Here is a 144,179-nt window from a genome sequence, read left to right as displayed (position 1 = left end):
TTGGTTTTCTTGATGTTCAATGACAAACCGAGCTTCTTGTATGCTTCTGCAAAGCACTGATTGACTATCAAGCAAAAAGTGGGTGCTAGAAATAATATCATGCAAAATCTGGCTGGCACAACCTGAGACAATGAAGAGTAGACATCTGCCCTTGCGCTTGACTACTCTGCTGCTGAGTATACATGCCCAGTGTGGAACACATCTCACCATGTTAAAAGAATGGATGTGGCTCTCAATGAGACATGCCGCATTATCACAGGATGTCTATGCTCAACACCACTGGAGAAATTATGCTACTTAGCTGGTATTGCATCACCTGACATCTGCCAGAAAATAGCAGCTAATAATGAAAGGGCGAAGGCAGTGACGTCTCTGGCCCATCCTCTGTTCCAATATCAGCCAGCAAGTCAATGCCTTAAATCAAGAAATAGCTTCCTAAGATCTACTGAGATACAAGCAGGAACATCTCAGCAAGCGAGAGTCCAAAAGTGGCAGGCTAAAACCTGGAACCTCAAGCCATGGCTGATACCAAATGAGAGACTCCCTCCTGGGCACAAGGAAGAGGGAGCGACTGGGAAGGCGCTGAACAGACTACGCTCTGGCACCATGAGATGCAGAGCCAACCTTAAGAAATGGGGCCACAAAGTGAAGTCCACGACATGCGAGTGTGGAGAAGAGCAAACCACAGACCACCTATTGCAATGCAACCTGAGCCCTGCCACATGCACAATGGAGGACCTTCTCACAGCCACATAAGAGGCACTCCAAGTGGCCAGCTTTTGGTCAAAGGAAATGTACTATAATGCCAAGTTCTTAAGTTAGTTTGTGTTTTTAAATATATTATAACTGTACCCTCAATTCACTTCAGACATGATAATTAAAATATCCATGGGAGCAATGGAACATCTTCGTTTGATGTGCTACATTCAATTCAACGGTGCAAAAGTTGAGTTACAGTTATGGTGCCATTGTATTTGCAGATGGGCACGGCTGTTTGGTTGTGCATTCAGTCGCACGTGTTGTGTCTTGGTTCAGGTACACCATGTCTCCATTCATTCCAAGTGTTGCCGAGCACAATGAATACGTTTGCGAAGTGATTTATAGTGCATAATCCTGGGCCTTATGTTTGATCCTCTGCCAAATGTGTGATAACTCCATGCCTGGTTGATATTTCACTAACCTTTCTCTCATTTGAAATATCAAGTAGTGACTCAATGACACATGCAAAAAAAGAGGAAATTTCCGGTTGGTTTCTAACGAGACAAGTGTATTAATCTATTTTATTACTCTATTTCTCAATCCTACAGATACAACAGTGTTTTAAATACCAATTGCTATTTTAACAGTGACTCCATCTGATGTCCATGAAAACACGTAGTGTTCTGTCGTGCGCTGGGCCTGTAAAGAATTTCCTTTGGAACAGGATGTGCAACCTTTGCCCAGCGGGAAGCCAGGGGCCCCCAAAGAGAAGTTCTCAGAGGTTTTCCACCACAAATGATCTTTAGATGGCTTGTGAAGTATAACAAATAGGCCTGGGTAACAACGGAAAAAATTGTTTCTAAAATCGATTTGTATTTGGGGGGGTTTTTTGTTTCGATATTTAAAATAATTACAAAATTTTCCTTTTAAAAAGTTCGATATTTACGAAATTTCGTAAATGGTAAAAAATTAACGAATCGATTTCCGAAACAATAACGAATCGATTCGTTAATGGCGGACGCGACCGCGAAATATGCTAAAAAACCTCCAAAACCTTCTGAAGCTTCCCTCTCCCTCTGTTGTTGACTGTTGGTGTGATATTATAATTTTTTTTCACTAATTAAACCATAAAACTGGCCCAGACATGCGGAAATAATAACGAAACGACCTCAAAACAATAACGAAACGAATACAATATCGAAATACGAAGCATTTACAAAACGTTTTTGAAAATTTGTTTTTTTTTAATAATTGCTCCAGAATGGTTCGTTATCGTTTTGTAATTGAAAAAATTAACGAATTATTAACGAATTACGAATTAACGAAACGAAACCGCCCAGCCCTAATAACAAAGTCTTTTATTAATGAACAATCAAACAGAAACTTCTCTTGTCTTCAATAAAGCTAAACAAATGCTTCCAGGCTTTTATGCAACTGGTGGCTTCCTAAACTTGCCCACGAAGGACAGGCAACTGTCTTCAATAACTTCTTCTTTACTTTAAAGAATTTTTGTGGAAAAGTGGATGCCAAGGGAGTGGAAATGGTCAACATTTTCTAATGTTACACCATTAAGCTGTATTTCTGGCATTGCAGACTGATTGGCTGGTACCTGCTAGAAGAGCACTTTGGTTATCTCAATTTTCAATGATGAACCAAGCTTCTCGTATGCTTCTACAAATACGTTTGCTAGAATTCCGTAGCATTATGTCATGGCAGTTATAGTGGTGCCAAACTGCATTCGTTTTACAGAGTAGATGCACCTTCTGTCATCACATCCTTGCTTATCTTCCTGATATTTGCATGAGATTTGCATGTGATGATGCAGGATTGCCGAATCTTGTCTCTGGCAGGTCCAAAACCTGAGGCCTAGGGCTGATTCCTGTGATTCATAAGGCACAGATCTTGGTGATGCCACGAAACATGATGCATCCAGCATCAACCACAGTTGCACAAAATATATCATTCCCATCCCACCTGCTAAATTTAAGAATTATAGAAACTTTGCCACCACACATTTCTCAAGGTAGTGCTCTCACCCTGAGATTCCTCCCCTTGCACCAAAGAAGAGAAACCAAGAAACCATCTAATCACCTCTCAACAAAAGTTTGCTCTAGGCACTGTCAGGCCATTATATGCTAATGAAGGTGGTCAGTTGAAACATTCACACCTAGCTCCAGCAGACAAGAGCTCTTTGTCCCACCCTGGTCATTCCATAGATTATATAAACCCATTTTCCTAGTTCCAACAGACTTCACTACCTCTGAGGATGCTTGCCATAGATGCAGGCAAAACGTCAGGAGAGAATGCCTCTAGACCATGGCCATATAGCCCAAAAAAACCTTCAACAACCCAAACCAAGGGTTCATCTACACTGCAGAGTTAATGCAGTTTGGTCCCACTTGAACTACCATAGCTCAATGCAATGGAAAGCACAGGAGCTGTAGCTTTACAAGGTCTTTGGCCTTCTCTCACAAACACTGTTAGCGCTTCTACAGTTCCTATGGTCCCATAGCATTGAGCCATGGCAATTAAAGTGGTGTCAAAATGCATTAATTCTGCAATGTAGAAGCACCGAAAGCTATGATATCTGGGCATGCTGGGGAGAAGTACATTTGGCAGAATGTTTTAAAGGCAATTATGTGAGTGGCTTATGCTGACTTACATTTTCTGTGTAGGTTGGAAACATTTGCTGAGAGATTGATCATGCCCTTCATGCACATCAGCAATTTCCTCTTTTCTCCAACCAAAATAGAGTAGGCGAAAGACATCAACACTATATATATATATATATATATATATGAGTGATGCTGTACAACTCATAGCTGTTACACATGGCCAAAAGACACTGGAAGAATATATTTTCTGGCACCAGAATCCATTTTTGCTCTCTCGCTCTGCTTTCAGGTCAGGAAGTGCGCTTCTTCTTCGGGGATAAAACCACTTTATATTACCGGTAATACAAAACCATTGGACTATCTTCCATTTATTTAATTGAAATGATCCAAGTGTCCTCATTTGGCCTGTTCATTTTTTTGTGAGATCTGTTGTTTTAAATTATAGCCGTCCTCCACATCGGTCTTTTTGACTTTTGCAGATTTGATTACGTTATGTAACACTACGATTTTTGTTCCTGGGTTATGAATGTCATTTCCTTATTGGGTCTATCATTTTGTTGTTCTTTACCCGTTCAGTCGCTTCCGACTCTTCATGACCTCCTGGACCAGCCCACGCTAGAGCTCCCTGTCAGCCGTCACCACCCCCAAGTCCTTCAAGGTCAAGCCAGTCCCTTCAAGGATGCCATCCACCCACTTTGCTCTTCATCGGCCCCTCTTCCTTTTTCCTTCCATTTTCTCCAGCATAATTCTCTCCTCCAGCCCTCTCGATGGACTGTCACCTTGTCATGGTGAGGGGGCTTGCGTGTTCCGATGAACCTGTGGGCACATAATGCTATAATTTTTCAATGAATACAATGCGGTCATCGCTAATAGTCAACATGGATTTATCAAAAACAAGTCATGCCAGACTAATCTGATCTCTTTTTTCAATAGAGTTACAAGTTGGGTGGATGCGGGGAATGCCGTGGATGTAGCGTACCTGGATTTCAGGAAGGCCTTCGACAAGGTCCCCCATGACCTTCTGGCAAGGAAACTAGTCCAGTGTGGGCTAGGCAAAACTACGGTGAGGTGGATCTGTAATTAGTTAAATGGACGAACCCAGAGGGTGATTTTCCCCAAGGCTTCCTCTTCATCCTGGAAAGAAGTGACGAGCGGAGGGTTCCGTCCTGGGCCCGGTCCTGCTCAGGATCTTCATTCATGACTTAGATGAAGAATGAGAAGGCAGGATCATCAAGTTTGCAGACGACACAAATTGGGAGGGAGAGCCAATACTCCAGAGGACAGGAGCAGGATTCCAAACAACCTTGACAGATTAGAGAGATGATGGGCCAAAACTAACAAAATGAAGTTCAACGGGGAGAAATGCAAGATACTCCACTTTGGCAGGAAAAACAAAATGCAAAGATACAGAATGGGGGATGCCTGGCTCGAGAGCAGTACGTGTGAAAAAGATCTTGGAGTCCTCGTGGACAACAAGTTAAACATGAGCCAACAATGTGATGTGGCGGCAAAAAAAGCCAATGGGATTTTGGCCTGCATTAATAGCAGCATAGTGTCTAGATCTAGGGAAGTCATGCTACCCATGCTCTATTCCGCTTTGGTTAGACCACACCTGGAATATTGTGTCCAATTCTGGGCACCACAATTCAAAGAGGTATTGACAAGCTGGAATGTGTCCAGAGGAGGGCGACTAAAATGATCAAGGGTCTGGAGAACAAGCCCTATGAGGAGCGGCTTAAGGAGCTGGGCATGTTTAGCCTGAAGAAGAGAAGGCTGAGAGGAGATATGATGTTGTTGTTGTTCATTCGTTCAGTCGTCTCCGACTCTTCGTGACCTCATGGACCAGCCCACGCCAGAGCTCCCTGTCAGCCATTACCACCCCCAGCTCCCTCAAGGTCAGTCCAGTCACTTCAAGGATGCCATCCATCCATCTTGCCCTTGGTCGGCCCCTCTTCCTTTTGCCTTCCACTTTCCCCAGCATAATTGTCTTCTCTAGGCTTTCCTGTCTCCTCATGATGTGGCCAAAGTACTTCAACTTTGTCTCTAGTATCTTTCCCTCCAGTGAGCTGTCGGGTTTTATTTCCTGGAGGATGGACCGGTTGGATCTTCTCGCAGTCCAAGGCACTCTCAGCACTTTCCTCCAACACCACAGCTCAAAAGCATCGATCTTCCTTCGCTCAGCCTTCCCTAAGGTCCAGCTCTCACATCCGTAGGTGACTACAGGGAATACCATGGCTTTGACTAGGTGGATCTTTGTTGCCAGTCTGATGTCTCTACTCTTGACTATTTTATCGAGATTGGACATTGCTCTCCTCCCAAGAAGGAAGCGTCTTCTGATTTCCTGGCTACAGTCTGCATCTGCAGTAATCTTTGCACCTAGAAATACAAAATCTGTCACGGCCTCCACATTTTCTCCCTCTATTTTCCAGTTGTCAATCATTCTTGTTGCCATAATCTTGGTTTTTTTGACGTTTAGCTGCAACCCGGCTTTTGCGCTTTCTTCTTTCACCTTGATTAGAAGGCTCCTCAGCTCCTCCTCGCTTTCGGCCATCAGAGTGGTGTCATCTGCATATCTGAGGTTGTTAATGTTTCTTCCAGCAATTTTCACCCCAGCTTTGCATTCTTCCAGCCCCGCACATCGCAGGATGTGTTCTGCATACAAGTTAAAAAGGTTGGGTGAGAGGATGCAGCCTTGCCGGACGCCTTTCCCAATCTTGAACCAGTCGTTTGTTCCGTGGTCAGTTCTGACTGTTGCTACTTGGTCCTTGTACAGATTCCTCAGGAGAGAGGGAAGGGGGCTTGGGATGCCCATCCCACTAAGAACTTCCCACAATTTATTATGATCCACACAGTCAAAGGCTTTAGAATAGTCAATGAAGCAGAAGTAGATATTTTTCTGAAACTCCCTGCCTTTCTCCATTATCCAGCGGATATTGGCAATCTGGTCTCTCATTCCTCTACCTTTTCTAAACCCAGCTTGAACATCTGGCAACTCTCGCTCCATGTATTGCTGGAGTCTTCCTTGCAGGATCTTGAGCATTACCTTACTGGCATGAGAAATAAGGGCCACTGTACGGAAGTTGGAGCAGTCTTTCGCATTTCCCTTTTTTGGTATGGGGATATAAGTTGATTTTTTCCAGTCTGATGGCCATTCTTGTGTTTTCCATATTTGCTGGCAAATGGCATGCATCACCTTGACAGCATCATCTTTTAAGATTTTAAACAGTTCAGCTGGGATCCCATCGTCTCCTGCTGCCTTGTTGTTAGCAATGCTTTTTAAAGCCCATTCAACCTCACTCCTCAGGATGTCTGGTTCTAATTCATTCACCACACCGTCAAAACTATCCTCAATATTATTATCCTTCCTATACAGATCTTCTGTATAGTCTCGCCACCTTGTCTTGATCTCTTCAGCTTCTGTTAGGTCCCTGCCATCTTTGTTTCTTATCATACCAATTTTTGCCTGAAATTTACCTCCAATGTTTCTAATTTTCTGGAAGAGGTCTCGTGTCCTTCCTATTCTGTTGTCTTCTTCCACTTCCATGCATTGCTTATTTAAAAATAGTTCCTTATCTCTTCTGGAGATATGATAGCCATGTATAAATGTGTGAGAGGAAGCCACAGGGAGGAGGGAGCAAGCTTGTTTTCTGCTTCCTTGGAGACTAGGACACAATGGAACAATGGCTTCAAACTACAAGAGAGGAGATTCCATCTGAACATGAGGAAGAACTTCCTGACTGTGAGAGCCATTCAGCAGTGGAACTCTCTGCCCCGGAGTGTGGTGGAGGCTCCTTCTTTGGAAGCTTTTAAACAGAGGCTGGATGGCCATCTGTCAGGGGTGATTTGAATGCAATATTCCTGCTTCTTGGCAGAATGGGGTTGGACTGGATGGCCCATGAGGTCTCTTCCAACTCTAGAATTCTATGATTCTATGAATATCTCAACCAGTTCAACACAAATGTACCTTCTGATGTTCAAAACTTCTCTCCTTCAGCAGACATACACACTATATTTTAAACTATAAATTCTAAATTGACCTTTTATATGTATGGATGATTTTAATGTGTGGTTTAATCTTATGTTTGTGTGTATTTAAACGATGTGCTTTAGCTGGTTTTATGTATTCTTAGTTAGCCAATGAATTCTAATTCTGTGTTGTTCCCTGCCTTGAGCCTTGTTATATTTTGTATGATTATTGTATTATGTAGTATTATGGTATTAAAATGTATTATTATTATTACTGCCTTGTGTGTCTGTGTGAATGTGCCTTTGGAGAGATGGTTTGAATCACACTTTTCTGTTATATATAGTATTCTACCCTCAAAACAATTCAGAAGATCCTTTTAACTCCCTATTAATGCTGCCCTTTGGAAACAGAAATGCCTGTTCACGCCATGCTTGCAATTAGCGTCAATTGCATTTGCAGGAAGAAGCATGCTACGGTGGCAAAAGCATGCGCTGGGCAAAGTGTTTCCAAAATAATTAAATGCAATAATGATAGGGTAGTAGACGGAGGCGCCGAATGCCACCAATAGCGAGACTTAGGAAGCCCGGCACCGAGTGCGAAGCGTTAAGTCCAAAGATCCAATTAATTTGGAGGTGCAGGAATCTGAACTCTGAGAACGCTTATTCTTCTCTTTCAAGGCTAATCCTCTTTCCAATCATGAGTTATGCTAAACGTTCAAGCTTCTCCTTTCAAAGGGCTTTGCATTTTATGCCTGAGAGCATTCAAAGCATGCATCCAAGCCACAACGCGAACAGATGCGTTTTATTTTTGGATTAGCGTGGGTACCCGGCGATGCCCGGGTTATTCGAAAAAGGCATTGTTTGTTTTGGGGTGTTAAGTAATATCATTTAGTTAATTAGTAACACTATGTAGAGCAGTGGTTCTCAACCTTCCTAATGCCGCGACCCCTTAATATAGTTCCTTATGTTGTGGTGACCCCCAACCATAACCCTAACATTATGAATCGCCATGTAAATAATGATCTGCAGGATGTATTTTCATTCACTGGAGCAAATTTGACACAAATACCCAGTATGCCCAAATTTGAATACTGGTGGGGTTGGCGGGGGGATTGATTTTGGCATTTGGGAGTTGTAGTTGCTGGGATTTATAGTTAACCTGTAAACAAAGAGCATCCTGAACCCCACCAACAATGGAATTGAACCAAAATTGGCACATAGAACTCCCATGACCAATAGAAAATACTGGAAGGGTTTGGTGGGCATTGACCTTGAGTTTGGGAGTTGAAGTTCGCCTACATCCAGAGAGCACTCTAGACTCCAACAATGATGGATCTGGACCAAACTTGGCACGGATACTCCATATGCCCAAATGTGAACACTCGTGGGGTTTTGTGAAAATAGACCTTGAGATTTGGGAGTTGTACTTGCTGGGATTTATAGTTCACCTACAATCAAGGAGCGTTCTGAACCCCAACAATGATAGAATTGGGCCAAACTTCCGACACAGAGGCCCCCATGACCAACAGAAAATACTGTGTTTTCTGATGGTCTTTGGCGACCCCTCTGACACCCCTTCGCGACCCCTCCAGGGGTCCCAACCCCCCAGGTTGAGAAACACTGATGTAGAGTATGTATTGTATTGTATGTATTGGTGGATGTAACACATCAAAAAGCCAGTTTTTTATTTTTTATTTTTTTTCTAAACACTCACATTAGAAAATGCATTGCTAAACAATGCTCAAACTTCCATAGAGTGGCACTTATTTCACATGCCAGTAAGGTAATGCTCAAGATCCTACAAGGAAGACCCCAGCGATAAATGGAGAGAGGGTTGCCAGATGTACAAGCTGGGTTGTTGTAGGGTTTTTTGGGCTATATGGCCATGTTCTAGAGGCATTCTCTCCTGACATTTCGCCTGCATCTCTGGCAAGCATCCTCAGAGGTAGTGAGGTCTGTTGGAACTAGGAAAAGGGGTTTATATATCTGTGGAATGACCAGGGTGGGAGAAAGGACTCTTGTCTGTTGGAGCTAGGTGTGAATGTTTCAACTGACCACCTTGATTAGCATTTGATGGCCTGGCAGTTGTTTGGTGTGGCTTGTTAGTACCTGGGGCAATCTTTTTTTGAGAGGTGATTAGCTGTCCCTGATTGTTTCCTCTCTGTTGTTCCCTCAGGCACTGACAAGCCACACCAAACAACAGCCAGGCCATCAAATGCTAATCAAGATGGTCAGTTGAAACTTTCACACCTAGCTCCAACAGACAAGAGTTCTTTGTCCCACCCTGGTCATTCCACAGATATATAAACCCATTTTCCTAGTTCCAACAGACCTCACTACCTCTGAGTATGCTTGCCATAGATGCAGGCAAAATGTCAGGAGAGAATGCCTCTAGAACATGGAAGTATAGCCCGAAAAAACCTACAACAACCCAGTGATTCTAGCCATGAAAGCCTTCGGCAATACATTGTTCAAGCTGGGTTTAGAAAAGGCAGAGGAACGAGAGACCAGATTGCCAATATCCGGATGCTGGAGAATGGAGAAAGGCAGGGAGTTTCAGAAAAACATCTATTTCTGCTTCATTGACTATTCTAAAGCCTTTGACTGTGTGGATCATAATAAATTGTGGCAAGTTCTTGGTGGGATGGGCATCCCAAGCCCCCTTCCCTCTCTCCTGAGGAATCTGTACAAGGACCAAGTAGCAACAGTCAGAACTGACCACGGAACAACAGACTGGTTCAAGATTGGGAAAGGCGTACGGCAAGGCTGCATCCTCTCACCCAACCTTTTTAACTTGTATGCAGAACACATCATGCGAGGATGTGCGGGGCTTGAGGAATGCAAGGCTGGGGTGGAAATGGCTGGAAGAAACATTAACAACCTCAGATATGCAGATGACACCACTCTGATGGCCGAAAGCGAGGAGGAGCTGAGGAGCCTTCTAATCAAGGTGAAAGAAGAAAGCGCAAAAGTTGGGTTGCAGTTCAACATTGAAAAAACCAAGATTATGGCAACCAGACTGATCGATAACTGGCAAACAGAGGGAGAAAACGTGGAGGCCGTGACAGACTTCGTATTTCTAGGTGCAAAGATTACTGCAGATGCAGACTGTGGCCAGGAAACCAGAAGACGCTTACTTCTTGGAAGGAGAGCAATGTCCAGTCTCAATAAAATAGTCAAGAGCAGAGACATCACACTGGCAACCAAGATCCGCATAGTCAAAGCCATGGTATTCCTCGTAATCACCTACGGATGTGAGAGCTGGACCAGAAGGAAGGCTGAGCGAAGGAAGAGAGATGCTTTTGAGCTGTGGTGTTGGAGGAAAGTTCTGAAAGTGTCTTGGACTGTGAGAAGATCCAACCAGTCCATACTTCAGGAAAGAAAGCCCGACTGCTCATTGGAGGGAAGGATAGTAGAGGCAAAGATGAAGTCCTTTGGTCACATCATGAGAAGATAGGAGACCTGGAGAAAACAATGATGCTGGGGAAAATGGAAGGAAAAAGGAAGAGGGGCCGACCAAGGGCAAGATGGATGGATGGCATCCTTGAAGGGACTGTCTTGACCTTGAAGGAGCTGGGGGTGGTGACGGCCAACAGGAAGCTCTGGCCTGGGCTGGTACAGGAGGTCATGAAGAGTTGGAAGCGACTGAATGAATAAACAACAAAGAAAACACATAAGGATGTGGGTGAACTACAGTTCCCAAACCCATATGTCAATCTTTCCCAAACCAGGCCTGGATATACACAATTGGTCTTGTTGCATCTGTGTGCCAAGTTTGTTCCCGATCTGACATTGGCTGCGTTCAGTGCTCTCTAGATGTTAGGTGAACTACAACTCCTACAACTCAAGGTCAATTTCCCCAAACCTAGTAATCATAGAATCATAGAATCAAAGAGTTGGAAGAGACCTCATGGGCCATCCAGTCCAACCCCTTTCTGCCAAGAAGCAGGAATATTGCATTCAAATCACCCCTGACAGATGGCCATCCAGCCTCTGCTTAAAAGCTTCCAAAGAAGGAGCCTCCACCACACTCCGGGGCAGAGAGTTCCACTGCTGAACGGCTCTCACAGTCAGGAAGTTCTTCCTAATGTTCAGATAGAATCTCCTCTCTTGTAGTTTGAAGCCATTGTAATGGGATCTGTGTGCCAAATATAGCCAGATCCATATTTGGCACACAGACCCAAATATGGGCCACATATGGACCAGATCCATATTTGGCACACAGATATATCAGAAATACTGTTTTTGGAGGGGGATGTTATGTATATCTTGCTCCGAAGAAGAAAATAAACAAGCAAAATCTTGAAAAGTGGAACAATCAAACAGGGTCTTTCCTCTTCTCAGACTGTAACCGCTCTTTACAGTTTGTCTGCCGTGGTTTACCTTATCTGCTGGTGGTTTACATAGGAAAAAAGGAAGTCAGCTTTGAACATTTTATAAAAGTATCCAAGTTTTGTCGAAGGCTTTCATGGCCGGAATCACTCAGTTCTTGTGGGTTTTTCGGGCTATATGGCCATGTTCTAGAGGCATTTCTCCTGACGTTTCGCCTGCATCTATGGCAAGCATCCTCAGAGGTGAGGTCACCTCTGAGGATGCTTGCCATAGATGCAGGCGAAACTTCAGGAGAAATGCCTCTAGAACATGGCCATATAGCCCGAAAAAACCCACAAGAACTGAGTATCCAAGTTGTCGTAGGCAATTCTTAATAAAAGGAGGAAGGCGCTGTTCGACTCTATTGGTCCTTTGAAATTATTTTTGCTCATCTACGCATGGCAAAGTACACTCGCTGACTCTTCTACGGAAAATATGAAAAGTATGACAGAGCTTCCTCTTCTGTTTCCACTAATTTCATTGCCATCAGAGAGTTTCGACCACGTATGGTACTGTCGAAGGCTTTCATGGCCGGAATCACTGGGTTGTTGTAGACTTTTTTGGGCTATATGGCCATATTCTAGAGGCATACTCTCCTGACGTTTCGCCTGCATCTATGGCAAGCATCCTCAGAGGTAGTGAAATTGGGAAAGGAGGAAACCATGAAAATGAACAAAATCTGGCTACCAGTATAAAAAAAAACTCTAAAATTATAACAGCAAAACAACAGAGAGGAAACAATCAGGGACATCTAATCACCTCTCAACAAAAGATTGCCCCAGGCACTGCCAGGCCATCAAATGCTAATCAAGGTGGTCAGTTGAAACATTCACACCTAGCTCCAGCAGACAAAAGTTCTTTGTCCCACCCTGGTCATTCCAAGGATATATAAACCCATTTTCCTGGTTCCAACAGACCTCGCTACCTCTGAGGATGCTTGCCACAGATGCAGGCGAAACATCAGGAGAGAATGCCTCTAGAACATGGCCATATAGCCCAAAAAAACCTACAACAACCCACGTATGGTACTCTTGTATAAGTCGAGGGCAAGTTTGGGGTCTGATCACAGATGGTGCTTATTATATATACCTTATATAAGACAAGGGCAAGTTTGGAGTCTGATCACAAATGGTGCTTACCATATATACACTTGCATAAGTCAAGTCCTGGTCAGTCGCAAGGCCGAACAGGGCATAGGGTTACAGCCTGTGTTGGATGGGGCCGCACTCCCCCTGAAGACGCAGGTTCGCAGCTTGGGTGTGACCCTGGATTCATCGCTGAGCCTGGACCCCCAGGTCTCGGCGGTGACCAGGGGAGCATTCGCACAGGTAAAGCTTGTGCGCCAGCTGCGCCCATACCTTGGGAAGTCTGACTTGGCCACAGTAGTCCACGCTCTGGTTACATCCCGTTTAGACTACTGCAACGCTCTCTACGTGGGGTTGCCTTTGAAGACAGCTCGGAAGCTTCAACTAGTCCAACGCTCGGCAGCCATGATTCTAACAGAAGCGGAGCGCAGGGAGCATACAACCCCCCTGTTGCGCCAACTCCACTGGCTACCGATCTGCTACCGGGCTGAATTCAAAGTGCTGGCGTTGGCCTTTAAAGCCCTAAACGGTTCCGGCCCAAGCTACCTATCTGACCGCATCTCTGCCTATGAACCCACCAAGACTTTGAGATCTTCCGGGGAGACCCTGCTCTCGATCCCGCCTGCTTCTCAAGCTCGGCTGGCGGGGACGAGAGATAGGGCCTTCTCGGTGGTGGCTCCTCGGCTGTGGAACGCCCTTCCTACGGACATTAGACTAGCACCATCTCTAATGGTATTCCGCAAAAAAGTGAAGACCTGGATGTTTGTGCAGGCGTTTGAGTAATTTAGTGCAATCTGGTAATGGAACATAGGAATGGAACAATGGACGACGAACCTGGACTACGCTTGGATGATGAGAAGATTGGGTACGGTTGTTTTTCGTAATAATTGTGCATTGTAATTGCTTATTGGTAATTTATGGATAATGTGTTAAGTCAATTGTTATATGTTGTATGGAACCACTGCTGTTTCTACTGTTTTTACTGTTTGTGAACCGCTGTGAGTCACCTTCGGGCGTGAGATACAGCGGTATAGAAGCAAAGTAAATAAATAAATAAGGGCAAATTGGGGTCCGATCACAAATGGTGCTTACCATATATACCCTTGTATAAGTCAAGGGCAAGTTGGAGTCTGTTCATAAATGGTGCTTATTAAATACACCCTTATATAAGACAAGGCAATCGCAAATGGTGCTTACCATATACGATTTCTTGTATAATTTGAGGTCAGGGTTGGGTCCAACCACAAATTGTGCTTATTATAGATACCGTTATATAAGACAAGGACAAGTTTGGAGTCCAATCGCAAATAGTGCTGACCATATATACTCTTGTATAAGTTGAGGGCAGGTTTGGGGTCCAATCACAAATTGTGCTTATTATATACACCCTTATATAAGACAAGGGCAAGTTTGGGATCTGATCACAAATGGTGCTTACCATATATACTCTTGTATAAGTTGAGGGCAAGATTGGGGTTAGACCACAAATGGTGCTTGCCATATATACTCTTATATAAGTTGAGGACAGGTTTGGGGTCCAACCACAAATGGTGCCATATGCACTCTTGTATAAGTTGAGAGCAAGTTTGGAGTTCAATCACAAATGATGTTTATTATATATACCCTTATATAAGATCCAATCACAAATGGTGCTTATCATATATACTCTTGTATAAGTTGAGGACAGGTTTGGGGTCCAACCACAAATGGTGCCATATGCACTCTTGTATGCCATATGCATTCTTGTGCGCATTCAGAAGAAGATCTACAAGCCACTCTAAACACCTACGCAGAAGCATATGAGAAGCTCGGCCTGTCACTGAACATTGAGAAAACCAAGGTGCTGTTCCAGCAGTCGCCAGCCAATCCCTCTCCAATGCCAGTAATACAGCTTAATGGTGTAACATTAGAAAATGTGGACCATTTCCGCTACCTTGGCAGCCACCTCTCCACCAAAGTCAACATCGACGCCGAAATACAACACCGCCTGAACTCTGCAAGTGCAGCATTTTCCAGAATGAAGCAGAGAGTGTTTGAGGACCGGGACATCCGTAGGGAGACCAAGGTGCTTGTTTATAAAGCTATTGTCCTCCCAACCCTGTTATATGCCTGTGAGACGTGGACTGTCTACAGACGTCACATGCAGCTCCTGGAACGTTTCCATTAGCGCTGCCTCCGGAAAATCCTGCAAATCTCCTGGGAAGACAAGCGGACAAACGTCAGTGTGCTGGAAGAAGCAAAGACCACCAGCATTGAAGCGATGGTCCTCCAACATCAACTCCGCTGGGCCGGCCACGTTGTCCGGATGCCTGACCACCGTCTCCCAAAGCAGTTGCTCTACTCCGAACTCAAGAACGGAAAACGGAACGTTGGTGGACAGGAAAAGAGATTTAAAGATGGCCTCAAAGCCAACCTTAAAAACTCTGGCATAGACACTGAGAACTGGGAAGCCCTGGCCCTTGAGCGCTCCAGCTGGAGGACAGCTGTGACCAGCAGTGCTGCAGAATTTGAGGAGGCACGAGTGGAGGGTGAAAGAGAGAAACGTGCCAGGAGGAAGGCGCGTCAAGCCAACCCCGACCGGGACCGCCTTCCACATGGAAACCAATGCCCCCACTGCGGAAGAAGATGCAGAGCAAGAATAGGGCTCCACAGCCACATACGGACCCACAAGGAAATCCATAATGGAAGACCATCTTACTCGTCCAACGAGGGATCGCCTAAGTAAGTAAGTAAGTAAGTAGGTAAGTGTATAAGTTGAGAGCAAGTTTGGAGTTCAATCACGAATGATGTTTATTATATATACCCTTATATAAGATCCAATCACAAATGGTGCTTATCATATATACTCTTGTATAAGTTGAGAGCAGGGTTGGGGTCCAACCACAAATGGTGCTTATTATATATCCCCTTACATAACACAAGGACAAGTTTGGGGTCCAATCGCAAATGGTGCTTACGATATGTCCTCTTGTATAATTTGAGGGCAGGTCTGGGGTCCAGTGATAAAGGGATGGTTCCTTTTTTAGATAAGGGTTATGGTACAGGACATACATTGACCTGTATAAAAGTTATTTCAACTGATTCAAATTTCGGGACGTATACGTGAGTATATACCAGGCATGGGTAAACTTTGGCCCTCCAGGTGTTTTGGACTTCAACTCCCACAATTCCTAACAGCCTACTGGCTGTTAGGAATTGTGGGAGTTGAAGTCCAAAGCACCTGGAGGGCTGAAGTTTGCCCATGCCTGGTATATATGGTAACTCATTGTATGGTAACTCATTGTATGTGCAAAGGATAGTGACCTTAGGATAAGGTACATTTGGGCAGGTACTTTGGGTATCATAGAGCATGATGCTAATATGAACCAGCATGGCACAGTGGCTTGAGCGTATGACTCTGGGAGGTCATAGCTTGAATCGCTGTCCACTCCATTTGTTGACTTTGGGCAAGTCACTCTCTCTCAGCCTCAGAGGAAAAGCAATGGCAAGCCTCCTCTGGGCAAGGAAACCTGAAGATAGGGTTGCCATATCTTTAGAGCCAATATGGGGTAAATAATAGGCTCTGGAGACCAGACCTTGGGCAAGCCTCACTCTCTCAGCCTCAAAGGGGTAATCCCTCTAAACAATCCATCCAAGGAAACCCTGTGTCCTGAGGGCCTCCAGGTTGGGAGCAACGTGAAGGCACACAGCAACAACAACATGACACCAATGTTGTGTCAACAAGCAATTGGAGTTCATTAATGTAATAAAAGGCTGGACTGGGCGTTAAAGAGGATATGGCAGGCATGACACTAGGATGATTGCATCATGCAATGTATGTTGATGTCCCTGGATGTTATTTTTATTTAATCTTTACATATCACCGCAAGGCTATCTCTGCAGCTCTGGGCACGTCTTGTTTGCTCATTGGACTAGGAAGAGCTGTAGACAAATATTTGGCCGGCTTAGTTCAAATAAATATTTGCAACTCAGACCCATCCCATTTCTGCCTCTTTGTCCCTCTGGCCTTTGGCTGCCAGGCGCCTTCGCTCTTCCTGCCAAGACATCCATCTCTGTCAGTCCCCATCCAACAAACCTTCCTATCCTTGCCCCATCAATCTCTCAGAAACTCATGTTTCCTCCTTGAAACAAGCATCCTTGCGTCCCTGGACGTAGAGCGGCTGACATCTCACCTAGGTCTCGGAATAATAAGTCTCAGAATAAAATAAATATTTGCTGATGGATTACCCTCTCGTGCTGTTAGGCAAGCACTGCATAGTGTCCATAGTGAATGCCAGCATTACACAATAGAGAAACAACAATGAATTCATAGACGTTGGAAGGAACCCCAATGGACCATCCAGTCCAACCCCCTTCTGTCAGGCAGAAAGGCACAATCAAAGCCCACCTAACAGATGGCCATTTGGCCTCTGCTGAAAAACTGTTGGGGTTCAGCCTGAGTTTGAACCTGATTCTCTGTTTGTACTTCCTGATGCTAATGAAAATATATTTACTGATGCTAATGAAAATGTACTTCTTGATGTCAATGATCCTGAAATTAGTGACAATGCTCCTGAAATTAGTGAGGAAGAAACTTCTGTAGATTTGGAAAATGAAAGTACCGGTGTTCATGAGAATGTTTCAGAGGGAAGCCATGACCTTTCACTCCCTTCTGCACCTGGGAACCTTAATGAAAATAGAAGGGGCCAGATCTGGCAAGACAGGAGTAAATCACTCAGCTTGCGAAGGTCTTCCAGATTAAAAGAAATACAAACAACGGCTTCAAAGCAGGGAGGCATATCACGAAACCAATTCCTCGGCTTTAAGTGCCTTCCGCCGGGCTGACTTTCTCAGTTCAGGCATCATTTTAGATTGATGAAGACCTTGGCAGTTCTCCCGGTTTCCCTGGCCATCGTTTTGAAAGATTTCTAGGACACTAAGTACGGTTAGTGGATTGCTAACAGGTTCCAGTATTTTACAGTGTGGCTTTGGGTTTTGATCTTGTTCATGGAAATTCATGTTTGCTGATTTTGCTGTGGCTTTTGACTTTGCATTTTTCCTTTATTTTATAACCATTTTTCTTCAATAAAAAAGGATTGTTTTTTCACAGTCAAGTGTGGTGGATAGTTATCTTAGGGTCTCGTTTCCTGCTCTGGATTGCAACAAAAACCTCCAATGAAGTAATCTCTATAATAATAATAATAATAATAATCCTTTATTTATATCCCGCTACTATCTCCCAAAGGACTCAGGGCGGCTTACAAGAGTCCGAGCCCAAATACATCAGTAAAAAAGCAACAACAATACAGACAATAAATAAACTCATAAACAAAGCAATAAACAGTAACAATAACACCACGATGCATTAAAAACCTATGGCGGGCCAATTGTAATAATAAAAATTTTAAATAATGCTGGAAATGAAAAGGTGACATATAACTAGGATGGGTATTTGGAGAGAGATGGAGCGAGCAGACAATCCTAGATCATTAGTAAAGTGCGATTGGGGACATGTTGCTTAGGTTTTCCTTATTCTGGGAAGGCACACTGGAACAACCACGTTTTCAAGCTCCTCTTAAAGACTGCCAAAGTTGGGGCATGCCTCATGTCCTTGGGGAGCAAGTTCCAGAGTCGAGGGGCCACCACCGAGAAGCCCCTATCCCTCGTCCCCACCAATCGCGCTTGCGATGGAGGTGGGATCGTGAATAGGGCCTCTCCAGATGAACGAAGAGATCGTGTGGGTTTGTACACAGAGATGCGGTCACGCAGGTAGGCGGGTCCAAACCGTTTAGGGCTTTGTAGGTAAGCACCTGCACCTTGAATTGGAACGAAAAAATGAACGGCAGGCAATGGAGCTCCCTAATCAGGAGGGTTGACCTCTCCCTGTAAGGAGCACCAGTTAACAACCTGGCCACCACCCGTTAAACCAATTAAAATTTCCGGGCCATTTTCAAGGGTAGCCCCACGTAGAGTGCATTACAGTAATCCAATCTGGAGGTGACTAAGGCATGGACCACCCTGGCCAGATCTCTACCAAACTTCCAGGCAGTATATTCTGTTAAGTAGATAATGCTCTGTTAAATAGAAATGCATTGTCTGTAACTCCATTGTGCAATACTGTTGGGAAAATACAGTTCTAATAGACATGTGGTTACACACAGAACCAGGAAAGAACTGTCTGTGGGGGAGTTTAGGTTTACTGGGCAGAGAGGAATCTTGTCAGTAATTTCTGGAGGGAGAGAGAAGTGTTTTGTGCAACTAAGTTTTGAACTGCTTAAAGAAACCACATGCTTTATTCAATATTAAAACAGCTAAGCTTAATGCCTGTTTTGTTCAAGTTCTCTCAAATAAACAACATTGTTATTTGTTCTCAACATCTGCCTCGCGTGTGCCTCTGTGTGAGAAGCTGTGTGAAATTCAAACCTTGCAACTCTGTATTTCTTATAAAAATTGCTGTTTTTGATGTAATTGCTTATGCTCTGCTGGCGAATGATTGCGGCTCTGCATCCTGTTCAGCTGAATTACTCAATAAACACCTCGGTGGCGCTTTCTTCAACTTTGGTGAGATTCTTATTGGGAACTTAGGGAATATTCATAATTATTTTATTTTTTACTTTGCTTCTCTTGGCTCGCCAAAGTAGCGATCCCTCTTTGGTGGGTTCGCCGGGTCTCTCCTCCCGGGGCAGACCCTCCAAAAGGCTTTTTTTTTTTTTACCACGATTTAACTTTCATTGCTGGTTGCTACTTCCAGACGAATGTCAGGTGGTGCAATACTGGCTAAAGGGTATAATTTCTCCAGTGATGTGGGGCGTAGAAATCCTGTGATAATGTGGCATGTCTCATTAAGACATACTCAGCAGCAGAGTAGCCAAGTGCAAGGGCAGATGTCTTCACTGTGTCTGGTTGTGATCCCCAGGTTGTGCTACCATCTTATTTCTAGTGACCACTTTTTGCTTGACATTCAAGCAATGTTTCTTATAAGTAACATATAAGTAACAGTATATAAGGTATTTTGGTGTGCTGCAATGCTCCAGTAGGATTCCTTCCCAAGTAATTCTCAAAGCTTGAGATGGTTGTGTGATTCCTTGAAAAACAAAGCCAAACCCCATTAATTCATGGATCATATCCAACCCTACCCACTCTCCCACCAAGCTTGAGTTTTATTGCCTGTGCTTCCTGGATAAATCTGCCCTGCCACCTCTTTGTGGGCAGCAGCACTTTCCTTTTGGCCCACAAACTGCTGGGTAAGTATTTTTCCTTAAATCAAAAGGCCAGTGTGTATCCAGGTGGTATAGCCACCATCCAGATGTTTCCACTGTGGCCACAAAAGCATGAAAAGTATAGAAAATCATACCAGAAAAATAAAGAAATTGAGTGATGCATAGACCCATGGTTTTTTGGGAAATGAAAGACCAATGAGTTCAAATAGTTTTTTCCCCCAATTGCACTAAAGTATCTTTTATCAGTTCAGCACTATTTCTCAAATGTTAATCTTGGAAATAGTTGTGACAGAGCTGCAGTGGGGTTGGCGGGTTGATGGAAATGACTCATTTTGAAAATATCAGTTGCTGTTTTTAGTAAATCGGTGCTTTTGGGCTCTTCAGTTAACTGCCATGATACATAATGTTTTTTAATGGCCAATAAATAGTTTAACATCAATCAAAAGATGAGTTAAAAGCAATAATCATTTAACTGATAAGGTGGTAACTGCCAAAGAGGGTGCATAGGAATTGTGGGAGTTGAAGTCCAAAACACCTGGAGGGCCACAGTTTGCCCAAACTTGATCCAAATAATGAATCCTAGAACTGCTTTTTGAGTTGCCACATCCCATTGTTGGACTCTGTTCAGCTTATGGTCCACTACAAGGCCCAATCTACACTGCCATGTAAAATCCAGATTATTTACTTTGAATTCCATTATATGCAATGTAGATACATCCTCAGACTCCTAAATCCCTTTTGCGTGAACTCTTTTCAAGGCAAATGCTTGCATCCTATTGTAGCAGCAGCTAGGAGAGATAATACCAAGAGCAATCCTTTTGGAGGCTGAAAGGTACGGCTTTATTTCCAGCTGGGACTTTGGCGTGGACTCTCATCCGAAAGCAAACCAGAGTGAGGATAAAGGTGTTGACTTTGCCTTTTATACCTCTTCAAATGCAGGCAAACAAAGAAACATGCTTCTACATACATAACATCATCACTAGGTCACTTTAGGTATCTTAGAAATATCAAATTCTATCTTCCAACATGAAAGAGGCATGTCTCTATATTTTTTTCTAAAACAGCTTACAGCTTACACCAATCCATCAAGGGGCCTACTTTGACCTGTCAAGAGGGAGGAAGAGATTCCTTACTTTTTAGAAGAAGAAGGTATAGCCTGGGCTATGCTGTACCAGTCTATGTATAGATAATGTGCTGTCGCGCGCTGGGCCTATAGCAATTGGCTTTTGAACAAGACGTGCTCTTTGTGTCCAGTGGGAAGCCGGGGTGCCTCAGCTGAGAGGCTTTAAGGATTTTCCTATACGAAAGTCTTTCGGAGCTTAAAAAGTTTAACAAAGTTCTTTATTATTGCTTAGGTCTTTAACAAACAATCAAATACTTTTTAGATCTTCAACAAGTCAAACAAATGCTTCTCATCTTGCCCACAAAGGACAGGCAACTGGTTTCGTGAACTGTTTCTTTTCTTTAAGAGGAAAACCCTTTATAACCCCTCCTTGGGCAATCTACTTTCTAAACTTTGCTGATGTGGGCTCTACTCCCAGTTCTAAATTCCTTCTTGGGTCCCAGGTAGACCTACCAGCCAAGGCTTTGTAGATTCTCCAGCTGGAGTCCTTGGGATTTTTTCCACGAATGATGTGGAGCTGTTTCTTTAACCCCAACAAGGGTTGTGCTGTCAAACTGTTTTCCTTGGAAGCTTTAGGGCTGTTTCCCCCGGATGTTGTGAGAAATGAAGCTTCTCAACAGGTGGGGAAAGCTCACGTCCTGTAACTAAGCTTTCAACTATAAGACTGAACTAAAATGGCTCCCTTTCCCTTCCTGAACCTGGAAAAAAGGGCGGAACTAAAACTTAATGATGATAGACAGGTGGCTAACCCCATGACTGCAAACCAAAGGAAGCCACCTTACTGCAAAATGCCTGGAACTTTGGAATACATGCAAACACTCAAAGAAAGAAAAGGAAGTTGGAGCTCCTGGTACAGCCGTATCAGCACAGTTTCTGTAGTATTGTAATGGTATGTTTTGTATTGTATTTAACAATCCGATTTTATGTATTTATTTCTTTGTCCTGTATATGAAAGGCCTATAGTTTGAGCATTAAATACACTACTAAAGCTAAACCAAAGAGCTGCCAGTAATTGCAATTGTTTCAATAGTCCAAAATATCACTGAATAAATTAAAATTGCTGGAAGAAATATTAACAACCTTAGATATGCAGATGATACCACTTTGATGGCCAAAAGTGAGGAGGAGCTGAGGAGCCTTTTAACCAAAATGAAAGAAGAAAGTGCAAAAGCTGGATTCCAGTTAAACATCCAAAAAAACATCGCAGCAATCCTCCTGATCAGTCTACCTACCTACCTACCTATCTCCATCTAATCTATCTTTCTGGAGGATTGCTCAGAGTTGCAGTCCAGGAATAGCAAATTGGGAATATCCAGGGATTGGGATACTCTCAAAGAAATCCATGGAGAAGAAAGCTTGCAGCTTGGAAGAAGTGCATTTGGGTCCTCCTTCTCTTCTAACAGGCATGGTCTAGGGGATGCTGGGAACTGTAGTCCAGAAGAGAGTGTGGATATGCTATTGTGTGCTTTGTTTGCTGGGAGAGTCATTTTTGCACATGCGCTGTAGTGTCTTTTTGCTGTTTTGGCTTTTTAAGTCCCTTTCGCTGTGTTTTTCAGTGTTTTTATGAGTGATGGTCACTCGTTGTCCTGATAGGTGTTGTGTCCAAATTTGTTGTCAATTCGTCCAGTGGTTTTTGAGTTATTTTAATCCCACAAACGAACATTACATTTTTATTTATATAGACTAGCGGTTCCCTGCCATGCATTGCTGTGGCCCAGTCTGGTGATCTGGAAAATAATGTGAAAATGTTGGTTTCTAATATATGTCATTTCTTTATGTTTGTGGGTAAAAAATATTTTTGTTGTTTCTTTGTCAGTGTTGATATGGAGATTGTCTGGTTTGCCTACTCTGGAATATGCAACATAGAATTGTCCTTCTTTAGGGGTGCCTTTCAAATCTATGATATTATACCTCTGTGTGTGAATCATATAGATAGATAGATAGATAGATAGATAGATAGATAGATAGATGACTGTATGGTTCTTTGTCAGAAGGGCTTTGATTACTTTTTCTTGCCCTGCTGAAGAAAGTTGGACTGGATGGCCTTAAGTATTTTCTGTTGGTCCTGGGGGTTCTGTGTGGGAAATTTGCCCCAAATCTGTCATTTGTCGGATTCAGGATGCTCTTTGATTGTAGGTGAACTATAAATCCCAGTAGCTACAAATCCCAAATGTCAAGGTCTATTTCCCCCAAACTCCATCTGTGTTTATATTTGGGCATATGGAATATTTGTGCCAAGTTTGGCCCAGATCCATCATAGTTTGAATCCACAGCGCTCTTTGGATGTAGGTGAACTAAGCCTCCCAAACTCAAGGTCAATGCCCAACAAACCCTTCTAGTGTTTTCTGTTGGTCATGGGAGTCCTGCATGCCACGTTTGGTTCAATTCCATAATTGGTGTTCAGAATGCTCTTTGATTGTAGGTTAACTATAAATCCCAGCAACTACAACTCCCAACTGTGGTGTTGGAGGAAAGTTCTGAGAGTGCCTTGGACTGCGAGAAGATCCAACCAGTCCATCCTCCAGGAAATAAAGCCCGACTGCTCATTGGAGGGAAGGAGACTAGAGACAAAGTTAAAGTCCTTTGGCCACATCATGAGGAGACAGCAAAGCCTAGAGAAGACAATTATGCTGGGGAAAGTGGAAGGCAAAAGGAAGAGGGGCCGACCAAGGGCAAGATGGATGGATGGCATCCTTGAAGTGACTGGACTGACCTTGAAGGAGCTGGGGGTGGTGACGGCCGACAGGGAGCTCTGGCGTGGGCTGGTCCATGAGGTCACGAAGAATCGGAGACGACTGAACGAATGAACAACAACAACACAACTCCCAAATAATGAAATCCAATTTTTTTGAGTGAAGGACATACATTGGGTTGTTAGGTGTATGCTGTCCAAATTTGATGTCAATTCGTCCAGTGGTTTTTGAGTTATGTTAATCCCACAAACTGACATTACATTTTTGTTTATATAGATAATTGGGGGGCGGGGGAGGTTCTGGTTTCTATATAACACAAAGTTTGCCATATTGAAAATCCAGCTGTCCTGAGTTGCCCTTCAAAAACAGCCTTTAGACAATGTTGAAAGTAAAAGAAAAATGCTTTACTTCAGCAAACACAAAGGATAAGCAAATGCAATTTAAAAGCGCAAAGGATCCAGACACAAATTAAAGTCTCTTACAAAGTCCCAAAAGAAACACCATCAGACAATGGACGATGAACCAAGTTCTTAGCAGCAGACACAAAGCAGATTCCATGCTCCTGCTACTGATTTATAGCCCTGAATTCCTCACGCAGGAGGTGCTAGGGCGTCTCCCAATTAGCTCAGCGTTTTTAGCAGCTTTCCTAGCTGAACTCCGTCTGTGCTCTGTCTCTTTTCGTTTCTCTAGAAATGTGGGCACTTTCAAGCCCTCATCTTCTGATTCTTCTTCTCCCTCCAATTCCTTTTTTAAAAATATATATTTTATTGAGCTTTTATTTACAGTGAAAGGTTGAGAGATAAAAAAGTATTTAAAAAAGTAGAGGGGGAGGGAGAGAAGAGGGAAGGGATAGTTGGGATATTGGGGAAAGTGTGTGATGGTGTAGGTAAGATGAGGAGGAGGCGGGTATGGGGAGGTGGGTATAGGGAGGGGGGATGGTAGATGGGGAGGGGGAGGGGGAGGGATGGAAAGGGAAAAAGATAGGCTTCCAGTCGTCTTCTTATTTACTTATTTACTTTGCTTATATACCGCTGTTCTCAGCCCGAAGGCGACTCACAGCGGTTAGCAAACAGTAAAAACAGCAGTAATTCGATGCAACATACAACAATTAACTTAACACATTATCCCCTAATAACAATAAGCAATTACAATACACAATTATTACAATAACCATGTCCAATCGTCTCATCATCCAAGCGTAGTCCAGGTTCGTTGTCCATTGTTCCATTCCTATGTTCCATTACCAAATATTGCCCTAGATTACTCGAACGCCTGTACAAACATCCAGGTCTTCAACTTTCTTCGGAATGCCATGAGAGATGGTGCCAGCCTAATATCTGTAGGAAGGGCGTTCCACAGCCGAGGAGCCACCACCGACAAGGCCCTATCTCTCGTCCCCGCCAACCGTGCTCGAGAAGCCGGCGGGATCGAGAGCAGGGCCTCCCCGGAAGATCTCAGAGTGCTGGTGGGTTCATAGGCCGAGATATGGTCAGAAAGGTATCTTGGGCCGGAACCGTTTAGGGCTTTATAGGCCAACGGCAACACCTTGAATTGAGCCCGGTAGCAGATCGGCAGCCAATGGAGCTGGCGCAACAGGGGGGTCGTATGCTCCCTGCGCTCCGCTCCTGTTAAAATCATGGCTGCCGCACGTTGGACTAATTGAAGCTTCCGGGCCGTCTTCAAGGGCAGCCCCACGTAGAGAGTGTTGCAGTAGTCTAGACGGGATGTAACCAGAGCGTGGACTATTGTGGCCAAGTCAGACTTCCCAAGGTACGGGCGCAGCTGGCGCACAAGTTTTAACTGTGCAAATGCTCCCCTGATCACTGCTGAAATCTTCTTCTTCTTCTTAGTTCAGTTTTTCAAGAAGGTGGCTAGCCCATGTGTATCCAGTCCAATTATAATATTGATTGTCTTAGGCATCATTCTGTATTTATTATCCAATTATAGTTTGGGTTTTTTTGCATTAAATAATTCCTTACTGGGGACCAATCTGTTTGTATTATCTTCATCTTTTGATTCGCCTTCAGCAGCTGTGTCAGTCTATCCATGTTCATAATATCTGCTATCTTGAGTAACCATTGTTCTTGTGTAGGGATCTCCCTAGTTCTCCAGCACCTCGCATAGCAGATTCTAGCTGCAGTTATGAGATAAATTAGAAGTTTTTCTTTGTTGATTTCCAGGTCTTCCTCTATTATTCCTAATAAGAAGAGTTCTGGTTTTGGTTCAAGTTTAACTTCGAGCATCTTTTCGATTGTAGCGTGAATATCTCTCCAGTATGATTTCGATATTTTGCAGGACCACCACATGTGGAAAAAGGAGCCAGCTTGTTCTTCACATTTCCAGCATTGGTCACTTGCATTTGAGTAGTATCTGGCCAATTTTTGTGGTGTGATATACCACCTATACAGCATCTTCATCCAATTCTCCCTTAAGTCAGTGGCCCTCCAATTCCGGCTCCCCTTCCTCCTACGAAGATGAGGAATCCCTAACACCAGCACTTCTCGCCATTTACTGTAAGGCCTTCAACAAGGTCCTTCGACAAGGTCCCACATGACCTTCTGGCAAGGAAACTAGTCCAATGTGGGCTAGGCAAAACTATGGTGAAGTGGATCTGTAATTGGTTAAATGGATGAACCCAAAGGGTGATTCTCCCCAAGGATTCCTCTTCATCTTGGAAAGAAGTGACGAGTGGAGTGCCGCAGGGTTCCGTCCTGGGCCCGGTCCTGTTCAACATCTTTATTAATGACTTAGACGAAGGGCTAGAAGGCAGGATCATCAAGTTTGCAGACGACACCAAATTGGGAGGGAGAGCCAATACTCCAGAGGACAGGAGCAGGATTCAAAACGATCTTGACAGATTAGAGAGATGATTGGCCAAAACTAACAAAATGAAGTTCAACAGTGACAAATGCAAGATACTCCACTTTGGCAGGAAAAACGAAATGCAAAGATACAGAATAGGGGACAATGCCTGGCTCGAGAGCAGTACGTGTGAAAAAGATCTTGGAGTCCTCGTGGACAACAAGTTAAACATGAGCCAACAATGTGATGTGGCGGCAAAAAAAGCCAATGGGATTTTGGCCTGCATCAATAGGAGCATAGTGTCTAGATCTAAGGAAGTCATGCTACCCCTCTATTCTGCTTTGGTTAGACCACACCTGGAATATTGTGTCCAATTCTGGGCATCACAATTCAAGAGAGATATTGACAAGCTGGAATGTGTCCAGAGGAGAGCGACTAAAATTATAAAAGGTCTGGAGAACAAGCCCTATGAGGAGCGGCTTAAGGAGCTGGGCATGTTTAGCCTGAAGAAGAGAAGGCTGAGAGGAGATATGATAGCCATGTATAAATATGTGAGAGGAAGCCACAGGGAGGAGGGAGCAAGCTTGTTTTCTGCTTCCCTGGAGACTAGGACGCAAGGGAACAATGGCTTCAAACTACAAGAGAGGAGATTCCATCTGAACATGAGGAAGAACTTCCTGACTGTGAGAGCCGTTCAGCAGTGGAACTCTCTGCGCCGGAGTGTGGTGGAGGCTCCTTCTTTGGAAGCTTTTAAACAGAGGCTGGATGGCCATCTGTCAGGGGTGATTTGAATGCAATATTCCTGCTTCTTGGCAGAATGGGGTTGGACTGGATGGCCCATGAGGTCTCTTCCAACTCTTTGATTCTATGATTCTACTGTGTCAACCAAGGCGGATGGGAGTTGCAGCTCAATAACATACGGAAAGTTTGATTTTTGCACTCCTTTCTGGCAGAGTACAGTGAGCAAAAGCACCTGCCAAAAAATGTAATGGAGACAGAACTTTTCAATATTTGCCTTTCTGGAAATCAGTCGTCTATAACCGTCCAGTTTAAACAAAGACACCCACACTTTTACCTACTTCCTCTCCCTAAAGAAAGACACTGCTGTTCTGTATTTTTCTCTTCCGTCAATGCTCAAAGAGAGAGCAAAACCGTAATCGCAGGCATTGTTACAGTGCCATCCCTTAACGTTAATTTAACACTACCAGCTTTGCCAGATCTCATAGATCAGTGTTTCTCAACCTTCCTAATGCCCCGACCCCTTAATACAGTCCCTCATGTTGCAATGACCCCCAACCATAACATTATTTTTGTTGCTACTTCATAACTGTACTTTTGCTACTGTTGTGAATCATAATGTAAATATCTGATATGCAGGATGTATTTTCATTCACTGGAACGAATTTGGCACAAATACCTGTTACGCCCACATTTCAATACTGGTGGGGCTAGGGGGATTGATTGATTTTGTCATTTGGGAGTTGTAGTTGCTGGGATTTATAGTTCACCTACAAACAAAGAGCATTCTGAACTCCACCAATGACGGAATTAAAATTGGCACACAAAACTCCCATGGCCAATACTGGAAAGGTTTGGTGGGTATAGACCTTGAGTTTGGGAGTTGTAGTTCACCTACATCCAGATAGCACAGTGAACTCAAACAATGATGGATCTGGACCAAACGATGGATCTGGACCAATGATGGATCTGGACCAAACTTGGCACAGATACTTAATATGCCCAAATGTGAACACTGGTGGAGTTTGGGGAAAATGCATCTTGACATTTGGGAGTTGTAGTTGCAGGGATTCACTTAAATCAAAGAGCATTCTGAACATCACCAACGACAGAATTGGGACAAACTTCCCACACAGAACCCCCATGACTAACAGAAAATACTATGTTTTCTGATGGTCTTTGGTGACCCCTCTGACACCCCCTCATGACCCCTGGGGGTCCCGACCCCCAGGTTGAGAAACACTGTCATAGATCATGTATATATTATTATTATTATTATTATTATTATTATTATTATTATTGTTACTTTTATCTCCTCCCAATTAATTTTTTCATGTAGACAGATCAAAGCATCATCATCACCATAGGCTATCACTCATGGCAGAATATGATTGCCTTCCAACTATAGGGTCTTGGTGATGGGTCTGTAGGTGACTGTAAACACCTATTCTTGATCTGCATGTTCTTCCGCAGTGAGGACATCGATTTCCAAATGGAAGGCGGTCCCAAGAAGGGTTGGCTTGATGCGCCTTCTTCCCCTTGACATGTTTCTTGCTTTCACCCTCCAGCTGTGCCTCTTGTAATTCTGCAGCACTGCTGGTCACAGCTGACCTCCAGTTGAACGCTCAAGGGCCAGGGCTTCCCAGTTCTCACTCGGTGTCTATGCCACAGGTTGGCTTTTAAGCCCATCTTTAAATAACAATAATAATAGAGTAAAATCATAAATGTAATAATAATAAATAGAGTAAAACAATAAATGTAGTAAATAACAATCAATAGAGTAAAATAATAAATGCAATAAAAACAATAATAATAGAGTAAAATAATAAATATAATATAAACAACAATAATAGAGTAAAATAATAAATGTCATAATAATAATCAATAGCGTAAAATAATAAATGTAATCAAAACAATAATAATAGAGTAAAATCATAAATGTAATAATAATAAATAGAGTAAAACAATAAATGTAGTAAATAACAATCAATAGAGTAAAATAATAAATGTAATAAAAACAATAATAATAGAGTAAAATAATAAATATAATATAAACAACAATAATAGAGTAAAATAATAAATGTAATAATAATAATCAATAGCGTAAAATAATAAATGTAACAAAAACAATAATAATAAAGTAAAATAATAAATGTAATAATCAATGGAATAAAATAATAAATGCAATAAAAACAATAATAGAGTAAAATAATAAATGTAATAATAACAATATAGAGAGTAAAATAATAAATGTAATAAAAATAATAACAATAAAAGGGTCAAATAATAAATAACCTTGCTTCAAGTATAAGCTGAGGGGAGTTTTTTCAGCCTAAAAAAGGGGCTGAAAAACTAGGCTTATACTCGAGTATTTACAGTAATTAAAAAGAGCAATGGAATTGAAAATCTCCAGCATATACGCATTAAATAGTTCAAACTGTTGTTTTGAGAGCATGGTTGTCTTCACTCCCGGCGACATGTGTAAATATTGCATGTGATGACTTGGTAATAAAAAAGAAGCATTGCACAACGTGAAAGCATTGCACAATGCAAACGCTACAAATCTTCTTTTTGGGGTTTTATCTGGAGGAAAAACCTTGAGAAAGCGTTGCTTATCCCCTCCCATCAGTTCCAGGGTAATTTGCGAAATAAACTCAAGGGTTTTCTTTTCCCTCCGAGATAAAACCGGAGTCCCTGGATGGAGGAACAATTGCCTCTGGAGATGCTTGCTCCATCTTGTGCAATTGGTTACAAGTACGTGAGCATAACAATGCATTGCAAAGGAAGAGTGCCAAATGCTTCTTTTACATAAGCATCATAATTAGAAGCCATGCACTATATTATTGGGAAGCGAGCATCACTCCAGACAGACTTGTGGCTTTGGTTGCTTATATCTTAACATGAAAACGGATAGGCATCCATCTAATCATTGCACAGAGGTTGAACAGATCGTAACTATTCAAAGAATCATAGAATCTCATAACCCAAACTTCCCTCCATGGAGCATCAATGCAATGTGCATTACATACATTCATATCCAAACCTTCCTCCATGGAGCACTGATGCAAATGTGCATTGTTGTTGTTCATTTGTTTAGTCGTTTCTGACACTTCGTGACCTCATGGACCAGCCCACGCCAGAGCTCCCTGTCAGCCGTCACCTCCCCCAGCTCCTTCAAGGTCAATCCAGTCACTTCAAGGATGCCATCCACCCACCTTGCCCTTGTTCTGCCCCTCTTCCTTTTTCCTTCCATTTTCCCCTGCATCATTGTCTTCTCCAAGCTTTCCTTTCTTCTCATGATGTGGCCAAAGGATTTCATCTTGGCCTCTACTATCCTTCCATCCAATGAGCAGTCGGGATTTATTCCTGAATTATTGACTGGTTGGATCTTCTCGCGGTCCAACTTTCCTCCAACACCACAGCTCAAAAGCATCTCTCTTCCTCCGCTCAGCCTTCTCTAAGGTCCAGCTCTCACACCCGTAGGTGACTATGGGGAATACCATTGTTTTCACTATGTAGATCTTTGTTGCCAGTGTGATGTCTCTACTCTTTACTATTTTATCGAGATTGGACATTGCTCTCCTCCCAAGAAGTAAGTGTCTCCTGATTTCCTGGCTGCAGTCTGCATCTGAAGTCATCTTTGCACCTAGAAACACAAACCCTGTCCCTGCCTCCACGTTTTCTCCCTCTATTTCCCAGTTATCAATCATTCTTGTGATGGCGGAAACAGAAGAACGGCCTGCCTCAGGGGAGCGTGCTTGCTCCATCCATGTTCAATATCTACACAAATGACCAGCCACTGCCAGAAGGGACAGAGAGTTTCATCTATGCTGATGATCGTGCCATCACCGCTCAAGTAGGGAGCTTTGAGATGGTTGAACAGAAGCTCTCCGAAGCTCTAGGTGCTCTTACTGCCTATTACAGGGAAAACCAGCTGATCCCTAATCCATCTGAAACACAGACATGTGCCTTTGATCTCAAGAACAGACAAGCATCCCCAGCTCTGAGGATTACCTGGGAAGGAATCCCACTGGAGCATTGCAGCGCACCCAAATACCTGGGAGTCACTCTGGACCGTGCCCTGATCTACAAGAAGCACTGCCTAAATATCAAGCAAAAGGTGGGTGCTAGAAACAATATCATACGAAAGCTGACTGGCACAACCTGGGGATCACAACCAGACACAGCGAAGACATCTGCCCTTGTGCTTGGCTACTCTGCTGCTGAGTATGCAAGCCCAGTGTGGAACACATCTCACCACACTAAAACAGTGGATGTGGCTCTTAATGAGACATGCCGCATTATCATGGGGTGTCTGCGCCCTACACCACTGGAGAAACTACACTGCTTAGCTGGTATTGCACTAACTGACATCCGCTGGGAAGTAGCAGCCAAAAGTAAAAGGACCAAGGCAGAGACATCTCTAGCTCACCCCCTGTTTGGGTATCAGCCAGCACGTCAACGACTTAAATCAAGACATAGTTTTCTTGGATCTACAGAGACACTCGCTGGAACACCTCAGCAAGCGAGAGTCCAAAAGTGGCAGGCTCAAACCCAGAACTTTAACCAATGGCTGATACCAAATGAGAGACTCCCCCCTGGGCACACAGAAGAAGACGGGGCGACTTGGAAGGCGCTGAACAGACTGCGCTCTGGCACCACGAGATGCAGAACCAACCTCAAGAAATGGGGCCACAAAGTGGAATCCACAACATGCGAGTGTGGAGAAGAACAAACCACTGACCACCTGCTGCAATGCAACCTGAGCCCTGCCACATGCACAAGGGAGGACCTCCTTGCGGCAACACCAGAGGCACTCCAAGTGGCCAGATACTGCTCAAAGGACATTTAATCAACTACCAAACTCACAAATTTTGTAATCTGTATTTTGTATTTTTGTATTTTGTCTGTTTGTTTGCTTTGTTCTGTTAGAAATGTAATATAATTGACTGGTTGCTGATGACTCAATAAATAAATAAATAAATAAATAAACAACAACCCTTTAAGGAAAACTAGTGTGAGAAACGTCAAGGCCAATCAGTGAATATGAGGGTTTAGAATAACTAGAGTTCTTAGCGTCATAAGGTGCATCTACACTGTAGAATTAATGTAGTTTGACACCACTTAGAAACATGGAATCATAATCATAGAAGAGTTTGAAGAGACCTTGTGGGCCAAGAAGCAGGAAAATCCAATTCAAAGCACTTGAACTGCCATGGGTTGATACTATCTTGGGAGTTATAGTTTTGCAGAAGCACCAGGCGAGAAGATCCTGTGAAACTACAAATCCAAATATTAAGCCATAGCACTTAAAGTGCTGTCAAACTGAATTCATTCTACAATGTATACTCACCTCTAGTCCAACATTTTAAGGCAAAAGGGGTCGATTCAAGGGGGAATTTTGCAGAATTTTGGGAGTGTGGTTCCATAAGAGAGAAACAGATCTATTATCAGCTTTGAAAAAGGCAATTTCCCTTTAAAACAAAGCATAATAAATAGGATTTGGAGTTAATTGGGATGCTCCCAGGAGCATTAATTGTCTGCCTTCTCTGAGCACCTGGATTCAACATGGAATGGACTGATTTAAAGGTAGAATACACAGGATTTTAGTCACTATAATCTGATCTCTTTTTTCGATAGAGTTACAAGCTGGGTAGATGCGGGGAATGCCGTGGATGTGGCGTACCTGGATTTCAGGAAGGCCTTCGACAAGGTCCCCCATGACCTTCTGGCAAGGAAACTAGTCCAATGTGGGCTAGGCAAAACTACGGTGAGGTGGATCTGGAATTGGTTAAGTGGACGAACACAGAGGGTGCTCACTAATGCTTCCTCTTCATCTTGGAAAGAAGTGACAAGTGGAGTGCCGCAGGGTTCCGTCCTGGGCCCGGTCCTGTTCAACATCTTTATTAATGACTTAGATGAAGGGCTAGAAGGCAGGATCATCAAGTTTGCAGACGACACTAAATTGGGAGGGATATCCAATACTCCAGAGGACAGAAGCAGGATTCAAAACGATCTTGACAGATTAGAGAGATGGGCCAAAACTAACAAAATGAAGTTCAACAGGGACAAATGCAAGATACTCCACTTAGGCAGGAAAAACAAAATGCAAAATACAGAATGGGGGACAATGCCTGGCTCAAGAGCAGTACGTGTGAAAAACATCTTGGAGCCATCGTGGACAACAAGTTTAACATGAGCCAACAATGTGATGTGGCGGCAAAAAAAGCCAATGGGATTTTGGCCTGCATCAATAGGAGCATAGTGTTTAGATGTAGGGAAGTAATGCTCCCCATGCTCTATTCTGCCTTGGTTAGACCACATCTGGAATATTGTGTCCAATTCTGGGCACCACAATTCAAGAGAGATATTGACAAGCTGGAATGTGTCCAGAGGAGGGCGACTAAAATGATCAAGAGTCTGGAGAACAAGCCCTATGAGGAGCAGCTTAAGGAGCTGGGCATGTTTAGCCTGAAGAAGCGAAGGCTGAGAGGAGATATGATAGCCATGTATAAATATGTGAGAGGAAGCCACAGGGAGGAGGGAGCAAGCTTGTTTTCTGCTTCCTTGGAGACTAGGACGCAGAACAATGGCTTCAAACTACAAGAGAGGAGATGCCATCTGAATATGAGAAAGAACTTCCTGACTGTGAGAGCCGTTCAGCAGTGGAACTCTCTGCCCCAGAGGGAGTGTGGTGGAGGCTCCTTCTTTGGAAGCTTTTAAGCAGAGGCTGGATGGCCATCTGTCAGGGGTGATTTGAATGCAATATTCCTGCTTCTTGGCAGAATGGGGTTGGACTGGATGGCCCAGGAGGTCTCTTCTAACTCTTTGATTCTATATATATTTTATAAGCCATTAAAGACCTCCAGGAAGATATATATTTCCTCTCGTATTCTTAACCACTATACCACGCTAATTTATTTTTTAAAACATTGCAAACTTTTGAACAAAGTGCATGCAGTTCTTCCCTTGGGAGAGACTCCAAAATGTTTGTGTCATAGACTGGAATCGTAAAACGTGGGCATGCAAAGGCGCGCTCCGGAGAGACAGATTCCCGTGACCCTCAATTATTTCCACTTATGTAACATCCTGCGTTTACATTCTCATCGTTATTAATTTTTGCTAATGATAGATATTAAATGCACCAGTCGGGAATTTAAGGCTGCGTAAAAGAAGTTGTGTCAGGAAGACAACCCAGACGGAGCCTTTCCTCAGAAATAGACGTTGGGTGTGCTGATTACAAATCATAGAAAAGTATTATGTTTACTTCCTTTCAATAAAATAATAGTAATTCTAGCACTTCAGTAATACTCCAGCTATCACAGATCTGGCTACCAGTATTAAAAAACAACAACAGAGACGAAACAAACAAGGACATCTAATCACTTCTCAACAAAAGATTGCTCCAGGCACTTCCAGGTTATCAGATGCTAATCAAGGTGGTCAGTTGAAACATTCACACCTAGCTCCAGCAGACAAGAGTCCTTTGTCCCACCCGGGTCTTTCCACAGATATATAAACCCATTTTCCTAGTTCCAATAGACCTCACTACCTCTGAGGATGCTTACCATAAATGCAGGCGAAACGTCAGGAGAGAATGCCTCTAGAACATCTCCATATAGCCCGAATAAACCTACAACAACCTATCATAGATCCATCCCAAACATTTCTGGGATTTGTAGTATTTAGAATTCTATAGAGGAGAGCGCTGGTATCTCCTGTGTGCCTTCAAAACACCTGTTGACTTCTTCTCCTTCTCTTTCTTTTTCTCCTTCTTCTCCTCTTTCGTCCTCCTTTTTCTCCTTCTTGATCTCCTCCCTCTTCTCCTCTTTCATCCTCTTCTTTTTTCTATTATTCTTTTTTCCTCTCCTTATTCCTTCTTTTTCTCCTCTTTTTCTTCCCATTCTTCTTCCTCTTATTATTCCTTCTCCTCCTCCTCTAATTTCTCTTCTTCTCATCTCTTCTTTCTTCTTCTTTCCTTTTTCTTCTTCTTCTCCTCTCCACTCTCCTCTTCCTCTTTTCTCTACCTCTTCTTATTTCTCCTCCTTCTCCTTTCCCTTTCCCCCCTCTTCTCCTCCTCTCATCTCTCTTTCTTCTCCCCCTTCTCCCCCTCTTTCTCCTTTTTCCCTTTTCTTCTCCTCCTCCTTCCTGTTCCCCTCCTATTTCTCCTCTTCTTTCGTCTCCTCCTTTCCTCTTTTTCTCTTCTTCTTCTCCTTTCCTCTCTCTTCCTCCTCCTTTCTCTTTCTCTCCTCTTCTTCTTCCTATTATTCGTCTTTTTTCTCCTCCTCTGTCATTTTCTTCTTCTTCCTCCTCCTCATCCTCCTTTTTCTCCTCTCCTTCTTCTTCCTCTCCTCCTCTTATTCTTTTTCTCTTAATATTCCTTCTCCTACTCCCCTTATTATTCCTATTCTTCCTCTTATTACTCTTTTTCTTCTCTCCCTTCCTCCTCTCCTCTTTCTATTTCTCCTCTTCTTCTTCGCCTTTCCTCCTCCTTCGCCTTGTTCTCTCCTCTTCCTCTTATTCATCTTGCTCTTCTTCTTCTCTTCTTCCTCTCCTCCTGTCATCTTCTCCTGCTCCTTCATCATCTTCTACTTCACCTCTCCTCCTCCTTTGTCCCCTTCTTATTCTGCCCTTCTCTCCTCATCCACCTCCTCTTCTTCTCCTTTCCTCTTTCTCTTCTTCCAATTATTTGTTTTCTTCTTATTCCTTCTTCTTTTCCTCCTCTGTCATCTCCTCCTCCTTTATTATCTTCTTCTCCTCCTCCTTCTTCCTCTCCTCCTTCCTCTTTTTCTCCTTTCCTCCACCTCTTTTTCTTCTTATTATTATTCATCTTCCTCTCGTTCTTTCTTCTTCTCTTCCTCTTCTCTTCCTTCATTATCATCTTCTTCTCCTTCCTCCTCTACTTCTCCTCTTCCTCTCCTCTTCTTCTTTCCTCTCCTCCTCCTTTGTCATCTTATTCTCCCCTTCTTCCTCTCCTCTTCCACCTCCTCTTCTTCTCCTTTCCTCTTCCTTCCTCTTATCCCTATTATTTGTCTTCTTATTCCTTCTTCTTTTCCTCCTCTGTCATCTTATTCTGCTCCTTCATCATCTTCTTCCTCTTCTTCTCCTCCTTCTTCCTATCCTCCTTCCTCCTTTCCTCTGCCACTTTTTCTTATTATTATTCATCTTCCTCTTGTTCGTTCTTCTTCTTCTCTGCCTTCATCATCTTCTTCTCCTTCCTCCTCTACTTCTCCTCTTCTTCTTTCCTCTCCTCCTCCTTTTCCTCTCCTCCTTGTCCTCTTATTCCTTTTTCTTCTCCTCCTCCAAATTTAAATAGCTGTTTATAATAGTGGAAGTAGAAGTCCAAAACACCAAAGTTTGGACCAAAGTTTGCCCAGGCCTGGAGGAGCCTGATTAAAAGAGATCTTGATAGGCTGGCAGGTGTTCAGGCTGGCCAATTGGAAAAAGCCTCTGCCTGAAGGGGCGGGGTTAAGCAACTGGCATCTTGGGGCAGGAGGAGAAATTAAATCAGTGTAGCAGACTGTCAACAATGGGGTTTGAACATTAAGATATCAAAATATCACCTCACCCGCCTCATAAGAAGCCTGCTACAAAACAGGAGCTTTTTTGTTGAGTTCCAGGGCTAGAGAAGCCGATGGCGGAAACAGAAGGACGGCCTGCCTCAGGGGAGCGTGCTTGCCCCATCCATGTTCAACATCTACACAAATGACCAGCCATTGCCAGAAGGGACAGAGAGTTTCATCTATGCTGATGATTGTGCCATCACCACTCAAGCAGGGAGCTTTGAGATGGTAGAACAGAAGCTCCCCAAAGCTCTAGGTGCCCTTACTGCCTATTACAGGGAAAACCAGCTGATCCCTCATCCAGCTAAAACACAGACATGTGCTTTTCACCTTAAGAACAGACAAGAATCCCAAGCTCTGAGGATAACCTGGGAAGGAATCCCACTGGAGCATTGCAGCGCACCCAAGTACCTGGGAGTCACTCTGGACCGTGCTCTGACCTACAAGAAGCACTGCCTGAATATTAAGCAAAAAGTGGGTGCTAGAAACAATATCATACGAAAGCTGACTGGCACAACCTGGGGATCACAACCAAACACAGTGAAGACATCTGCCCTTGCGGTGTGCTACTCTGCTGCTGAGTATGCATGCCCAGTGTGGAAAACATCTCACCACACTAAAACAGTGGATATGGCTCTTAATGAGACATGCCGCATTATCACGGGGTGTCTGCGCCCTACACCACTGGAAAAATGACATTGTTTAGCCGGTATTGCACCACCTGACATCTGCCGGGAAGTAGCAACCAATAGTGAAAGGACCAAGGCAGAGACATCTCCAGCTCATCCCCTGTTAACGACTTAAATCAAGCAATAGTTTTCTAAGATCTACAGAGACACTCGCTGGAACACCTCAGCAAGCAAGAGTCCAAAAGTGGCAGGCTCAAACCCAGAACCTCAACCAACGGTTGATACCAAATGAGAGACTCCCCCCTGGGCACACAGAAAACTGGGCGACTTGGAAGGCACTGAACAGACTGCGCTCTGGCACCACGAAATGCAGAGCCTATCTTAAGAAATGGGGCTAGAAAGTGGAATCCACGACATGCGAGTGCGGAGAAGAGCAAACTACAGACCACCTGCTACAATGCAGCCTGAGCCCTGCCACATGCACAATGGAGGACCTTCTTGCGGCAACACCAGAGGCACTCCAAGTGGCCAGATACTGGTCAAAGGACATTTAATCAACTACCAAGCTTGCAAACTCTGTGTCTTTTGTATATTTGTTTTTTGTTTGTTCTGTCAAAAATGTAATAGAACTGTTCGGTGGCCTGACACAATAAATAAATTAAGATTTATTTATTTATTTATCTCCTCCTATGAACCAGCTAGGACATTAAGATCATCTGGGGAGGCCCTGCTCTCGGTCCCGCCTGCAACACAGGCATGTCTGGCGGGGACGAGAGACAGGGCCTTCTTAGTGGTGGCCCCTCGGCTGTGGAACGCCCTTCCTACAGATATTAGATTGGCCCCCTCCCTATTGGCATTTCAGAGGAAGGTTCGAGCAGGCATTTGAATAGGCAGTGTAATGAATATAGGAATACGGAACAACAGATGACGAGATTGGATCTTGATTCTACTTATGAGACACTAATGAGATGTTATATTGATGAGGAGATAGATATTTATTGATTGATTTATGCATAAAAAATCATCTGTACTTTAAATGGCTCCCTCTCTGTGTAGCAAGAATGCTAACAGACAAGCAAACTGCTTGTCTTCAGAAGGGGCTGAAGAGGGAGGGGGTGACATTCCAGCGAAGAGCGATAAGCCACAGGCTGGTATGTGAAGGCCCAGTGTCTTCCTTCTAAGGAAGGAGCCAATCCCCCCTCCCTCCTGACATCTCAAAGTGGGCCTATTGATTGATGAATGTAAGCACAGCCAAGAAGGAGGGGGACATTCCATGCTTGCTCTCTAGCAAGACACAGACATGCTTTGCATGTTGGAGTTTGGGACCTGATATTTCTGTAACGCCAAGATGACGTAGGGATGATGATGATTGTATGTACTAGCATGTTCTTTGTTTGCCTGAACCTGGCATCTATAAAAGCCACAGTCCGTGCCTATTTCATTTGCTCTGGTGCTTTTGTGAGATGACTCCACACCAGGCCCCAGCTGGAAATATAGCCGTACTTTTCTTATCTCCAGAAAGGATGTCTCTTGGTATTATCTCTCCTTTCCTCAAAACCTATTCTCTTCCATTTCAATATTGATGTTTAATTGTTTATTATGTTGTTGTTTTAATTGTTTTTAATTGTATTGTCGAAGGCTTTCATGGCTGGAATCACTAGGTTCTTGTGGGTTTTTCTGGGCTATATGGCCATGGTCTAGAGCAGGCATGGGGAACCTTCGGCCCTCCAGGTGTGGTGGACTTCAACTCCCACAATTCCTTGAGGCCAAGGTAAGCCTTTGGGGCGAATGCTGAGCCTCAAGGAATTGTGGGAGTTGAAGTCCACCACACCTTGAGGGCCGAAGGTTCCTAACGCCTGGTCTAGAGGCATTTTCTCCTGACATTTCGCCTGCATCTATGGCAAGCATCCTCAGAGGTAGTGAGTGTGTTTTTAATTGTTTTGAATTTTGCTATTATTAACCACTCTGAGTCGCCTAAGGGATGAGAAAAGCAGTATATAAATGAAATATATAAATGAAGGCTCCTTCTTTGGAAGCTTTGAAACAGAGGCCGGGTGGCCATCTGTCAGGGGTGATTTGAATGCAATATTCCTGCTTCTTGGCAGAATGGGGTTGGACTGGATGATGGCCCAGGAGGTCTCTTCCAACTCTTTGATTCTATGAGTCTAAGTAAATAAATCAATTAAATAAATTTCTGAAAATCAATACAAATATTACCCCCAAAAAATGTAATATTGCTATTATTATTCATGGATTTTTAAAGCCTCTGGAGGCCGTTTGGAAATAAAAGCAAAGCACAAAAAGAAAAACACAAGAAAATGCTAACTTTCCAAAGTTTGCTCAGCGAGCATGCGCAGTAGTCATCCAGCCAGCCAGCAAGCAAGAGAGAGGGGGGCGTGGCTTGTGCCAAGAAAGCCATGAGAGGCCAATCCTCAGCGAGCATGCGCAGTAAGTCGTTGACGCGCCGGAGAGGGAGTAGGCGTGGCTTAGGAGCCGCTGTATAAAAACGCCGTCGCTGGTTTTGCGACTCAGGAGGAGCAGAAAGAGTGTGTCGGTGTGTGCGCATGCGCGACTTTGGTAAGAAAGGGGCGGGGCTTCCCGGGCAAGCAGGCAGGTTTCCCCGGACAGGCGGGTCACGTGGTTTGCACTGAGCGTGCGCGCGCTCTCTCCTTTCTCTCTTGCAGTCGAGCGTACGTGCCGGGCCAGCAGGCGCCGTTCTTAAAGGGGCCGCAAGGTGATTTGGGGGCAAAGGAGGGGTTTGTATTAAACTGGGTTGGGGGGCTGAAGAGGCCTAGTTTGGGGTTGGAAAAAATGCCTGGCTTGTTCCTTTCTTTGCTTCTCCCATGGGGAGAAAGGAGGGCCTCTGCCTAGTCCATGCCTTTGGCAGTTTTGCAAAAACTCTGCAGAGCAGAGTTTTTGCAAAACTGCCAAAGGCATGGACTAGGCAGAGGCCCTCCTTTCCCCCCCATGGGAGGCTGACAATGGCTGCAAAGAAGGGGAAGGGAGTATGTATTGGGATGGGACATCACCCCAATGCATGGGGCTTGGAGCACATGGCTTCCACGTTGCTTGACCTTGAAGCAGGCCTGGGCCAACTTGGATTAGCAGTAGGGCTTGGAAAGCCATGCAACACTGCACATGCCATAATACTATACCTTGCAAGGCTGTGCTTGGGACAATAAGGCTGGAAATCCATGCTACCAGTATATTATATTTAACACTGCACACTTTACATTTACTTTATACCTCTTTTCCTCTCTTAAACCTGTACTAGAGGCAGTAAGGCTGGAAATAATACATGCAACATTGCACATAGTATACATTACAGACTGTGCTTGAAGCAGTAGGGTTGGAAAACCCTGCTTGCAGCATGCTATATGTAGTAGTATTGTATTGCATTATATTATAATATTATAAATAGTGTACATTACAAGGCTGTGCTTGGGGCAATAAGGTTGGAAATCATGCTTCCAACATGCCACACTACATATACTATACCTTACAAGGCTGTGTTTGGGGCAATAAGGCTGGAAATCCATGCTACCAATATATTATATTTAACAATGCACACTTTCCATCTATTTTAACCCTGGTTTCTTCTCTTAAGCCTGTGCTAGAGGCAGTAAGGCTGGAAATAATGCTTGCAAAATGCAACATTATGCATACTATACATTACAAGGCTATGCTTGAAGCAGTAGGGCTGGAACACTCTGCTTCCAGCATGCTATATGCAACACTACACATACTATACATTACAAGGCTGGAAATCCGTGCTTCCAGTATATTACTTTTAACACTGCACACCTTACATTTATTTTATACCTCCTTTCCTCCCTTAAACCTGTACTAGAGGCAGTAAGGCTGGAAATAATGCTTTCAAAATGCAACATTATGCATACTATACATTACAAGGCTATGCTTGAAGCAGTAGGGCTGGAAAACCCTGCTTGCAGCATGCTATATGTAGTAGTATTGTATTGCATTATATTATAATATTATAAATAGTGTACATTACAAGGCTGTGCTTGGGGCAATAAGGTTGGAAATCATGCTTCCAACATGCCACACTACATATACTATACCTTACAAGGTTGTGTTTGGGGCAATAAGGCTGGAAATCCATGCTTCCAGTATATTATATTTAACACTGCACACTTTCCATTTATTTTAACCCTCCTTTCCTCTCTTAAGGCTGTGTTAGAGGCAGTAAGGCTGGAAAGAATGCTTGCAAAATGCAACATTGCATGTACTATACATTACAGACTGTGCTTGAAGCAGTAGGGCTGGAAAACCCTGCTTCCAGCATGCTATATGCAACACTACACATACTATACATTACAAGGCTGGAAATCCATGCTACCAATATATTGTATTTAACAATGCACACTTTCCATCTATTTTAACCCTGATTTCCTCTCTTAAACCTGTGCTAGAGGCAGTAAGGCTGGAAATAATGCTTGCAAAATGCAACATTGCATGTACTTTACATTACAGACTGTGCTTGAAGCAGTAGGGCTGGAAAACCCTGCTTCCAGCATGCTATATACAACACTACACATGCTATACATTACAAGGCTGTGTTTGGGACAATAAGGCTGGAAATCCATGCTTGCAGCATGCTATATGTAGTAGTATTGTATTGCATTATATTATAATATTATAAATAGTGTACATTACAAGGCTGTTTTGGGGGCAATAAGGTTGGAAATCATGCTTCCAACATGCCACACTACATATACCATACCTTACAATGCTGTGTTTGGGGCAATAAGGCTGGAAATCATGCTTCCAACATGCCACACTACATATACCATACCTTACAATGCTGTGTTTGGGGCAATAAGGTTGGAAATCATGCTTCCAACATGCCACACTACATATACTATACCTTACAAGGTTGTGTTTGGGGCACTAAGGCTGGAAATCCATGCTACTAATATATTATATTTAGTACTGTACACTTTACATTTATTTTAACCCTCCTTTCCTCTCTTAAACCTGTGCTAGAGGCAGTAAGGCTGGAAATAATGCTTGCAAAATGCAACATTGCATGTACTATACATTACAGACTGTGCTTGAAGCAGTAGGGCTGGAAAACCCTGCTTCCAGCATGCTATATGCAACACTACACATACTATACGTTACAAGGCAGCGTTTGGGACAATGAGGCTGGAAATCCATGCTTCCAGTATATTATATTTAACACTGCATACTTTCCATTTATCTTATCCCTGCTTTCCTCTCTTAAACCTGTGCTAGAGGCAATAAGGCTTGAAACCCCTTCGTCCAGCATGCAATACGCAATACTATACATAGAATATTTATTACTAGCCGTCCCCTGCCACGCGTTGCTGTGGCCCAGTCTGTGTATATGTGTTTTGTGTGTGTATATATTTGTATATATGTGTGTTTGCACATGCATTATAATCTTTTTGATTTTTGGCTTTTTAAGTCCCTTCTGCTGTGTTTTTCAGAGTTTTTATGAGTGATGGTCACTTATTGGCCTGATAGGCGTGTTGTGTCCAAATTTGATGTCAATTTGCCCAGTAGTTTTTGAGTTAAGTTAATCCCAAAAACGAACATTACATTTTTATTTATATAGATTTATTTATTTATGACATTTATATGCTGCCCCTCTCACCCTGAAGGGGACTCAGAGAGGCTTACAATATATATATATATATATATATATATATATATATATATATATATACACATACATATATATATCACACACACACACACACACAATATATTATATTATTAGCCTAGTACAATATCAGTATTATATATTACTATATTGTACTGTATCAATATATTGTAATATTATTAGTAATATTACATGTAATATAAATATATAATTATTATTATAATAGTAGTAGTAGTATTATATTGCATTATATTATAATATTATAAATAGTGTACATTACAAGGCTGTTTTGGGGGCAATAAGGTTGGAAATCATGCTTCCAACATGCCACACTACATATACTATACCTTACAATGCTGTGTTTGGGGCAATAAGGCTGGAAATCCATGCTTCCAGTATATTATATTTAACACTGCACACTTTCCACCTATTTTATCCCTGCTTTCCTCTCTTAACCCTGTGCTATTATTATTTATTATTTATTTACGGCGCTTATATGCCGCCCTTCTCACCCCGAAGGGGACTCAGAGCGGCTTACAATATATATTTTCATACAATATATTATATTATTAGCATAGTACAATATCAGTATATATTACTATATTGCACTATACCATTATATTGTAATATTATTAGTAATATTACATGTAATTAAATATATAATTATAATTATAATATTGAATTATTATTACTAGTATTATATTTATTACATTATTGCTAGAGGCAATAAGGCTTGAAATCCCTGTTTCCAGCATGTAATATGCAACACTACACATACTATTTATTTATTTACAACATTTATATGCCACCCTTCTCACCCCAAAGGAGGCTCAGAGCGGCTTACAAGTAAAAAGTAAATACAATATATTATTACCATAGCACAATATTAATATTATATATTATATTGTACTATAACCTTATAGGTAAAGGTTGTCCCCTGACATTAAGACCAGTCGTGTCTGACTCTGGGGTTTGGTGCTCATCTCCATTTCTAAGCCGAAGAGCCGGCATTGTCCATAGACACCTCCAAGGTCATGTGGCCAGCATGACTGCATGGAGCGCTGTTATACTGTAATATTATTAGTAATATTAAATATAATATAAAATATGTAATTATAATATATTATTAGTAGTAGTATTATATTGTATTATATTATATTATACTATACATTACATACTTTGTATTTTACACTTGTACTGTACTTGGGGCGATAAGGCTGGAAATCCATGCACCCACCCACCTTATATTAAATACTGGACACTTTATATTTATTTTTACCCTGCTTTCACACTTAAGGGACAATTAAGCTGGAAATCCATGCTTCCAGCTTGCAACATTATACATACTATACATTACAAGGCTATGCTTGAAGCAGTAGGGCTGGAAAACCCTGCTTCCAGCATGCTATATGCAACACTACACATGCTATACATTACAAGGTTGTGTTTGGGACAATAAGGCTGGAAATCCATGCTACCACTATATTATATTTAACACTGCACACTTTCCATTTATTTTTGCCCTGGTTTCCTCTCTTAAACCTGTGCTAGAGGCAGTAAGGCTGGAAATAATAATAATAATAATAATAATAATAATGCTTGCAAAATGCAACATTGCATGTACTATACATTACAGACTGTGCTTGAAGCGGTAGGGCTGGAAAACCCTGCTTCCAGCATGCTATATGCAACACTACACGTACTATACATTACAAGGCTGTCTTTGGGGCAATAAGGCTGGAAATCCATGCTTCCAGTATATTAAATTTAACAATGCACACTTAACATTTATTTTAACCCTCCTTTCCTCTCTTAAGGCTGTGCTAGAGGCAATAAGGCTAGAAAATCCCTGCTTGCAACATGCAACACTACACATACTATATATTACATACTTTGTATTTTACACTTATACTGTACTTGGGGCCATAAGGCTGGAAATCCATGCATCCACCTCCATTATAGTAAAAACTGCACATTTTATATTTATTTTTACCCTGCTTTCCACACTTAATGGGCAATTAAGATGGAAATCCATGCTTCCAGCTTGCAACATTACACATACTATACATTACAAAGCTATGCTTGAAGCAGTAGAGCTGGAAAACCCTGCTTCCAGCATGCAATATGCAGTGCTTCACATACTTTACAAGGCTGTGTTTGGGGCAATAAGGCTGGAAATCCATGCTTCCAGTATATTAAATTTAACAATGCACACTTAACATTTATTTTAACCCTGCTTTCCTCTCTTAAGCCTGTGCTAGAGGCAATATGGCTTGAAATCCCAGCTTCCAGCATGCAATACTATACATAGTGTACATTACAAGGCTGTGCTTGGGGCAATAAGGTTGGAAATCAGCATGCAATTATGCGTATCCCTTGTAAGGCGCCCCGAGTCCCCTGGGGAGATGGTTGGCGGAGTATAAAAATAAAATTATTATTATTATTATTATTATTATTATTATTATTATTATTATTATCCTGCATGCAACAATGCACTTACTATACATTACAAGGCTGTGCTTGGGGCAGAAAGGCTGGAAATCCATGCTTTCCTCTCTTTAAGGCTATGCTAGAGATAATAAGGCTGGAAAACCATGCTTTTAGCATGCAATATGCAACACTGCACATACTATATTAAACATTGCACACTTTATATTGTACCCCTACTTATGTTATTCTTTCCACTGGTAAGGTTGCATTTGAGGCAATAGGATTGGGGATCCATGGTCCTAGCATATATTATTATATTTACCACAACACAATGTATTGTCGAAGGCTTTCACGGCCAGAATCACTGGGTTGTTGTAGGTTTTTCTGGGCTGTATGGCCATGATCAAGAGGCATTCTCTCCTGACGTTTCGCCCGCATCTATGGCAAGCATCCTCAGAGGTAGTGAGGTCTGTTGGAACTAGGAAAAAGGGGTTTTTATATCTGTAGAAGGACCAGGGTGGGACAAAGGACTCTTGTCTGCTGGAGCTAGGTGTGAATGTTTCAACTGACCACCTTGTATAGCATTTGATAGCCTGGCAGTGCCTGGAGCAATCTTTTGTTGAGAGGTGATTAGGTGTCCCTGATGGTTTTCCCTCAGCTGTTTTGCTGTTTTAATTTTAGAGTTTTTTAAATACTGGTAGCCAGATTTTGTTCATTTTCATGGTTTCCTCCTTTCTGTTGAAATTATCCACATCCTCAGAGGTTGTGAGGTCTGTTGGAACTAGGAAAAAGGGTTTATATATATATATATGTGGAATGACCAGGGTGAGACAAAGGACTCTTGTCTGTTGGAGCTAGGTGTGAATGTTTCGACAATTTTTACACTTCTGGCATACAGTATGCAACACTACACATACTATACTATACATTGCACACTTTATATTGTACCCTTACTTAGGTTCTTCTTTCCACTCATAAGGTTGCATCTGGGGTCCATGCTCCCAGCATATATTATTATATTTATTACTACGCACCTTTTTGCAAATATATCCTGGTTTCCTCTATTTTAAGGCTTCCAGCCCTGGATTTGTAAACATGCCCTTGCTTTCTTGTATGGCCTGTTTTTCCAAAGGCAACATTTACTCAGGCTTTAAAAGAGGGTGTTTTTATGTGTAGTAGTTCAATTGTTTTAACTATTTGTATTGTAAGTGACTTTAACTGATTAGTATGTTTACTTCTGTTGGAAGAGTTATATATTATAGACAGTAAGTCTCTTATTTTAATGTTGTCATCCGCTTTGGGCCTCAATTAAGAGACAAAATAGTAAATATGAAATAATAATAATATTAATAATAATACGATGCTTTGTGCAATGTACTAATGTACACAACTTTGTCGAAGGCTTTCATGGCTGGAATCACTAGGTTCTTGTGGGTTTTTTCGGGCTATAAACGTGGCCCTATAGCCCGAAAAAACCCACAAGAACCTAGTACACAACTTTGCTGCTGCTGCTGTCATGTTGTAACCCATGCCTTCAAGTCAATTCCAATTTATGGCAACCCTAAGATGAACTGTTGTTGTTGTTGTTGCAAGATTTGTTCAGAGGTGGTTTTGCCTTTCCTTTCAAGCGAAAAATATAATAATAATAATAATAATAATAATAATACGATGCTTTGTGCAATATACTAATGTACCCAACTTTGGTGCTGTCATGTTGTAACCCATGCTTTCAAGTCAATTCCAATTTATAGCAACCCTAAGGTGAACTGTTGTTGTTGTTGTTGCAAGATTTGTTCAGAGGTAGTTTTGCCTTCCCTTTCAAGCGAAAAATATAATAATAATAATAATAATACAATGCTTTGTGCAATGTACTAATGTACACAACTTTGCTGCTGTCATGTTGTAACCCATGCCTTCAAGTCAATTCCAATTTATGGCAACCCTAAGATGAACTGTTGTTGTGTTGTTGTTGTTGTTGCAAGATTTGTTCAGAGGTAGTTTTGCCTTCCCTTTCAAGCGAAAAATATAATAATAATAATAATAATAATAATAATAATAATAATACGATGCTTTGAGCAATGTACTAATGTACACAACTTTGCTGCTGCTGTCGTGTTGTAACCCATGCCTTCAAGTCAATTCCAATTTATGGCAACCCTAAGATGAACTGTTGTTGTGTTGTTGTTGTTGCTGCTGCTGCTGCTGTTGCAAGATTTGTTCAGAGGTAGTTTTTCCTTCCCTTTCAAGCAAAAAATATAATAATAATACTAATAATAAGATGCTTTGTGAAATATACTAATGTACACAACTTTGCTGCTGCTGTCATGTTGTAACCCATGCTTTCAATTCCAATTGTCTTGTTTTTGTTGTTGTTGCTGCTGTTGCAAGATTTGTTCAGAGGTAGTTTTGCCTTCCCTTTCAAGCGAAAAATATAATAATAATAATAATAATAATAATACGATGCTTTGTGCAATGTACTAATGTACACAACTTTGCTGCTGCTGCTGTCATGTTGTAACCCATGCTTTCAAGTCAATTCCAATTTATGGCAACCCTAAGATGAACTGTTGTTGTGTTGTTGTTGTTGTTGTGGTAAGATTTGTTCAGAGGTAGTTTTGCCTTCCCTTTCAAGCTGAGAGAGAGTGACCTGACTGTGAGAGCCGTTCAGCAGTGGAACTCTCTGCCCCGGAGTGTGGTGGAGGCTCCTTCTTTGGAAGCTTTTAAGCAGAGGCTGGATGGCCATCTGTCAGGGGTGATTTGAATGCAATTTTCCTGCTTCTTGGCAGAATGGGGTTGGACTGGATGGCCCATGAGGTCTCTTCCAAATCTATGATTCTATGACTCAAAGTCACCCAATTGTGTTTCTGTGACAAATTGTGGCTTCAAAGTCATTGTCCAACTCTACTATGCTGGCTGTGTCCTGTTCTAAATGAAGATCACAAACTTTAAGTGATCAGATTTAATTGATGGGACTGAATTGCAATAGCATTGAGCTTTGTATACTTCTGGCAACCATTCCGACTCTCACAAAGTTGTGCTTTCCAAGGTGCTTGTTGTTCAGGACTGTGTTATTTGCCCCTGGCTGTGCCACAAATTGTATTTGTGCCCATTGGGTATAGTTGTTTATTTCCTGGAAACTCCCTCTTTGCAGCTACAGAAATATAAAGACTTGTAATTGTCAGTTTCCATTATTGTTTAATTACTTCTTAACTTCATGGTTTATTTTGTATAGTTTTGGTAATGCGGTGTAATTTCAAGCTAGTTTTTTGTAGTCTACCATTTCCATTTTGTTCATATTTATAATATGTTAATTTGCTTTATTTATTTTATTTTTCTACTATATGTATTTTATTCTGATGTATTTTTTGTTGTCTGCATTCTGTATTTTATTTTGCTGTTTTGTATTTTGGGCTTGGCCTCATGTTAGCCGCCCTGAGTCTCCTTTGGGGAGATGGTGGCAGGGTATAAATAAAGTTTATTATTGTTACTAGCTGTTCCCTGACACATGTTGCTGTGGCGCACGTGTGGGAGGTTTGGCCGAATTCTATCATTGGTGGAGTTCAGAATGCTCTGTGATTGTAGGTGAACTATAAATCCCAGCAACTACAACTCCCAAATGTCAAGATTCTATTGACAAGATTCTATTGACAAGATTCTAATGTCAAGGTGAACTATAAATCCCAGCAACGACAATTCCCAAATGTCAAGATTCTATTTTCCCCAAACTCCACCAGTGTTCACATTTGGGCATATTGAGTATTCATGTAGAGTTTGGTCCAAATCCATCATTGTTTGTGTCCACAGTGATCTCGGGATGTAGGTGAACTATTGTTGTTGTTGTTGTTACTAGCTGTCCCCTGCCACGCGTTGCTGTGGCCCACATGGGGGTTCTGTGTGGGAGGTTTGGCCCAATTCTATCGCTGGTGGGGTTCAGAATGCTCTGTGATTGTAGGTGAACTATAAATCCCAGCAACTACAACTCCCAAATGTCAATATTCTATTTTCCCCAAACTCCACCAGTGTTCACATTTGGGCATATTGAGCATTCATGTAGAGTTTGGTCCAAATCCATCAGTGTTTGTGTCCACAGTGATCTCGGGATGTAGGTGAACTGTTGTTGTTTTGGGCGTATTGAGTATTCATGTAGAGTTTGGTCCAGATCCATCATTGTTTGAGTCCACAGTGATCTCGGAATGTAGGTGAACTATTGTTGTTGTTGTTACTAGCTGTCCCCTGCCACACATTGCTGTGGCCCACATGGGGGTTCGGTGTGGGAAGTCTGGCCCAATTCTATCGTTGGTGGGGTTCAGAATGCTCTTTGATTGTAGGTGAACTATAAATCCCAGCAACTACAACTCCCATATGTCAAGATTCTATTTTCCTCAAACTCCACCAGTGTTTACTTTTGGGCATATTGAGTATTCGTGTAGAGTTTGGTCCAGATCCATCATTGTTTGAGTCCACAGTGATCTCTGGATGTAGGTGAACTACAACTCCAAAACCAAAGGACATTCCACTCCAAACCCTTCTAGTTTTTGGGGAGTCCTGTGTGCCAAGTTTGGTGCAATTCCATCGTTGGTGGGGTTCAGAATAGTCTTTGATTGTAGGTGAACTATAAATCCCAGCAACTACAACTCCCAAATGTCAAGATTCTATTTTCCCCAAACTCAACCACTGTTCACATTTGGCCATGTTGAGTATTCGTGTAGAGTTTGGTCCAGATCCATCATTGTTTGAGTCCACAGTGATCTCTGGATGTAGGTGAACTACAACTCCAAAACCAAAGGACACTGCCCACCAAATCCTTCCAGTATTTTCTATTGGTCATGGGAGAACTGTGTGCCAAGTTTGGTTCAATTCTATCGTAGGTGGGGTTCAGAATGCTCTTTGATTGTAGGTCAACTATAAATCCCAGCAACTACAACTCCCAAGTGACAAAATCAATTTTTTTAGTGAAGGACATACATTGGGTTGTTAAGTGTCTTGTGTCCAAATTTGGTGTCAACTCGTCCAGTGGGTTTTTTTGTTCTGTTAATCCCACAAACGAACATTACATTTCTATTTATATCGATTACCCCCCTTTTGTTGCATATTTAATCAAAATATGCAAAACTGGAAGAGCAGCAAAGGCCCGCACCTGCCTTAAACAAACGGTGCCTGAAAGCTTTCTTTGGAAGGCTTTTCATCTCTCGTTGAGCCATAGTTTGTGTTGCGCTACAACTGTGTGTTGTGCAAGAAAGCTAATTATGTAAGTTATTGGGAGCCTTGAACACGTAGGTTGAGTAAAAGACATTCTGCAGAACTTCAAACTAATATTCTAGATCCAAAAAGAGTTGCATTCATGTCTCTGTTTAGGAAGTTGTTATCCTTGGGGCAAACTCTTCATTTCACCCACAGGTTGTATTAGCAGCTGCAATGACTTTCCTACCATCTGAATTGAGAAACTCCCAAATGTCAAGGTCTATTTTCCCCAAACTCCACCAGTGTTCACATTTGGGTACATTGAGTCTTTATGCCAATATTGGTCCAGATCTATCTTTGTTTGAGTCCACATTGCTCTCTGGATATAGGTGAACTACAACTCCCAAACTCAAGGTCAACGCCCACCAAGCCCTTCAGGTATTTTCTGTTGTTCATGGGAGTTCTGTGTGCCAAGTTTGGTTCAATTCTGTCATTGGTGGAGTTCAGAATCCTCTTTGATTTTAGGAGAACTATAAATCCCAGCAACTACAACTCCTAAATGTCAAGGTCTATTTTCCCCAAACTCCACCAGTGTTCACATTTGGGGATATTGCATATTCGTGCCAAGTTTGGTCCAGATCCATCATTGTTTGAGTCCACAGTGCTCTCTGGATATAGGTGAACTACAACTCCCAAACTCAAGGTCAATGCCCTGCAAACCCAGTATTTTCTGTTGGTCATGGGAGTTCTGTGTGGGAAGTTTGGCCCAATTCTATCCTTGGTGGAGTTCAGAATGCTCTTTGATTGTAGGTGAACTATAAATCCCAGTAACTACAACTCCAAATGTCAAAATCTATTTCCCCCAAACTCCCATCAGTGTTCACATTTGGGTAGATTGAGTCTTTGTGCCAAGTTTGATCCAGATCCATCATTGTTTGAGTCCATAGTGCTCTCAGGATGGAGGTGAACTACAACTCCCAAACTCAAGGTTAACGCCCATTGGTTGAGTCCACATTGTTCTCTAGATGTAGGTGAACTACAAATCCCAAACCCAAGGTCAAAATCCACCAAACCCTTCCAGTATGTTGTTCATGGGAGTTCTGCGTGCCAAGTTTAGATCAATTCTGTCATTGGTGGAGTTCAGAATACTCTTTGATTGTAGGTAAACTATAAATCCCAGCAACTACAACTCTAAATGTCAAGATCTATTTTCCCCAAACTCCACCAGTGTTCACATTTGGGTAGATTGAGTCTTTGTGCCAAGTTTGGTCCATTGTTTGAGTCCACAGTGCTCTCTGGATATAGGTGAACTACAACTCCCAAACTCAAGGTCAACGCCCACCAAACCCTTCCAGTATTTTCTGTTGTTCATGGGAGTTCTGGGTGCCAAGTTTAGTTCAATTCTATCATTGGTGGAGTTCAGAATACTCTGATTGTAGGTGAACTATAAATCCCAGCAACTATAACTCCCAAATGTAAAGGTCTATTTTCCCCAAACTCCACCAGTGTTCCTATTTGGGTAGATTGAGTCTTTGTGCCAAGTTTGGTCCATTAAGTCCACAGTGTTCTCTGGATGTAGGTGAACTACAACTCCCAAACTCAAGGTCAACACCCGCCAAACTCTTCCAGTATTTTCTGTTGGTCATGGGAGTTCTGTATGCCAAGTGTGGTTCACTTCCATTGTTGATGGAGTTCAAGTGCTCTTTGAATGTAGGTAAGCTGTAAAGCCCAACAACTACAACTCACAAATGTTAAGGCCTATTTTTCCCAAACTCCACCAGTGTTCACATTTGGGTAGATTGAGCCTTTGTGCCAAGTTTGGTCCAGATCCATCATGGTTTGAGTCCACGGTGCTCTCTGGATGTAGGTGAACTACAACTCCCAAACTCAAGGTCAACGCCCACCAAACCCTTCTAGTACTTTTTTGTTGGTCTTGGGAGTTGTGTGTGCCAAGTTTGTTCAATTCTATCATTGATGGAGTTCATAATACTCTTTGAGTGTAGGTGAACTACAAATCCCAAATGACAAAATCAATGTCCCCAAACCCACCAGTATTGAAATTTGGGTGTATTGGGTATTTATGCCGAAATTTGGTCCAGTGAGTGAAAATACATCCTGCATATCAGATATTTACATTACGATTCACAACAGTAGCAAAATTATAGTTAAGAAGTAGTAGTAACGAAAATAATGTGATGGTTGAGGGCAGCATGAGGAAGGGCGAGAAACACTGATTTAAACCAACATTCCCAACGCATTTCAAAGGGCCAGATTCTCAATGAAGATCAAACGGTGGTGGGAAAGTTACTATTGCAAGCATTCTTAAGCAAGGAGCAAAGCTTACACACTTGGCAACACAAGGCGTTCCTATAGTACTTGATTCCTTTGTGTGTTGAAGGGCAGGTGCACTTAGTCAATGGTTGAGGCTAGCTTGTAGAAACAAACGGTAGGAAGAGTTGGCTGGTTTAAGCCTCAAAATATGTTTGAACTTGCTTTGCAATGCAATCCTGTTTCACAGTAGTTATTAGATTATATCAATAGAACAGGCCTGGGCAAACTTTCAAACTTGGGGGGCCATATGGTAGCACTCCCTGCTAAGAGAATGGGCTGCTCGGTGAAGGAAGAGAAGGAGGAAGGGAAGAGAGAAGGAAGGAAGGGAGAAATGGAAGGAGAAAGGGAGAGAGGAAAGGAAGGAAAGACAAAAGGGAAGGAAGAAAGGAGAAGGAGGGAGAGAGGGAAGGAGGCAGGAAAGAGAAGGAAAGGAAAAGGGGAAGGAAGGAGAAAGAGGGAAGGAAAGAAAGACAAAAGGAAGGAGAAATAAAGAAGGGAGGAAAGAAAGACAAAAAGGAAGGAAGGAGAAAGAGGGAAGGAAGGAGCAAAAGGAAAGGAAGAAAAGACAAAAGGGAGGCAAGAAAGAGAGGAAAGGAAGACAAAAGGGAAGGAAGGAGCAAAAGGAAAGGAAGAAAAGACAAAAGGGAGGCAAGAAAGAGAGGAAAGGAAGACAAAAGGGAAGAAGGCAGGGGGGGAAAGGAGAGGAAAGAGAGGAAAGAAAGACAAAAGGGAAGGAAGGAGAGAAGGGAAGAAAGACAAAAGGAACGGAAGTTAGGAGAAAAGGGAAGAAAGACAAAAGGGAAGAAAGGAGAAAGAAGTAGGGAAAGACAAAAGGAAAGGAGAGAGAACAAAGGAGGGAGGAAAGAAAGTGAAAAAGGAAGGAGAAAGAGGGGAGGAAGGAAATACAAAAGAGAAGGACGGAGACAAAAAGGAGAGAGGAAAGAGGAAGGAAGGAGAACAAAGGAGGGAGGAAAGAGAAGGAAGGAAAGACAAAAGGGAAGGAAGGAGAAAGAGGGAAGGAAGGAATGACAAAAGGGAAGGAAGGAGAACAAAGGAGGGAGGAAAGAGAACGAAGGAAAGACAAAAGGGAAGGAAGGAGAAAGAAAGTGAGGAAGGAAGGAGAAAGGGGGAGGAAAGAAAGACAAAAGAGAAGGAAGGAGACAAAAAGGAGGGGGGAAAGAGAGAAGGAAATAAAGACAAAAGGAAGGAGAAAGAGGGAGGGAGGGAAGGAGGCAGGAAAGGGAAGGAAAGAAAAAGGGGAAGGAAGGAGAAAGAGGGAAGGAAAGAAAGACAAAAGGAAGGAAAGAGAAATAGAGAAGGGAGGAAAGAGAAGGAAAGAAAGATGAAAAGGAAGGAAGGAGAAAAAAGGGAGGCAGGAAAGAGGGAAAGAAAGACAAAAGGAACGGAAGGAAGGAGGGAAGGAAGGAGAAAGAGGGAAGGAAAGACAAAAGGGGAGAACAAAGGAGGGAGGAAAGAGAAGGAAGGAAAGACAAAAGGGAAGGAAGGAAAGACAAAAGGGAAGGAAGGAGAAAAAAGGAGGGAAGAAAGAGAAGGAAGGAAAGACAAAAGGGAAGGAAGGAGAAAGAAAGTGAAGAAGGAAGGAGAAAGGGGGGAGGAAAGAAAGACAAAGGAAGGAAAGACAAAAGGAAGGAGAAAGAGGGAGAGGGAAGGAGGCAGGAAAGGAAAGAAAAAGGGGAAGGAAGGAGAAAGAGGGAAGGAAAGAAAGACAAAAGGAAGGAGAAAAAAGGAGGGAGGAAAGAGAGGGAAAGAAAGGGAAAGAAAGACAAGAATGTATCTATTTTCATTCACTGAACCAAATCTGGCAGAAATGCCTGATACGCCCAAATTTGAATACTGGTGGGGTTGGGGGGCGGAATTGATTTTGAGATTTGGGAGTTGTAGTTGCTGGGATTTATCGTTCTCCTACAATCAGAGAGCACTTTGAACTCCACCAACCATGGAAGTGAACCAAACTTGGCATACAGAACTTCCATGACCATTGGGAAATATTTGAATAGTTTGGTGGGCATAGACCTTAAGTTTTGGAGTTGTAGTTCACCCACATCTAGAGAGCACTGTGGACTCAAACAATGATGAAGCTGGACCAACTTGGCACAAATACTCAATATGCCCTGATGTGAACACTGGTGGAGTTTGGGGAAAAAAGACCTTGACTTTTGGGAGTTGTAGTTGTGGGGATTTATAGTTCACTTACAATCAAAGAGCATTCTGAACCCCACCAATGATAGAATTAGGCAGACTTCCCACACAGAACCCCAATGACCAACTGTGTTTCTGATGGTCTTTGGCAACCCCGCTGACACCCCCTCGTGACCCCAGGTTGAGAAAGTCTGCTTTAGAGCATGCATGGTCAAACTTTGGCCCTCCAGGTGTTTTGGACTCCCACCATTCCTAACCACCAGTATTTATTTATCGAGTCATCAGCAACCAGTCAGTTATATTACATTCCTAACAGAACAAAGCAAGCAAACAGACAGAACACAAAAATACAGAATACAAAATTTGTGAGTTTGGTAGTTGATGAAATGTCCTTTGACCAGTATCTGGCCACTTGGAGTACCTCTGGTGTTGCTGCAAGGAGGTCCTCACTTGTGCATGTGGCAGGGCTCAGGTTGCATTCCAGCTGGTGATCAATGGTTTGCTCTTCTCCGCACTCTCATGTCGAGGATTCCACTTTGTGGCCCCATTTCTTGTGGTTGGCTCTGCATCTCGTGGTGCCAGAACACAGTCTGTCCTGCGCCTTCCAAGTCGCCCAGTCTTCTGTGTGCCCAGGGGGGAGTTTCTCATTTGGTATCACCCACGGATTGAGGTGCTGGGTTTGAGCCTGCCACTTTTGGACTCTCGCTTGCTGGGGTGTTCCAGCGAGTGTCTCTGTAGATCTTAGAAAACTATTTCTAGATTTAAGTCGTTGACGTGCTGGCTGATACCCAAACGGGATGGGCTGGAGATGTCACTGCCTTGGTCCTTTCACTATTGGCTGCTCCTTCCCGGCGGATGTCAGGTGGTGCAATGCCAGCTAAACAGTGTAATTTCTCCAGTGGTGTAGGGTGCAGACACCCCGTGATAATGCGGCATGTCTCATTAAGAGCCACATCCACTGTTTTAGTGTGGTGAGATGTGTTCCACACTGGGCATGCGTACTCAGCAGCAGAGTAGTGTAGCGCAAGGGCAGATGTCTTCACTGTATCTGGTTGTGATCCCCAGGTTGTGCCAGTCAGCTTTCGTATGATATTGTTTCTAGCACCCACTTTTTGCTTGATGTTCAGGCAGGGCTTCTTGTAGGTAAGAGCACGGTCCAGAATGACTCCCAGGGATTTGGGTGTGCTGCAATGCTCCAGTGGGATTCCTTCCCAGGTGATCTTCAGAGCTCGGGATGCTTCTCTGTTCTTGAGATGAAAGGCACATGTCTGTCTTTTAGATGGGTTGGGGATCAGCTGGTTTTCCCTATAATAGGCAGTAAGAGCACCTAGAGCTTCGGAAAGCTTTTGTTCTTTCTGTTCTACCATCCCAAAGCTCCCTGCTTGAGCAGTAATGGCGCGGTCATCAGCATAGATTAAACTCTATGCATAGATGAAACCACCAGTAGGCTGTTAGGAATGGTGGGAGTTGAAGTCCAAATCACCTGGAGGGCTGAAGTTTTGCAAGCCTTGCTAAATAGGCCGATTTTCCTTGAATCTTGATCCAAACGGGGCAATTCTGCTTGACAGCTGGAAGCATTTCATTTCTTTGGAGTTCCACCAGGTTGGGTCACAAAACCAAGCTCTTGCTTGCCTATCTGTGCGTTCAGCTTCAAGGAGAAGTTCTGCAGATAAGGCACCGGTTCCCATTTCTAGGAAATCTCCTTGTCTTCCCAACAGAAAGGTGGGGTTCCTCTTCTCTGGCTATCTTCACCCAGCAGCTCAGCGCTGTCCATGTGATGATGGCCTGATTTTCCTTGAATCTGTTAATCTCTTTGGGCGCAGAGCATGCACAGAACCGAGTTTCTTCGTTGCTGTGTCATTGGTGGACCATATCTGAATTAATGGAGCCACATGCAAATTCTGGACAGTTGAGAAAATGCTCCAAGCAGCTGTACAAAGCAACTTTAGAGGTTTAGAAGACTTCTGGGGATGTTGTCTTGCTTAGTGGAGAGGCTTGGAGTTGTGGTGGCCCTCCATAGCACGTCAGCTTCAGATGTTCTTCATCGCTGGCTGCAATAGAAATTATTTCTGGGGTTTGGCAGTCCAGAAAGAAGGGTTTGGTTCTCTTTTGTACTGGGAACAAAATAAAGACCCATTCTTTACACAGATTATAGAATTGCAAGAGATCACAAGGGCCATCAAGTCCAACCTTCTGCCATGCAGGAATAGCCAATCCAAACCCACCCTCCCAACAGACAGCCATCCATTCTTATAGAATGAGACCTCATGGGCCATATCGTCCAACCCCTACCAAGAAGCATTCAAAGCACCCCTGACAGTTGGCCATCCAGCCTCTGTTTTAAAGCCTCCAAAGATGAAGCCTCCACTATACTCCGGGGCAGAGAGTTCCACTGCTGAACGTCTCTCACAGTCAGGAAGTTCTTCCTTATGTTCAGATGGAATCTCATTTCTTGTAGTTTGAAGCCATTGTTCCATTGTGTCCTAGTCTCCATTCAACCCTCATACTTCCAAGGTTGGCATCAAAAATAAGGACATAAAAGAGCCTGTGTGGGTGTGCCAATAAGCGTCTCCTGGCTCCAGTTCAGTGCCTTCCAAGCACACATGGGAATGTATTGGAGACCACCTTGGAAAGGTCAACCTCAGGCCAGGCACTGGTCCAGAAATGCCTTGCTAAGTTCAAGTTCCCTGGCAGAAGACTAGATCCATGTGGGGAAAACTGCAGTAGGAATGACCTGGGAATCATTGGACAGCAATAAAAACAACAACAGTCCTGGGTTGTTGTAGGTTTTTTCGGGCTCTATGGCCATGGTCTAGAGGCATTCTCTCCTGACTTTTCGCCTGCATCTATGGCAAGTATCCTCAGAGGTAGTGAGGTCTGTTGGAACTAGGGAAATGGGTTTATATATCTGTGGAATGACCAGGGTGAGTCAAAGGACTCTTGTATGTTGGAGCTAGGTGTGATTGTTTCAGCTGACCACCTTGATTAGCATACTATGGGATGACTGTGCCTGGAGCAAACCTCTGTTGAGAGGTAATTAGATGTCCTTGCTTGTTTCCTCTCTGTTGTTGTGCTGTTGCAATTTTAGAGTTTTTTTTTAATACTGGTAGCCAGATTTTGTTCATTTTCATGGTTTCCTCCTTTCTGTTGAAATTGTGCACATGCCTGTGTAGTCTGACATGGTAGTTGTGAGAGTGGTCCAGCATTTCTGTGCACTCAGATAAAATGCTATGTCCAGGTTGGTTCATCAGGTGCTCTGCTATGGCTGATTTCTCTGGTTGAATCAGTCTGCAGTGCCTTTCATGTTCCTTGATTCGTGTGTTGGGCAATGCTGCTGCGTTTGGTGGTCCCTCTGTAGACTTGTCCACAGCTGCATGGTACACAGTAGACTCCTGCAGAGGTGAGAGGATCCCTCTTGTCCTTTGCTGAACGTAGCATTTGTTGTATTTTCTTGGTGGGTCTGTAGATAGTTTGTATGTTGTGTTTCCTCATCAGCTTCCCTCTGCGGTCAGTTGGAAGAACACTTTTCCTCTGGGTGGATCTTCGTCTTGACTCTCGTGGCTTGTTCTTGGTCTTGCAGCTCATCTGATGTCTGAAGTACAGTCTCCATTGGCCCGTAGACCCTTTTTCCTAGTTCCAACAGACCTCACTATCTCTGAGGATGCTTGCCATAGATGCAGGCGAAACATCAGGAGAGAATGCCTCTAGACCATTGCCATACAGCCCGAAAAAACCTACAACAACCCAGTGGTTCCAGCCATGAAAGCCTTCGACAATACATTGAACAACAATCCTATCTCATCAGCCAAAAGTAGGCCCACACTTTCCATTGAAATACTAATAAGTTTATATTTGTTAAGATTGTTCTTCATTTTAATTAGTGTATTGCTTTTAAGTGTTTTTTTTTTGCACTACAAATAAGAGATGTGCAGTGTGCATAGGAATGCATTCATGTTTTTTTTCAAATTATAACCCGGCCTTCCAACAGTTTGAGGAATTGTGACCTGGTCCTCTGTTTTAAAAAGTTTGAGGACCCCTGCTATAGATGGAGCAAACAGAAATGAGATAAATGGTCACTCTCCTTAATGTAATGTAGCTCCTAGTTCATTCCCTGAGTTGCATCTTGCCTCTTGCAAAACGCGCAAGTCCCTCTCCGGCTGACTGTGCAAAGCAATTTGGTGGTGTGTTTTCTTTGAGGGATGGAGCCAATCCGGGAAGGGCATTGCTTATGGGAGGCGGTAGCGCCAGTGAGAGGAGAGCAACATTGTGGAGAGAGCAATAAATAGGTCCTGGCAAGCATCCATGGGGGAAAGAAATCTGCAAGGTGCCCGGATGTGAAAAGAGACATCGTAAAACAGGGATGGGCAAACTTGGGCCTTCCAGGTGTTTTGGACTTCAACTCTCACAATTCCTAACAGCCGATAGGCTGTTAGGAATTGTGGGAGTTGAAGTCCAAAACACCTGGAGGGCCCAAGTTTGCCCACCCTGCCTTAAGATGTTTCCTCCAAGGGGTTTTTGGAGGAAACTGATTATCTCGTACCTCGGGAAAGCGGATCTGGCCAAAGTGGTCCACCTCTAGACTGGATTACTGCAATGCACTCTACGTGGGGCTGCCCTTAAAAACGGCCCGGAAATTTCAGATGATCCAACGGCCAGCAGCCAGGTTGTTAACTGGGGCTCCTTATAGGGAGCGGTCAACCCTCTTGTTCAAGGAGCTCCACTGGCTGCCATTCATTTACCGGACCCAATTCAAGGTGCAGGTTCTTACCTACAAAGCCCTGAACGGTTTGGGACCCGCCTACGTGCGTGACCGTATCTCCATATATGAACCCACACGATCCCTTCGATCATGCGGAGAGGCCCTGCTCTCGATCCCACCAGCATCGCAGGCGCGATTGGTGGGGACGAGAGAGAGAGCCTTTTCGGTGGTGGCCCCTCAACTCTGGAACACACTCCCTAAAGACATCAGACAGGCCCCAACTTTGGCAGTCTTCAGGAGGAGCTTGAAGACATGGCTGTTCCAGTGTGCCTTCCCGGAATAATGATCCCATCGCACTTTGTCCTCCAAAGCACTTTACATATTATTTTTTTTAGGTCTGCTCGTATGCCCTTCCACAAACACCACTATCTCTTTTTCGTCTATGTCCCATCATTATTTCCAATTTTAACTGTACATTTGGCCTTCCCACTGTTTTTAATTGTGTGTTGTCTTATTGATGATGATGTATATTTTTATTGCCTATGTTTTTATTTTTAATTGCTCGTACTGTTGTTTATTGTCTGTATTGTTGTATTTGGCCTCGACCTCATGTAAGCCGCACCAAGTCCCTTGGGGAGATGGTGGCGGGGTACAAATAAAGTGTTGTTGTTATTGTTATTGTTATTATTATTATTATCTGGATCCAGTACAGTCATGCTTTAGTCTAGGTCATGGAAATAAAACAGCCTTGGTTGCCTTAGTGGATGATCAATGCTGGGAATTAGACAAAGGGAGTGTGTGCATGTTGTTTCTTCTGGACCTCTCAGTGGCCTTCGACATCATAGACCACGGTATCCTTCTGAGGCGCCTCTTGGGAATGAGTCTTGGAGGTACTGTTTTACAGTGGCTCCGACCCTTCCTGGAGGGCCATTCTCAGATGGTGTTGTTGGGGGACACCTGCTCAGCCTCATAGTCTTTGACTTGTGGGGTTCTGCAGGATACAATACTGTCCCTCATGTTGTTTAACATCTACATGAAGCTGCTTGGAGAGATCATCCAGAGTTTTGAAGTTGGATGTCATCTGTACGGAGATGATGTCCAACTCGGTCGTCTCTTTCCACCTGCTGGTAAGGAAGCTGTCCAGGTCCTGAACCGGTGCTTGGCAGTTGTCACGGTCTGGATGAGGGCAAACAAATTGAAATTGAATCCAGACGAGACAGAGGTACTCCTCGTCAGTTGCAAGGCCAAACAGGGTATAGGGTTAGAGCCTGTGCTGGATGGGGATGCACTCCCCCTGAAGATGCAGGTTCGCAGCTTGGGAGTGATCCTGGACTCATCACTGAGTCTGGAACTCCAGGTGTCGGCGGTGACCGGGGGTCGTTTGCACAACTAAAACTTGTGTGCCAACTGCGCCCATACCTTGAGAAACCAGACTTGGCCATACACTCTTGTTACATCAAGACTAGATTAATGCAATGCACTCTACATGCCTTAGAAGACTGTTCAGAAGCTTCAAATGTTCCAATGAGCGGCAACCAGGTTGCTCAACAGAACTGCGTACAGGGAGCACACAACGCTGCTGTTGCGCCAGCTCCACTGGCTGCCTGTTTGCTGCCGAGCACAATTCATAGTGCTAGCTTTAGCCTATACTTACTTAGGCAATCCCTCATTGTCCGAGTAAGATTATCCTCCAAGTTCAGTGTCCTGGTTGTGGGTCCATAGGTGACCGTGGAGCCCTATTCTTGACCCGCATGTTCTCCCACAGTGAGGACATCAGTTTCCAGACAGAAGGCAATCCCGGTCGGGGTTGGCTTGACACGCCTTCCTCTTGGCACGTTTCTCTCTTTTGCCCTCAATTCATGCCTCTTCAAATTCTACAGCACTGCTGGTCACAGCTGACCTCCAGCTGGAGCACTCAAGGGCCAGGGCTTCCCAGTTCTCAGTGTCTATGCCAGAGTTTTAAAGATTGGCTTTGAGCCCGTCTTTAAATCTCTTTTCCTGTCCACCAACGTTCCGTTTTCTGTTGTTGAGTTCGGAGTAGAGCAACTGCTTTGGGAGATGGTCGTCGGGCATCTGGACAACATGGCCAGTCCAGCAGAGTTGATGGCAGAGGAGCATCACTTCAATGCTGGTGGTCTTTGCTTCTTCATTTGTCCTACTGTCTACGCAAGAGATTTGCAGGATTTTTCGGAGGCAACACTGATGGAATCGTTCTAGGAGTTGCATGTGATGTCTGTAGACTGTCAACGTTTCGCAGGCATATAGCAGGGTTGGGAGGACAATAGTTTTATAAACAAGCACCTTGGTCTCCCTACGGATGTCCTGGTCCTCAAACGCTCTCTGCTTCATTCAGAAAAATGCTGCACTTGCAGAGCTCAGGCGGTGTTGTGTTTCAGTGTCAATGTTGACTTTGGTGGAGAGGTGGCTGCCAAGGGAGCGGAAATGGTCCACCTTTTCTAATGTTACACCATTAAGCTGTATTTCTGGCATTGGAGAGGGGATGGCGGGTGACTGCTGGAAGAACATTTTGGTTTTCTCAATGTTCAATGACAGACCAAGCTTCTTGTATGCTTCTGCGAAGGTATTTAGAGTAGCTTGTAGGTCTTCTTCTGAATGCGCACAGATGATGTTGTCACCAGCATATTTAGCCTATAAAGCCCTATATAGTTCTGGCCCAGCTTTCCTGTCTGAATGCACCTTCCTGTATGAACCATCTTGGAGGTTAGGATCTTCTGGGGAGGCCATGCTCTCGGTCCCGTCTCCTTTGCAGATACCTTTGTTGGGGACGAGAGAGGCCCAGCTATATTATCAATAAGCCTCCAGCCTCGCCTCACTGGCTGTGATGTAATCCTTTATACTGGTGTCCAGTGGTGTGATATTATATATAATCCTTTACAGTAGTGTCCAGCTGTGGGATATTATAGTATATACGTTATAATTGGTACCAGTGGTGGGATATATTATAAGTACTATTATTACAGAGGTGTAATTTGTGATTTATCATAGTGTTTGATTATACCGTACCAGTGCAAATAATAGCGTGTCTAATTTTCTCTTCAAACTTTTAGGTTTTGGTCAAGGACGTGAAGGAGTGCCTGGAAGGAGGATGGATCATGCCAGGAAAGCCATATATAACATGGTAAGGGCGAAACCAGTATTGTAATTATGCCAAGGAAGGACAGAAATGCCCCTTTTGGGATCCTTTAGTTCAATCTGGTCCATCAGCTTTATACGTTGGTGTATCTGGCATAATTCAGGCTGAAGTAAGCTGTTCCTAGTTGGGGCTTGGCCATCATTTGACTTGCCAATGGGCAACCCTTTTGAACGAAGCTAGGCAATAAGCCTCTGAAAATTACCAGTGCTTCCTCCCAGTGTTGTAAGAGTCAAAACCAAACTCATGATGCAAACAAAACTTAGGAGAGAAGCACCGAGTTGGGAAGAGCCACACATGTACATATTTATGACAGCTAAACATAAATGTTTATTGATATTCTTCAGCAGTCAACACTGGCCTGTATTGGAACTATTTTGAGGTTACGTCTGAAGTGCAAATGTAAGACACAGAGCCGTTCAGCAGTGGAACTCTCTGCCCCGGAGTGCGGTGGAGGCTCCTTCTTTGGAAGCTTATAAACAGATGCTGGATGACTATCTGTCAGGGGTGATTTGAATGCAATATTCCTGCTTCTTGGCAGAATGGGGTTGGACTGCATGGCCCATGAGGTCTCTTCCAACTCTTTCATTCTATGATTCTAGGTGTCTACAGACAACGGCGGCTCTTTGGCTTAGAAATGGAGATGAGCACTACCCCCGCAGAGTCGGGCACGACCAGACTTAATGTCAGGGGGAAACCTTTACCTTTACGTAATTGTTCTGTTGCGCACTGGGTCTGAACAAATTGTCTTTATTCTATAGGATGTATAGAATACATCCTATAGGATGTATTTATTCTATAGGATGTATTTATTCTATAGGATGTATAGGATGTATTCTATAGGATGTATATATAGGATGTTTCGCCAACTCCACTGGCTACTGATATGCTACCGGGCTGAATTCAAAGTGCTGGCGTTGGCCTTTAAAGCCCTAAACGGTTCTGGCCCAAGCTACCTATCTGACCGCATCTCTGCCTATGAACCCACCAGGAGTTTGAGATCTTCCGGGGAGACCCTGCTCTCGATCCCGCCTGCTTCTCAAGCACAGCTGGCGGGGACGAGAGATAGGGCCTTCTCGGTGGTGGCTCCTCGGCTGTGGAACGCCCTTCCTACGGACATTAGACTAGCACCATCTCTAATGGTATTCCGCAAAAAGGTGAAGACCTGGATGTTTGTGCAGGCGTTTGAGTAATTTAGTGCAATCTGGTAATGGAACATAGGAATGGAACAATGGACGACGAACCTGGACTACGCTTGGATGATGAGAAGATTGGGTACGGTTGTTTTTCGTGATAATTGTGTATTGTAATTGCTTATTGGTAATTTATGGATAATGTGTTAAGTCAATTGTTATATGTTGTATGGAACCACTGCTGTTTCTACTGTTTTTACTGTTTGTGAACCGCTGTGAGTCGCCTTCGGGCTTGAGATACAGCGGTATAAAAGCAAAGGAAATAAATAAATAAATAAATAAATAAATACTTCCCAGTGGGAAGCCGGGGTGCCTCAAAGAGAGATTCTTAGGGAATTCCTGAAGTGATAGTCTTTGGAGTCTTTAATGGTACAACAAAGTCTTTATTAAGGAACAAATAACAAATCTTCAAACTGTCTATTATGTGGGCCTCGCTGGTCTGGGTCTTACTACCGATCCCAAATGCGTCTGGACATCGAGTAAACCTACCAGCCAAGGCTTGAAGATATTCCAGCTGGAATTCTGTGGTTCTGTAATGCTGTCCTGTGGGAACTTCAGGGCTGTTTTCCCCTCTGGTGCTGTGAGGCTCTCAACCAGAGCCTTTGGGACCTTTTCCTTCTGTTCCTATTTCCCTGGATGATCCCCGGATGGTCCTAAGGAATGAAGCTTTTCCTACGGGACGAGCTGTCTGCGTCCTATAGACTAGCTTCCTTATTTCATTATTTATCTATTTATTTCTGGTACTTTTACCCCGCCCTTCTCAACCCCCGAAGGAGGACTCAGGGCGGCTTACAAAAAAAAAAAGGCACAATTCGATGCCTATACAAATTACACATAATATACAAAAATGTAGTTAAAAAACCAGTTATCACAGTTAAAACAATTAAACAACCAGTACATAACACATCATATAAAACCATTCTCATGATCAGCGTTTCGTTTTCCAGAGTTCCGTAGATCTAATCCATTAATCATTTCCTAGTTATCGTCAAAGTTCTTTCTTTATCTGCCCGATTGTCCGAATGCCTGGTCCCAAATCCATGTTTTTAGTTTTTTTCCTAAAGGAAAGGAGCGATGTTGCAGATCTAATTTCCCCGGGGAGTGAATTTCACAGGTGGGGGGCCACCACCGAGAAGGCCCTGCTCCTCGTCCCCGCCAATCTCACTTGTGATAGAGTGAATTCCCCAGGGAGTGAATTCCACGGGTGGTGGGCCACCACCGAGAAGGCCCTGCTCCTCGTCCCTGCCAATCGCACTTGTGATAGAGTGAATTCCCCGGGGAGTGAATTCCACAGGTGGGGGGCCACCACCGAGAAGGCCCTGCTCCTCGTCCCCACCAATCTCACTTGTGATAGAGTGAATTCCCCAGGGAGTGAATTCCACAGGTGGTGGGCCACCACCGAGAAGGCCCTGCTCCTCGTCCCCGCCAATCGCACTTGTGATAGAGGCGGGGTCGAGAGCAGGGCCTCCCCAGAGGATCTTAGGCTCCGGAGTGGGACGTAGAGGGAGATCTGTTCGGACAGATACGCTGGGCCGGAACCGTATAGGGTTGTGTGTGACTGACTAGAATTGAATCATAGAATCATAGAATCAAAGAGTTGGAAGAGACCTCATGGGCCATCCAGTCCAACCCCATTCTGCCAAGAAGCAGGATTATTGCATTCAAATCACCCCTGACAAATGGCCATCCAGCCTCTGCTTAAAAGCTTCCAAAGAAGGAGCCTCCACCACACTCCGGGGCAGAGAGTTCCACTGCTGAACGGCTCTCACAGTCAGGAAGTTCTTCCTCATGTTCAGATGGAATCTCCTCTCTTGTAGTTTGAAGCCATTGTTCCGCGTCCTAGTCTCCAAGGAAGCAGAAAACTAGCTTGCTTCCTCCTCCCTGTGGCTCCCTTTCCTTCTCAAAACCCAAAAGGGGTGGAACTAAGGAACCTAATGATGATGGACAGGTGGCCTGCCCTATAACTGCAAACTTTAACAGGAAGTTTGCAAAATCCCAAGCCTTGGGCTGCAAGGAAACACTTAATACAAGGCAAATAAAGCTTCTGGGAGCTTCTGGTACAGCTGAACCAGCACACTTATCAAATTCCAGACAAAATGCTAGTAGTGTCAGTGGACTCCTTCCTATCTTCAGAAAACAGGCTTGCAAACATTTATCTGGTAATCTAGCAGCTCATGTGAAGGGATAACTCGTGCATGCATTTATCTCTGACGGTAGCCTCTCTCTTCTTCAGTTTGGAGGGGAGCCCCTCTCTTATACCCGCTTCAGTCTCGCCCGGCAGCCCGACGGGGACAACAGCCACGTCGAAATGAAGCTCTCTGCCGAAGACGAGGAAGTGGGCGAAAACGGCTCCGTTGACCACCTCCACACCCAGACCGTCCGGCCAAGGAACAGCAACCGGCACATCTGGTTCGTCCTTTCTGCAGTAGCCATGCTGTTCCTGATAGGTAAGGCGCAAAAGCGGGAACTCTGTAAACCGGACACAGGCCAACTTGGGCCCTCTGGGTGTTTTGGACTTCAACTCCCACAATTCCTAACAGCCGGTAGGCTGTTAGGAATTGTGGGAGTTGAAGTCCAAAACACCCAGAGGGCCCAAGTTGGCCCATGCCTGCTGTAAACCTGTTCTTCTCTTCACTTCTGTCTTTTCATGGTTATTTCATCGATTTTTCTTGATAGACTATTTCTTTAAAGTCTTTATCCAATTTTCATTATTATGTAATGTAAATGTTTTTGATTTAGTCCGTTGTTGTTCATTCGTTCAGTCATCTCCGACTCTTCGTGACCTCATGGACCAGCCCACGCCAGAGCTCCCTGTCGGCCGTCACCACCCCCAGCTCCTTCAAGGTCGGTCCAGTCACTTCAAGGATGCCATCCATCCATCTTGCCCTTGGTCGGCCCCTCTTCCTTTTGCCTTCCACTTTCCCCAGAGCTCCCTGTCGGCCGTCACCACCCCCAGCTCCCTCAAGGTCGGTCCAGTCACTTCAAGGATGCCATCCATCCATCTTGCCCTTGGTCGGCCCCTCTTCCTTTTGCCTTCCACTTTCCCCAGCATCATTCCCTTCTCTAGGCTTTGCTGTCTCCTCATGATGTGGCCAAAGGACTTCAACTTTGTCTCTAGTCTCCTTCCCTCCAGTGAGCAGCCGGGCTTTATTTCCTGGAGGATGGACTGGTTGGATCTTCTCGCAGTCCAAGGCACTCTCAGGACTTTCCTCCAACACCACAGCTCAAAAGCATCTCTCTTCCTTCGCTCAGCCTTCCCTAAGGTCCAGCTCTCACATCCGTAGGTGACTACAGGGAAGACCATGGCTTGGACTAGGCAATGGATCTTGGTTGCCAGTCTGATGTCTCTTTACTATTTTATTGAGATGGGCCATTGCTCTCCTCCCAAGAAAGAAGCGTCTTCTGATTTCCTGGCCACAGTCTGCATCTGCAGTCATCTTTGCGCCTAGAAATACAAAGTCTGTCACGGCCTCCACATTTTCTCCCTCTATTTCCCAGTTGTCAATCATTCTTGTTGCCATAATCTTAGTTTTTGTATGTTTAGCTGCAACCCGGCTTTTGCGCTTTCTTCTTTCACCTTGATTAGAAGGCTCCTCAGCTCCTCCTCGCTTTCGGCCATCAGAGTGGTGTCATCTGCATATCTGAGGTTGTTAATGTTTCTTCCAGCCATTTCCACCCCAGCTTTGCATTCCTCAAGCCCCGCACATCCTCGCATGATGTGTTCTGCATACAAGTTCAAAAGGTTGGGTGAGAGTCTGCAGCCTTGCCGTACGCCTTTCCCAATCTGGAACCCGTCTGTTGTTCCATGGTCAGTTCTTAGTAAGCTAATACTCAGAGGAGATTCCATTTGAACATTGGAAGAACTTCCTGACTGTGAGAGCCGTTCAGCAGTGGAACTCTCTGCCCCGGAGTGTGGTGGAGGCTCCTTCTTTGGAAGCTTTTAAGCAGAGGCTGGATGGCCATCTGTCAGGGGTGATTTGAATGCAATATTCCTGCTTCTTGGCAGAATGGGGTTGGACTGGATGGCCCATGAGGTCTCTTCCAACTCTTTGATTCTATGATTCTATAATATTATGAAGACTTGTGTTTACTAGGTGTCACTATTGGAGCCCCCAGTGGCACAGTGGGTTAAACCCCTGTGCCGGCAGGACTGAAGACCGACAGGTCACAGGTTCGAATCCGGGGAGAGGCAGATGAGCTCCCTCTATCAGCTCCAGCTCCTCATGCAGGGACATGAGAGAAGCCTCCCACAAGGATGATAAAAACGTCAAATCATCTGGGCATGCCCTGGGCAACGTCCTTGCAGACGGCCAATTCTCTCACACCAGGAGTCACTCCTGACACGACCAAAAAAATTTGATATTGCGGTTTTTAAATTGTTTTAAATGGCTTTTAAATTTTGTTAGATTTTAGCCATCCTTGTAAGCCGCTCCGAGCCCCAGGGGAGTGGCCGCATAGAAGTCCAAATAATAAATAAATTAAATAAATTTAATGAAAGCAATGGTGGAACGAATTCCATCATTGCAAGGAGTTTCAGTCATTTGCATACATTAAAACTCTCCTTCTTGTGACTCTCCATGCTCAAACAGGTTTCTTGACCGGCTACCTGAGTTACCGCGGACGAATGCAAGCGGAAAAACCATGCACAGCCAATCTGGACACAACAAGTTACTCTGCACGGACGGATTCTGCCCAAGTGGATGATGTCCCTGCGCCTGTGGAGATGTACTGGGGAGACCTCAAGGAAAAGCTGGCCAAGAGACTGCAGAGTGCTTCCTTCCAAACAAACATCAGGTAGGTGCCTCAAAAGACAGCATTTTCACCAGCTTTGTGTTGGCTGTGTCTCCACAAGTGAGGACCGCAAACTAATTGTTGCCCTCTGTTTCCAGGAAAGTGTTTTCTTCCTCCCACGAGGCCGGCAGTAAAGGAGACGAGGATCTGGCCGGCGAAATCCATTCGCTGTTTGAAGCATACAAGCTAGACAAAGTTTGGAACGACGAGCATTATGTCAGGCTCCAGGCTCCAGGAGGGTATGCAATATTCCTGCTTCTTGGCAGAATGGGGTTGGACTGGATGGCCCATGAGGTCTCTTCCAACTCTTTGATTCTATGATTCTATGATTCTTACATCTCATTTGGGGATGGCCTTCAAAAAAAGGCCTGATTTGTACAACGACAGTGTTGTGTGTCAGCCTGTGATTGTGTTTGATGTTCATCTTGGGAATGAAGAGAGCTGTGAGAGCCGTTCAGCAGTGGAACTCTCTGCCTCGGAGTGTGGTGGAGGCTCCTTCTTTGGAAGCTTTTAAACAGAGGCTGGATGGCCATCTGTCAGGGGTGATTTGAATGCAATATTCCTGCTTCTTGGCAGAATGGGTTGGACTGGATGGCCCACGAGGTCTCTTCCAACTCTTTGATTCTATGATTCTATGTGCATAATGGGAATGGGAATGTTTTTCCTGATGAAAGGCCTGATGATGCAAAGTTGCCCAAAGCCGAATTTAACTTCAGAAGAGAGGTGTGAGCAAGGCCACATTCCTTCTCTCCTTCCTTCCCTCTTTCGCTTTTTTATTTCCTTTTCCCCTTACTTCTCTACTAGGGCTGGGTGGTTTCGTTTCGTTAATTCGTAATTCGTTAAAAATTCTTTTTTTTTTTTATAAAACGAAGCGATAACGAACCATTCTGGAGCAACTTAAAAACGAAACGAATTTTTCAATTCGTTTCGTAAATGCTTCGTATTTCGTTATGTATTCGTTTCATTATTGGTTTGAGGTCGTTTCGTTATTATTTCCGCATGTCTGGGGCAAGTTTTATAGTTGTTTTTTGTTTAATTAGTGAAAAAAAATTATAATATCACACCAACAGTCAACAACAGAGGGAGAGGGAAGCTTCAGAAGTTTTTTTAGCGTATTGCACGATCGCGGCTGCCATTAACGAATCGATTCGTTATTGTTTTGTAATTTTTTTACCATTTACGAAATTTCGTAAATATCGAACTTTTTTAAAGGAAAAATTCAGAATTCTTTTAAATATTGAAACGCAAAAAACCCCAAAAAACGAATCGATTTTAGAAACAAATTTTTCCGTTGTTACCCAGGCCTATTCTCTACATTTCTTTCTTTCCTTCCCTCCCTCTTTCTCTCTATCGTTCCTTGTCTCCTTCCTTCCCTCTTTCGCTTTTTTTATTTCCTTCTCTCCTTCCTTCTTTCTCTATATTTCTTTCTTTCCTTCCCTCCCTCTTTCTCTCTTTCGTTCCTTCTCTCCTTCCTTCCTTCCCTCTTTCGCTTTTTTATTTCATTCTCTCCTTCCTTCCTTCTCTTCTTTCTTTCCTTCCCTCCCTCTTTCTCTCTTTCATTCCTTCTCTCCTTCCTTCCCTCTTTCACTTTTATACACACATTCGGCCTATTCATTTTGACTAACCCTGTATTTCCTTCTCTCCTTCCTTCCTTCCTTCTCTACATTTCTTTCTTTCCTTCCCTCCTTGCCTCCCTCTTTTTTTCGTTCTTTCTCTCTTTCCTTCCCTCTTTCGCTTTTTTATTTCCTTCTCTCCTTCCATCCTTTTCTACATTTCTTTCTTTCCTTCCCTCCCTCTTTCTCTCTATCGTTCCTTCGCTCCTTCCTTCCTTCTTTCGCTTTTTTATTTCCTTCTCTCCTTCCTTCCTTCCTTCCTTCCTTCTCTTCTTTCTTTCCTCCCCTCCCTCTTTCTCTCTTTCATTCCTTCTCTCCTTCCTTCCTTCTTTCACTTTTTTATTTCCTTCTCCTTCCTTCCTTCCTTCTCTACATTTCTTTCTTTCCTTCCCTCCTTCCCGCTCTCTTTCTCTCTTTCATTCCTTCTTCCTTCCCTCTTTCGCTTTTTTATTTCCTTCTCTCCTTCCTTCCTTCTCTACATTTCCTTCTCTCCTTCCCTCCCTACCTTTCTCTCTTTCGTTCCTTCTCTCCTCCCTTCCTTCCTTCCTTCCTTCCTTCCTTCCTTCCCTCTTTCGCTTTTTTTATTCCTTCCTTTCTTCTCTACCTTTCTTCCTTTCCTTCCTTCCCTCTTTCACTTTTATATTTCCTTCTCTTCTTTCTTTCCTCCCCTCCCTCTTTCTCTCTTTCACTTTTATATTTCCTTCTCTCCTTCCTTCCTTCTCTACATTTCTTTCTTTCCTTCCCTCCCTCTTTCTCTCTATCGTTCCTTCTCTCCTTCCTTCCTTCTTTCGCTTTATTTCCTTCTCTCCTTCCTTCCTTCTCTACCTTTCTTTCTTTCCTTCCCTCCCTACCTTTCTCTCTTTCGTTCCTTCTCTCCTTCCTTCCTTCCTTCCTTCCCTCTTTCACTTTTTTATTCCTTCTTCCTTTCTTCTCTACCTCTCTTTCTTTCCTTCCCTCCCTCTTTCTCTCTTTCGTTCCTTCTCTCCTTCCTTCCTTCCCTCTTTCGCTTTTTTATTTCCTTCTTTCTTTCCTTCCCTCCCTCTTTCTCTCTTTCATTCCTTCTCTCCTTCCTTCCCTCTTTCACTTTTATATTTCCTTCTCTCCTTCCTTCCTTCTCCACATTTCTTTCTCTCCTTCCTTCCCTCTTTTGCTTTTTTATTTCCTTCTCTCCTTCCTTTCTTCTCTACATTTCTTTCTTTCCTTCCCTTCCTCTTTCTCTCTTTCGTTCCTTCTCTCATTCCTTCCTTCCCTCTTTCGCTTTTTTATTTCCTTCTCTCCTTCCTTCCTTCTCTTCTTTCCTTCCCTCCCTCTTTCTCTCTTTCGTTCCTTCTCTCCTTCCTTCCTTCCCTCTTTCGCTTTTTTATTTCCTTCTCTCCTTCCTTCCTTCTCTACATTTCTTTCTTTCCTTCCCTCCCTACCTTTCTCTCTTTCGTTCCTTCTCTCCTTCCTTCCCTCTTTCGCTTTTTTATTTCCTTCTCTCCTTCCTTCCTTCTCTTCTTTCTTTCCTTCCCTCCCTCTTTCTCTCTTTCATTCCTTCTCTCCTTCCTTCCCTCTTTCACTTTTTTATTTCCTTCTCTCCTTCCTTCCTTCTCTTCTTTCTTTCCTTCCCTCCCTCTTTCTCTCTTTCATTCCTTCTCTCCTTCCTTCCCTCTTTCACTTTTATATTTCCTTCTCTCCTTCCTTTCTTCTCTACATTTCTTTCTTTCCTTCCCTCCCTCTTTCTCTCTATCGTTCCTTCTCTCCTTCCTTCCCTCTTTCGCTTTTATATTTCCTTCTCTCCTTCCTTCCTTCTCTACATTTCTTTCTTTCCTTCCCTCCTTCCCTCCCTACCTTTCTCTCTTTCGTTCCTTCTCTCCTTCCTTCCCTCTTTCGCTTTTTTATTTCCTTCTCTCCTTCCATCCTTTTCTACATTTCTTTCTTTCCTTCCCTCCCTCTTTCTCTCTATCGTTCCTTCGCTCCTTCCTTCCTTCTTTCGCTTTTTTATTTCCTTCTTTCCTTCCTTCCTTCTCTACATTTCTTTCTTTCCTTCCCTCCCTCTTTCTCTCTATCGTTCCTTCTCTCCTTCCTTCCCTCTTTCACTTTTTTATTTCCTTCTCTCCTTCCTTCCTATTCTTCTTTCTTTCCTTCCCTCCCTCTTTCTCTCTATCGTTCCTTCTCTCCTTCCTTCCCTCTTTCGCTTTTTTATTTCCTTCTCTCCTTCCTTCCTTCTCTTCTTTCTTTCCTTCCCTCCCTCTTTCTCTCTTTCGTTCCTTCTCTCATTCGTTCCTTCCCTCTTTCGCTTTTTTATTTCCTTCTCTCCTTCCTTTCTTCTCTACATTTCTTTCTTTCCTTCCCTCCCTACCTTTCTCTCTTTCGTTCCTTCTCTCATTCCTTCCTTCCCTCTTTCGCTTTTTTATTTCCTTCTCTCCTTCCTTCCTTCTCTACATTTCTTTCTTTCCTTCCCTCCCTACCTTTCTCTCTTTCGTTCCTTCTCTCCTTCCTTCCTTCCCTCTTTCGCTTTTTTATTTCCTTCTCTCCTTCCTTCCTTCTCTTCTTTCTTTCCTTCCCTCCCTCTTTCTCTCTTTCGTTCCTTCTCTCCTTCCTTCCTTCTTTCACTTTTATATTTCCTTCTCTCCTTCCTTCCTTCCTTCTCTACATTTATTTCTTTCCTTCCCTCCTTGCCTCCCTCTTTTTTTCGTTCCTTCTCTCTTTCCTTCCCTCTTTCGCTTTTTTATTTCCTTCTCTCCTTCCTTCCTTCTCTACATTTCTTTCTTTCTTTCCCTCCCTCTTTCTCTCTTTCATTCCTTCTCTCCTTCCTTCCCTCTTTCACTTTTATATTTCCTTCTCTCCTTCCTTCCTTCTCTACATTTCTTTCTTTCCTTCCCTCCCTCTTTCTCTCTTTCATTCCTTCTCTCCTTCCTTCCCTCTTTCACTTTTATATTTCCTTCTCTCCTTCCTTCCTTCTTTCTTTCCTTCCCTCCCTCTTTCTCGATTTCGTTCCTTCTCTCCTTCCTTCCCTCTTTCGCTTTTATATTTCCTTCTCTCCTTCCTTCCTTCTCTTTCTTTCCTTCCCTTCCTCTTTCTTTCTATCGTTCCTTCTCTCCTTTCTTCCCTCTTTCGCTTTTTTATTTCCTTCTCTCCTTCCTTCCTTCTCTTTCTTTCTTTCCTTCCCTCCCTCTTTCTTTCTATTGTTCCTTCTCTCCTTTCTTCCCTCTTTCGCTTTTTTATTTCCTTCTCTCCTTCCTTCCTTCTCTACATTTCTTTCTTTCCTTCCCTCCTTCCCTCCCTACCTTTCTCTCTTTCGTTCCTTCTCTCCTTCCTTCCCTCTTTCGCTTTTTTATTGCCTTCTCTCCTTCCTTTCTTCCTTCTCTACATTTCTTTCTTCTCTCCTTCCTTCCCTCTTTTGCTTTTTTATTTCCTTCTCTCCTTCCTTTCTTCTCTGCATTTCTTTCTTTCCTTTCCTCCCTTTTTCTCTCTTTCGTTCCTTCTTCCTTCCCTCTTTCGCTTTTTTATTTCCTTCTATCCTTCCTTCCTTCTCTACATTTCCTTCTCTCCTTCTCTCCCTCCTCCTTTCTTTCTTCCCTCCCTCCCTTCCCCATTTCTGTGTATGTGTTTTGTGTGTGCATATACATATATGTATGTATATATGTGTGTGTTTGTGTATATATATGTGGTTTTGTGCGTGCGTTGTAATGCATTTTTGGTTTTCTGGCTTTTTAAGTCCCTTCTGCTGTGTTTTTCAGTGTTTTTATGAGTGATTGTCACTCGTTGACCTGACAGGTGTCTTGTGTCTGAATTTGGTGTCAATTCGTCCAGTGGTTTTTGTGTTATGTTAATCCCACAAACGAACATTACATTTTTGTTTATATAGATAGTTGTGACTTAGGCTTCCTTTCTTTCTTTCCTTCTGCAGATCCCCAAATGTTGTTTCCCTGGAAGGACCAAATGAGGCTGTGGAGACGCCCAAGGCCTACGTCGCATACAGCGAGAATGGCGAAGTGTCTGTAAGTTGACTTGGGTTGTGGTTGTGTTGGAAACTCAACTCAATAGGAGAGTCAACTCAACTAAATAGTAGGATGACTAAATGGGATGGGTCAAACTCACCAGTTGCTCTTTGGAGCCAGGAAAATGGTACATACAGTTTAAACCGCTGAGCTGCTGAACTTGCTTACCAAAAGGTCGCAGGTTCGAATCCGGAGAGTGGGGTGAGATCCCGCTGTTAGCCCCAGCTTCTGCCAACCTAGCAGTTCGAAAACATGCAAATGTAGTTTGGTCATTTGGGAGTTGCAGTTGTTGGGATTTATAGTTCACCTACAATCAAAGAGCATTCTGTACTCCACCAATGATGGAATTGAGCTTGGTGAGCTCCCACCGTTAGCCCCAGCTTCTGCCAGCCTAGCAGTTCGAAAACATACAAATGTAGTTTGGTCATTTGGGAGTTGTAGTTTCTGGGATTTATAGTTCACCTACAATCAAAGAGCATTCTGTACTCCGCCAATGATGGAATTGAGCAGGGCCGAGCTCCCACTGTTAGCCCCAGCTTCTGCCAGCCTAGCAGTTCGAAAACATGCAAATGTGGTTTTGTCATTTGGGAGTCGTCGTTGCTAGGATTTATAGTTCACCTACAATCAAAGAGCATTCTGTACTCCACCAGTGATGGAATTGAGCTTGGTGAGTTCCCACTGTTAGCCCCAGCTTCTGCCAGCCTAGCAGTTCGAAAACATGCAAATGTGGTTTTGTCATTTGGGAGTTTTAGTTGCTGGGATTTTTAGTTCACCTACAATCAAAGAGCATTCTTTGGTCCATTAATGATGGAATTGAGCTTGGTGAGCTCCCACCGTTAGCCCCAGCTTCTGCCAACTTAGCAGTTCGAAAACATGCAACTGTGTTTTTGTCATTTGGGAGTTGTCATTGCTGGGATTTATAGTTCACCTACAATCAAAGAGCATTCTGTACTCCCACCAATGATGGAATTGAGTGGGGCTGAGTTCCCACTGTTAGCCCCAGCTTCTGCCAACCTAGCAGTTCGAAAACATGCAAATGTGGTTTTGTCATTTGGGAGTTGTCGTTGTTGGGATTTATAGTTCACCTACAATCAAAGAGCATTCTGTACTCCATCAACATGTGGAGAAGTTCCCCAAAATATTGGTCACAGTCAAAAGATATGTACTTTTAAGCGACACGCCCCCAGTTCGCTTAGAGATGTTCTAATTGTTTTCTCTTTTAGGGAAAGCCGGTGTATGCCAATTACGGCCGTGACGAGGACTTCCGTGAACTGCTGACGCGTATCCCCAACACATCTGGATCAGTGGTCTTGGTCCGAGCTGGAGAGATTCCTTTTGCTGAAAAGGTATGCTTACAATGTGCTATAAGTAGTTGCTGGGATTTATAGTTCACCTACAATGTGCTTACAATGTGCTATAAGTGGTTGGAAATGCCATATTACATCATTAGCTTTCTTGCACAACACACAGTTGTAGCGCAATGCAAACTATGGCTCAACGAGAGATGGCAAGCCTTCGGAAGGGTTTGGTGGGCGTTGACCTTGGGTTTAGGAGTTGTAGTTCACCTACATCCAGAGAGCACTGTGGATTCAAACAATGGACCAAACTTGGCACAAAGACTCAATCTACCCAAATGTGAACACTGGTGGATTTTGGGGGAAATAGACCTTGACATTTGGAGTAGTAGTTGCTGGGATTTATAGTTCACCTACAATCGAAGAGTATTCTGAACTCCCCCAAAGATGGAATTGAACCAAACTTGGCACACAGAACTCCCATGACCAATGGAAAATACTGGAAGTGTTTGGTGGGCATTGACCTTGAGTTTGGGAGTTGTAGTTCACCTACATCCAGAGAGCACTGTGGATTCAAACAATGGACCAAACTTGGCACAAAGACTCAATCTACCCAAATGTGAACACTGGTGGAGTTTGGGGGAAATAGACCTTGACATTTGGAGTAGTAGTTGCTGGGATTTATAGTTCACCTACAATCGAAGAGTATTCTGAACTCCCCCAAAGATGGAATTGAACCAAACTTGGCACACAGAACTCCCATGACCAATGGAAAATACTGGAAGTGTTTGGTGGGCATTGACCTTGAGTTTGGGAGTTGTAGTTCACCTACATCTAGAGAACAGTGTGGACTCAACCAAAGTTTGGGAGCTGTAGTTCACCTACATCCTGAGATCACTGTGGACTCAAACAATGATGGATCTGGACCAAACTCTACACGTATACTCAATATGCCCAAATGTAAACACTGGTGGAGTTTGGGGGGAATAGAATCTTGACATTTGGGAGTTGTAGTTGCTGGGATTTGTAGTTCACCTACAATCAAAGAGCATTCTGAACCCCACCAACGATGGAATTGAACCAAACTTGGCACACAGGCCTCCCATGACCAACAGAAAATACTGGAAGGGTTTGGTGGGCAGTGTCCTTTGGTTTGGGAGTTGTAGTTCACCTACATCCAGAGATCACTGTGGACTCAAACAATGATGGATCTGGACCAAACTCTACACGAGTACTCAATATGCCCAAATGTAAACACTGGTGGAGTTTGGGGGGAATAGAATCTTGACATTTGGGAGTTGTAGTTGCTGGGATTTATAGTTCACCTACAATCAAAGAGCATTCTGAACCCCACCAACGATAGAATTGGGCCAAACCTCCCACACAGAACTCCCATGTGGGCCACAGCAACACGTGGCAGGGGATGGCTAGTAGCAATATAAAATTACAATAGGCACAATCACAATGACAATGGGCGGGCTACATGTAATGATTAAAAGAGAGACTGATTAAAACTAATTAAAACTCAGACGAGATAAGAGAGACAGATTATTTGCGGAGCAGGACTCATTATAGTGCGGGTTGTGGAATCAGGCTTTCCCACAAAGCAGGGGGGACATATACTCCAATGACAAAACGTTGAGGCTAAGCAATAGTGTGAGAATGTAAACCTATTCATCAAAAGCGCAGCGGAAGAGCCGGGTTTTAAGGTCCTTTTTAAAGGTTTCTAAGGTAGAGGCTTTCCTTATATTATTAGTAAAGCACAGGAGACAAGATGGAACTGTCTTCTGCCCACGCCTCTCTTCACTCTGGACCAGATCTCGCCTTGTACTTGAGGCTCCAATGCTTGTGGCCTTCTTGTTGCCTTCCCAAAAAGACTTTGCCAGTGACAGCTCCCATGTGCCTCCCTCCTTTAGGTGGCCAATGCCAAGAAGTGGGGCGCTGCGGGAGTGTTGATCTACCCGGATCCTGCTGACTTCAGGAATCTTAGAGAAGACGTCTCTTTGTTTGGACATGTAAGTATATGCTGCCGCTGTCATGAATACTTTTTAAATATTTAAAAGGTTTTAAACTTCTGCAGGTATCTTACTGTTTACCACCATGCACCTGTGGACAAGAAGTCTCCATAGGGACTTCCAAACACAACAATGCCCAAACACGAATGAAAGGCACTCCAGGCTAATTCAACCAGAGAAGGCAGCCATAGCAGAGCACCTGATGAACCAACCTGAACACAGAATATTATTTGAGAAGACAGAAATACTGGATCACTCTGATAACCATAATAATCCATATACCTGGGAGTCACTCTGGACCGTGCTCTGACCTACAAGAAGCACTGCCTGAATATCAAGCAAAAAGTGGGCGCTAGAAACAATATCATACGAAAGCTGACTGGCACAACCTGGGGATCACAACCAGACACAGTGAAGACTTACTTACTTACTTAGGCGATCCCTCGTTTTCCGAGGATGATTGTCTTCCAATATTCTTGTGGGTCCGTATGTGGCTGTGGAGCCACAATGAAGACATCTGCCCTTGCGCTATGCTCCTCTGCTGCTGAGTACGCATGCCCAGTGTGTAACACTGACTGGCACAACCTGGAGATCACAACCAGACACAGTGTAGACATCTGCCCTTGCGCTATGCTTCTCTGCTGCTGAGTATGCATGCCCAGTGTGTAACACTGACTGGCACAACCTGGGGATCACAACCAGACATAGTGAAGACATCTGCCCTTGCGTTATGCTACTCTGCTGCTGAGTACGTATGCCCAGTGTGAAACACATCTCACCACGCTAAAACAGTGGATGTGGCTCTTAATGAGACATGCCGCATTATCACGGGGTGCTTGCGCCCTACACCACTGGAGAAATTACACTGCTTAGCCGGTATTGCACCACCTGACATTCGCCGGGAAGTAGCAGCCAATAGTGAAAGGACCAAGGCAGTGACATCTCCAGCCCATCCCCTGTTTGGGTATCAGCCAGCACGCCAATGACTTAAATCAAGACATAGTTTTCTTAGATCTACAGAGACACTCGCTGGAACACCTCAGCAAGCGAGAGTCCAAAAGTGGCAGGCTAAAACCCAGAACCTCAACCAATGGCTGATACCAAATGAGAGACTCCCCCCTGGGCATACAGAAAACTGGGTGTTGCAACCCAGAGCAGGAATGAGACCCTAAGATAACAATTCACCACACTTGATTGTGGGAAAAACAATCCCTTTTTATGGATGAAAAATGGTTACAAAAGAGAGGAAAATGCAAGGTCAAAAAGCCACAGTAAAAATCAACAATCAGAAATATCCATGAACAAGATCACAAACCAAAAGCAACACTGTAAAATCCTGGAACCTGTTAGCAATCCACTAACCGTACTTGGAGCACTAGAAGCCTCTTGAGATGAAGGCCACAGGAAACGGGAGATCTGCCAAGGTAATGCCTCAGTCTAAAACGATGCCTGATCTAAAGAGTCAACCCGGCGGGAAGCACTTAAAGCCGAGGAAACTGTTTCGTGACACGCCTCCAGGCTTTGAAGCCCTTGTTTCTTTTTCTTTTAATCTGGTTGACCTTCGCATACTCTGCGATTCATTCCTGTTTTTCCAAATCTGTCCTCTTCTATCCTCATTAAGAATCCCAGGTGTTGGCTTCTCTGGAGAGCTATCACCGCTTGGCTCTGAAACATTCTCATGAGAATGTGTACTTTCACTTTCCAAGCCTTCCAAGCCTGCAGGAGTTTCTTCCACACTGACCTCAGAATCAACATTTTCAATAGCATCAGGAAATATAATCAGAGAATCAGGTTCAGGTTCACACCCAGGCTGAACCCCAACACTGGGCGACTTGGAAGGCGCTGAACGGACTGCGCTCTGGCGCCACGAGATGCAGAGCCAACCTTAAGAAATGGGGCTACAAAGTGGAATCCACGACATGCGAGTGTGGAGGAGAGCAAACCACTGACCACCTGCTGCAATGCACCCTGAGCCCTGCTACATGCACAATGGAGGACCTCCTTGCCTTCAACACCAGAGGCACTCCAAGTGGCCAGATACTGGTCAAAGGACATCTAATCAACTACCAAGCTTGCAAACTTTGTGTGTTTGTTTGTTTGTTTAAAAATGCAATACAACTGTTTGTTTTGCTCCTGACACAATAAATAAATAAATAAATTGAATTTTAATCAATCCGTACATTATACTTATCACACTGCTCTCTCGGTAGTTGTGGCCACTCTAAGATGGGCTGCTATTAGTTCTGGTGCTTCCAGTCTCCAGTTTTCATAGAATCAGAATCCTAGAGTTGGAAGAGACCTCATGGGCCATCCAGTCCAACCCCATTCTGCCAAGAAGCAGGAATATTGCATTCAAATCACCCCTGACAGATGGCCATCCAGCCTCTGTTTAAAAGCTTCCAAAGAAGGAGCCTCCACCACACTCCGGGGCAGAGAGTTCCACTGCTGAACGGCTCTCACAGTCAGAAAGTTCTTCCTCATATTCAGATGGAATCTCCTCTCTTGTAGTTTGAAGCCATTGCTCCATTGCGTCCTAGTCTCCATGGAAGCAGAAAACAAGCTTGCTCCCTCCTCCCTGTGGCTTCCTCTCACATATTTATACATGGCTATCATATCTCCTCTCAGCCTTCTCTTCTTCAGGCTAAACATGTCCAGCTCCTTAAGCCGCTCCTCATAGGGCTTGTTCTCCAGACCCTTAATCATTTTGCTCTTTTCTCCTCTCTTGCAGGCACATCTTGGGACTGGCGACCCTTACACCCCCGGCTTCCCATCTTTCAACCATACCCAGTTCCCTCCAGTTGAATCTTCGGGACTCCCGCGCATCCCCGTCCAAACCATTTCCAGCTCTGCTGCAAGGAAATTATTTAGGTAACAGTATTTTTATTTTCTGAAATGAAGGCTCCACTCTGCTAGGTTTGTCAAATATTTTGCAAATCCATGTAACTTTTAACTGAGAATATGTTTTGATGTTCTTTAACTAGGAATTTTAAAAACACTGTTTATATTTAATCCTGTTTTAATATTTGTGTATTTCTCGAGTCTTTACTCGAGTCTTATGCGCCATTGAATTTAATGCGCACATCAAATTTCAAAATCTTGAAACCCAAAACAGTATTTACCATATCCCGCGAATCTAACGTGCACCCTAATTTTGGGATGGTTATTTAGTCAAAAAAGATGCGCATTAAAATCAAGTAAATCCAGGGAAGTCATGCTCCCCATGCTCTATTCTGCCTTGGCTAGACAACACCTGGAATATTGTGTACAAATTCTGGGCACCACAATTGAAGAGAGATATTGACAAGCTGGAATGATCAATCCCGACAAGACAGAGGTTCTCCTGGTCGATCGTAAACCGGATCGGGGTATAGGGTGGCAATCTGTGCTGGACGGGGTTGCACTCCCCCTGAAGTCACAGGTCCGCAGTTTGGGAGTCCTCCTGGATTCATCGCTTACGCTTGAGGCTCAGGCGTCGGCGGTGGCCGGGAGGGCCTTTGCGCAATTGAGACTTGTGCGCCAGCTGCGACTGTACCTCGCAAAGGCTGATCTGGCCGGGGTGGTCCATGCCTTGGTCACCTCTAGACTGGACTACTGTAATGCGCTCTATGTAGGGCTGCCCTTGTAAAAGGCTCGGAAATTCCAACTTATCCAACAGACAACGGACAGGATGTTAACTGGGGCTCCTTACAGAGAGAGGTCAACCCTCCTGTTTAAGGAGCTCCACTGGCTGCCGTTTATCTTCCGAGCCCAATTCAAGGTGCAGGTGCTTACCTACAAAGCCCTAAACAGTTTGGGACCCGCCTACCTGCGTGACCACATCTCTCCGATCATCTGCAGAGGCCCTGCTCACGATCCCACCTGTGTCGCAAGCGCAATTGGTGGGGACGAGGGACAGGGCCTTCTCCGTGGTGGCCTCCCGACTCTGGAACTCTCTCCCCAAGGATATAAGACAAGGCCCAACATTGGCAGTCTTTAGGAAGAGCTTGAAGATGTGGTTGTTCCAGTGTGCCTTCCTAGAATAGGAAACTCAAAGCATCATGTCCCAAATGCACTTTACTAGAGATTTAAGATTGTCTGCACATCGCACTTATTTCCAAAATTCTATCTATTTCACCTGTCATGCCCAGCATTTTAATTTTAATCATTACATTGGCCTGGTCTTAGTTTTAAATGTGTCATAGTGTCATTGTTTAATGTTAATTGCTATTGTTTTAATGTTTATTGCCTGTTTTATGAGTTCATTTATTGTTGTATTTGTTATGCTGTTGTTTTTTTTATATATTGGGCCTCGGCCTCTTGTAAGCCGTCCTTCGGGAAATGTTAGCGGGGTATAAATAAAGGTTTATTATTATTATTATTATTATTATTATTATTATTATTATAAACACAGACTGGGCCACAGCAACGCGTGGCAGGGGACAGCTAGTAAATATAATAATATTAACACTATAGGTGTTAAGAATTGTGGGAGTTGCAGTCCAAAACATCTGGAGGGCCGAAGTTGGGCCATGCCTGCTACAGTATTGGCGAATTAATTTTTATTTAATTTAGGTAATTCATCAGTCCCATGTGAATTCACAAGGAGGTCTTGCGCATGATGTTTCAAAGGGTTAACGCTGCTTCTGGTTTCTGTTCCCAGTGTTATGAATGGGCCAGTGTGTCCATTACCATGGACAGGCACCATGGGAGTCACCTACAGGTTCGGCTCAACTGGAAGCGGGAGAAGCGTGAAGCTCCAAGTCAGGAATGAGCTTGTGGAGAAGAAAATCCTCAACATATTCGGCATTATCAAAGGCTTTGTGGAACCAGGTAAGTACAGTGTTGCTTCAATTATCACGGGTATTTACGTTCCAGGACCACCCACGAAAGATGAAAATCCGCAGGGATGTCGGAGCCTGGAAGAGGCAGCTATGCTCCTGCTTCTGCAGCCGCTGCTGCCATTGCCACCGTTCTTGCTCACTCGCCCACCCACCCCCCTCGCTCGCTACTCATTGGACCGAGTCCTGGTTCTGCATCTGGGACCCAGCCTGGAGAGTGAGCAAGTGAGGGAGGGGTGGGTGAGTAAAAGAGAGTGGCAAGGGCAGCGGCGGCAGAAGCAGGAGCCTGACCACTTCTTCCAGGCTCCTGCTTCTGCCGCTGCTTCTGCCTTTGCTGCCCTACTGTCACAAAAATTTAATGTGCAGATTTGATAAATGTAAAATTAATATAAAGTGTGGGAATGAATGGAAGAATGGAAGATGAATGTATAGATGGAGCTAATAATTTTGGAGACACCAGTGTAATATTAAAGCCTGCGATGACTAAACCTGCTTGCTGGACTGTAATTAAAATTTACTAATGAGCTCTGAAAAGTGAACTCTGATAAGCACTGAGAGAGTGGTAACATAAATGTTTACAATGTTAAGAAGGAAGTCAACATAAGATCAACACCAATCAAAAAGAATCAACATCTGGCCGGGAAACTGAGATGGATCCAGGATGGAAGAAGTCTATCATTAATGTACAACTTTGGAACGACATCAGCAGAATATTCCTATAAAAGACTCAGTCTAATAATGCTCAAAGTGTGGCAGACCTGGGGAGTCTGTTCCACCCGCTATGCTCTACTCCAGGGGTCCTCAGACTTTTTAAACAGAGGGCCATGTCACAGTCCCTCAAAGTGTTGGAGGGCCGGATTATAATTTGAAAGAAAACCATGAATGAATTCCCATGCACACATCTTATTTATAATGCAAAAAACACTTAAAAACAATAGAATAATTAAAATGAAGAACAATTTTAACAAATATAAACTTATTAGTATTTCAGTGGGAAGTGTGGACCTGCTTTTGGCTTATAAGATAGGATTGCTGTTGTTGTTGTTGTTGTTGTGTGCTTTCAAGTCATTTCAGACTTAGGTTGACCCTGAGCGAGGGCCAGGTAAATGACCTTGGAGGGTCGTATCCAGCCCTCGGGCCTTAGTTTGAGAACCTCTGCTCTACTCCATGGGAGGAAGAGAGATGGTGTATTTGGAGAGTGGCAGATTTGCAAGGGAGCAGTTTGAGGCTTCTTTCTCAACTTTGAGGCTTCTTTCTCAAGAGAAGAAGAAGAAGTGTGCTTTTGGAGTCTTGGATTTTGTGCAGAGAGTCAGGTTCTACTGTATGGAAAACAAAGATCGGATCCTTGGTATTTTGGCGTTTTGAAGTTTTGGTGTTATGGAACTATACATTAACAGGATGCAGGAAAGCAGTGTCTGGCCTAACAGGTGCTTCTCCAGGGAGGGAGAATATTTGTGTGCATGAGGATGAATGCATGTACATGTGTGTGAATGTTGAGTGAAAATGTAATTCCCCTTTGTTTGTTTGTTAGCCATGTAATTGTAAATCCAATGTAGTTGCATAGAATATGTATGTCTAAATTATTTTCTGTAATCTGATATACCCTCTCACACTGGAAATTGCAATAAAAAGAACCTATGCTTTAAAGTCATTGAAAAGTCATTACACTTCCTTGCTCGCTTACCTGCCCTCCCTCCCTCGCTGTTCACTAGGCTGGGTCCTGGTGGCAGAACCAGGAGTTGGCCCGGTGAGAAGCAAGTGAGCAAGGGCTCCTGTTTCTGCCTCTGCTTCTGCTTTTGCTGCCCTTGCTCAGTCACTCCTCACCGGGCTGCGTGGCATAACCAGGACTCGACCCGGTGAGTAGCAAGGAAGGAAAACCTTAAAACAGTGAGTCCGTGAAAAGTGAACCGCGAAGTAGTGAGGGAACACTGTACACCCTTGTGCTGTGCAGCTGGGGCTGGTCTGAGGTCTGGGGAATGGAGATTCATGCACCAGACAACAATTTATTTATTATTTATTTATTTATTTGGGGTTCTTGTACCCCTCCCTTCTCACCCCGCAGGGGACCCAGGGCAGCTTACAACAGCAAAGGCACACTTAGATGCCTGCCACACAAAACAATCATCACAAAAGTACAACAATTCATAGTTACCACAATTCATGCAATTATCTCAATAAAATCCATAAAATCAATACAAACCTAATTCTTCCTCCTACCCTGTCAGTGTACACTAACTCATAGATCTGTTTTTGATTCCATTTTGACAATCTTGCTGATCTTGCTCGTCTGATTGTCTTATTTAATTGTCTTATTTAATTGCCTGGTTGCCCAAAGGCCTGGTCCCATAACCATGTCTTCACCCTCCTCCTAAAGGAGAGGAGGGATGATGATGCTTTGATTTCCCCTGGGAGTGAGTTCCACAGGTGAGGGGCCACCACTGAGAAGGCCCTGCTTCTCGTCCCCACCAGCCTCACTTGTGACAGTGGTGGGGTCGAGAGCAGGGCCTCCCCAGATGATCTCAAACTCCGAGGTGGGACGTAAGTATTGCCTCTGCAAGCATTTCTGAGTGAGACCTGCCTCCTACTGTTTTCATAGAATCTGAGCATGGGATGGGTCCCCCAAAATCCAGCTAGTCCATCCCAATGAATGTAAAAACAAAGCAAATACAAAAGCTTTAAAAAAATGAACACATTAATCCCATGTGAAATTGAGATTATGAACATCTTTGTGGCATAGTGGTTTGAGCATTGGTCTATGAATTTGCAGGCCAGAGTTCAAATTTGTTGGGAATCAGCCTGTGTTTGTGTTTCAGGATCCTGATGTGGGAAATGATGAGAGAAATGATGGTGCCGAGGCTGAGGTCCAAGATGGAGATGGTTTGATCAATGATTTTCAGGCAGACAATGACAGAGAGGCCCCAGTGCAAAGGGCAGTTTCTCATGAGAATATCCCTGCTGAGCCTAGCAATGATAGTTCACTCATTCTCTGTGAGCTCTCAAGGTTTGGGTTTGAAAAACAATCTGACACCTGGGAATTTTAATGAGCAGCCAGATAGGGAGCTGAAGAATAGGCAGCTGGAGTTTAGCCAGGATTGACAGCAAACTCAGAGTTTACGTTGCTCCGAAAGGCTTCGTCTGATAAGGGGTAAATGTGGGGGAAAGCGAAACCAATTTCCGAGTTTTGGGATATAAGGTTTGCCTCAAGGGGAAACCTGTTAGATCAGGCATCGTTTGGAAACCAAGTTCACGTGCCATGGAAATCCAGTTCAAGGGGTCTTGTTCCTGTGAAGTTTTTAGCCTTGGATTGTCTTTGTATCCTGTTTGATTCCTGTCTGGATTAATGCTGCATTGGATTGCTTTTATTTCTTGTGTAGACATTGTTTTGTGTTACAGCTTTGTATGGACTTATTACTTTTTGGAACCTTCTTATTTTCTTACAAGCATTTATTTCTTCGGGCTATTTACTACGCTTCAATAAAAGAAGATTTGTTTCTTCACTCTTCGCGTGGTGTGTTTTAAAGTCAGAGGGCTTTTTCCTCACCTGGAGTGCAACAAAATCCCTGTTTAGCCAGGGAAACACACTGGGAGATTTTGGACAAGTCACACACTTTCCAACCCTATGGCAACCCTGACCTTTAGCCTGTAGACCTTCATAGACCTGTCAGCGGCTTATGATACTGTGAACCACCGCCTCCTCCTGAGAAAAATGTATATCACAAGGGACTACCACCTCACTCGCCTCATAGGAAACCTGCTACAAAACAGGAGCTTTTTTGTTGAGTTCCAGGACCAGAGAAGCAGATGGCGGAAACAGAACGGCCTGCCTCAGGGGAGCGTGCTTGCTCCATCCATGTTCAACATCTACACAAATGACCAGGCACTGCCAGAAGGGACAGAGAGTTTCATCTATGCTGATGATCGTGCCATTACCGGAGCTTTGAGATGGTTGAAAAGAAGCTCTCCGAAGCTCTAGGTGCTCTCACTGCCTATTACAGGGGAAACCAGCTGATCCCCAATCCATCTAAAACACAGACATGTGCCTTTCATCTTAAGAACAGACAAGCATCCCGAGCTCTGAGGATTACCTGGGAAGGGATCCCACTGGAGCATTGCAGCGCACCCAAATACCTGGGAGTCACTCTGGACAGTTCTCTGACCTACAAGAAGCACTGCCTGAACATCAAACAAAAAGTGGGTGCTAGAAACAATATCATACGAAAGCTGACTGGCACAACCTGGGGATCACAACCAGATACAGTGAAGACATCTGCCCTTGCGCTATGCTACTCTGCTGCTGAGTATGCATGCCCAGTGTGGAACACATCTCACCACACAAAAACAGTGGATGTGGCTCTTAATGAGATATGTCACATTATCACGGGTTGTCTGTGCCCTACACCACTGGAGAAATTACACTGTTTAGCCAGTATTGCACCACCTGACATCCGCCGAGCAGTGGCAGCCAATAGTGAAAGGACCAAGGCAGAGACATCTCCAGCTCATCCCTTGTTTGGGTATCAGCCAGCACATCAACGACTTAAATCAAGACATAGTTTTCTTAGATCTACAGAGACACTTGCTGGAACACCTCAGCAAGTGAGAGTCCAAAAGTGGCAGGCTCAAACCCAGCACCTCAATCGTGGGTGATACCAGATGAGAGACTCCCCCCTGGGCACACAGAAGACTGGGCGACTTGGAAGGCGCTGAACAGACTGCGCTCTGGCACCACAAGATGCAGAGCCAACCTTCAGAAACGGGGCTACAAAGTGGAATCCACGGCATGCGAGTGTGGAGAAGAGCAAACCACTGACTGCCTGCTACAATGCACCCTGAGCCCTGCCACATGCACAAGGGAGGACCTTCTTGCGGCAACACCAGAGGCGCTCCAAGTGGCCAGATACTGGTCAAAGGACATTTAATCAGCTACCAAGTTTGCAAAATCTGTGTTTTTTTTTTATCTGTTTGTTTGTTTTGTTCTGTTAGAAATGTAATGCAATGTTCTGGTTGCGGATGACACGATAAATAAATAAATAAGCCTGTATTGTTGATTAGGTAGGGTGTTAGGAATTGTGGAAGTTGAAGTCCAAAACACTGGGAGGGCCAAAGCTGGCCCAGGCCTGCAAGAGAGCCCAAGATGGCTACAGAGTCCGAAAGGGTGGAGAAATGATGTTGATACGCATCCCTTTTTTTGCCTTGCAGATCGGTACGTTGTGCTTGGAGCCCAGCGTGATTCCTGGGGGCCCGGAGCGGTCAAGGCTGGTGTTGGAACAGCCCTCTTACTGGAACTTGCCCGCGCCTTGTCTGACATGGTGAAAATTGGTAAGGCTACCTTATTTATTTATTTACTACATTTTTATACCGCTCTTCTCAGCCCTCAGGGCGACTCAGAGCGGTTCACAACCACAATACAATACATAAAACATGATAAAAACAGTTAAGAAGCATTTAAAAGGAATTTTTTTTGGTCGTGTCAGGAGTGACTCCTGGTGTGAGAGAATTGGCCATCTGCAAGGACATTGCCCAGCGGCAATGGCTGGAGGTACTGACTGATCTGAAGTTGCCTTTCTTTCATGGCTTATAGGACTTTTTTTTTTTTTGTCGTGTCAGGAGTGACTTGAGAAACTGCAAGTTGCTTCTGTTGTGAGAGAATTGGCCGTCTGCAAGGACATTGCCCAGCGGCCACCTGGATGATTTGATGTTTTATCATCCTTGTGGGAGGCTTCTCTCATGTCCCCGCATGAGGAGCTGGAGCTGATAGAGGGAGCTCATCCGCCTCTCCCCGGATTCGAACCTGCGACCTGTCAGTCTTCAGTCCTGCTGGCACAGGGGTTTAACCCGCTTTGCCACCGCGGGATGAAAGGATAAACAATCAATAAGCATCAACATCTCATATCGTCTCATAGTTAAAATCAAGATCCAGTCTCGTCATCCAATTGTTCCATATTTCTATATTAGTTACACTGCCTATTCAAGGGGCCACCACTGAGAAGACCCTGTCTCTCGTCCCCGCCAACCTTACTTGTGATACAGGTGGGACCTTGACACACGCCTATCCAAAAAGGTGTCCTTGTGGCACGGCCTGCATTGAGAGCTAAACATAACAGTTGTCCCTTCTAATATCCACAGATGGGTACAAACCTCGCCGTAGCGTCGTGTTTGCAAGCTGGAGCGCTGGAGATTTCGGATCTGTTGGTGCAACCGAATGGCTGGAGGTACTGACTGATCTGAAGTTGCCTTTCTTTCATGGCTTATAGGACTTTTTTTTTGTTGTTGTGTCAGGAGAGACTTTAGAAACTGCAAGTCGCTTCTGGTGTGAGAGAATTGGCCGTCTGCAAGGACGTTGCCCAGGGGACGCCCGGATGATTTGATGTTTTTATCATTCTTGTGGGAGGCTTCTCTCATGTCCCCGCAAGAGGAGCTGGAGCTGATAGAGGGAGCTCATCCGCCTCTCCTCGGATTCGAACCTGCGACCTGTCGGTCTTCAATCCTGCCGGCACAGGGGTTTAACCACTGCGCCACCGGAGGCTCCTTATAGGACCTCATCCTATGTGATAAATAAAGCCTTGGGGATGGTTGTTTTTCCCTTCAGCTTTGAACACCCGGTTTGGTCCTCACAACTTCTGAGGATGCCTCCCATAGATGCAGACGTAACGTCAGGAGACAGTGCTTCTGTATTTCTCCTCCCAATGTACCCTCCCCCATTTTCTTTTGATATTAAAAAATCCCCCTTTTTTTTCTCGCAGTAGCACTTTTAATGTGATATCCTATTATTATTATTATTTTACTGACACAAAAACACAGTATGTCACAGCAAACAAGATCTATATGCTGGATTTCGTATCTCAAAATCACAAGTCGAACACTTCTCAAGCATTTAGGACTGTGTGATATTATTATTATTATTATTATTATTATTATTATTATTTGATACACAACACTCTGCTGGCTTTTGTATTTAATGACATGTTGGACACTTCCCAAGTGTCTAGGATTGTGTGATGTATCAGTGAAAATGCTTTGAGATCTCTGAGTAGGGTGGCCTTTTTGCAGCTGACAGATTGTCAACGTTGATTGTTTTTAAGTGCAAGCCAAGGTCTTTAGGCACTGCACCCAGTGTGCCGATCACACTGGCTTGAGCCAGAGTCTTTGCAGTTTGATCTTTAAATCCTCGTATTGTGTCAGCTTTTCTAGTTGCTTCTCGTCAATTCTGCTGTCGCCTGGGATTGCAACATGTGCGACCCATACTTTATTTTTCTTCTATGTGGTCCCTATGAAATGCTCGCATATGGGTCTCCTTCACCTGCGCAGTGGTTTTGGAACTCTAGAACAGGGGTCCTCAAACTTTTTAAACAGAGGGCTAGGTCACAGACCTTCAAACTGTTGGAGGGCAGGATTATAATTTGAAAAAAACATGAATGAATTCCTATGCAGACTGCACATATCTTATTTGTAGTGCAAAAAAACACTTAAAAACAATACAATAATTAAAATGAAGAACAATTTAAACAAATATAAACTTATTAGTATTTCAATGAGAAGTGTGGGCCTGGCGAGATAGGGTTGTTGTTGTTGTTGTTGTTGTGTGCTTTCAAGCAATTTCAGACTTAGGTTGACCCTGAGCGAGGGCCGGGTAAATGACCTTGGAGGGCCGTATCCAGCCCCCGGGCCTTAGTTTGAGGACCCCTGGTCTAGAAACACTCAGAAAAATACAAAAAATACAAAAATATTGAACCATAAAGAGATAGTGGATAGAGTGCAAGCAGAATGGCAAGAAACTTGGGGTTTTAATGAAAAGGGGGTAATAAAAGGAGTGCTATGGGACACTATGAAAGCAGTGACTAGAGGGTTATGTATAAAAGAGACAATTAACCTCAAAAAAAGACAAGAAGAAAGGAAAAGGAACCTAGAAAAAGAAATTGAAGAGATTGAAAAAGCATATGTAATAAAGAGAGATACACGAATTTACGCAAGGTTGAGAGCAAAAAAAGAGGAATTGGATAAAATGGAAATAGACGAAGTACAAGAAAATCTAATTTATTTAAAGAGGGAATATTTTGAGTTTAGTGACAGGAATTCAAAGATGTTAGCCAAATCCACACAAAAAAAGAAAATAGAAGGTATGATAAATACGATAAAAGATAAAACAGGTAAATTATGTAGAACTATAAAAGAAAAATTGAAGGTATTTGAAGAATTTTATAAAGAATTATACCAAACCAAAGCTAGCTCTATAGAAGTAATTAGGAAATATGTGGAGGAAAATTGGGAGAGTAAGTTGGAGGAGAAAGACAAAGAGCTACTGGAACAACCTATTAAGAAGACAGAAATAGAGGAAGTTATTAAGAATTTAAAAGCTGGGAAAGCTCCAGGCTTGGATGGCCTAGGGACAGAATATTATAAAAGCTTTAGAGAAGTTTTGACTCCAAAATTATTAGAATTGTATAATGGAATAATGAAGGGAGATAAAATACCAGAATCATGGAGGAGATCACTAATAATATTAATACCAAAACCTGACAAAGACTTAACAGACCCGGGGTCATATAGGCCCATATCGTTAGTTAATCAGGATGCAAAGATCTTACCTGCGATAATAGCCAATAGAATGAGTAAATGCATGTATAAGTATATAAAAAAATCAGTGTGGGTTTGTAAAAGGAAGACAAATGCCAAATTTGATAGGGAAAGTATTAAATAAAATTTATTTGGCTAGAGAGGGGAAGAAAAAAGGAGGGATATTATCATTAGAAACACTCAGAGATACATTTTGGCCGAAGCCCCATCTACTCTCCCCTTGATGGTATATATATCCAGTGGGAGCGGCTACCGCCCCAGTTCCTAGTGGTAGTTAGGAACTTCTCTCTCTCGCTCGTAGACTAGCTCTGACCACTCCTATCTTTATTATACTGGCCATCTCGGCTTCTCCCTCCAAAACAATCTCATTATAGTCAGGCGGACTATGGGGAATTCCCATCACACATGAAAGTTGATGTTTATACCTGTCTCTACCCAAAGAATTCAAAATGAAATCAATTACTAATTGATTCAGGAATCGTCAGGAAAAACTGCACTTTAGACATGGCGAAATAGTTGAAACCAACAGTACGATCTTGCGTTGTGTGATGGAATCTGTCAGAAGCAATTCCTTAAATTTATTTATTTACTAGCAGTACCTGCCACACATTGTTGTGGCCACTTTCTCTCCTTTCTTTCCTCCCTCTTTCCTTCCTTCCCTTTTTTTATTCATTCTCTCCTTCCTTCCTTCTCTTCATTTTCCCTTCCTTTCCCCCTTTTCTTTCCCTTCCCCTTTCTCCCTTCTCTACCTATTCTTGGATTGCAACTCCCACCAGTCCTCCTGATCGATCTATCTACCTATCTAGCTATCTTATCTATCTGGAGGATTGGTGGGAGTTACAGTCCAGGAATAGGAAATTGGAAATATGCGGGGATTGGGAGGCTCTCAAAGAAATCCAAGGAGAGGAAAGCTTGCAGCTTGGAAGGAGTGCATTTGGATCCTCCTCCTCTCCTAAAGGGCCTGGTCTAGGGGATGATGGGAGCTGCAGTCTGAAAGAGAGTCTGGATATGCTTTTGTGTGTTTTGTTTGTCGGGGGAGTTGTTTTTGTGCATGCGCTGTAGCGTCTTTTTGCTTTTTTGGCCTTTTAAATACCTTCTGTTGTGTTTTTCAGTGTTTTATGAGTGATGGTCACTTGTTGGCCTGAGAGGTGTCTTGTGTCCAAATTTGGTGTCAATTCGTCCAGTGGTTTCAGAGTTATGTTAATCCCACAAACAAACATTACATTATTATTGATATGGATTTATTTGTTGTTGTTTGTTGTTCATTCGTTTCCAACTCTTTGTGACCTCATGGACCAGCCCACGCCAGAGCTCCCTGTCGAGCGTCACCACCCCCAGCTCCTTCAAGGTCAATCCAGTCACTTCAAAGATGCCATCCATCCATCTGTTGCAACCCAGAGCAGGAAACGAGACCATAAGATAACAATCCACCACACTTGACTGTGGGAAAAAACAATCCCTTTTTATTGATGAAAAATGGTTACAAAATAGAGGAAAATGCAAAGTCAGAAAGCCACAGTAAAATTCAGCAGTCACGAATATCCATGAATTAGATCAAAATCCAAAAGCAACACTGTAAAAACCTGGAACCTGTTAGCAATCCACTAACCGTACTTGGAGCACTAGAAGCCTCTTGGGATGTAGGCCACGGGAAACAGGAAATCTACCAAGGTAATGCCTCAGTCTAAATTATGCCTGATCTAACGAGACAATCCGGCGAGAGGCACTTAATACTGAAGAAACTGTTTCGTGACACGCCTCCAGGCTTTGGAGCCTGAGCTTCCTTTTCCCTTAATCTGCTTGACCTTCGCAGACTCTGCGATTCACTCCTGTTTTTCCAAATCTGTCCTTTTCTATCCTCATTAAGGCAGCCAGGTGTTAACTCTTCTGAAGAGCTATCACCGCTTGGCTCTGCAACATTCTCATCAGAATGTGTAGTTTCACTTTCCAAGCCACTGACCTTAGAATCATTTTCATTACCATCAGGGAGAAATACATTTTCAGCAGCATCCGGAAATACAATCAGAGAATCAGGTTCAGGTTCAGCAATCAGAGAATCAGGTTCAGGTTCACATGCAGGCTGAACCCCAACACCATCTTGGATTTATTTACAGTATTTATATTTATGTATACTGCTTTTCTTGCCCCCTGGGGGGAACTCAAAGTGGTTTGCACAGAAATAACGGCAGAAACGCTGTGTAGAAATGTGTAGAAATGCTGGTTTTGGGATCAGGTCCATAGATTTCACAAGTTGGTTTAAGAGTTGTGACTCATGTGCTAAATTATCCGGAGATCTGATCGCCAATGCCTTTTTTCTTTCTCTTCAGGGCTATTCGTCCTCGCTTCATTTGAAGGCCTTTGCTTATATCAACTTGGATTCTGCCGTTACAGGTAATAGTCATTATTATTATTAATACTTTATCACCATTCATCTCTCCCTGAAGGGACTCAGGACTGCTTCCAAAGTGTAACAAAAATGGCCAACATTCAGTGCCAAAAACAATCGAACAGCTTGGGGTAGCTTACAGCCAGCACAATTCGATGCCACTACATACACATAATACATACAGTAATTACACATGAATAATACATTAAATTAGTTTAAAATATTATTTAAAGCTAAAATGTCTAGCTTTGTCTAGAAACGAATTCGGCGAACACAATACAATTGGAAGCCTATCCATAGTACATTTTCCATAACATTATCATCTTTGTCATAGTCAATTATCTGCAAGCTGCCCGAAGACCTTGTCCCATAACTACGATTTCAGTTTCCTCCTGAAGGCGAGGAGGGATATTGTTGACCTGATTTCTCTGGGGAGAACTCATGGAACTCATGCTTCTGGATCTTGTTCCACAGGATCGCGGGACTTCAAGTTCTCTGCCAGCCCCATGTTGAAAAGGCTGTTGGAGGAAGCGGTCACAGGGGTGAGTCGCGTCCCTTCACAAGTGTTTGAGCACAGATCTAGAGGGGTGCAATTACAAAGGGGAGTGAAGATAACGGTTAGAGACGGCTAGAGACGTCACTCTGGAATGCAAGAGGTGTGGACTAGTACTGTTGTATTGCTTGCCTTGTTTTTCTGCAGCACTTACTTCTTAGGCGATCCCTCGTTGTCCGAGTAGGATAATCCTCCAGGGTGGCTCGGTAGGTGACTATGGAGCCCTATCCTTGACTCGCATGTTCTCCCACAGTGAGGGCATTGGTTTCCAGGTGGAAGGCGGTCCCGGTCAGGGTTGGAGTGACGCGCCTTCCTCTTGGCACGTTTCTCTCTTTCGCCCTCCACTCGTGCCTCTTCAAATTCTACAGCACTGCTGGTCACAGCTGACCTCCAGCTAGAGCACTCAAGGGCCAGGACTTCCCAGTTCTCAGTATCTATGCCAAAGTTTTTAAGGTTGGCTCTGAGCCCATCTTTAAATCTCTTTTCCTGTCCACCAACATTCCATTTTCCATGCTTGAGTTCGGAGTAGAGCAACTGCTTTGGAAGACGGTGGTCGGGAATCTGGACAACATGGCTGATCCAGCGGAGTTGATGGCAGAGGACCATCGCTTCAGTGCTGGTGGTCTTTGCTTCTTCCAGCACGCTGACATTTGTCTGTCTGTCTTCCCAAGAGATTTGCAGGATTTTCCAGAGGCAACGCTAATGGAATCTTTCCAGGAGTTGCATGTGACGTCTGTAGACAGTCCACGTTTTGCAGGCATATAGCAGGGTTGGGAGGACAATAGCTTTATAAACAAGCACCTTGGTATCCCTACGGATGTCCGGGTCCTCAAACACTCTCTGCTTCATTCGGAAAAATGCTGCACTTGCAGAGCTCAGGCGGTGTTGCATTTCAGTGTCAATATTGACTTTTGTGGAGAGGTGGATGCCAAGGGAGCGGAAATGATCAACATTTTCTAATGTTACACCATTAAGCTGTATCTCTGGCATTGGAGAGGGATTGGCTGGTGACTGCTAGAAGAGCACTTTGGTTTTCTCAATGTTCAATGACAGGCCGAGCTTCTCATATGCTTCTGTGAAATTGTTTAGGATGGCTTGTAGGTCTTCTGCAGCAACACAACATGCAAAAGGACTGTATAGTTCATTTGAGATCACTGCAATGGGCATTGCTGCCTTCTGTGCTTCTATATCAAGCCTGGGCAAATCTGGGCCTTCCAGGTGTTTTGAACTCCAACTCCCACAATTCCTAACAGCTGGTAGGCTGTTAGGAATTGTGAGAGTTGAAGTCCAAAACACCTGGAGGGCCCAAGTTTGCCCAGGCCTGGGTTACGCAATGTAAACAAACTTTCTGGAGTAGAACAACTCCTTTCAAAGTAAGGAACGCACAGTTAATCAAGAAATAATACTTTCAAACCCAGAAGATAATTTTGTTTTCAAATTTTATTATTTTTGTGGGAGAAGGCTAATTAATTCTAAGAAATGTATAAGTAGTAGAAGACGTGTACTAGAAAATAATTGACTGCTTATGATGTTGGAAAAAGAGCCGTGGTGTCCCAATGCGTTAAACCCTTGTGCCAGCTGAAGTGCTGACCTGAGGGTCAGTGGTTGAATCCACGAGATGGGGTGAGCTCCTGTCTGTCAGCTCCAGCTTTCTATGCGGGGACATGACAGGAGCCTCCCACAGGATGGTAACACATCTGGGCTTCCCCTGGGCAGTGGATTTATAAGAGGCTGATTCTCTCACACCAGAAGTGGCTTGCGGTATGTTCTCAAGTCACTTCTGACATCATATGTCAGCTCCAACTTCCTACGCGGGGACATGAGAGAAGCCTCCCACAGGATGGCAACACATTTGGCTGTCCCCTGGGCAATGTTTTTATAGGAGACTGATTCTCTCACGTCAGATGCGACTTGCAGTATGTTCTCAAGTCACTTCTGACATCATCTGTCAACTCCAATGTCCTATGCGGGTGACAGTGGCATCGGCAGCACAGCAAGGCAGGAGCAGATCAATCACAGCCACTTTAGGCTATAAACTACTTAATTTTACAGCTATATACATTAGAAGCTACTTAACACTCAGCACATCGTAAACTTTCTTTCTTTACCGTCTGATCGTAACATTGCGAACACACTAACAGTTATCAGTACTAGTCCACACCTCTTGCATTCCAGAGTGACATCTCTAACCGTTATCAGTACTAGTCCACACCTCTTGCATTCCAGAGTGACGTATGACATATGACGCATGATGCTGTGTCCATTTGTTCTATACACTTGATTTATGACCTCTCTAGGAATGCCGTTCCCTCCATGGTTCAGTTAACTCTTTCCACACAGGAATACATTATATAGTTAGTGCATTTAAACATCCATCCATACATTATAAATTGCAAACAACTTCAACAGCGGGGACATGAGAGAAGCACATGGTAACACTTCTGGGCATCCCCTGGGCAGTGTCTTTATAGACAGCTGATTCTCTCACACCAGAAGCGACTTGAAGTATGTTCTCAAGTCACTTCTGACACGATTTAAAAAAACGTTTGGGGGAAAAAATCAATTTATATCTGAACTTTTTTTTTAAAAAATCGCATATTTACGTATTGTTTTCCTCTTGTAGTTCAAGCTGTCTTCCAGCAACATTAAGGACGTCCTGGCCTCCAAAGAGTAAGTATGGAAATGTTTCCATTCGCTGTTCAGATGTGGTTGCAATGAAATTGGATTAGTCATGAACCCTCCAGGAGGACGACAAGAAGTAGAGATATGAAAACCTGAGATATTAGTTCTGCTGTTGTGGGGTTTCTTCTATCAGATCTCAAGGAGACAAAAGCATTATTATTATTATGTTTATGTTTCTGCCCTGCTTTTTCTCCCCACAGGGAGACTCAAAGCTGCTTATATTAAAAGCATTTCAATACAATTTGAAATCTCCAAATATAAAAACAGGATTAAATACCTGGTTGGGAGTCAGCTGCATTAAAATCATGGTCATGAGTTGAAGTCAGCCTGAGTTGGAGTAAGCTCCCGACCATTTGTCTAGCTTGCTGTCGACCTTTGTAGCCCAAAAGATAGTTGAATCTGTCAAGTAGGAAATTTAGGTACCGCTTATGCGAGGAGGCTAATGAACAAATTTACGACGCCATAAAACTCTCCAGCAGCGTGCAAAAGAATGAGGAAGTACTCCATCGGTGTCATAAGTGGACGGTGAAGCATCAGCTCCCCCGGTGGCCGGAATTCAAAAAGCATACCCTCATGAAGCTGGAAAGTGATTTGAATGCATGTGACTCCCAACCAGCTGCACCACAAGCATAAATACAGATTTGGTCCTACCTTTGGTTGTAGTCAGGATGGATTTGTTTGTCTGTTGTTGAGCGGTGTTGAAGCACATTGTTCTAAAACACTGAGACTAAGAGCTGATTTGTTTCTTCTGCAGGAAGCCGCTTCGTTTGGATGACGCAAGCTTCCCGTTCATCGCCTACTCAGGAATCCCAGCTATTTCATTCAGCTTCTCTAACGTAAGCTCTTTGTTTACACTTCAGACTTACAAGTAGCAGGCAACTCTAGTCCTGCTCATAATTGGAAATTCCATAACCTATTGGAAATAATAATAATATAAATGTGCTGTCACGCGCTAGGCCTGTGAAAGAGTCTGTAGACAGGACGTGTTTTCTGTATGCCCAATGGGATGCCGGGGGTGCCTCGGCTGAGAGGCCTTTTGGTTTTCCCTATACAAAGTCTTTAGAAGCTTGGAAAGTTTAACAAAGTTCTTTATTAGTGCTTAAATCTTCACTAAATCAAACAAATACTTCAAAGCTTTGAATCAACTGGTGGCTTTCTTAATCTTGCCCACAAGCAGAGGCGGCCCTAGGTAATTTTCAACGGTAAGCAAACAGTATTTTGGCGCCGCCCCGCACCCCCCCCCCTCATTGATATATATTTTCTGTTCGTCGTGGGAGTTCTGTGTGCCATATTTGGTTCAATTCCATCATTGGTGGAGTTCAGAATGCTCTTTGATTGTAGGTGAACTATACATCCCAGTAATAGTTCACCTTGCCGCATTTGCTCCCTTGCCTGGCCCGCTTTGGGTCTGGAGGCGTACCTGAAGACCCCGGCGTGTGCACCAAAAGTCACCTCTTCTCCTGACTTTCTCCTCAGCCATTTGGGACCAAGAGAGAGAGAGACAGAGGTGGAGATGCCCACCTTTCCTGAAGGTAGGCGCAAAAACAAAGGAGGGAGCGGAGATGGGAGATACCTCCAGCCGGAGGGGCGCGCTCTCTCTCTCTCTCTCTCTCTCTCTCTCTCTCTTGGTCCCAATGGCTGAAGAGAAAGTCAGGAGAAGAGGCGACCTTTGGTGCGCATGCTGGGGTCTTCAGACACGCCTCCGGACCCGAAGAGGGCCAGGTGCGGCGGCTCCACCCTTTGGCCCACCTGTGGATTGGAGAGGAGGAGGGTGGAGCACCGGGGGATTCAGGAAAGGGAGCCGGTCATGGGAAAGGGATCGAACGCGGAGAACGATTGAGCGCCGGCTCTACTCCGCACCCGGTGGCCGGGTAGAGCAGGAACGAGAGGGGAGGCGAGGCTCAAGGGCCCGGCCCCTTTGGGAAGAGGATCGCCCGGCAGCCAGGCAAGAAAGCCGAGGCTCCCCCCAGACTGCTAGGGTGTTGTGAGCCGAGGGGGCGCTCCTCAAGTGGCGGTCGAGGGGCATTTACAGACGCACCTCTGCGCCCCTGGCAAAAAAAAGTGTTCTGCGACCACTTACTTCGCGTAATGGACGAGCCGCCCCTGCCCAGAAGGGACAGGCAACTTTCTTCATAAACTGTTTCTTCCTTCTACAAGGGAAATCCTTGACCTCTACCTGGGCAATCTGTCTTAGGGTCTGCTGGCGTGGGCCCCTACACCCGGTCCAAATTGCGTTATGGCTGCCGTGAGTGGTCCTTACCAAACAAAGTCCTTTTGTAGATTTCCAAGAGGAAAGGAGGTCTTCAATTCCCAGCGAAGGCTGGCTGTCAAACCGTGGAGCTGTATTTCTCCAGCAAAGAGCTGGCTGTAGCGTTGTGGAACTAAATTCCCCAACAAAGGCTATGCTGTAGTTGTCTGTAGAGGTGTGGGACTGGATCCCCTCCAGCAAAAGCTGTAGAGCTGTGGGACTAGATCCCCCCAGCAAAATCTGTAAAAGATGAAGCTTTCCACAGGTGAAACTGATTCACGTCCTGTACAAAAAGCTTCTCTGTGTGAACTGAACTAGAGGTCCGCTTTTTCTGTCCTAAACCCAGAAAAGCGGGCGGAACTAAAGAATATAATGATGATTGATGGGTCGTTGGCCCTATAATTGCAAACCAAGAGAAGCCACCTTATTGCAAAATGCATGGAACTTCGGAATACATGCAAACACTCAAAGAAAGAAAAAGAAGTTGGAGCTCCTGGTACAGTCGTACCAGCACAATAAATAATAAATGTTATTTATACCCCGCCACCATCTCCCCAGTGGTGACTCGGAGCGGCTTACATGGGATCAAGCCCACGTTAATATTGCTTTCATAGAATCATAGAATTAAAGAGTTGGAAGAGACCTCATGGGCCATCCAGTCCAACCCCATTCTGTCAAGAAGCAGGAATATTGCATTCAAATCTCCCCTGACAGATGGCCATCCAGCCCCTGTTTAAAAGCTTCCAAAGAAGGAGCCTCCACCACACTCCGGGGCAGAGAGTTCCACTGCTGAACGGCTCTCACAGTCAGGAGCTTTAACTGTTTTTAATTTGCTTTTGGTTGTTGTATTGTTTGTGTTGTGTTGTGTTGTGTTGTGAGGCCTTGGCCTATGTAAGCCACATCGAGTCCTTCGGGAGATGCTAGCGGGGTACACATAAAGTTAATAATAATAATAATAATAATAAGCCTGGAAAAGATATTACAGCAATAAAACATAAACAACAAATAACAACAGCATCTTCAAAATTACATTTAAAAAGAAAAAAAACCCACAGTCATAATATAACATTTTAATAAACACAATCACAATAACAATACATCTTGTTACATCCCGATTAGATTACTGCAATGCACTCTACGTGGGGTTGCCTTTGAAGACTGCTCGGAAACTCCAACTAGGCAGCCAGATTGCTCACCGGAGCGGCATACAGGGAGCACACCACCCCCCTGTTATGTCAGCTCCACTGGCTGCCGATCCAGTTCCGAGCACAATTCAAAGTGCTGGTTTTGACCTACAAAACCCTATACGGTTCCGGCCCAGTGTATCTGTCCGAACGGATCTCCCTCTACGTCTCACTTCGGAGTTTAAGATCTTCTGGGGAGGCCCTGCTCTCGACCCCGCCTCTATCACAAGTGAGATTGGCGGGGACGAGAAGCAGGGCCTTCTCGGTGGTGGCCCCTCACCTGTGGAATTCACTCCCCGGGGAGATTAGATCGGCGACTTCCCTCTTGTCATTTAGAAAAAAACTGAAAACTTGGATGTGGGACCAGACATTTGGACGTTCTGGCAGCTAGAGGAAGGACCTTGATGATGGGCAGGAATTGACTGAACAGAATGGATTTATGGAACTCTGAACATTGAGCATGAGATTAGTTTACTGATTGTGTTATGTACTGATGATTTTAACCTGTTAATTGTTTAATTGCTGTTTTGTATGTATGTATATTTGACATGGGCATCGAATTGTGCCTTCTTTTGTAAGCCGCCCTGAGTCCCCCCTCGGGGGTGAGAAGGGCGGGGTAGAAGTAACCGAAATAAATAAATAATAACAATGGGCGGGCCACATATACAGGATAAAACAAATTAAAAAACTGAAATGAGATAAAGTAGGAGCAGGACATTTACGGGGAACTCACAAAATACATAGAGATATGGGGCTAAACTTCCCATTTGGGGGGCGCAAAATGTCATGTTGTTGCACCTACTCACCAAAGGCGCAGTGGAAGAGCCAGGTTTTAAGGTTCTTTTTGAACGTCTCTACTGAAGAGACGTTCAAAGGTTTTCTCCCTTGTTCCCACAAGACAAGCTTGTGAGATTGGTAGGGGTGAAAGGAGGACCGCCCCCGAAGATCGTAGGGCCCGGGTTGGTACATGGAGGGAGATGCGGTCACGAAGGTAGGCGGGTCCCTAACCGTTTAGGGCTTTGTACGTGATGACCTGTAGCTTGAATTGGGACCGGAAAATAAATGGCAGCCCGTGGAGCTCCTTAAACATAGGAATCAAGTGCTCCCTATAACTAGCCCCAGTTATTAATCTGGCTGCTGAGCGTTGGACAAGTTGTAGTTTCCGGCCCTCTTCAAGGGTAGCCCCACGTAGAGTGCATTACAGTAGTCCAGTCTAGAGGTGCACCATAAACTAATTGAAAAGCTAAAAATGATGTCACATCTGTTTGGCAAATGTGAATCTGCACAAACATGTGGAGACCACCTTTTGAAAACCACTAGTCAAGGAAATCATGACCTTGTTAGAAGTCAACCCTTTGAGCATGCATTCCTGTAATGGCACACAGGTAACTCAGCTGTTAAACTGAAGAACCATGTCTTTAAACTGCCAAGGATAAAGACATGCCATTACAAAACCTCCTCATGGATTGAGGAGCGTTACAGAGTAATTAAAACACATAAACATTGCGGAAATACCACAAATACACTCATTAAGTGGACGCATTGTGTCTGAGGTTTCCATAGGTCTGCTTCTCTCTTGCAGGGCGAAAAGGTTTACCCCTACCTGGGAACAGAGGACGATACTATCACCAACCTACTCAGCTCCTTTGGTTCCTCTGCTGGTCAGCTGGACAGTACGATGCGCATGGCTGCCGAAATCGCCGGCCGCATGGCTCTCCGGATGACGCACGACCACGAGCTGTACCTGGACTACACCAGCTACAACGACAGGCTGCTCCGGCTTGTAGGAAAGTTCCTGATGTACAGGAAAGACCTACAGGTAATGAGGAATGGGGCGTTCTACTTCTAATTGACCATATATATGTCTGTGTATATATATCTGTATACATGTGTACGTGTTTGCGTGTATGTGTATATATGTATGTATGCATAAGTATGTATGTGTATATATGTGCATCTATATATGTGTATATGTGTACATGTGTGTGTGTATATATCTGTGTGTATATATATATATATCTGTGTATACATGTGTATGTATGCATGTGTAAATGCCTGTATGTGTATATGTATGCATACATGTGTGCATATGTGTGCTTATGTGTGTGTGCCTATGTATACATGTATACTAGGCTTGGGCGGTTTCATTCGTTAATTTCGTAATTCGTTATTAATTCGTATTTAAATTAGGTTATGATCCAATATCGAGCCATGCAGGAATAGTGTGAGGAGTAATTAAGAATCAAAACAATTTTTCCAATTTTCGTAATTATTTCATAATTATTTTCGTAATGTAATATAATAATATATAATATATAATACAATATATTATAATAATATAATATACAATAATATAATATAATAATATTATAATATACAATAATATAATATAATACATAATAATACAATAATATTATTAATTATTATTAATTATATTATTATTAATATAATATAAGAATATTATAATAACATAATATACAATAATATTATAATATAATATAATATAGTTGTTTGTTTTATCACACCAACAGTCAACAACAGAGGGAGAGGGAAGCTTCAGAAGTTCCCCCTGTCCCATTTGAAGGTTTTTTTAGCATATTGCGCAATCGCGTCCGCCATTAACGAATCAATTTGAAATTTATGAAATTTCGTAAATTTCGAAATTTTTTAAAGAAAAAAATCGGAATTCTTTAAAAAAACGAAACGCAAGGGCCCCCTAAAAACAAAACGGGTTTAGAAACAAATTTTTCCGTTGTTACCCAAGCCTAATGTATGCATACATATGTCTATATGTTTATGCATGTATGTGTGTATATATTATATATGTACATCTATAAATGTGTAGATGTATACGTGTGTATATGAGTCCCTTCAGGGAGAGGGGGTGGGTTATAAAGTTTATTATTATTATTATTATTATTATTATTATTATCATGTGTAAGTATCTATGTATGTGTATGCATACATGTGTATACATATATCTTTATATGTCAGTGTATGTGCATACATATGTGTTTATATATGTATATATGTACATCTATATGTGTGTGTCTGCATGTGTATGTCTACATGTGTGTGTGTGTATATATATACGTGTGTATGTTTTTTTTAATTTTTAAACCCATAGCTTGTGTTTAATCTCTGTTCTGTGTATTTTAATATGTATTTTATAGAAATGCATTTTAATACCTATCTTTTATAGAAATATGAATGTATTTATAGAATGTTTACAATGTTTATGTGTTTTAATTGTGCTGTGACCCACCTTGAACCACGAGGAGAGGTGGGTAAGAAATACAATTAGTAGTAATATTGTTAGTTGCAGTGTCCTGAAGAAAATTAAAGTTAGCAGAATAGCGTTGGCTCTTTAGGAACAACTCTGCAGAAGCTGAGGCCTCTTCTACACTGCCATATAAAATCCAGATTATCTGCTTTGTACTGGACATTATGGCAATATTGACTGATATTATTTACTTACTTACTTACTGCATTTATATACAGCTTTTCTCACCCCTGGGGGGACTCAAAGCAGTGTACATCAAGTAATGGCAAGATTCAGTGCCAACATATATACAAAACCAAAGCATAGAATCATAGAATCAAAGAGTTGGAAGAGACCTCATGGGCCATCCAGTCCAACCCCCTGCCAAGAAGCAGGAACATTGCATTCAAATCACCCCTGACAGATGGCTGTCCAGCCTCTGCTTAAAAGCTTCCAAAGAAGGAGCCTCCACCACACTCCGGGGCAGAGAGTTCCACTGCTGAACGGCTCTCACAGTCAGGAAGTTCTTCCTAATGTTCAGATGGAATCTCCTCTCTTGTAGTTATCTTGCATGATAACTAAAACAATAGCATATAACTATAAAACATTTAAATATTTGCAGAAATATTCAGAAACCGATCAATACATTATTTCAAAAAATATTGATAAAAATATTAGTACAAATATTCATTGAAATAATCAGAAATAAATATTGTCAGAAATAATCACAAAGATATTGTCAGAAATATTCATTAAAATAGCCACAAAAAGAGTTAAGGAATTCGTAATATATTTGCAGAAATATTCACAAAAATGTTCAACAAATTATTTCAAAAAAATAGTCATAAAAATATCCCCAGGAATAATAAAAAAAATATTCAGAAAAATATATGCAGAAATGTTTAGAAAAATATTCTCAGAAATAATCCAAATATTCAAAAAATATATTTTCAGGAAAGTATTCCTAAAATATTTGCAGAAATACTCAAAAACTGATCAATACATTATTTCAGAAAATATTGATAAAAATATTTGCACAAATATTCATTGAAATAATCACAAAAATATTCATTGAAACAATCACAAAAATATTGTCAGAAATATTCATTAAAATTGCCGCAAAAAGAGTTACAGAATTCGTAATATATTTGCAGAAATATTCACAAAAATGTTCAACAATTTTTTTTCAAAAAATAGTCATAAAAATATTCCCAGGAATAATAAAAAAAATATTCACAAAAATATATGCAGAAATGTTTAGAAAAATATTCTCAGAAATAATCCAAATATTCACAAATATATTTTCAGGAAAATATTCCTAAAATATTTGCAGAAATATTCAAAAACCAATCAATACATTATTTCAAAAAATATTGATAAAAATATTTGCACAAATTTTCATTGAAATAATCACAAAAAATATTCATTGAAATAATCAAAAAATATTGTCAGAAATATTCATTAAAATAGCCACAAAAAGACTTACAGAACATATTTGCAGAAATATTCACAAAAATGTTCAACAAATTATTTCAAAAAATAGTCATAAAAATGTTCCCAGGAATAATAATTAAAAATATTCACAAAATATGTTCAGAAAAATATATGCAGAAATTTTTAGAAAAATATTCTCAGAAATAATCCAAATATTCACAAATATATTTTCAGGAAAATATTCCTAAAATATTTGCAGAAATATTCAAAAACCGATCAATACATTATTTCAAAAAATATTGATAAAAATATTTGCACAAATATTCATTGAAATAATCACAAAAATATTGTCAGAAATATTCATTAAAATAGCCACAAGAAGAGTTATGGAATTCGTAACATATTTGCAGAAATATTCACAAAAATGTTCAACAACTTATTTCAAAAAATAGTCATAAAAATATTCCCAGGAATAATAAAAAAATATTCACAAAATATGTTCAGAAAAATATATGCAGAAATGTTTAGAAAAATATTCTCAGAAATAATCCAAATATTCACAAATATATTTTCAGGAAAATATTCCTAAAATATTGGCAGAAATATTCAAAAACTGATCAATACATTATTTCAAAAAATATTGATAAAAATATTTGCACAAATATTCATTGAAATAATCAGAAAAATATTGTCAAATATTCATTAAAATAGCCACAAAAAGAGTTATGGAATTCATAACATATTTGGAGAAATATTCATAGAAATGTTCACCAATTTTTTTCAAAAAAATAATCATAAAAATATTCCCAGGAATAATAAAAAATATTCAGAAAAATATATGCAGAAATGTTTAGAAAAATATTCTCAGAAATAATCCAAATATTCACAAATATATTTTCAGGAAAATATTCCTAAAATACTTGCAGAAATATTCAAAAACTGATCAATACATTATTTCAAAAAATATTGATAAAAATATTGATAAAAATATTCATTGAAATAATCACAAAAATATTCATTGAAATAATCACAAAATATTGTCAGAAATATTCATTAAAATAGCCACAAAAAGACTTACAGAACATATTTGCAGAAATATTCACAAAAATGTTCAACAAATTATTTCAAAAAATAGTCATAAAAATATTCCCAGGAATAATAAAAAATATTCATAAAATATGTTCAGAAAAATATATGCAGAAATGTTTAGAAAAATATTCTCAGAAATAATCAAAATATTCACAAATATATTTTCAGGAAAATATTCCTAAAATATTGGCAGAAATATTCATTAAAATGTTTGCTGAAATAATCATAAAAATATAATCCAGTTCAAAGCAGATAATGTGGATTTTCTGATTTTAATAATCTGGATTATAAAGCTCCGTAAATGGGGGGCTGAGTGTTACAAGTAAGACTTTGGTATTATTACTATATGTATTCTTAAATATCTGTATGACCCACTTTCCTCTCTTAAGTGAGACTCAAAAGGAGACGGGTTCCATTCCCATAATTCACTACCAAGGTTCGGTTTTCCTGCCGTTCTCTCTGTCGTCACTGTGACAACTGGCGAAAACCTTGTTGTACTTCCTACAAATGCTGAATTTCTGTTGGTTTTTTTTCCTGTAGAAAATAGGCTTAGGTGTGCAGTGGCTCATGTCGGCCCGCGGAGACTTCAACCGAGCCACGCAGGCCCTGATTCACGACATCGCAAACACTGACCTCACCAACACTGTGGCTTGCCGGGCTTTGAATGACCGGATTATGAAGGTAGGTTGTCATTTTGCAACCCTAGGAAGCATAAAACGTAAGCATTGCATGCACACACACAAAAATAAGATATTAATTTTACTGTAATTGAATATGGAACATCTCTCTTCTCGAAATGTAGTGAATTCCCTACCTGTTAGCTTAGGAAAAGCCTAGGAACGTAGACCCAAGAAGTTCAGCAGCCATTTTGGAAATGAGGGAAGACTGTAATTGGCTGAGTGAGAGTGGGCAGAGTTTAATTTGGCAAAGGAAAAAAATGGCTTTTAGGGGATGTTTTGAAACCCTGTCAGACAGATTGAATCTGGGTGTCGAGTGGAATTGACTGTGAGGGTCAAAGAAGAAGGAGCTGGGAGTTAGAGGAATGGTGAAGGGTTAATGAGGGAGGCCTGAAATTGGTCAGTTGGCTAGCAGAGACAGTGAAAAGATTTCTACAGCTATTAGGGAGATAGCTGGTGGAGGAGTGAAGAGATAGATCCAGGATAGGACTATCTGTGCTGGTCTTTAGAAATTACTTTCAGAGAAGCAATCCTGACAGTAAATTCTGTGCAGGGAGAGGGAAGTGTTCCTGTGTAACTAAGTCTGAACTGCTTAAAGTAACCACACACTTTTTAAGTCACTACTTTGAAACAGCTAAGCTTTATACCTGAATTGTTCCAGTTCTCTTAAATAAACATCATTGTTTTGTTGTTCACAACATCTGCCTCACGTGTGCCTCTGTGGGTGAAGTTTTAAAAGCAGTTTCCTGCAGCAATCAAGAGTCTTTGGGGGCAGCATATATATTTAAAAAAACAACAGTATTTTAGTGTTATCTCAGAACACAAGCCTGAGGGCTAATCCAACACTCTTTTGCCTAAGATACTTACAGTAAGCCAAGGGCTTATCAGTGCTTTCGGTGCTCCTGTGATCTGCCTTTCAAAGCCATCTTCTATGTGCTGAGTCAGGTTCAGCACTTGCGATGTGCAGCTTTTGTCTTTTATGAAGCCAGCTTGCTGTGGGATCAGACATGGGTCTATTTTTTCCGTAATTCTATGCAAAATAAGTCTCTCCAGATGGAGTGGTAATAATAGTAGTAGTAATATACAGTGGTACCATACCCACCCTCCATATTGAATACTTGGGCCCTCTCTCCAGGTGTTTTGGACTCCAACTCCCACCATTCCTAACAGCGTACCATCTGTTAAGAATTGTAGGAGTTGAAGTCCAAAACACCTGGAGGGAGGGCCCAAGTTTGCCCATGCTTAGACACTATCCTCTTGTTTACACAGTTTAGAATTGCATTGTCCTCTTCAGTGGAAGTGTGCGGTCTTGCCTATCTCAGCCGTGTCTTCTGTCTCTCCTGAAGGTGGAGTACCACTTCCTGTCGCCCTACGTCTCCCCGAAGGACACCCCGCTCCGCCACATCTTCTTTGGCTCCGGCCCCCACACCCTCCAGTCTATGCTGGACCAGCTCAGCGTTTGGAAGAGCAACCAAAGCGCTTTCAACGAGACCCTCTTCAAGAACCAGCTGGCCCTGGCGACGTGGACCATCCAGAGCGCCGCCAATGCCCTCTCCGGGGACATCTGGGACATTGACAACGAATTCTAAAAACGTAGAGCACTTAATTCTGAGATACAGGAAATCCCCAACCTGCCTTTTTTCCCCCCCAATTTGGTAGCACAGAGGTGGATTTTCCAGAAGTTACATGAAAACATACAAGAGCAATTCGAAGTGAGTCAAAAATTACCCCTGACGTGAATTTAAGGTGTTTGTAGGTGTCCTTCTCAATGTCTTTGCTCTACCCCAAAAGTCAACAAAAACAAGGTGTCCCTCTCAATATCTGGTCTTTACCCAAAAGTAAACAAAAACAAGATTTTTTAAAAAATAGTGCGCTAAACATGGCCCCCATTTACAAAGGGGGAGCATGCGAGCAAAGGCAGAACTCAGACCAGCCTCAAACTTTGTAGGAGTGGAGGCGAAAAGAAACACAACAAACGGAGTCACAGCGTCACTTGTGGAGGCAGAAGGTGAACCCAAATCCCTCACTCTCCCACTCGTTGGTAGGATATTGTATTTTTCCTACGGAGGGAAAACCTTTCCTAATTTGGCCCTTGAAGCACAGCCATTAGATATAATATTATTTCTTGTCTGGGAAGGAGAAACCTTTCCTGATTTGGCCCTCGAAGTACAGCAGTTAGATATAATATTATATTTTTCCTGGGAAGAGGAACTCTTTCCTGATTTGGCCCTCGAAGCATAGCAGTTAGATATAATATTGTTTCTTACCTTGGAAGGGGAACCTTTTCCTGATTTGGCACTTGAAGTAAAGCAGATAGATATAATATTATATTTTTCCTGGGAAGGGAGAACCCTTTCCTGATTTGGCCCTTGAAGTACAGCACTTAAATATAATATTATATTTTTCCTGGGAAGGGGAACTCTTTCCTGATTTGGCCTTTGAAGTACAGCAGTTAAATATAATATCTCTTTCCTCGGAAGGGGAACTCTTTCCTGATTTGGCCCTCGAAGTACAGCAGATAGATATAATATTATATTTTTCCTGGGAAGGGGAACTCATTCCTAACTTGGCCCTTGAAGTACAGTAGTTAAATATAATATTATCTTTTTCCTTGAAAGGGGAATCCTTTCCTGATTTGGCCCTTGAAGTACAGCAGTTAGATATAATATTATATTTTTCCTTCGAAGGGGAACTCATTCCTAACTTGGCCCTTGAAGTACAGCAGTTAGATATAATATTATATTTTTCCTGGGAAGGGAGAACTCTTTCCTGATTTGGCCCTTGAAGTACAGCAATTAGATATCCTTTTCCTAGAAAAGGGAACTCATTCCTAACTTGGCCCTTGAAATACAGCAGTTAGATATAATATTTCCTTTTTTCTGGGAAGGGGAAACCTTTCCTGATTTGGCCCTTGAAGTACAGCAGTTAGATATAATATTATAGTTTTCCTGGGAAAGGGAACTCTTTCCTGATTTGGCCCTTGAAGTACAGCAATTAGATATATTATCCTTTTCCTAGAAAAGGGAACTCATTCCTAACTTGGCCCTTGAAATACTGCAGTTAGATATAATATTTCCTTTTTTCTGGGAAGGGGAATCCTTTCCTGATTTGGCCCTTGAAGTACAGCAGATAGATATATTATTATAGTTTTCCTGGGAAGGGGAACTCTTTCCTGATTTTGCCCTGAAGTACAGCAGTTAGATATAATATTATATTTTTTCTTCGAAGGGGAACTCATTCCTAACTTGGCCCTTGAAGTACAGCAGTTAAATATAATATTATATTTTTCCTGGGGAGAGGGGAATCCTTTCCTCATTTGGCCCTTGAAGTATAGCAGTTAGATATAATATTATATTCTTCCTAGGAAGGGGAACCCTTTCCTGATTTGGCCCTTGAAGTACAGCAGATAGATATAATATTATATTTTTCCTGGGAAGGGGAACTCATTCCTAACTTGGCCCTTGAGGTACACAAACCCAATCTAGCATGTTCCAAAATGGGAACCTTCTGCCTCTCCGAGTAAACAACAAAGTCTGGATGGACTTCTTTCTCCCGCTGTTGACCGATCCTTTTCCGTTACTCAGGAAGGCCGAGCCAAAGAGAGGGTCTTATATGGGTATGACTTGAGAAAAACACCCCCAAAGTTACATCTCCATAGGGGCCTTCCTTTTGGGGGTACGGTCACACACACAAGTCGTACTCGACACCCCTGTATGCGTTGCTGAGGCCTTTTCGGGGAGACCTTCTCTCTCTCCGTTGCTAGTCTCGACTTTGGAACGAACACTGGACTCGGGGAGGTTTCAGATCCTTTCCCCGGGACTTTGTGGTTAGGGTGTAATTTATTAGTTATTTATTTATCAGTGGCAGTGTTCACTATAAATGGTATTTTGTGTTTTGTTTTGTTTTGTTTTTTTTCTACAGAAGATAATTATCGGAAGCAGTGACTTCCATAATTATGACAGTTATACTGTCGTGTTTTTTTATAATATATATAAAGTAATAATAAAGCAGCATCTGCTAATTACAATCCAACCATGATCGCTGGAACTTGGTTTGCAATGGTGTGCAACAGTTGAGGAGCTGGCTTTGGATCGTGGAAGGGCAAAATTCAGCCGTCTGGGTGTTTTGGACTCCAACTCCCACCATTCCTAACAGCCTCAGGCCCTTTCCTTTCCCCCCTCAGCCGCTTAAGCGGCTGAGGGGGGAAAGGAAGGGGCCTGAGGCTGTTAGGAATGGTGGGAGTTGGAGTCCAAAACACCCAGACAGCCAGAGTTTGCCCATGCACAATCTTAAATTGTTGCAAACCATTGCACGCTCGTGCCGCGCCGTGCTTTCCATCCGAAACGTGCCGGCGAGAAGTTCCAGCACTACGAAGTATCATGAGCTCTTGGGTCACATTATCGGGGGCAGTGTCTCCCATAATGTTCAAAGAACAAGGTAGTTTTTGCCTACCAAAGTGTTGTATCGGGGGCAGTGACCTCCATCTTGCACTAAAAAAATAAATAAAGGGTGTGTCTCAGTTATCGGGGACAGTGTTTTCCCATAACTTCCTTTCTTATTTTCCTAAATGCTCTCCTTGCGACGACACCTGCAGAGCACGATCGTTAGTATCTAACATGTATATCCGAACGTCTCTTCTTCTTCTTTTTCTTCTGCTTCCGGCCTCACTCCGTGCGGAATGGCAACCTCATTGCGCGGAGCATCGTGAGCAATGCCATAGGCGCGATCAATGACTGCCGTTCATCGCATGGAGCCCTTCCAAGCCTTTTTGGAGGGGAGAAAGTGTGGTGGTCTTCCTTGTTTGATTGCAATCTCTTTGCGGAGCATTTTGGGCAATGCCATAGGGTCGATCAATGGCTTCTGCTCGTTGCATTGAGCCCTTCCAGACCTTTTTGTAGGGGAGAACTTGTAGTTGTGATCAATAGACATTGCTTGTTGCATGGAGCCTTTCCAGTCCTTATTGGAAGGGAGAATGTGTAGTTGTCTTGCAGTCTCTTTGAAGAGCATTGTGAGCAATGCCATAGGGTCGATCAGTGGCCGCCGCTTGTTGCATCGAGCCTGTCCAGACCTTATTGGAGGGAGAACATATAGTTGTCTTGCAATCTCTTTGCAGAGCGTTGTGGGCAATGCCATAGCGTCGATCAATGGCTGCCACTCATTGCCACTCATTGCGTCGAGCCCTTCGAGACATTCTTGGTAGAGAGAAAATGTAGTTGTCTTGCAATCTCTTTGCAGAGTGTTGTGGGCAATGCCATAGGATTGATCACTGGCCGCCACTCATTGCATGGATCCCTTCCAGACCTTTTCGGAGGGGAGAATGTGCACAATGCCATGTAGTTGTCTTGCAATCTCTTTGCAGAGCGTTGTAGGCAATGCCATAGGGTCAATCAGTGGCAACCGCTTGCCGCATAGAGCCCTTCCAGGTCTTTTTTGGGGAGGAGAACTTGTAGTTTTCATCAATGGACATTGCTCGTCGCAGAGAGCCTTTGCAGACCTTTTTGGAGGGGAGAAAATGTAGTTGTCTTGCAATCTCTTTGCAGGATGTTGTGGGCAATGCCATAGAGTCAATCAGTGGCTTCTGCTCATTGCATTGAGCCCTTCCAGGCCTTTTTGGAAAGGAGAAAATGTAGTTGTCTTGTAATTTCTTTGCAGAGTGTTGTGGGCAATGCCATAGGATTGATCATTGGCCACCACTCATCGCAGGGATCCCTTCCAGACATTTTTGGAGGGGAGAATGTGCGCAATGCCATAGCGTTATCTTGCAATCCCTTTGCAGAGCATTGTGGGCAATGCCATAGGATCGATCAATGGCCGCCACTCATCGCATAGATCCCTTCCAGACCTTTTCGGAGGGGAGAATGTGCACAATGCCATGTAGTTGTCTTGCAATCTCTTTGCAGAGCGTTGTGGGCAATGCCATGGGGTCAATCAATGCACCACTTGCCGCATAGAGCCCTTCCAGGTCTTTTTTGGGAAGGAGAACTTGTAGTTGTCATCAATGGACACTGCTCATCGCATAAAGCCTTTCCAGAACTTTTTGGAGGGGAGAAAGTGTAGTTGTCTGGCAGTCTCTTTGCAGATTGTTGTGGGCAATTCCATAGGGTCAATCGATGGCCACCGCTCATTGCATCGAGCCCTTCCAGACCTTTTTGGAGGGGAGAATGTGCGCAATGCCATGTAGTTATCTTGCAATCTCTTTGCAGAGCGTTGTGGGCAATGCCATGGGGTCAATCAATGCAACCACTTGCCGCATAGAGCCCTTCCAGGTCTTTTTTGGGAAGGAGAACTTGTAGTTGTCATCAATGGACACTGCTCATCGCATAGAGCCTTTCCAGAACTTTTTGGAAGGGAGAAAGTGTAGTTGTCTTGCAGTCTCTTTGCAGTTTGTTGTGGGCAATTCCATAGGGTCAATCAATGGCCGCCGCTCATTACATCGAGCCCTTCCAGACCTTTTTGGAGGGGAGAACGTGTAGTTGTCAACCATGGCCACCGCACGTTGCATGGAACCCTTCCAGGTCTTTTTGGAGGGGAGAATGTGTAGTTGTCTTGCAGTCTCTTTGCAGAGTGTTGTAGGCAATGCCATAGGGTCGATCAATGGCTTCTGCGCGTTGCATGGAGCCCTTCCAGACCTTTTTGGAGGGAAGAAAATGTAGTTGTCTTGCAGTCTCTTTGCAGAGCGTTGTGGGCAATGCCATAGGCTCGAACAATGGCTTCTGCTCATCGCATGGATCCCTTCCAGGCCTTTTTGGAGGGGAGAACATGTGGTTGTCTTGCAGTCTCTTTGCAGAGCGTTGCAGGCAATGGCATAGGGTCAACCAATGGCCACCGCTCGTTGCATGGAGCCCTTCCAGGCCTTTTTGGAGGGGAGAATGTGTAGTTGTCTTGCAGTCTCTTTGCAGAGCGTTGTGGGCAATGCCATAGGGTCGATCAGTGGCCACCGTTCATTGCATCGAGCCCTTCCAGACATTTTTGGAAGGGATAATATGTAGTTGTCATCAATGGCCACCACTCGTCACATAGAGCCCTTCCAGGCCTTTTTGGAGGGAAGAACGTGTGGTTGTCTTGCAATCTCTTTGCAGAGCGTTGCAGGCAATGCCATAGGGTCGATCAATGGCTTCTGCGGCATTGCATGGAGCTCTTCCAGACCTTTTTGGAGGGAAAAAAATGTAGTTGTCTTGCAGTCTCTTTGCAGAGCGTTGGGGGCAACGCCATAGGGTCGATCGATGGCTTCCACTCATCGCATGGAGCCCTTCCAGGCTTTTTTTGGAGGGGAGAAAGGGTAGTTGTCTTGCAATTTCTTTGCAGAGCGTTGTTGGCAATGCCATAGGGTCAATCAGTGGCCGCCGCTTGTTGCATGGAGCTCTTACAGGCCTTTTTTTTTGGGGGGGGGGGGGGAGAAAGTGTGGTAGTCTTCCTATTTTTTGAGCCTGAATGAATCCTGATCTCTTCCTTCCTTCCTTCTGCAAAAAAACCCGCTTCTACGGCTTCAGTATATGGCTGGATGAATGTATGTATATATAGCACTGGCTTAGGACTAGAAAATCCTTAGGACTGAAATGCCATCTAGGAATGTATTGTCGAAGGCTTTCATGGCCGTAATCACTGGGTTGCTGTGAGTTTTGCGGGCTGTGTAGCCATGCTCTGGAAGCATTCTCTCCTGACATTTCATCTCCATCTATGGCACACAACCTCTGAGGATGCCTGCCATAGATGCAGGCGAAACGTCAGGAGAGAATGCTTCTGGAGCCTGGCCATACAACCTGCAAAACTCACAGCAACCCATCTAGAAATTCTTCCGCGGAAATCGGGCAACTCCGATCAGTTGAGTTTGTGAGAAAAGTTGCAATTGCTGCTGTTGTTTACCTTCTTCTGTCTAATGTGAATATACAACCCAAGGAGCCAACTCACAGAAATGGCACCGTCTATTTTTTCAGATAATGCTTTCTGAACACAAAGCACTCATTCCAAGACCCGAAAAGTAAATGGGTTTCCCCATATTAATCTATTATTCGGTGCTTTGTGATGGAGACGAACTTCGTTAAACTGGCAAATTAGATAGAGATGGGGAAAAACAACATTGTTTGGGATTATACCCATCCCTTTGCCAATAATTCAATGAATTCGAAGCTCCATCCGAAACCTCCTTGCGTGATTGAAAATCTAGTTCAAGTGACCCTTCCTTCGTGCATGGTTTCCTCTTCCGTGTTTCGCAACGCGCACTTTTAGTGCGCACCTTCTATGATTGTGTGTTCCTCCCGTTGCACTGCATGCATCTTGAATGGGGTGATCAAAGCATATTAAGTGTAGTTACTGACATTTAGGGATTGAACCTGACCTGTAAAAGCGGTGTGTCTTCTCTAAAGCTCATGTGTTTTGTGTTGTTGTTGTTGTTGTTAAGCTACGCCTTGACCTGAAACGGGGGGGATTACAGTCCGGGTTGAATTGCTGAATGCGGAAACTGAGAGACTTGATTGTCTTTAATAAAAAGCAAACACGTGGTGGTTTCTAAAGTGTGGCTTATTGCGTAATAATCTGTATCTCTATAAATAAAAATGTAATGTTCGTTTGTGGGATTAGCAGTACTCAAAAACCACTGGACGAATTGACACCAAATTTGGACACAAGACACGTATTCAGGCCAATGAGTGACATCACTCATAAAAACACCGAAAAACACAGCAGAAGGGACTTAAAAAGCCAAAAACCAAAAATTACATTATAACGCCCAAATTTGCATACTGATGGGTTTTGAGGGAAATTGGCCTGGACATTTTGGAGTTGTAGCTACTGGAATTTATAGTTCACCTGCACTCAATGAGTACTCTGAACTCCACCAAAGATGGAATTGGACCAAACTTGGCACACAGAGCCCCCAGGACTAGCAAAAATATACTGAAGCTCTTTGAGGGAAATTCACCTTGATTTGGGGGAGTTGTAGTTCATCTACATCCAGAGAGCACTGTGAACCCAAACAATGATGGATCTGGACCAAACTTGGTATGCATACCCGATGTGCCCAAATTTGAATACTGGTGGGTTTTGAGGGGAATTGCCTTGGACATTTTGTAGGTGCTGGGATTTATAGTTCACCTACAATCAATGAGCACTCTGAACACCACCAAAGATAAAATTGGACCCAACTTGGCACACGGAGCCCCCAGGACCAGCAAAAAAATACTGGAGCTCTTTAGGGAAAATTCACCTTGATTTGGGGGAGTTGTAGTTCATCTACATCCAGAGAGCACTGTGAACCCAAACAGTGATGGATCTGGACCAAACTTGGTATGCATACCCAATGTGCCCAAATTTGAGTACTGGGGGGTTTGGAGAGGAATTGGCATGGACATTTTGGAGTTGTAGTTACTGGGATTTATAGTCTATCTGCAATTACTGAGTACTCTGAGCTCCACCAAAGTTAGAATTGGACCAAACTTGGCACACAGAGCCCCCAGGATCAGTAAAAATATACTGGAGCTCTTTGAGGGAAATTCACCTTGATTTGGGGGAGTTGTAGTTCATCTAGAGAGCACTGTGAACTCAAACACCAATGGAGCTGGACCAAACTAGGCACAAACACCTAATATGCCAAAATTTGATTACTGGAGAGATTTGGGGAAAAGTGACCTTCCTTATGCATTTTGTACAATTAAAAAATTGACTTTTTCAAACAACCCAGGCAACGCCAGGTACCCAAGCTAGTTTAAAATATGCAAACATTAAAACAGGATATTATGCAAACATATATAAACATATACCAAAATTACTATTAAAATATTCACAGATTGTACCCAAGTCTAAACACCAAATCCATGTATGTTTCTAGTTCACCTAGTACTCAGTGCCATTTTATACACAATAGTTGCCTGCCATAGATGCAGGCGAAATGTCAGGAGAGAATGCTTCTATAACAGTGTTTCTCAACCTGGGGGTTGGGACCCCTGGGGGGGCCGCGAGGGGGTTTCAGAGGAGTCGACAAAGACCACCAGAAAACATATTTCTGATGGTCTTGGGAACCCCTTTGGTAGAGAAGGCTGAAGACCTCTCCACCTGTCCTCCTTTTCTTTTTGGTGTTGGTGAACTACAACTCCCAAAATTCAAAAACACCCCTGCCCAACGCCACCAGTATTCAATGTTGGTCATGTAAGTAGTGTGCCAATTTTTGTGAAGATCCATTGTGGGCTGGGTTCGGAGTACTCACTGATTGTAGGTTAACTATAAATCCCAGCAACTACAACTTTCAAATGTCATGGTCTATTTCCCCCAAACTCCACCAGTGTTCACATCTGGGCATATTGGGTATTCGTGCCATGTTTGGTCCAGAACTATCATTGCTTGAGTACACAGTGCTATCTGTATGCAGGTGAACTAGAACTCCCAAACAAACTCAAGCTCAATGCCCAACAAACCCTTCCAGTATTTTCTCTTGGTCATGGGAGTTCTGTGTGCCAAGACTGGTGCAATTCCATCGTTGGTGGAGTTCAGAATGCTCTTTGTAGATGAACTATACATCCCAGCAACTACAACTCCCAAATGACAAAATCAATGCCCCCACCAATATTAGGTTTGGGCGTATTGGGTATTTGTGCCAAATTTGGTCCAGTGAATGAAAACACATCCTGCATATCAGGTATTTACATGATAGAATCAAAGAGTTGGAAGAGACCTCATGGGCCATCCAGTCCAACCCCATTCTGCCAAGAAGCAGGAATATTGCATTCAAATCACCCCTGACAGATGGCCATCCAGCCTCTGCTTAAAAGCTTCCAAAGAAGGAGCCTCCACCACACTCTGGGGCAGAGAGTTCCACTGCTGAACGGCTCTCACAGTCAGGAAGTTCTTCCTAATGTTCAGATGGAATCTCCTCTCTTGTAGTTTGAAGCCATTGTTCCGCGTCCTAGTCTCCAAGGAAGCAGAAAACAAGCCTGCTCCCTCCTCCCTGTGGCTTCCTCTCACATATTTATACATGGCTATCATATCTCCTCTCAGCCTTCTCTTCTTCAGGCTAAACATGCCCAGCTCCTTAAGCCGCTTCTCATAGGGCGTGTTCTCCAGACCCTTGATCATTTTAGTCGCTCTCCTCTGGACACATTCCAGCTTGTCAATATCTCTCTTGAATTGTGGTGCCCAGAACTGGACACAATATTCCAGATGTGGTCTAACCAAAACAGAATAGAGCATGGGTAGCATTACTTCCCTAGATCTAGACACTATGCTCCTATTGATGCAGGCCAAAATCCCATTGGCTTTTTTTGCTGCCACATCACATTGTTGGCTCATGTTTAACTTGTTGTCCACGAGGACTCCAAGGTCTTTTTCACACGTACTGCTCTCGAGCCAGGCATTGTCCCCCATTCTGTATCTTTGCATTTCATTTTTTTTCTGCCAAAGTGGAGTATCTTGCATTTGTCACTGTTGAACTGTTGATGGTTATGAACCACTGTTGATGGTTCATAACAGTAGCAAAATCACAGTTAGGAAGTAGCAACAAAAATAAAGTTATGGTTGGGGGTCACCACAACATGAGAAACTGTATTAAGGGGTCGTGGCAGTAGGAAGTTTGAGAACCACTGTTCTAGAACATGGCCATACAGCCTGAAAAACCTACAACCCAAAGTTTGTATACACTGAACCATCATGCAGCCATCCATTTTGATGTGTTTTGGAATTACAGATAAGAGAACACACCAACGGAAAGAAGCAACTGCTGAACGCACTCACATCATAGACCACAAAGAAGTATTGTCTGTATACATGCCAGCATTTAGCTGAAGTAGGCAATTTATTTCTAAAAATGAGTAATGGTGTCCACAGGAACATTGATTTTTGCTGGAGAACAAGGGTGGCTCATAAATAACACATTGCTACTGCAAAAATATTACTTCTGGGCCTTTGGCAAAGAGACTATGGACATCATCAGACACAGAGAGCTCCCTATTTCTACACACTTCAAATCCATTTCAAAGAGATGATGTGCTGTCGCACGCTGGGCCTGTAGCGATGACTATTCACAGGACATGTATTTCTGTATGCCCAGCGGGATGCCGGGTGCCTCGGCTGAGAGGCCCTCCAGATTTCCCCCCATAAAGTTCTAATGAGTCTTAAGATGAATCATAGAATCAAAGAGTTGGAAGAGACCTCCTGGGCCATCCTGTCCAACCGCATTCTGCCAAGAAGCAGGAATATTGCATCCAAATCACCCCTGACAGATGGCCATCCAGCCTCTGTTTAAAAGCTTCCAAAGAAGGAGCCTCCACCACTCTCCGGGGCAGAGAGTTCCACTGCTGAATGGCTCTCACAGTCAGGAAGTTCTTCCTCATGTTCAGATGGAATCTCCTCTCTTGTAGTTTGAATCCATTGTTCCGCGTCCTAGTCTCCAAGGAAGCATAGAATCATAGAATCAAAGAGTTGGAAGAGACCTCATGGGCCATCCTGTCCAACCCCATTCTGCCAAGAAACAGGAATATTGCATTCAAATCACCCCTGACAGATGGCCATCCAGCCTCTATTTAAAAGCTTCCACAGAAGGAGCCTCCACCACTCTCCGGGGCAGAGAGTTCCACTGCTGAACGGCTCTCACAGTCAGGAAGTTCTTCCTCATGTTCAGATGGAATCTTCTCTCTTGTAGTTTGAAGCCATTGTCCTAGTCTCCAGGGAAGCAGAAAACAAGCTTGCTCCCTCCTCCCTGTGGCTTCCTCTCACATATTTATACATGGCCATCATATCCCCTCTCAGCCTTCTCTTCTTCAGGCTAAACATGCCCAGCTCCTTAAGCCGCTCCTCATAGGGCTTGTTCTCCAGACCCTTGATCATTTTAGTCGCCCTCCTCTGGACACATTCCAGCTTGTCAATATCTCTCTTGAATTGTGGTGCCCAGAATTGGACACAATATTCCAGGTGTGGTCTAACCAAAGCAAATCTTCTATGATTCTATGAACTTCCTGATTGTAAGAACTGTTCAACTCTCTGAATTGAAGTGTGATGAAAGCCCCTTCTTTGGGGGCTTTCAAACAGAGGTTGGATGGCCATCTGTTGGGAATGCTTTCATAGCATCATAGGATTGTGCTTTTCCTGCATGGAGGGATGGGGCTGGACTAGACGACAAGTGCGGTCTCTTCCAAGCCTATGATTCTATGATTTATTTGTTTATATGTGTATTAGGCTTGGGTAACAACGGAAAAAATTGTTTCTAAATTGTTTCGTTTTTAGGGGGTCCATTGTGTTTCATTTTTTTAAAGAATTCCGAATTTTTTCTTTAAAAAATTTCGAAATTTACGAAATTTCGTAAATTTCGAATTGATTCGTTAATGGCGGACGCAATTGCGCAATATGCTAAAAAAACCTTCTGAAGCTTCCCTCTCCCTCTGTTGTTGACTGTTGGTGTGATAAAACAAACAACAACTATATTATATTATATTATTATAATATTATTATATTATATATTATTATATTATATATTATTATATTATATTATTATAATATTATTATGTTATATTATTGTATATTATATTATTATAATATATTATATTTTATATATTATATATTATATTATATATTATATTATATTATTATAATATTATAATATTATATATTATTCTATTCTATTCTATTATATATTATTATATTATATTATTGTATGTTGTTGTTGTTCATTCGTTCAGTCGTCTCCGACTTCGTGACCTCATGGACCAGCCCACGCCAGAGCTTCCTGTTGGCCGTTACCACCCCCAGCTCCCTCAAGGTCAGTCCAGTCACTTCAAGGATGCCATCCATCCATCTTGCCCTTGGTCGGCCCCTCTTCCTTTTGCCTTCCACTTTCCCCAGCATCATTGTCTTCTCTAGGCTTTGCTGTCTCCTCATGATGTGGCATTCAAAGGACTTCCACTTTGTCTCTAGTCTCCTTCCCTCCAATGAGCAGCCGGGCTTTATTTCCTGGAGGATGGACTGGTTGGATCTTCTCGCAGTCCAAGGCACTCTCAGCACTTTCCTCCAACACCACAGCTCAAAAGCATCTCTCTTCCTTCGCTCAGTCTTCCTTCTGGTCCAGCTCTCACATCCGTAGGTGACTACAGGGAAGACCATGGCTTGGACTAGGCAATGGATCTTGGTTGCCAGTCTGATGTCTCTACTCTTTACTATTTTATTGAGATTGGACATTGCTCTCCTCCCAAGAAGGAAGCGTCTTCTGATTTCCTGGCCACAGTCTGCATCTGCACTCATCTTTGAGCCTAGAAATACAAAGTCTGTCACGGCCTCCACGGTTTCTCCCTCTATTTCCCAGTTGTCAATCATTCTTGTTGCCATAATCTTGGTTTTTTTGACGTTTAGCTGCAACCCGGCTTTTGCGCTTTCTTCTTTCACCTTGATTAGAAGGCTCCTCAGCTCCTCCTCGCTTTCGGCCATCAGAGTGGTGTCATCTGCATATCTGAGGTTGTTAATGTTTCTTCCGGCAATTTTCACCCCAGCTGTGCATTCCTCAAGCCCCGCACATCCTCGCATGATGTGTTCTGCATACAAGTTAAAAAGGTTGGGTGAGAGGATGCAGCCTTGCCGTACGCCTTTCCCAATCTTGAACCAGTCTGTTGTTCTGTGGTCAGTTCTGACTGTGGCTCCTTGGTCCTTGTACAGATTCCTCAGGAGAGAGGGAAGGGGGCTTGGGATGCCCATCCCTCCAAGAACTTGCCACAATTTATTATGATCCACACAGTCAAAGGCTTTAGAATAGTCAATGAAGCAGAAGTAGATGTTTTTCTGAAACTCCCTGCCTTTCTCCATTATCCAGCGGATATTGGCAATCTGGTCTCTCGTTCCTCTGCCTTTTCTAAACCCAGCTTGAACATCTGGCAACTCTCGCTCCATGTATTGCTGGAGTCTTCCTTGCAGGATCTTGAGCATTTATTATAATATATTATATTATATATATTATATTATATATTATTATAATATTATTATATTATATATTATTATATTATATTATTATAATATTCTATTATATATTATAATATTCTATTATATATTATTATATTATATTATTATAATATTATATTATATTATTGTATATTATATATTATTATATTATATTACGAAAATAATTACGAAATAATTATGAAAATTGGAAAAATTGTTTCGATTCTTAATTACTCCTCACACTATTCCTGCATGGCTCAATATCGAATCGTAAGCTAATTTAAATACAAATTAATAACGAATTACGAAATTAACGAATGAAACCGCCCAAGCCTAATGTGTATGTATTTGTTTGTGCACTAGTTCCACCATCCGATGTTTGCGTCTTCCTCTTAACTCCATATTGGCTTCTTTTGTTTTTTCCCCCTTCCTCCCCAATGCAATCTCCTGTCATAGTGATGAATGCGCCTGAGCCTTGGCCTGTCCAGGAGTGCGCCGCTGATGGATCTGCTTGCAGCCAGGACCACTTTTCTTATTCAGGCAGCCATCTGGGGTAAAGCGATGCTCTGATCGAAGCCGAGAGCGTTGCCTGTCCTTCCCGGCTGGCTGTGCCGAGGAAGCTGGCACACACAGCAACGCGCTGCACGTACCGCCGACCGGCCAGGCTCCTTTTCTGCTGCTGCTTTTCCAGGCTGCAGGGCGACAGAAGCAGATGGCAGAGCCTGGAGATTGTGCCGGCATCCAGAAGCTCTCCTGCCTCATTTCAGGGAGCTGCGTCATCTGTAGCCATCAAGCAGCAGGATGACTCTTCCTTGCTTGCGTGGGCCCACCTTTGCATCCCAGCCGGATGAGAAGAGACGGTGGGAAGCGGAAGAAGGGGAGGGGAGGCATTAACGGGGTTCATTAGGAAACAAACAAGAGCCTGGGGTGAGCTGGCTCATCCAACGTCAGACATATTATCTACGTAGAAGACGCATTTGCCGGCTGACTCACAACTTGCAAGGACTCGCTTTGTGAGTCTCCAAGTGGGATCGCAAGAGATGTAGGTTATATAAGCACTCTACAACCCACCTGCCCATGGAAAAGGTTCCTTTTGAGACTCCAACTCTCAAAATCCTCCAAACAGCATGGGCAAGGCAAACAGAAGCCTTTGCTGCCTGACTCACAACTTGGAAGGACTAGCTTTGTGAGTCTCCAAGTGGGATCGCAAGAGATGTAGGTTATATAAGCACTCTACAACCCACCTGCCCATGGGAAAGGTTCCTTTTGAGACTCCAACTCTCAAAATCCTCCAAACAGCATGGGCAAGGCAAACAGAAGCCTTTGCCGCCTGACTCACAACTTGGAAGGACTAGCTTTGTGAGTCTCCAGGTGGGATCGCAAGAGATGTAGGTTATATAAGCACTCTACAACCCACCTGCCCATGGAAAAGGTTCCTTTTGAGACTCCAACTCTCAAAATCCTCCAAGGCAAACAGAAGCCTTTGCCGACTGACTCACAACTTGGAAGGACTTGCTTTATGAGTCAAAGCAATCCAATGTATGTTATACAAGCATGGGCAAACTTGGGTCCTCCAGGTGTTTTGGGCTTCAACTCCCACAATTCCTAACAGCCTATCGGCTGTTAGGAATTGTGGGAGTTGAAGTCCAAAACACCTGGAGGATCCAAGTTTGCCCATGTCTGTTATATAACCACAACTCCAAATCCCAGCAAGTATGGGCAAGGCGAACAAAAGCATTTGCAGTCTGAATCACAACTTGGAAGGACTCACAAGAGGCAATCACAAGGTAAACAGAGCTATGTTATACAAGCACGCCAAGACCCACCTGTTCCTGGAAATGTTACTTTTGGGACTCCAACTCCCAGAATCCTCAAGTTAGCAAGGCCAAGGCGAACAGAAGCCTTTGCAGTCTGACTCACAACTTGGAAGGACTCACAAGAGGCAATCAGAACTATGTTATACAAGCACACCAAGACCCATCTGCCCCTGGAAATATTACTTTTGGGACTCCAGCTCCCAGAATCCTCGTCAGTATGAACAAGGGGAACAGAAGCATTTGCAGTCTGACTCACAACTTGGAAGGACTCACAAGAGGCAACCACAAGGCAAACAGAGCTATGTTATACAAGCACACCAAGACCCACCTGCCCCTGGAAATGTTACTTTTGGGACTCCAACTCCCAGAATCCTCAAGTTAGCAAGGCCAAGGTGAACAGAAACCTTTGCAGTCTGACTCACAACTTGGAAGGACTCACAAGAGGCAACCACAAGGCAATCAGAACTATGTTATACAAGCACACCAAGACCCACCTGTCCCTGGAAATGTTACTTTTGGGACTCCAACTCTCAGAATCCTCAAGTCAGCATGGGTGCCTCTTCAAATTCTACAGCATTGCTGGTCACAGCTGACCTCCAGCTGGAGCGCTCAAGGGCCAGAGCTTCCCAGTTCTCGGGGTCAATGCCACAGTTTTAAAGGTTGGCTTAGAGCCATCTTTCAATCTCTTTTTCTGCCCACCAACATTCTGTTTTCTGTTCTTGAGTTGAGAGTAGAGCAACTGCTTTGGGAGACGGTGGTCGGACATTAGACAACGTGGCCAGTCCAGCAGAGTTGATGGCGGAGGACCATCGCTTCAATGCTGGTGGTCTTTGCTTCTTCCAGCTTGTTGAAATTTGTGCACTTGTCTTCCCAAGGGATTTTCAGGATTTTCCGGAGGTAGCGCTGATGGAATCGTTCCAGGAGTTGCATGTGATGTCTGTAGACTGTCCACGTCTTGCAGGCATATAGCAGAGTTGGGAGGACAATAGCTTTATAAACCAGCATTTTTGGTATCCCTATGGATGTTCTGGTCCTCACTCTGGAACACTACCAAAGCCTCCTGAACCGCAGCTCCAATGTGGCCAAAGAGGTTCTCTCACCAATCCCACAACAACAAACCAGGGATGAGCTTGCAGCACTGCCTAGTTTGGAAGAAGTCAGCAATGCCATCAGCCAACAAAAAAACAACAAAAACAAACAAACAAAGCCAGCGGACCTGATGGGATCCCTGCTGAAATCTTTAAAAAGGGAGGACCTCAACTGACAAAACAACTCCACCAGCTCATACAAAAAGTGTTGGTGACCAAGAAAATCCCAGCAGATTTCAAGGATGCCACCATCATCACCCTCTTCAAAAAAGAGGAAAGAACAGATTGCAGAAACTATCAAGGTATCTCCCTTCTAACCTCCGCTGGGAAAATCCTCGCAAGAATCCTTGCAAACCACCATGTTGTATTTCAATGTCAATGTTGACTTTGGTGGAGAGGTGGCTGCCAAGGGAGCGGAAATGGTCAACATTTTCTAATGTAACACCATGAAGCTGTATTTCTCGTGGACAACAAGTTAAACATGAGCCAACAATGTGATGTGGCGGCAAAAAAAGCCAATGGGATTTTTGGCCTGCATCAATAGGAGCCTAGTGTCTAGATCTAGGGAAGTAATGCTACCCCTCTATTCTGCTTTGGTTAGACCACATCTGGAATATTGTGTCCAATTCTGGGCACCCCAATTCAAGAGAGATATTGACAAGCTGGAATGTGTCCAGAGGAGGGCGACTAAAATGATCAAGGGTCTGGAGAACAAGCCCTATGAGGAGCGGCTTAGGGAACTGGGCATGTTTAGCCTGAAGAAGAGAAGGCTGAGAGGAGATATGATAGCCATGTATAAATATGTGAGAGGAAGCCAGAGGGAGAAGGGAGCAAGCTTGTTTTCTGCTTCCCTGGAGACTAGGACGCGGAGCAATGGCTTCAAACTACAAGAGAGGATATTCCATCTGAACATTAGGAAGAACTTCCTGACTGTGAGAACTGTTCAGCAGTGGAACTCTCTGCCCCGGAGTGTGGTGGAGGCTCCTTCTTTGGAAGCTTTTAAGCAGAGGCTGGATGGCCATCTGTCAGGGGTGATTTGAATGCAATATTCCTGCTTCTTGGCAGAATGGGGTTGGACTGGATGGCCCAGGAGGTCTCTTCCAACTCTTTGATTCTATGATTCTATGATTCTGGCATTGGAGAGGGATTGGCTGGGGACTGCTGGAAGAGCACTTTGGTTTTCTCGATGTTCAATGACAGGCCATAGGGGAATGTTGTTGCAAGGCAACCATTGTCAGCCTTATTGGCAGTGGATGATGGGAGCTGCATTCCCAAAAACATTGGGAATGAGATGTGTTGATCTCTTTCATCCCGTAGATGGCAGTCAAGCACCGTTCTGCCTTCTTTCTTCCTCAGGAGCAAAAAGTAAACAGGTTTGCAGCTGCCAGGAATCAGTTTGGGGTTTGTTTTTGGTTTTCTGCAGGTGAAAAACATCATTTCCCTTTGACTCCCAGCTGGGTTTCCCAATGGCCTGTTTGACATCAAGGTAAATCATAAAGCAGTTACGGAAATGTTTGCCTGTGCGCACCATTTCTGTTTTCTAATCCGAGGGTTTAATCCTTTCATCCTCATCTTCTCTTACAAACCCAGCTGCACAGACAAAGAAAGATTTACAAGCTCCTTGGGGGCAAGGGTCCATCTCTTTTGTGGGTTTGCAACCCTGTTGGACACTGTGCATGTTAATGATGCTAAATACATGACAGGCATGGCTATTGGAACAATGTTCTCATTGCCACGATTGAAAAGTATGCTATTCCATCTAGAACATGCTAAATGGAGAGGGTAAGAAACTGGGATTGCCTCCTATGGATTCTTCTTCATCTTGAGATGTTTTGGATCCCTGGAAGTTTGGGTTGAATCCACAACTGGAATAATAGACACCTGAACTTCGAAATGTGACTTTTGAAGACTACAACTTGTAGTTGTAGTTGTAGTTATAGTTTTACAAGGCCTTCTCTGCTTTTTGGTCTCACGAAACTATAAGTCCCAGGATCACATAGCATTGAATCCTGGAAGTTTGGGTTGAATCAACAATTAGAATGATAAACACCTGAACTTCGAAATGTGACTTTTGAAGACTACAACTTGTAGTTGTAGTTGCAGTTGTAGTTTTGCAAGGCCTTCTCTGCTTCTTGGCTTCACGAAACTATAAGTCCTGGGATTCCATAGCATTGAGCCCTGGAAGTTTGGGTTGAATCAACAATTGGAATAATACACACCTGAACTTCGATATGTGACTTTTGGAGACTACAATTTGTAGCTGTAGTTGTAGTTTTACAAGGCTTTCTCTGCTTCTTGGCCTGGCAAAACTATAAGTCCCAGGATTCTATAGCATTGAAACCTGGAAGTTTGGGTTGAATCCACAACTGGAATAATAGACACCTGAACTTCAAAATGTGACTTTTGGAAACTACAACTTATAGTTGTAGTTGCAGTTGAAGTTGTAGTTTTACAAGGCCTTCTCTGCTTCTTGGCTTCATGAAACTATCAGTCCCAGGATTCCATAGCACTGAGCCCTGGAAGTGTGGGTTGAATCAACAACTGGAATAATACACAGCCGAACTTCGATGTGTAACTTTTGGAGACTACAACTTGTAGTTGCGGTTATAGTTATAGTTTTACAAGGCCTTCTCTTCTTCTTGGCCTCATGAAACTATAAGCCCCACAATTCCATAGCATTGAGCCATAGCAGCTAAGGTGGTGTCAAACCACATTCTTTCTAGAGTTTAGATCCAAGTACATGGAATAAAATATTCCAGATGCAGCCATAACAGCTAAATGGGATCAAAATGCTATAACTTTTAGTGACAATGTACATGCTATAATCATGCTAGGAAGAAATAAAAAAGGGGGGGTGGCACTCTGGTTTGCAAAACACAATGGCAAAAGGTGGTTTAGTAATAATAATAACAGCAGCAGCAGCAGCAACAACAACTGAAAAGTCAGCAACAGATTACAAGTGTAGACTCTGCAAGGAAGCAGACGAAACAATAGATCACATCTGCAGCTGCTGCAAGAAAATTGCGCAGACGGACTACAAGAAGAGGCACAACACCGTTGCTCAGATGATTCATTGCAACTTGTGCCACAAACACCATCTGCCTGCTACAAAGAACTGGTGGGATCACAAGCTGGAAAAAGTTCCAGAAAATGGGACTTCTGAATTCAGACTGACAGAGTTTTGGAGCACAAGATTCCTGTCTTCAAGATCGTGGAAATAAAACAATTATGGATTGTCGATGTTGCAATTGTCAGTGACAGCAGAATTGACGAGAAGCAACTGAAAAAGCTGACACGATATGAGGATTTAAAGATTGAACTGCAAAGACTCTGGCACAAGTCAGTCAAGGTAGTCCCAGTGGTGATCGGCACACTGGGTGCAGTGCCTAAAGACCTTGGCCTGCACTTGAAAACAATTGGCGCTAACAAAATTACCATCTGTCATCTGCAAAAGGCCACCCTACTTGGATCTGCATGCATTACTTGCCAATACATTACACAGTCCTGGACACTTGGGAAGGGTCCAGCGCGTGATCGAATACAACAACCAGCACAGTGATCTTGTTTGCTGTGGACTCATCTTGCTATGTAGCAAGTAATAACAACAACAGTAATAAGGTCCTGGAAAGCTGGTATGTCAATTTGGTGCCCCCGCCATTCACAGCACAGTTAAAGTGTTGCTAAATTACTTTAATTCTACCATGTAGATGCACCTTTAGCGATTCCCTTCTTATAGTAACACCAGAGGCACTCCAAGTGGCCAGATACTGGTCAAAGGACATTTAATCAACTACCAAGCTTGCAAACTTTGTGTTTTGTTTGTTTGTCTGTTAAAAAATGCAATACAACTGTTTGGTTTGCTCCTGACACGATAAATAAAGTGACTCCCTTCTGAATTGCAGGCTTTCTAGGGATGTGGGCTGATTTCCAAGCCAAGCTCTTGAAACAGAAGCAACAGGTTTGGTTATTGAATGCGGCAGCTCCGTTTTCCAGCCATAGAGCAAATGCAAGCCTGGGCCCAGAAGTGAGATCATCTCAGCTCTTGTGTGCAACGAGGAGAGGTTGTTAGAAGATCCAAAGCAAAACAAAGCCAAACATGCACTGCATTGGGTCTAAAAAGGAAGTTGAATCAGTGGTGGTTGGTGCCCAACACTGGGGTGATCTATCCGCTCTGGGTTTTAGTCCAAACTGTAAAGGAGCAATTTGGGGGGACCTTGGATAACTCATCGAAGTTGCATCTAAACTGTACACTTTGGTTAAACTCACCAAAGTTGAGTAGAATTGATATAGTTTGGCCCCACTTTTACTGCCACGGTTCAGTGTGATCAGACCTTGGGATTTGTAGTTTTGCAAAGCCCTTCTCTGCTATGTTTCCATCACACTGTGGAATTGCAACTCCTAGGATTGCACAGCACTGAGCCATAGCAATTAAAGTAGACACAAAACTGCATGTATAGATCATGCATGGGGAAACTTTGGCTATCCAGGTGTTTTGGACTTCAACTCCCACAATTCCTGGCCTCAGGCCTCTTCCTTTTCCCCCTCAGCCGCTTAAGCGGCTGAGGGGGAAAAGGAAGAGGCCTGAGGCCAGGAATTGTGGGAGTTGAAGTCCAAAACACCTGGATCGCCAAAGTTTCCCCATCAAGAGTATGCATCCTAGCCATGATCTCTCCAAATTTTGCAACATACTCAAAAGTCTGGTTTCTTGAGTATCAGTCAAGGGATATACAAGCAATGCATCAAACTAATTGCAAGGGTGCATTGAGTGATTTTTCTGTTTCCTTTCTGCAAAACTGCCATTACTTTCTACACCGTCGGCCCAGAAATGGCAGTCACCCAAATGAGAAAAGATGGGGAATCCTTCAAGGCAGCGGCTTCAATAAATCTGGGTAATTTCTGGGCTTTCCCTCCCTCCCCAGTTGAGCTCTCTCCACTTCTTCTGCCCAGCTGAATCTGGAAAAGTTGTCTTTCTTTGGATTTTAAGGTAGAGCCGTCCCTCCACCTGAGACTGGATGGCGTAACGTGGTGCTTAAGAGCTGTTGTTGGTCAGAAGAATATATATACTGCCTCAAGGTGGAGTGGGATCGCCTTCTTTGGAGGGCTTTAAACAGAGACTGAATGGCCATCTGTTGGGAAGGCTTGGATGGTGTATACAGCCAGGCAAAGGGGGTTGTGGTGTGTGTCTCTTCTAACTATAGTTCTATTGGGTTGTTGTGGCAAGAAGAAGAGGAAGAAGAAGGAGAAGAAGGGGAATAAAAAGACAAGTATGAAGGGGAGGGAAGGAGTGAGAAGTGGGGGAGGAGGACGATGACGATGAATAAGGAGTGGAGGAGGAGGAAGAGGGAGGAAGAGAAGGAGGGGAAGAAGAAGAAGAAGAAGAGAAAGGGGAGGAAGAGAGGAAGAGGAAGTAGAAGAGGACAGGAAGAGAGGAGGGGGAGAAGAAAGAAGAAGAGGGAGGAAGAGAAGGAGGGAAGAAGAAGAAGAGGAAGGGGAAGGGGAAAAAGAGAGGAAGAAGAAGAGCGAGGAAGAGGGAAAGGAGAAGAGGAAGAGGAAGAAGAGGCAGAAGAAGAAGAAAGGAAGAGGAGGAAAATAAGAGGGAGGAAGAAGAAGAGAGAGGAAGAGGGGAACGAGAAGAGGAGGGAGAAAGTAGAACAGGGAGAAAGAGGAGGAGATAAAGAAGAAGAGGAGGAGGAGGAGAAATAGGAGAGGAGGAAGAAGAAGAAGAAGAGAGAAAGAGGAAGGAGAAGAGGAAAACAAGAGGGAGGAAGAGGAGGAAGAAAAAAGAGGAGGAGGAAGACAGAGAAGGAAGAGAGAAGGAGGAAAAAGAGGGAGGGAGAGGGGAAGAAGAAGAAGAAGAAGAAGAAGAAGAAGAAGAAGAAGAGGGAGAAAGAAGAGGGAGGAAGAGGAGATAAAGAAGAAGAAGAAGAGGAAAACGAAGGAAGAAGAGCAGGAAGAAGAAGAGGAGGAGGAGGAAGAAGAAGGGGATAAGGAGGAAGAAGAATATGAGTAAGAGAGAGAAGGAAGAGAAAAGGAGGAAAAAGAGGAAGAGGGGAAGGAGAAGAGGAGGGAGAAAGAAAAACAGGGAGGAAAAGGAGGAGATAGAAGAAGAAGAAGAAGAAGAAGAAAGAGGAAGAAGAAGAGGAAGAAGAGGAAAACGAGGGAGGAAGAGGAAGAAGAAGGTGATAAGGAGGGAAGAAGAATAGGAGTAAGAGAGAGAAGGAAGAGAAAAGGAGGAAAATAAGGGAGGAAGAGGGAGAAGGAAGCGAAGAAGAAAAAGATGGGGAGAAAGAGAGAAGCAAGGACGAGAGAAGAAGAAAAAGATGGGGAGAAAGAGAGAAGCAAGGACGAGAGAAGAAGAAAAAGATTGGGAGAAAGAGAGAAGCAAGGACGAGAGAAGAAGAAAAAGATGGGGAGAAAGAGAGAAGGAAGGACTTGAGAAGAAGAAAAAGATGGGGAGAAAGAGAGAAGCAAGGAAAAGAGAAGAAAAAAAAGATGGGGAGAAAGGGGTGAAGAAGGGGATAAGGAGGGAAGAAAATCAAAAGAGGATGGTAGGAGGAAGAAGCATGGGAGGAAGAAGGAAAAGGAAGCGAAGAAGAAAAGAAGGGGAGAAATAGAAAAGGAAGGCCAAGAGAAGGAGGGGGTGAAGATCAGAAGGGGGGGTGAAGAGGAGAAGGAGCAGGAGAGAAAGAAGCCAGGACTGTTTCCTTTGACCATTTTTGTCTTTTCCGGAAGTTCGCCTCCGCCTTGGCCCCAGAGGAGGGAGAAGACGCACAGAGTGGTCCTGGTCCAGAAGCCCCCCCCCCCCCAACCCCCCAACCCTTCCCCTCCCCTTCCCCAACAAGTAAACAAAGCCTTTCCTCTCTGCCTGGGAGTCTGCGCCCCTTCCCTTGCCTCCCTTGGGAGAGAGAGAGAGTGGGATGCGGAGGGGATGCAGGAATGGCTGGACCACTCTCTCCATCTCTCCATCCTTGCCTGTCCTGGGCTGCGGAGGGATGCAGGAATGGCTGGACCACTCTCTCCATCCTTCCTTGCCTGTCCCGGGCTGCCTCTGCCTGCCTTCCTGACTCCCGAAGCTGCGCAGTCATCGCCGCCTGTTACATAAGAAGCAGCCGGGCAGGGAATTAATGATCTTTGGAGAGAGGGGGGAGGCACAACAACACCCCCTCCCCTCCCCTCTCCCCCCCACCCCTCTCCTTCCAGACACCCCCCCCCCTTCTTTCTCTCTCTTTCTGGGCACAAACTCCTTTCTTTCCAGGCGCCGGATTCGCTATTTCTTCTTCTCTCCATCTCCCGACTTTTCATCTTGGGGAAGGGGAGGCTGAGGGGGGCGACTTAGTGGCCCCCCCTCCCCATAATATATAGACCCCCTTCCTCCTCATCAACACCCCCTTCCTAGTCGAGGCTGCTTTAAGAGAGGAGGAGGAGGAAGAAGAGGAAGAAGAGGAGGAGCAGCCAAAGCTAAGCAGGTCCAAACGGAGCCGACCCGCTCCCCGTTGTTTTGTGTGTGTCCCCCCCCCTCTTTCTTCCCCGAGTGGCGCAGCAGAAGGAAAGCCAAGCAGGAAGGCAGCTGCAAGGGCCTCCTTTGAAGTGGGGGGGCTCTGGGAAAGAGGGGAAGGGGAGGGGAGGGGGCGGGCCAAAGTGAGGAAGGGGCTGCGCCGATTGGGGGAAAGTTTTCCGGCGGGGGGATTGGCAGGGAAAGCGGGGCTTTGGGGAGAGGGGGGGGGCTTCAAGAGAGAGGGGAGTTTAGAAGGTGGGGAGCTTTGGAGGTGGGGGGGTCTTCGGTTGAAAGGAGCCCCAATATTGTTATTATTATTGCCACTATTATTATCCCGGATTGAGACGCTCAAGAAGCCGCCGGCAGATAACCCGAACCAGAAGGACGTCCGGGAGAAGTTGGGGTACAGCTGACTCCCCTAATCTCTCCAGCCGAGGTAGAGTTTGTGTCCTGAGAAGTTGGGGCGCAAGGGAGCCCCCCCAAATCCATCCAGCCAAGTAAGCAGATCGTGTTTGTGTGTCCCAAGAGGTTGGGAGGTCGGAAAGAAGTTGGGGTGAAGGAGAAACCCCCCCCATTCATCTACCCTTGTGTTTGTCTAAGGGAGAAGTTGGGGTACAGCTGACCCCCCTCTAATCTGTCCAGCCAAGGTAGAGTTTGTGTCCTGAGAAGTTGGGGCGCAAGGAAGCCCCCCAAATCCGTCCAGCCAAGTAAGCAGATCGTGTTTGTGTGTCCCAAGACGTTTGGAGGTAGGAGAGAAGTTGGGGTGAAGGAGAGCCCCCCCAATTCATCTATCGTTGTCTTTGTCTAGGAGAGAAGTTGGGGTACAGCAGACCCCCCTCTAATCTGTCTAGCCAAGGTAGAGTTTGTGTCCTGAGAAGCTGGGGCGCAAGGAAGCCCCCAAATCCTCGCACCAAGTAAGTTTGTGTGTTTGAGGACGTTGTGAGGCCAGAGAAAGGTTGGGGTGCAGGAGAGCCCCCCCCCCCCCATTCCTCTACCGTAGTGTTTGTCTAAGGGAGAAGTTGAGGTACAGCTCACCCCCCCCCAATCTCTCCAGCCGAGGTGGAGTTTGTGTCCTGAGAAGTTGGGGTGCAAGGAAGCCCCCAAATCCTCGCAGCAAGTAAGTAGATAGTGTTTGTGTGTTCGAGGACGTTGTGAGACCAGAGAAAGGTTGGGGTGCAGGAGAGCCCCCCAATTCATCTGCCATATTGTTTGTCTAAGGAAGAAGTTGGGATACAGCTGACTCCCCTCTAATCTGTCCAGCCAAAGTAAGCGTCCTGAGAAAGTTGGGGTGCAAATCCGTCCAGCCAAGTAACCAGATAGTGTGTGTGTGTGTGTTCGAGGACGTTGGGAGGCCAGAGAGAAGTTGGGGTGCAGGAGAGCACCCCCCAAATTCATCTACCATAGTGTTTGTCTAGGGGAGAAGTTGGGGTACAGTTGACCCCTCTCTAATCTGTCCAGCCAAGATAGAGTTAGCGTCCTGAGAAAGTTGGGGTGCAAATCCATCCAGTCAAGTAATCAGATAGTGTGTGTGTGTTCGAGGACGTTGGGAGGTCAGAGAGAAGTTGGGGTGCAGGCAACCCCACCACAATCCATGGAGCCAAGTAAAGGGGTGGTTTTGGGTTAGGACAGGGGCTTTGGGAAGTTGGGGTGAAGGTGACCCCTTCAAATCAAAGCAAGTAGGTCCTGTTTGAGTCAGGAAAACTTGGGGCGCAGGTGCCCCCCAAATTTATTATCTGTTGAGTCAAGTAAGTGGGTATTGTTTGGGGTGCAGGCAATCCCCCCATGTATCCACTGAGCCAAGTAAGTGAGTGGTGTTTGTGTTTAGAGAAGTTGGGGTTCAGGTGAACCCCCAAATCTGTCTTGTGAGTGTTGTTTGTGTTGGGAAAAGTTGGGGTGCAGGTGATTCCCCTCAAATATATTTCGAGCCAAGTAATCTGGGGGTGCTTGTGTTGAGAGAATTTGGGGTGCAGGCGAACCCCAAAATCTATCTTGTGAGTATTGTTTGTGTTGGGAGAAGTTGGAGTGCAGGTGACTCCCCCCAAAATATCTTTTGAGCCAAGTAAGTGAGTGGTGTTTGTGTCTGGAGGGATTGGGGTGCAGGTGAACCCCCAAATCTGTCTTGTGAGTGTTGTTTGTGTTGGGAGAAGTTGGGGTACAAGTGACTCCCCCCAAATTTATTTTGAACCAAGTAAGTAGGTGGTATTTGTGTTTGGAGAAGTTGGGGTGCAGGTGAACCCCCAAATCTGTCTTGTTGGTATTGTTTGTGTTGGGAGAAGTTGGGGTACAGGGGATTCCCCCCAAATTTATTTTGAACCAAGTAAGTAGGTAGTATTTGTGTTTGGAGAACTTGGGGTGCAGGTGAACCCCCAAATCTGTCTTGTTGGTATTGTTTGTTTTGGGAGAAGTTGGGGTGCAGGTGAACCCCCAAATCTGTCTTGTCAGTATTGTTTGTGTTGTGATAAGTTGGGGCACAGGTGACTCCCTCCCAATATATTTTGAGTCAAGTAAGTGGATGGTGTTTATGTCTGGAAAAGTTGGGGTGCATGTGAACCCCTAAATCCGTCTTGTGAGTATTGTTGGTGTTGGGAGAAGTTGGGATACAAGTGACTCTCCCCCAAATATCTGTTGAACCAATCAAGGTGGTGGTGCTTGTGTCAGGAGTTGGGGTACAGGTGAACCCCCAAATCCATCCTGCAGTGTTTGTCTTGGGAGAAGTGGGATCAGGGAGAAGTTGGGGTGTGGGTGACACACCTCAACCTGTGTGAGAGAGGTGTGGGACTGATCCAAAGTGAGCTTCAGGGATAGCCTCACCCCCTTTTTCCCTTGAGCCATCCGGACCCCGGAGGAGAGGGTCGGCCCAGGGCGGCAGGGGGGTCTCTTGCCCGGGCAGCCAGAGGCACTGGGCTTGTGCTGCGGGGTCCAGGAGGCGCTAGGCTTGGCCGTGGGGGTCCAGGAGGAAGCCTGGGGGCGGGGGGTACAGGAGGAGGGTGGCCCCCAGGGGAAGCCGGGCTCGGATGACCGGGAGGTGAGAGCAGAGCCCAGTTGGTGGCGTTTCAGGGCCGAGAAGGGAGCGGGGCCTTCTTCGCGGTGGCTCCCTGGAGTTGAGAACTCGCAGGAGGGGAGCGAAGAGCGGCCCCTGCTGGTGGAAGGAAGGGAAGCGCGGCCGAGGCTGCTGGTGGCGGGGCAAGTGGAGTGGGCTGGGGAGCGGCGGCAGGGAAGCGGGTTCGGGGTCCAAGAGGAAGCTGGGGGGATAGAGGGGTCCGAGCGCTGTGGGGTGGAAGAAGAGTTTCCCCCGGAGGAAGAGAAAGTGAAGGAGGAGGAGGAAGAAGAAGAAAAGGGGGGACTCTTTCATCTATGGGGGGAGGAGGAGGAAAGTGGGGTGCTGCCGATAGAGGAAGAGGAGGATGAAGGGGTCTCCGCTGTCGGAATTGTCCTGTTGGAGGGTCCCAGGCAGGAGCGGGGCCTGATCCTGGGGGGCCGCCAGGAGCAAGTGGGGTTCGGGGAGATTGGCCTGGGGGTGGCGGAGCAAGAGGTCGGCCTCTGGGCCCAGCAGCAGCCCCACGGCGAGGCGGAGGCCAGGCTCTGGGGCCGGTCATCCTTGGAGCGGCCCCTGTGGCCCCGAAGGTGGCGTTGGGGGGGACAAGAGGCGGTGCGGCATTCGGCCCTCCAGGAAAGGGCTGGGGGTCCGGGGCGAGGGTCTCAGCAAGAGGAAGGGGGACTGAGGCAGGCAGTGCAGGAGGGGCAGCCGCTGGAGTTGGGGGGCTTTGGGTGGGGCGTGCAGGAGGGGGGTCAGTGTCGCCGAGAGGCCACATCCACGGCCAGGTTAAACCGAGGGGCACGAGGATGCGGGGAGTGGCCGCCGAGGGAGCCGAACGAAGCGAATCCCCTTCAACGTTGTCACTTTCTCAACCTCCCTTCGGCATAAGGAGGAGTCCCTTGTGCCTTTTGCAACCCTTCGCAGCAAGAAATGTAGCCTCCCAGGAAAGGAAGTGGATCCGAAAGAAGTGAACCCCGAATATTCCCTGTTTGCCAAGGTGGAATCTTTTGGCAATCAGTGAACGTTGTTTACAACTCTGCAACAAGGACTTTTGTCATTGTGAATGTCGAAACGAAATTTGGCGCCGGTGCCTTTTGCCACTCCTCGCAGCAGGAAATGTAGCCTCTCTAAGCAATATGCAAGACGTCTGCAAGCAAGTCTTATTCGCCCCTACCTGTCTTTCTCTCTCAACTATCCTCGTGTGACCAGCTGTTGGCTCTTTTCAGAATGTTGCACCAGTCTTCGACAATCTGCTTTCCTCGTGCGTCGCACCAGTGAGTAACGTACTTGTCTGCGCATCTTGGCACCTCCTGTTTCCACCCGTTTTCTCTAGAGCAATGCAAAAGAAGTTGTAATATCCACTCTTCGTGCTGCAAAAGCTTCACAGCTGCACAATATCTTCAAGTATCAACGCTCCACAATAGTGTCATGTGGCATAAGACACGCTGCAGCGTTTGCCCTGTCGTGTATTTGCTTCTGGCACAGCTGCACAATTGTGTCTCGCCTTGTGCCTTGAAATCTGCTCGAAACCCTACGAGACGTGTGCGCGCTATTGCGGATTGTGACTAGAAGTGTCCTACCTGTTCCCGCCTCTGTGTTGCTGCCGTGGCCTTGTTCCTAGTGCAATGTGACTTTGATGGTGCACAGCCGTGCAAAAGTGAACGTGAAGTCTGCAAGACACTGGAGAGGCCTCACTGTACACCGCCGCCGCTGTCTTGTGTAAGTATCTCACCTTACTTTTTAATTATGTATTGTTTTGTTGTTGTTTTTTTGTCGTGTCAGGAGTGACTTGTGAAACTGCAAGTCGCTTCTGTTGTGAGAGAATTGGCCGTCTGCAAGGACGTTGCCCAGGGGATGCCCAGATGATTTGATGTTTTTATCATCCTTGTGGGAGGCTTCTCTCATGTCCCCGCATGAGGAGCTAGAGCTGATAGAGGGAGCTCATCCACCTCTCCCCGGATTCGAACCTGCGACCTGTCGGTCTTCAGTCCTGCCGGCACAGGGGTTGTTTTAATATGTATCTTTTCTCGAAATACATTTTGATATGTGTATTTGTGGTATTTTAACAATGTTTACGTGTTTTAATTATTCAGTAATCCGTCTCAAGCTACGAGGAAAGGCAGGAAAGAAATGAAATTATTATTGGGTTGTGAGTTTCCTGGGGTGTATGGCTATGTTCCAGAAGCACTCTCTCCTGATGTTTCACCCACACCTATTGCAGGCATCCTCGGAGGTTGTGAGGTCTGTTGGAAACTAGGCAAGTGAGGTTTATATATCTGTGGAATGATGTCTAGGGTGGGAGAAAGAACTCTTGCCTATTGGAGGTAGGTGTGAATGTTTCAATTGGCCACCTTGATTAGCATTGAATAGCCTTGCAGCTTCAAGGCTTGGCTGCTTCCTGCCTGGGGGAATCCTTTGTTGGGAGGTGATTACCTGGCCAGGAGATAATGCTTCTGGAACATAGCCATACAGCCCGGAAAACTCACTGTGACCCAGTGATTTTGGCCTTGAAAGCGTTTGACAACACAAAATTATTATTGTCAAAGGCTTTCATGGCTGTAATCACTGGATTGTTGTAGGGTTTTTTGGGCTATATGGCTATGTTCTAGAAGCATTCTCTCCTGACGTTTTGATGCAATCCAGAGCAGGGAACGAGGCCCTAAGATAACTATCCACCACACTTGGCTGTGAAAAACAATCCTTTTTTATTGAAGAAAAATGGTTACAAAATAAAGGAAAAATGCAAGTCAAAAGCCACAGCAAAATCAGCAAACATGAATTTAAATGGACAAAGCAAAACCAAAAGCCTCACTGGAAAATACTGGAACCTGTTAGCAATCCACTAACCGTACTTGATATCCTAGAAATCTTCCCAAACTATGGCCAGGGAACCGGGAGAACTGCCAAGGTCTTCATCAATTCTGAAACGATGCCTGAACTGAGGGAATCAGCCCGGCGTATTGCAATTAAAATTCAAGAATTGGTTCCGTGAACCGCCCTTCTTTTTTGAAGCCAATGTTTTTAATTCTTGAATTCGGGAGGATCGACGCAAACTGAGTGATTTACGTTTCACCTGCATCTATGGCAAGCATCCTCAGAGGTTGTGACCTCACAACTTGCTTGAGCCCTTCGGATGGCGAGAGAGTGAGGCAGGTGAGGTGGGCTTTGTGCGAGGCCAGGCCTCGCGATGAGGGTCCCTCGCCTGCCCGCACCCTTGTCGGATAGCGAGGCAGGCGAGGCAGGCTTTGCACGAGGCCAGGCCTCATGCAGAGGACCTCTTGCTTGCCCCGCACCCTCACCGGATGGTGAGAGTGTGAGGCAGGTGAGGCAGGCTTTGCTCAAGGCCAGGGCCAACGGAGGCGGCCTCGCGACCCCTTCAAAATGGGCAGGCGACCCCCCTGGGGGTCACGATCCCCAGGTTGAGAACCGCTGGTTTAGGGCTTTATAGGCTAAAGCCAGCACTTTGAACTATGACCATATTGGTTGCCCTTTTCTGGGTACGTTCTACTTTATCAGCGTCCTCCTTGAATTGCTTTGCCCAGAAGTGGACCCAGGGTTATTATTCCAGGAGAGGCCTGACCAACACAGAATAGAGTTGGACTATGACTTCCCATTGACCTTTCTAGCTGTTGCATCCGATTGTTGATTCATGTTTAGCTTGTAGCCTACCAAGTCTCCTAGACCCCTTTCACATCTATCCATCCTATATCTATGCATTTCATTTCCTAAGTGCAATACCATGCATTTCTCCCTGTTGAAGCTTGTTTGGATAATGTATTGTCGAAGGCTTTCATGGCTGGAATCACTAGGTTCTTGTGGGTTTTTTCGGGCTATATGACCATGTTCTAAATGTCTCTAGAACATGGCCATGTAGCCCGAAAAAAACCCACAAGAACCTTGTTTGGATAATGTATTGTCGAAGGCTTTCATGGCTGGAATCACTCAGTTCTTGTGGGTTTTTTCGGGCTATATGGCCTTGTTCTAGAGGCATTTCTCCTGACGTTTCGCCTGCATCTACCTCTGAGGATGCTTGCCATAGATGCAGGCGAAACATCAGGAGAAATGCCTCTAGAACATGGCCATGTAGCCCAAAAAAACCCCACAAGAACCTTGTTTTGCTAATGTATTGTCGAAGGCTTTCATGGCTGGAATCACTCAGTTCTTGTGGGTTTTTTCGGGCTATATGGCCATGTTCTAGAGGCATTTCTCCTGACATTTCGCCTGCATCTACCTCTGAGGATGCTTGCCATAGATGCAGGCGAAACGTCAGGAGAAATGCCTCTAGAACATGGCCATATAGCCTGAAAAAACCCACAAGAACCTTGTTTGGATAATGTATTGTTGAAGGCTTTCATGGCTGGAATCACTCAGTTCTTGTGGGTTTTTTCGAGCTGTATGGCCATGTTCTAGAGGCATTTCTCCTGACGTTTTGCCTGCATCTACATCTGAGGATGCTTGCCATAGATGCAGGCGAAACGTCAGGAGAAATGCCTCTAGAACATGGCCATGTAGCCTGAAAAAACCCACAAGAACCTTGTTTGGATAATGTATTGTCGAAGGCTTTCATGGCTGGAATCACTCAGTTCTTGTGGTTTTTTTCGGGCTATATGGCCATGTTCTAGAGGGATTTCTCCTGACGTTTCGCCTGCATCTACCTCTGAGGATGCTTGCCATAGATGCAGGCGAAACGTCAGGAGAAATGCCTCTAGAACATGGCCATGTAGCCTGAAAAAACCCACAAGAACCTTGTTTGGATAATGCATTGTCAAAGGCTTTCATGGCTGGAATCACTCAGTTCTTGTGGGTTTTTTCGGGCTATATGGCCATGTTCTAGAGGCATTTCTCCTGACGTTTCGCCTGCATCTACCTCTGAGGATGCTTGCCATAGATGCAGGCGAAACATCGGGAGAAATGCCTCTAGAACATGGCCATATAGCCCCAAAAAACCCACAAAAACCTTGTTTGGATAATGTATTGTCGAAGGCTTTCATGGCTACAATCACTCAGTTCTTGTGGGTTTTTTCGGGCTATATGGCCATGTTCTAGAGGCATTTCTCCTGACGTTTCGCCTGCATCTACCTCTGAGGATGCTTGCCATAGATGCAGGCAAAACGTCAGGAGAAATGCCTCTAGAACATGGCCATGTAGCCGGAAAAAACCCACAAGAACCTGGTTTGGATAATGTATTGTCGAAGGCTTTCATGGCTGGAATCACTCAGTTCTTGTGGGTTTTTTGGGGCTATATGGCCATGTTCTAAATGCCTCTAGAACATGGCCATGTAGCCCGAAAAACCCCACAAGAACCTTGTTTGGATAATGTATTGTCGAAGGCTTTCATGGCTGGAATCACTCAGTTCTTGTGGGTTTTTTCGGGCTATATGGCCATGTTCTAGAGGCATTTCTCCTGACGTTTCGCCTGCATCTACCTCTGAGGATGCTTGCCATAGATGCAGGCGAAACATCAGGAGAAATGCCTCTAGAACATGGCCATATAGCCCGAAAAAACCCACAAGAACAGACTTGTTTGGATAGTTCTGGCCAATCTGCTCTCTCATCTGTTAAGGTCACTTTGGATACAGCTCCTGGAGCATTAGCTGTCCATCCCAATTGGATGTCTTTCTGGTGCGACAGCCTGGCTCTTGCATAATCGGTGACTCTGTTGCACAAACGTTTTTGCCGCTGTGCTCTGTTTTTGCCAGCAAAAAAAGTCAACAGCAACTTTGAGAGTCCTCAAAGTCTTAATGGTGCGCAGCAGCCACAAGAGAGCGCATTGTCTCTGCAGCAGCCGGAAGAAGGCAGGCCACATGCTGTGAGTGTGCATTGAAATCATGCGCTGCTGCTGCCGCCACGGCTGTCCTGCTGTGTGGGATCAACAGCAAAGGCAGGGAAGCAAATAGGACAGCGAAAACCCATGGTAATCCTCTCCTTGATCTTTCCTCCTTCTTCCTCCTTGGAGAGCAGCTGCGTGGAGGCCGAGAGGGGATGCAGGGGATGATGGCAGGTAAGGGACCGAGAGGCCAAAAGCCCTTCTTCGTGGCATCAAGTCCCTTCTTCTTCTTCTTCTTCCTCCTCCTTTGAGGAGCTTCCTCGCACCAGGAGGCCATCAGGTCCAAGGCAGGACCAGGCTGCTCCCTCCCAAGAGTTTCCCTCTCAGAACAAAGGCAACTCTGTGGTTTCCAGAGCGTGGCGTTGAAAACCATCTCCAATGCCGTTTTAGACCCACGGCTTTTGCAAACACAAAGTGACAGCATGCTATTTTTAAAATATAGGCTGCATACATTGCAAACCAAACGGGAACATTGACAAGCTGTCAGGAGCTGTGTTCTGTGTCCCTATTCTTCCTCCTCCTCCGCTTCCTCCTCCTTATTATATTTATACTATTGCAAATCAGACTGAGACAATTAAAAAGGTCTCGGCATCTCACTATTTTTGTATTATTGTACTTATCGCTATTGCAAATTGGATTGGGACATTGAAAAGCTCTGTGTCCCTATTCCTCCTCCTCCTCCTCATTATTATTATTATTATTATTATTATTATTATTATTGGATTGCAAATCAAACTGGAACATTGAAAAGCTCTGTCCCTTTTCCTCCCCCTCCTCCTTATTGTTGTTGTTATTGTTGTTGTTGTTGTTGTTGTTATTAGGTAAAGGTAAAGGTAGTCCCCTGGCATTAAGTCCAGTCATGTCTGACTCTGGGGTGTGGTGCTCATCTCCATTTCTAAGCTGAAGAGCTGGCATTGTCCGTAGACACCTCCAAGGTCATGTGGCCAGCATGACTGCATGGAGCGCCGTTACCTTCCCACCGGAGCGGTACCTATTGATCTACTCACATTTGCATGTTTTCGAACTGCTAGGTTGGCAGAAGCTAGGGCTGACAGCGGAAGCTCACACTGCTCCCCGGAATCGAACCTGCGACCTTTCGATCAACAAGCTCAGCAGCTCAGCGCTTTAACCCACTGCGCCACCGGGGGCTCAGTGGGTTATTATTATTAGACTATTGCAAATCAGACTGGGACATTAAGAAAACTCTGGGTACCTAACTATTTTTGTATTATTATTCTTATTACTATTGCAAATTGGATTGGGACATTGAAAAGCTCTGTGTCCCTATCCCTCCTCCTCCTCTTCCTCATTATTATTATTATTATTATTATTATTATTATTATTATTATAGTATTGCAAATCAAACTGGGAAGAGAAAAGCTCTGTCCCTCCTCCACCTCCGCCTCCTTCTTATTGTTATTGTTGTTGTCATTGTTATTATTATTGTTGTTCATTCGTTCAGTCGTCTCCGACTCTTCGTGACCTCATGGACCAGCCCACGCCAGAGCTCCCTGTCGGGCGTCACCACCCCCAACTCCTTCAAGGTCAGTCCAGTCACTTCAAGGATGCCATCCATCCATCTTGCCCTTGGTCGGCCCCTCTTCCTTTTCCCTTCCACTTTCCCCAGCATAATTGTCTTCTCTAGGCTTTGCTGTCTCCTCATGATGTGGCCAAAGGACTTCCACTTTAGGTTCTTGTGGGTTTTTTTCGGGCTATAGAGCCATGTTCTAGAGGCATTTCTCCTGACGTTTCGCCTGCATCTATGGCAAGCATCCTCAGAGGTTGAGAAGGTCTTGGTCCTCCTGATAAGTCTAAAGCGTCTAGAATGGAAGCAAGGTCGTTTTGTAGTCTTGAATGTATCCCTCAGTGATAAAATGTCCCTGCTCGGTGCGGTGTAGAATAAATACACACTTCAATATAACACAGATTTACAGCATTCCAGAAGAAGAAGAAAATCTTATCAGGAGGACCAAGACCTTCTCAACCTCTGAGGATGCTTGCCATAGATGCAGGCGAAACGTCAGGAGAAATGCCTCTAGAACATGGCTCTATAGCCCGAAAAAACCCACAAGGACCTAGTGATTCCAGCCATGAAAGCCTTCGACAAGACTTCCACTTTGTTTCTAGTATCCTTCCCTCCAGTGAGCAGTCAGGCTTTATTTCCTGGAGGATGGAAATAATATTATTATTAGACTATTGCAAATCAGACTGGAACACTAAAAGAGCTCCGGTTACCTGCTTTAGTATTGTTGTTGTTGTTGTTGTTATTATTATTATTATTATTATTATTATATTTATACTATTGCAAATCAAACCGGAGCATTGAAAAGCTCTGTCCCTTTTCCTCCTCCTGTTTCTCATTGTTGTTGTTATTGTCATTGTTGTTATTATTATTATTATTATTATTATTATTAGATATTGCAAATCAGACTGGGACATTAAAAAAACTTTGAGTACCTAACTATTTTTGTATTATTATTCTTATTACTATTGCAAATTGGGTTGGAGCATTGAAAAGCTCTGTGTCCCTATCCCTCCTCCTCCTCCTCCTCATTATTATTATTATTATTATTATTATTATTATAGCATTGCAAATCAAACTGGGAAGAGAAAAGCTCTGTCCTTCCTCCTCCTTATTGCTGTTGTTGTTGTCATTATTATAATTACTTGACTATTGCAAATCAGATTGGGACACTAAAAATGCTCTGGGTACTATTATTATTATTATTATTATTATTATTATTATAGTATTGCAAATCAAACTGGAACACTGAAAAGCTCTGTCACTATTCCTCCTCCTCATCCTTATACTATTGCAAGCCACACTGGGACATTAAAAAAGCTCTCGGTACCTTATTATTATTATTATTATTATTATTATTATTATTATTATTTGAAACACAACAAGATGAGTCCACAGCAGACAAGATCACTCTCCTGGCTATTGTACTGGATATTATTATTATTATTATTATTATTATTATTATTATTATTAGAAACACAACAAGATGAGTCCACAGCAAACAAGGTCACTGGCTGTTGTCTTGGATCACACGTCGGACACTTCCCAAGTGTCTAGGACTGTGTGATGTATCAGTGAATAATGCATGCAGATCCCAGTAAGGTGGCC

The 144,179-nt window shown here is 43.9% G+C and overlaps 2 protein-coding genes across 2 annotated transcripts in view; both read left to right on the top strand.

Annotated features, from left to right (window-relative positions):
* The first annotated feature begins 39,992 nt into the window (after positions 1 to 39,992).
* On the top strand, positions 39,993 to 108,747 carry TFRC (transferrin receptor). The gene is made up of 19 exons (XM_067466123.1): positions 39,993 to 40,060; positions 63,003 to 63,073; positions 66,512 to 66,725; positions 68,868 to 69,072; positions 69,168 to 69,308; positions 74,575 to 74,665; positions 75,889 to 76,011; positions 77,877 to 77,975; positions 80,704 to 80,843; positions 82,615 to 82,784; positions 87,992 to 88,111; positions 88,919 to 89,004; positions 93,694 to 93,757; positions 94,227 to 94,294; positions 96,929 to 96,975; positions 97,742 to 97,823; positions 102,002 to 102,238; positions 106,745 to 106,885; positions 108,228 to 108,747. Exons 1-19 carry the CDS (start codon positions 40,048 to 40,050, stop codon positions 108,468 to 108,470), a joined length of 2,355 nt encoding a protein of 784 aa, XP_067322224.1. The 5' UTR covers positions 39,993 to 40,047; the 3' UTR covers positions 108,471 to 108,747.
* Positions 108,748 to 126,456: 17,709 nt separating this feature from the next.
* The window catches only part of LOC137096597 (uncharacterized), a 33,246-nt gene continuing 15,523 nt past the window's right edge, over positions 126,457 to 144,179 (top strand). Inside the window, exons 1-2 of the mRNA XM_067466283.1 lie at positions 126,457 to 126,472; positions 135,014 to 136,941. Of these exons, the coding sequence (XP_067322384.1) occupies positions 126,457 to 126,472; positions 135,014 to 136,110 (1,113 nt within the window). The 3' untranslated portion in view covers positions 136,111 to 136,941. The remainder of the gene's footprint in view (positions 126,473 to 135,013; positions 136,942 to 144,179) is intronic.

This window comes from Anolis sagrei, chromosome 3 (assembly GCF_037176765.1).
Source record: "Anolis sagrei isolate rAnoSag1 chromosome 3, rAnoSag1.mat, whole genome shotgun sequence".
NCBI lineage: Eukaryota > Metazoa > Chordata > Lepidosauria > Squamata > Dactyloidae > Anolis > Anolis sagrei.
This window is presented reverse-complemented; position numbering and strand designations above follow the sequence as displayed.

Bases quoted from the DNA above. Each gene is read 5' to 3' on its own strand.
- TFRC (XM_067466123.1), top strand. The intron at 63,074-66,511 runs GTAAGGGCGAAA...TCTCTTCTTCAG, and splicing joins GGAAAGCCATATATAACATG to TTTGGAGGGGAGCCCCTCTC. The intron at 66,726-68,867 runs GTAAGGCGCAAA...ATGCTCAAACAG, and splicing joins AGCCATGCTGTTCCTGATAG to GTTTCTTGACCGGCTACCTG.